Source organism: Populus nigra, chromosome 1 (genome assembly GCF_951802175.1).
Source record: "Populus nigra chromosome 1, ddPopNigr1.1, whole genome shotgun sequence".
Classification (NCBI taxonomy): domain Eukaryota; kingdom Viridiplantae; phylum Streptophyta; class Magnoliopsida; order Malpighiales; family Salicaceae; genus Populus; species Populus nigra.
The window spans coordinates 2804335-2948513 of record NC_084852.1 but is presented as its reverse complement, the minus strand read 5'-3'; the positions used below and the strand labels follow the sequence as shown (position 1 = coordinate 2948513).

Sequence of the window (144179 nt, the reverse complement as noted above, 5' to 3'; positions counted from 1 at the left end):
GATCGAGATCGGGAAAGGGAGATGAGGAAGTGCAGTGGGCGGTCTCTGGGGAAGGAGATGGGGACGACTGCTGGTTTGGGAGAGAAACAGAGGAAATGGGGAACCATGGGTTTGTGGGAGAAGGCCAAAACAGATGAGGAGAGAAGTGGGACTTGAAGATGGGTGTCGCTGGAGGCTGTTGGTTTGCTTAAAGGGTGGGCGACTGGCGTGAGGAAGGGACGGCGTTTGTGGGCTGTTGGATGGAGAAAAGGAAGGCTTGTGCTGGTTCACGGGAGCAAAAATCAAAAGCAGGGAGGGCGACTTTGTTTTTTTTTTCAAAGGGAGGGAGCGACCAGAAGAGGAAGATGGGGAAGAGTTGGGGACGGTTGTTGGAGGTTGTGAGAGGAGAAGAAGGTGAGGGAATGGGCGGCGGCTGTTTTTTTTTTTAAGAGAGGAGGGGGCTGCGGCTAAGGAAGAGAAATGGGTTTAGGGTTTTTTTTTATTTTTAGGGTTTTTTTGTGTTTGGCTACCTTTTTTCTAAAAAAGTGCCCCCTTATGAATATTTTTCTCCTCCTTTGTATATGGCTGGATGTTCACTTATATAAAAAATCTCTAAACGTGCTATTTAAAGAAATATTGCAATAATTATTGCAAAGATTGTCTTCTATGAATAACACCAACAAATCATATATATATGGTATTTTTTTTATTGCAGTGATTATTTTCCCTAACCAACACAAATCAAATCATATATTTATGGTATTTTATATTGCAGTAATTATATATGATTTAGTAATTATCTCCTTGACATATTTGCTTCCTTAACCCTGATGCTCTATATTATCACCACATGTAAACCCTTATTATTATTATTTATTATTTTATTTTATTTTTTATTTGAAAATTTATCAAAATAGGGGTCAAAAAATGGGTAGCAACAGATGCCCCCTCTTTACAATGCTTACGAAGCAAAACTCCTCAATGTTTTGCATAGTAAGCTTGTAAAGAAAAAAAAGTCTTCCTTGTTTGCTGAGTGATCCACTCATCCAAGGACTTCAATTTTTAAAAGAAAATGGTCTCGTTATCATGGGTGACCTGCCCCTTTTTTTTTAAAAGAAAATTGGTCTATGTTCACGGGCGACCTGCTCTTTTGAGTGGGTTAACCTAAGATCCCATCTGGCGATCTCCTTTAACCCGAAGCAAAGTCGATGTGTAACTCGGTCAACCTGAAATCCCATCTGGCGATTCCCTTTAACCAAAGCTAAACTCTGTGTGTGGTTGGGCTAACCTGAGATCCCATCTGGCGATCTCCTTTAACCAAAACCAATACAAAAATGTATGTGTGGTCTTATTATGACGGGTGACCTACCCCAAAATGAAAGATGGTCTTATTATGACGGGTGACCTACCCAAATGCAAGATGGTCTCATTCTGACGGGTGACCTACCAAAGTGGAGAGAAGGGAAGAGTGGTCTCATTCTTATAGGTGACCTACCTAGGGGAAGAATGGCCTCATTATAATGGATGACCTACCCAAGGAAAAAAAAATGGAGAATGGTCTCATTCTAATGGGTGACCTACCCAAGTGGAAAGGGGCTAAACTCTATGTGTGGTTGGGTTAACTTGAGATCCCATCTGGCGATCTCCTTTAATTCGAAGCAAAGTCGGTGTGTAGCTCAGTGAACCTAAAATCCCATCTGGCGATTCCCTTTAACCAAAGCTAAACTCTGTGCATGGTTGGGTTAACCTGAGATCCCATCTGGCGATCTCCTTTAATCCTAAGCAAAGTCGGTGTGTAGCTCGGTCAACCTGAGATCCCATCTGGCGATTCCCTTTAACCGAAGCAAAGTCTATTTGTGGTTGGGTTAACCTGAGATCCCATCCGGCGATCTCCTTTAATTCGAAGCAAAGTCGGTGTGTAGCTCGGTCAACCTGAAATCCCATCTGGCGATTCCCTTTAACCAAAGCTAAACTTTGTGTGTGATTGGGTTAACCTGAGATCCCATCTGGCTATCTCTTTTAACCACAACCAATACAAAAATGTGTGTATGGTCTCATTATGATGTGTGACCCACCCAAAAGCAAGATGGTCTCATTCTGACGGGTGACCTACCCAAATGGAGAGAAGGGAAGAGTGGTCTCATTCTTATGGGTGACCTACCTAGGGGAAGAATGGCCTCATTATAATGGGTGACCTACCCAAGTAAAAAAAGATGGATGGAGAATGGTCTCATTCTAATAGGTGACCTACCCAGAAAAAAAAATGATGGTCTCATTGTGATGGGTGACCTACCCAAGTGGAAAGGGGGAAGAGTGGTCTCATTCTTATGGGTAACCTACCCAGGGGGAAGAATGGCCTCATTATAATGGGTGACCTACCCAGGTAAAAAAAAGATGGAGAATGGTCTCATTCTAATGGGTGACCTACCCAGAAAAAAAAAAAATGGTCTCATTGTGATGGGTGACCTATCCATGTGGAAAAGGGAAAGAGTGGTCTTATTCTTATGGGTGACCTACCCAGGTAAAAAAAATAGAGAATAGTCTCATTCTAATGGGTGACCTACCTAAGTGGAAAAGGGGAGGAGTGGTCTCATTCTTATGGGTGACCTACCCAGGGGGAAGAATGGCCTCATTATAATGGATGACCTACCCAGGTAAAAAAAAGATGGAGAATGGTCTCATTCTAATGGGTTACCTACCTAGAAAAAATGGTCTCATTGTGATGGGTGACCTACCCAAGTGGAAAAGGGGAGGATTGGTCTCATTCTTATGGGTGACCTACCTAGGGGAAGAATGGCCTCATTATAATGGGTGACCTACCCAGGTAAAAAAAAAATTGGAGAATGGTCTCATTCTAATGGGTGACCTACCCAGAAAAAAAATGATGGTCTCATTGTGATGGGTGACCTACCCAAGTGGAAAGGGGGAAGAGTGGTCTCATTCTTATGGGTGACCTACCCAAGTAAAAAAAAAAGGAGAATGGTCTCATTCTAATGGGTGACCTACCCAGAAAAAATGATCTTTTTGTAATGGACGACCTATCTGTTTTGAAAAGGATTTTAGAAGGGGTCTCAATATCTGTAGACTTGCCCCTTTTAAAGAATTTTTTTTATATAGAAAAACTCCATGATTTTTCTAGGAAATGGTCTCAATATCGGATGACCTTCCTATTTTAAATTTTTTAGAAAAATTCAACGCTTTTTCTAAACAATGGCCTCAACATCGGGTGACCTGCTCATCTTAAGATTTTTAGAAATACTCCACGCTTTTTCTGTTTTTATTCAAAAAATAATCTCAATATCGGGTGACCTGCCCGTTTTGAACTTTAAAAGAAATCATCTTACCTCGAGGAATGAAGCAGTGCCGCTTCACAATTCCTATCCTTTTCTAGTTCCGTTGACCTGAGATTTTGTACCTCAGCAGTTCCCAAAAACCTGGAAGCTATTTTGGCTTTCATCACACCTTTTCCTGCCAGGTTAGTGTTATGACAATATATCATGCATGTTTTTGTTACCTATTTTTAGAAACATAGGTCCCCTCTTTCCGTTGTGGACTTTTTCGAGCTCTTGTTTCCATTTGTTTGTACGACCTATCCTCTTGAACTGAAATATGCTCAACGCGCTATATTTCCTATCCTTTTATGCTTGATGAAAAGATCTCTAGTTCCTTATGGGGCCTTTTCTTGCTCCATTGAATATTGCCTTTTATTATACTTTTGCAGATGTTTTAATTCCATTTTTAAGAAATTATTTTTAGAGAAAAACTCAAAGGATCTGGTTTTATTCATGAAAACTGAAACTTTTAATGCAATCATCATATTTGTTTTTAAGCAACTCTCATAAAAGGTGTTTCAGCAGTTCTATGATGATACCCCTTTGGGCTTTGGTTCACTATGGACCCCTATGTGCACTTCGTGCACTTCTTGCCCCCAGTGTGGTGTGCAAAAATTATGTCAAGTTTAGATTTGATTTGGTTCTCTCTAATTGATGGAGTCATCTCCTTAGTCATGCGGGAAAAAAAAACAGTTCTTTTAAAAGATTTCAAATGCTATAAGATCATACGTTTTATGAAAAAAAGGGTTCTTTACAAAGAGAATTCATGGTCGAACATTCTTTTATTTACTGGGGAGCATAGTATTTCTTTATAAAGTCAGCATTCACAAGTTTAACTAGATCTTCTCAATCCATTCTAGATAACAAATAAAGCTCCTCTCGAGAACATTTTCTTTAACATGTAAGGGCCTTCATTGTTTGGCGCTCATTTACTCTGATCTTCTCCTGGTAAAGGCTATATTTTCTTCAGTACAAGATCTCTTTCATGGAATCCTCAAGGTCGGACCTTCTTATCATATAATTTGGTCATGCGTGATGATGACATATTGCAGTTATCCTCTTTTTACTGATCAGATTCAACTATTCATATCTAACTTTTACCCATTCCACCTCTTCTAAACTCAAATTCTACCAATACTCGTAATGAGGGGGTTTCCACTTCTAAAAGAATCACCGCCTCCATTCTATATACCAAAGTGTACGGGGTGGCTCCTGTTGAAGTTCAAATTGTGGTGTGGTACACGTGAAGGGCAAATGGCAACGTCTCATGCCAATCCTTGTAGGTGACCACCATCTTCTACATAATCTTGACATTTTCATTAGCAGCTTCTACTGGACCATTCATCTTTGGCCTATATGGCAAGGAATTGAAATGCTTGATTTTCCATTTAGTGCAGAGTTCTATTATCATCTTGCTATTGAAGTTTTGGACATTATTAGTTATAATATTTTCTAGTGGACCATATCGATAGATCAAATCTCTTTCCATAAATTTCTTTACCACCTTTTGCCTCCACGTCATCCAAACATCTCAACAAAGTTCTGTCAGATGATTTCTTATACAAAATTTCCCCATTGATGCAACCATATTATTCAATAGTTTCACCCACATTTAACTAGTGTTTTGCCTATGTTTTATATATAAAATACCTTGATATTCTTTGTTCTATGTTTTGAAGGTATTTTTGGATGAAAGATGCAAAAAGGAGTAAATTGGAGATAATTTGCAGATTTGACCTTCGGTCGATGTTTTGTGCAGAGCGTGAGCTCTAGAGGTTGAAATGAAGTGATTCCAGTGGCATTAAAAAGGTAACATCCATACCTTTCTGGAAATCTAAGGCAAGAAAATAAAATAAGGAAGAGCATGGAAATCGCAGCCTTCAAAGTCAAATCTCGCAATCTGCTAGTGTTGACCTTCGGCCATTCCAACTTGCATATCTGGAGCTACAGAAGTCCAATTGATGCAAACTTAATTTTTTTGGATTCATGACTCAAAGTTCTATAAAGGATCAAAATTTCAGCCAAAAAAGATGTCATATGAGGGCGATATGAGCTTTTAAAGATGACATTTGAATTCTGCCAGCAAACAAGTTTCGTGAAGAAACGAGTCCAAATTACATTCCGAAGCATCTAAACCGATATCCAAGTTTTTATTTCAGCAATTTAGCTCCTCTAAGTCAAAGCTTGAAGATTTCATGCAAGGCTATTTCTCCTTTTTTAGGAAAGTAGTTATTGAAGTACTTAAATGTAAATAGTCTACTTAATGGAGGACTATTTTGTAAAATAGAGACCTAGGGTTTACTACAATATAAAAAGAATGAGAGAAGAGAAAGGGGGCAGCCAGCCAAGAAGAGAAAAACACCCCCTCCTCTAAGAAACCCTAAATTATGCATTTTTCCTTTTTTTTGATTAGTTGTTCAACAAACATGCAAGGCTAAACACTTTTTCTTGGTTGAAAGGACACGAAAACCTTCGGATTTCAAGAACTGTGAGATTTATTTTACCTTTTCTTTTCAGTTTATATGATGAATATGTTTGTTCTCCTATGCTTATTTTTCCTATGATTGTTTATTTTAATTGTTAGAGCGGACTCTAAGTTATTATTGTGGACAATCTATTGCTAAGTTTGATATCAAAACCGGAGTTGTGGTATAAGAACTTGTGAAGCAACTGAGTTTAATAATTGTGGCGGATCTACATTATTAATCTTAGGGAGAACATTCAATCAAATCAAATATAGACTGCGGGCAGTTATGTTTTCTTGATTAATCAACTTATCTAGTTCTTAAGGCTGCCATTAAATTAAATTACTAGTGCGGACACTGTGGTTGTTTGATGGTTAGGGTTAGTTATATGGCGGGTCCGTTAACTAACCAATGTTAAGAAGAGATAAATATTTAGAATATAAATTAATGTTTCGTTTCCATGATCAGTTCTGATTTCTGTAGGTGGATGTGTGCTTGTGACCAAGGTTTGTTCTCTTGATAATTTTCTGATTTTATTAAATTTTGTTTGATAGTTTTCTGTTTTCTTTTGCTTTAGCCTAGATAACATCCAAACCCCCCAAATTGCATATCATCTAGCATAAAAATCTGACTTGAATCTTCCTCGTGGGATCGACCCCTTGCTTGCTTTATACTATCTTGTGTGTTGTGCTTGAAGCTAGGGTAATTAATTTGTGCGACTGCGACATCGCAACAAAAACCCTTCTTCTCCAACGACTCAGTTATACGTCCAGCTTTAATCCCTTGCTCTATCCTTTCAGCTATGCACACCGCATCGTAGAAATGCTCAGAGGAGCTACCCATTAAATGCTCATAATAAGGTGCCTTGAAGGTATTTGCAAACAAGGTCACCATCTCCGTTTCTATCAAAGGGGGTTGGACAGGCATTGCCTCATCTCTCCACCTTCGCGCATAGGCCCTTACCGACTCTTGGGTCCTTTTATCCATTGACATTAGACTTGTTCGATCAGGAGCGATTTCCAGGTTAAACTTGTACTGCTTAAGGAAGGCCTCCACCAAGTCTCTCTAGCTTTTGATCCTGACACTATCTAATCTCATGTACCAGCTCAAAGCGGATCCTACGAGGCTATCTTGAAAGAAGTAGATTAACAATTTATATATCATCGCGGATTACTTCAGCCATTTTATTGCAGTAGGATCGAAGGTGAGTGTTTGGGCATTCCAAACCAGTGTACTTAATGAACTCTGGTATCCTAAAATCTTTTGGAACCACGATGTTTGGTACCAAACATACTTCAGCTGCTCGCATAGGGTCAAACCAGTCATTACCCTCAATTGCCCTTAATCTTTCTTCCAAAGCAAACAACTTGTCTTGGTCCATCAAACTGGGAGACCTATTATCCGGGATTCCCTCTGCTGTTAAGTCCACAGTGATTGAAGCATGATTTGGCTGGATAGGGGTGATAGGCATAAAATGTTGTTCATTGGCCGAGTTTGCCCCCTGGTTTTGAGATGCTTGAGGGATGTGAGCTGCTGGCGCTCCTTCAGGTTGTTGTGCTGATGTTCCCTCCCCATTCTTAGCTCTTAGAAGTTGCTCGAGTAGGTCGGTTAGCCGAGAAACTTCATTTTTTACAGATTCCAACTCGGTCTGATAATGTGACTCTAAGTGAGCTCTTTCTTCGTTCTCCATCCTCGATCTGGACTGGGTGTGGTGGACTTTGGATGTGGGACCTATGTTTCACGATCTGGAATGCGTATGATAAATTAAAAACAAAATGCGTGATGAAAATATGGTGCACATGATGTGACAAAAAATTTTTAGAGTTGATTCATGACTTTTGTAATCCTTTAAGCAAGATTTCCGAGTCGACCTGATTACTGTAAAGGAGGGTTTGCTAAGTTCTTATCATAGTAGCTTACCAAAACACATTAGAAAGAAAAATAGGTCATGGCCTTCTTATAAATAGAAGTCGCTCATACAACATGATAACAGAAAAGGGCTTTATACATCGCTACCTTTAAAAGGCATTTCCTCTATTAGCTAAGTCCCCAATAAAAGAGGTGATGACCCCCATGTATTCCTGATACTTTGCAGCATCATTTCCAATTTGGGTGGCTTGTTGTTGCAACCTTTCCGCATAACGAGCTGCTTGCTCTACCTGCTTTGTCATATGCCTTATCTTATCATGGAACATGGTGTTATCTGCAATTATCACTTCGTTGCTGGCTCCTAAGGATTCATTACTTCTTTCCAAAACTCAAACCATATCCTCCGACCGTGCCAACTTATCCCTTACCCTCTACAGTTCTTCCTTTTCTATATCCAGCTCGACTATTTTGGAGTTAATTTGAACTGCAAAGATGTCCATGTAGTCTTGACATTCTTGATGTTCTTGCTTAGCCTTACTCAGCTCCTCTTCCATCTCGAAGTAATGGCTTCTCAACTCTTCTTCTCGTATCTCGATCTCAGATTGTAAAGCCATTATCCTTCCTTTAAAAGATTCAGCTCTCTTCTGGTAATCTCTCATATCAGACTCGACGGCCTTTCTTGCACCTCTCTCTTCCTCAAGTTGCACCATATATTGAGCTCTGATCCTTCTTGGTGCATACTGCATTCCACTCAACTGCCTTGTTACAAGGGCGGGTGCGTAACTGATGTACCCAGTTACACCAATCAAAGGAACCCATATCTTGCTTCCACAGCTCATTGTGCAGATGGCGTTGTTCATCCATGGTGCTTTCCATTTGAAGTTGCTCCTTGGCAATGCTGCATATTTATCTATCCATGCTTTCTCATCCCAATTCTTCCAAGTCTCATCCATGGTAACCTTTAACGGTCGCAGGTCAAACCACCAAAAGTTGTTAAAGATGTCCCTTGGCGTTTTGATATGATTGATAGTCTATAAATACAACATAGGGATGCAACATCTCATGGCTCCTTTTCCATGTGTTCTGCAATTGTTGAGTGATAACATGGTTTCTCCCAAAATGGCTGACGAGGGATTGATCGGGTCACGCTCGTATTCTATGAAGACACTTGCTGCTTCCAAACTGATGACTCTAATTTCGGAAGGGAACACAAATATTTTTGATGTGATAAATATTTTTGGACTGCACCAGCATCTCTTTGGCCATCTTTTTGTCCTTTCAATTTCAGTACTTCAACTCATCAATCAATTCTTTCATTTATGTGATAGGCCTGCATTTAAGATGAACATTTACCATAAATTAAAGGTATCTTATATAATTAGATATGTTATTATAAAACACGCTTTAGTTAAGGAGTTATTGATACTTCAAGTGCAAAATGATGATATAAAACCTTGATAAAAATGCACTTTTAAGTACTAATCACTTCTCCTGCTCCACGTCCGGGGGAAGGAGAAAGAAGAACAGTGTCGTTTAAAACGACACTGTTCTGCCTCTTTTTTTTTTACATGAAACGGCGTCGTTTTATACAAAACGCGTCGTTTCATTTAAATGTGGCGCCAGCAAATTTTTTTCCAAATCAGTCCTTAATTTATCCTTTGTTCATTTAAGTCCTCACAATGTAATTTGGATTTTAAGAATTAATTCAATTGCATCCCTGCCAATTTCAATAGTCGCCCCTATACTTGGCCACCTTTTTTATTTTGGTCCTTGGTCTCTAATTTATGCAATTTTACCCTCAATTGACTAATAAACTTCTAATTTCTTCAATTTGGCCCCTGATTGGGTTAATTACAGCCCCTCTATTTACGCGCATTTTCCAATTTGGTTCTTGGTTTTAGATTTCCTCAATTAAGTCCCTAATTGGCCATTAAACTTCAATATTTATGCAATTAAGCCCCTGATTTGACCAAATCAACTCTTAAAAATTATAATTTGACCCCAGAACTTTAATTTCTTCCAATTAAAGCTCAAATTGACTTAAAAATCAATTTTTCTTGCAATCAAACCCTCTATAAATTCAATTAAACCTTCAATAAAATCCAATTAAGTCCATAAACATCCAATTTTGGATTTTTCTCTTCAAATTAAATTTTCTTTTCCCACAAGGCTCTCATCATTCAAGTATATACTGTAAAAAATTTCAATCCTTGTAGTTTTGAATCTCTTTAATCAATTTTTTTCTGATCCTTTTCTGAGCGCTCCAACCTCCTATTATTTTTCTAATTTCTTCTGGCTATATATTTATATATTTATTTTTATTTTTGTGTGGGGACCCAAAAATAGGTTACAACAACGCTATAGGCTGCCATTTGGTTATCTCCATTAGATCAGCCAATGATCTCATGTACTCCTCAGTTATTCTATTCTTGGCATTTCTTATATATCATTTCCAATGCATACCCTAAAGAGTTTAAGCAAAGCTTCCTAGCATTTGTTAAAGCTGCTGGCAAAGCTAGCACGTTACCATAATATCCTTTCGGTAATGGAGGGTTAAATTTGGAACGTGCGTTGACGAGTATTTGCATGCGCATCTCCTCATTAACGCTTGAGATGCTATGGCATAGCATCTCCATAAGCATGCACTTATTACCTCAAAATTTGAACATGGGTGTAAATGAGAAGGAATCCATCTACGAATGTTGGATAATTCCTTGCGGTTAAGAACAAAACTACGGTGGGCTCCAGCGTGAACCTCGCCGCGGAATTTAGGCACCTTGGCTATAGGATCAACAGCAACAGGAGTATCATTACCATATTCATTGTGTCTGCATGTAACTCGTGGCGGATTCCTAGCACAGAGGAGTTCCCTTTGCCACACAGGTAGAATTGAAGGGGATTGAGCACCTCGTGCAATCTCACCTATGCCATTCAATAACTGAAGCATGCCGAGTCCATCACTCATTAAGTGATTAAAACGGAGCCCAAGTACAAAACCACCACACTTCAAGCGTGTCACCTGTTAATATAATGTAAAATTATTAATACTGAATGAGAATGTAATTGATGGAATATTACCATCATTGTTTTAATTATATTTTTGAATTTTCTCGATGATAATAATAATAATAATAATAATAATAGTAATGAAAGAATAAATAAACATGAGCCAATAATGTCCTATACGTACCTGAAAAAGCAATAATGGGGTATCGAGGATCTCTTCTGATCCTGGGACGCTGTAAAGAAGTTCCTGAAAGCATGGGAATGGAGATGGAATTGGATCACCAAACTGCTCGACCGTGGCATCGGTATCGGCTTCGATGAACAAGACACCCTCACCAGTACACTCTCCTATAAGCTTATTGTCTGGCCCTTGTCTAATCCTACCAGCAAAAGGGTAATAATACACAAGTGCCTGCGCAAATGCCTCCTTTATTACCTTCACAGGATCTTTCCCTTGCATTGATGGATTGTGTGCATACAAGTTGTAACCTGGTGATTGAAATTGGAGGTATAGTTGGCGATCAATATCAGAAAGCTGTCTGAATTCATGGACTCATGAATCATTGACTCTTACAAGTCCCAACCATTACGCTGGATGAGGTCAAAATTTATCGGTTCTAACCGACCTTGCTTGAAATGAGAAAAGACCATTTTTGTTATCCTTTCACATTTCTCGAAATATTATCCCTTGCAGTCCCATTTTGAGCCTGGTAACATATTTTCTTTGAAAAAAAAATCCTGACTAGGATCACACCCTATACTGGGTGTAAATGAGAGATATTTTGAAGGCACTATAGAATTAATGGATAAAAGAAAGGTTTAGAACAAAAGTTCAATGATTGAGAAAGGGCTAGAACAAGAAAAGCCATAGATGGAGGGCCATCCAAGAAAACTTTGAGGGAGGCTATGTAAAAGAAAAAAGAGTGGAATGGAAGGAGAATGCCTATCAATTCTAAGTGGGGCAAAAGAGGTTTCAGTTGAAGAAAGACACAGCAAATGCCAAAAGTAAAAAAAAAATCAAGCTTCATATCTTTTGGTGAATCTATGATAAAGCCTTTAGTGTCTTCAAAAAGATTAGATTGGTTATTCATCAAAGAAAAGTTAGATTAGAATTATGATCTATGTTAAGAGAATTCTGATCTTTGAAATTAAGGTTATGTATCACTTTCTCTACAATGACAACAAGAGAATGAGAGTTGATGAATAGTTAATGTTGATCATAGGTCTTTGAAACCCTCAAACACCTTTTGAGCCTGAATGTTCTTTTCTTTCATAGCCATGAACTATAGCTTGCATTACATGCTTTAAAAAGCCCTTTTTAATCAAGTAAGCAACTTGAAGAGCTTTTCCATAAGAGTCGTGGCTTCATGGATGTTGCGATGTCGCGGTCGCACAAATTAATTACCCTAGCTTAAAATAAACAAGATAGTATAGAGCAAGCAAGGGGTCGATCCCACGAGGAAGGTTTAGTTCAGATTTTTATGCTATACGTTATGTAATTGGGGGGGTTTGATTTGCAATGATCTAAACTATGGTAGAAATTACAATAGCAAATAAAATCAATTGAAATTGAAATATATCAAGAAAACAAACCTTGGTCGCAAGCACACATCAACCAACAGAAATCAGAACTGATCCTTGAAACGAAACTCCAGTTTATATTCTGAATTTTTATCTTTCTTAACGTTGGTTAATTAACAGATCCGCTGTATAACTAACTCTAACCAACAAACAATCACAGTGTCCGCACTAATGATTTATTCCAATGGCAGCCTTAAGATCTAGATAAATTCATTAATCTTAACAACCAAGTTGTCAGCTTGTGTTGCATTTGATCGAATGTTCTCCCTAAGTTTAATAACGTAGTTCCGCTACAATTATCAAGCTTAGTTGCTTCACAAGTTTATATACCACAACTCCGGTTTTGATATCAAACTTAGCAATAGATTGTTCACAATAATAACTTACAGTCCGCTCTAGCAATTAAGATAAACAATCATAGAAACTATGCATTGGAAAACAAACATACGCATTCATAATACAAACTGAAAATAAATGGAAGAATAAATCTCACAGTTCTTGAAATCTGAAGGTGTTTGCGTCCTTGCAACCAAGAAAACGAGCTTAGCCTTGCATATCTATTGAACAACTACTCCTAAAGATGAAAGAATACATGATTTTTGGGTTGTAGAGGGGAGAGTTTGTGTTTCTTCTCTTATGGCTGCCACCCTTCTTTCTTTGATTCTACTGCACTCTCTCTCCCTCTCTCTTGGCTCTCTTCATAGCATAAACTTAGCTGCCTATTTATACACAAATTGTAAGTAAGAAAAATCAAAGTTCAAGTGTGAACATCAAGAGATGGTGGTAGTGTGAAGGCGGCTGGCGGCTGGTGGCTGGCAGCTGGTTTGTGGTTGGTGGTTTGAGGTTGTGGCTTGAGGTTGGTGGCTGCCTTCCTTGACCTTCTGGATTGATGTTCTTGAGGAGCTAAATTGCTGAAATTAAAACTTGGATGTCGGTTTTGATGCTTTGGAATGTAATTTGGACTCGTTTCTTCATGAAACCTGTTTGCTGGTAGAATTCAGTTGTCATCTTTGAAAAATCATATCTCCCTCATATGACATTGTTTTTGGCTGAAATTTTGAGCGTGGATAGGTCTTTGAATTAGGAATCCAATAAAATTGAGTTTGCATCAATTTGACTTCTGTAGCTCCAGATATTAAATTTTGAATGACCAAAGGTCAATACTGGCAGAATGCGAGATTTGACTTTGCAGGATGTGATTTCCATGATTTTTCTCCTTTTATTTTTCTTGCATTACATTTCCAGAAAGGTATGGATGTTAGCTTTTTAGTGCCACTGGAATCACTTCATTTCGATCTCTAGAACTCACGCTCTGCACAAAACATCGACTGAACGTCAAATCTGCCAATTACCTCCATTTTACTCCTTTTTGCATCTTTCATCCAAAAATGCCTTCAAAACATAAAACAAAGAATATCAAGGCATTTTATATATAAAACACGGACAAAACATTAGGTAAATGTGGGTGAAACTATCGAATAATATGGTTACATCAATGGATTAAGCTACTTGTTATTATGCATGCTGATAAAATTGGTGCTAAAAAAGAAAACAATCTTTCTTGATGAATCCTCAAGTTTTGACTTGAGTCTTTTGTTTTTTGAAATTCATAGAAGGTCACCTCATCGCAAACCATCAAAAGATATACCCAAGATCAAAGATTAAAACTGACACAAAGAACCATGAAAAAAGTCATTTTAATCTTACAATGGGTCGTTTCTGTTTTCAAAATACAAGACAATCAAAGGACTGCATTGAATAATGTGTGTAGGATCTTTGATCGAGGAAGCTTGAAATTAAAAAAAAAATTAAAAACGGACATCTCTCTGATTTCATTTCAGCAATTAGACTTAAATAGACATGACCGTTGAAATATGAGATTTGATTCCAGAACAAGAAAGATTGTCAAACAAGATGAATATCGATCAAATTTGCAAAATCTTTGATAAGAATGACATCAACTTTTCTCGACACTTCTTGAAAAGTTGACCACCTGGGGGCAATACTGTCGCACCCTCGTGAGCGGAGCACGGCGTCGCAGCGAACCCTCGATTGGTTTCAGGGTCTTTTTGTTTTTTTTGTGTAAAAGGGAGTCGCCATCTAGTATTTTGGTCACTAGGAACCCTAACTAGTCTTTTAGAGATTCTAAGGCAAGGGACTGGTTGCGTAAAGGGAAGGTATTAGCACCCCTAGTACGCCCTACCTAAGGTAAGCTGCTTGGTGTTTGGTTTGCTTTATAATTGCTATGGTGTTAGTGTTTTCTAAATCCCATCAGTTTTCCTAGGTTTAATTCAAACTAAATTTATTAAGATAGAAATCCAAGGAGATTCCATGTGCTTCGAAAGCTCATTTTTCCCTTAGTATTTCAAGAGTTTGCGACTCGTAAATCACAAGGAGGAGGGACAAAAATTTAGAAATCTAGGGCTCTTTTAAAAAAACCAATTTTTTTGGCCTTAGTGTTTTATACTCTCACGGTTCGTGAACCGTGGAGTAAAAAAAATTGAAATGTCCTCGATTATAATCAAGGCTTCTTTCAAGGATGTGTGCGGATTTATTATTCTTAGAAAATTATTTTGGATATTTACCACCCCAGGTTTCTTTATCCAAATATTAATAGTGAATAATAATAAATTATTCTCAATAATATTTTGGATATCCGTCCTTTAAGGATTTCTGTATCCAAACATTAGCGGTGAATAATAGATAAATTCCCTCCAAAATAAGATTTTTATATTTTTTGGAATATTGGCCAATACCCTTTGGAGTTTTACAAACATGTTGTAAAATCCAGAAATGAAAGAAAACAATTTTTGTTGTGTTTAAGAAATCCATGCGAAAACATATTTTTCAAAACTTTCAATATTTTTTGTAAAAAAAAAACAGCGTTCAAAACATGTTAGGGTATTGGCCGTATGCAACACACAAGAAAATATTTTTTTTTGATATATATGTATATTTGTCACACTGCGTCGAAAAACCAGGTATTATAAATACGAGATTGATATTTAAAAAAAAAACACAAAAAAAAAATTAAATACACGTTCAAGTGAATTTGCCTTCCCTGGTTACTGTTCAAGTGAATTAAATTTCACTTGAACAGTAACAAATGCAAACTAAGAATGCCAGTGTCTTACCATGCAAAATGCAAAAAAACTGGGAGAGGAGAGACACGGCTTACCTGGTCCGCTGGCGACCCCGGCTCTTTCACTCCTCCACTGTCTGCAAATCCCTGCTTGTTCTGAATGCCAAAGATGACTTACGAGCTGATGGACATGGACAGAGCTTCTGCTTTCTCGCCTCTGGTACCCAAAGAGAGACTCCTTTCTCTGTTTCAGTCTCCTCTCTTTCTTCTGGTTTTCTGCACCTTCTTCTCCTCTGTTCTGCAGATTTTATTCGCAGAAAGAATGGAGCAAAGACTGAAAGTCAGTCCCTGCTTCTTCCTTGTTTCTCCTCTCTTTTTTTCATCTTTTCTTTTCTCTTCTTTCTCTTCTACTGCCTGCCTTCCTGATCTCACAGCAACGCAAGGATGAGGGAAGAAACTCCCTCTGTTCTATGCGTTTTTTTTCTCTCCTAACTGCCTACCTCTCTTGCGTTTTTTGTCTTTCTTTTTCTGTCTCCCCCCCCCCCTCTTTAGGTCAGCAGCCGAGGCTTCTATATAGCATATACATGGCTTTATTTAGGAAACAAATATTACATTAACTCTAGGGTGTAATATCGGGTAGCAGAAATAGAAAACCAGAATATTTGATTCTGATTCTATGATCAGCAGTGATTTCTTTCCTAGTTAGAGGATGGTGCGGCTCTTTTCTTTCCTTCCATAGAGCCAGCTGCTCCCTTTAAAATGAGGCAATAAAAACGTGGTTTGCAGATAAAAGGAAAGAAGATAACCGGGGTAGCTAACCGGGGTAGCTGTGTAGAGAAAAATGAAAGAAAGAATTGCAGACGGGGAAGCATTGTTTTCCTTTTCTGATCTAATTCCTGTTCTTCAATTTCGTCACCCGGTAAAATTTCTTCTAATTTTATCTTCAATCAACTCCCTTATTTTAACATCGTTTCCATTTGGTCCTTGGTCCATAAAAGGACTTCAAATTGGCTTGCAATTGGTCTTCAATCTTTAAGCATCTTGCAATTGTGTCCCTGCAAACTTGGGCAAAAATCTTTCTCGCGGCAGGAATCCTTGCTTTCACACTAGATATTCAAACGGGAAGATCTTGAGCTTCTGATATCAAAATCAAGCGATTCCAAAATCCAAAATTCATCTACGTGTCCGGACTACAACTTTGATGATGGATTCAAAGTGAGATAAATTCTTTTTGAATAACAGAATTGCAACCAAACTCGGCTGGAAACCTTCTCGCGGTAGGATTCTATGTTTTCATGCTAGATTTCAAACAGGAATATCTTGAGCTTCTGATATCGAAATCAAGCAATTTAAAAGCTCAAATTTATCTACGCGTCTAGGAATACAACTTTGATGAAGGAGTTGAAGGGAGATAAAATCGTTTTAAAGAACAGAATCTGGCAGTAATCTCATTGGTCAGAAAGGTTCTTGATTTGACAATGCCGAGCATCCAAATCTGACTAAGAGTTTGCCCTAAGATCAGTGATCCCTAGGACCCAATAAAGGTCTAGGTCAATTTTTCAACATGTCATGAGTGACAGAATATAGCTAAGATGGTCAGATATCGTACGAAACCAAGTCAGAATCAGAGCCTAATTTGGAACAAAAAATTGCGATAGCAGTTGAGTCAGTTTTTTTAGTGCAAAATTTAAGGGATTTATCCAACCTTAAAAAACAAGATAACAAAGGAACGAATTTAGCATTATGAAGACCCCTAGTCAGTCTAAGAAAACCTTATGATTTTGGCAGCAAAGGGGAAGGATAAAGAGAGCAGAAAACAACTCAAATAGGGTTTCGAAAAAAATATATTTCTTTCTCTACTTTTATCAATCCTCCAGCAAACATGAGTTAAACTCCAACACTTGGTTCAAAAAAGGTATACACCATCTCCAGCACGTGGGGTCCAAAAATGAGTAACAACAAACACAGTGGACCCTGAGAAGGAAAACAAGCAGTATTCAGATCAACTAGGGGGTAATGAAAGATTATTAGACGATGAATTGATGAGTTAGGGACAATGGTGTTCAAAGAAGGACAATTATTAAACGAGCACATTCAAATCATGCTTGGAAAATATTGTTCAAGGAACAATCCATGATCCAATAAACCTCGGCAGCAATGGAGAGTAAAGATGTACCTGAAGGACATCTTTATATTGTCATCTAGGGTTTAACCTCTGAAACATGGTTACAATTCCCGACAGATGTTATCGTGCGGTTTCATTTGAATGAATGTTAAAAGAAAGCACCCACCCATCAAGATTGACGATGAGACTATCTGTTTTGAAGCTCAAAGGTGCACTTCATCGTATGAATATGGGTGATAAATTGAACATCATTGATAATTCCAATGCATTTCTTTTCATGATCTTATTAGATGGGTGAGAACTTTTTGAGAAAAACATTGAGCGTAACAATGATGAGCCTTTACGACAAGCTATGGGATGCATGCTTAGATGACTTGATAGTTTCTAAGAAGGTTGATGATAACATATACTTGAAAGGTATGTTTCAACTAGAGGCAAGTTCATGATTGATTGACCATCTTGATGGGTGTTGGTATGATGCACTCAATCAATCAGAGGATAATTCTCAGAAGAATCCAGGAGAGAAAATCCTTCATGATGAATCGAGCAACACCACACTTGGGGCAAGGTCAAGCTTGATAAACAACGAGAGCAGTAACCGTCGAAGACAACCTAAGATAGGCACTGCATTTACAACTGAGTGATAGCTAGCACATGAATGAGCCAATGCATTGAAAGAATAAAGAAGGCTTTGAAATGCAAACAAAGGCACCCTTATGATGATGGAATATCAAAGAGGGGGGGAACTATATTTCAAATCAAGTAAGGATGCATGTATGTCATCTAACCTTAAAGAATTGCACACATTTTTGAATTGTTAGAGGAAAATCCTCAATGAAGTCAAGTAAGATTGTGGATAGAAAGAATCATTGAGTAGATAATAATAAAGAATCGGTTTAGATCCTGGAACGAGAAGAGAATGAGATGAACCCTACTAGTATGAGAATCTCAAAGAAAAGAGGAGATCAACCCTATCATCAAGAGGAGTCTTCAAGTCAACCTTACAATCAAGAAGCGCCATTTGTCAGCCTTATCCTGTCAAGACTTCACTTGCCAAGCCTTTTTACCAGGTAAATCATCTTTTTCTGGGTAGGTCACCCATCATAATGAGACCATTATCTTCCATTTGGGTAGGTCGCCCATTATAATGAGACCACCTTTCATCTTTCCATTTGGGTAGGTCACCCATCATAATGAGATCATCATCTTTTTCTGGGTAGTAGGTCACCCATTACAACGAGACCATTCTCCATGTTTTTACCTGAGTAGGTCACCCATAACAATGAGACTAATTCATATTTTGATCATCTTGCATGTGGATAGGTCACCCATCATAATGAGACCATCTTTCTTCATTTGGGTAAGTCACCCATCACAATGAGACCATCATTTTGTTTTCCAGGTAAGTCACCTATCACAATGAGACCATCATTTTTTCCACTTGGGTAGGTCACCCATCACAATGAGACCATCATTTTTTCCACTTATCATATTTCATCTGGTTAGGTCACCCATTACAATGAGACCACACACACATCTTTGTATTGGTTCTGGTTAAAAGAGATCGCCAGATGGGATCTCAGGTTAACCCAACCACACACAGAGTTTAGCTTAGGTTAAAAAGAAATCGCCAGATGGGATTTTAGGGACCAAGCTACACCCTAATTTTGGTACTGGTTAAAGGAGATCGTCGAATGGGATCTCAAGTTAACCCAATCAAAAGGGCAGGTCGCCCGTGAAAATAGACCAGCGTGAGTATGTATGGGCAGGTCGCCCCTGAAAATAGACCACAATGAGAATGTGTGGGTAGGTCACCCTTGAAAATAGACCAGCGTGAGTATGTGTAGGGAGGTTGCCCCTGAAAATAGACTAGCGTGAGTATGTATGGGCAGGTCGCCCCTGAAAATAGACCACAATGAGAATGTGTGGGTAGATCACCTTTGAAAATAGACCAGTGTGACTATGTGTGGGCAGGTCGCCCATGAAAATAGAGCAGCGTGAGAATGTGTGGGCAGGTCACCCTTGAAAATAGAACAGCGTGAGTATGTGTGGGTAGGTCATCTGTGAAAATAGAGCAATGTGAGTATGTGTGGGCAAGTCGCCCCTGAAAATAGACCAATGTAAATGTGTGGGCAGGTCGCCCTTGAAAATAGACCACTTTTCTTCAAAATGGGTGGGTCACCCAAGATAATAAGACCACTTTCTTTTGAAAAGCGAAGTCCTTGGCTGAGTGGATCACTCAATAAGCAAGGAAGACCTTTTGTTTTCTTTACAAGCTTACTATGCAAAACATTGAGGAATTTTTGCTTCGTAAGCATTGCAAAGAGGAGGCATCTGTTGCTACCTAATTTTTTACCCATGTTTTTGATAAATTTTCAGAAAAAATAAAAAATAGCAAAAAACAAAGAAAACCCCTAAAAAATGCATTTTTATATATTTGCATCAATTTTAGCATTTTCAATGTCATCTTAGAAGAATTTAAGTTTTCAAAGGTATTTCAAACGCGTTAATTTTACAATCACTGATTTTTTGAGTCGACGTTGATATTGCTCACATTAAAAAATACAAAAAAATAAGAAAAATCAAAATTACAAAAAAAAGAGAAAAGAAAAGAAAAAGAAAAGTCGAGGGACTAATTTGGAAACCTAGGAATACTTCTTCTATAAATACCATGCTACAGTGAAATAATGAGGGGGGAGAAAAATTTACTCACGAGGAGAGAAGGGATAAAATTTACAAGCATGGAGGCGGAGAAAATTTGAGAGGAAAAGGGGCAGAAAAAAATAAGCCCTAAACCTAAATAGTTTCTCTAAAGCCGCCACTCTCCCTTCCCTATTCATCCTTTACAAAGCCATCTTCCCTACAAAGAGGGAGAACCCCACAAAACACAGGGCCTTCTCCTCTAAGAAAAACAAACCGACCCCTCTCCCCTTTGATCTTTTTCCCTCTTTAGCCAGCCACACAGACCCGGCCACAAGAGGCCGCTCAACCTTTTCTTCCCCATACAGCTCCTCTCCAGACCACCACAACTTAGCCACAGCTGTCGTTTCCCCCCCTCCTGTGGTTTTCAGACCCTCTCACGGTCCCCGTGTCTTGGCCTCACTAGAGCCGCCTGCTGTTTTGGCTCCTGCCCCAGCCAGACCTCACAGATCGTCCCTCTCTGTCACCAGCAGTCATCTACTGCCTCACGCCGGCTAAAAGAGAAAGAGAGGAGAAGGGACTGAGCTTAATGTGGTCTGTTCCCCCTTCTTAGACCCCTGCTTGCCTCACCGCTGACCAAAGAAGAAGGAGGGGTCAACGATTTACCCGATCCAATGGGTATCCGATCACGCGAGTCACCGGTGAGCTAAAACATACTTGCTTGTATGCGTTTTTGGGTGTTTTGCAAGTAACGGCGTTGTTCACAGCCGACAGGACGGTGAAGAGGGAAGGAAGACATTACGGATCTCCCCATGCTTTTTGGATTTTGCAGCGGCACGTGAACCCACGCGCCGCCAGTTGCTGTGGTGCGTGGAGCAGATGCGCCGCCACCGCTCCTACAGTTCCTGAGGGCCTCCTATGCAGTTCCTGGACTTTTTAGGGACCTTTTTGTAATGGTTACATGTTTGAACATGTATTTAAATTACTGTTAGTTTTTTTGTCTTGTCAAAGATTCACGGATAAGGGACTAGTCCGTCCGATAGGAAATTTGCTGACACGACCACATAACTTTTTTCAATTGAACCTATAATAAGATAATGATATTCCGATGAAAATAAAATTATAAAAAATACATATAAAAGTATTGATATGTAAAACTAAAAGAATAATCTAAAATAACTTTGAGAGGTAGCTCAGGTTTTAGGTCTACTTCCTGATAGTCATGAGTTCTAGTCCCTTCATAGCTACTGAATGCTTACATGGTCGTTAACTTCAGATCCCATGAGATTAGTTAAAATGCATGCAATCTGGTGCAAACACTTATATTAATAATAATAATAATAAATCCAAGAGAATATATACAAATATAAGTCGAAACCTACCGCCATTTTCATTAGAAGAACATAAACCTACTACCCGTGTAGTGAGTCAACTTGATATGCACTTGTAATTAAGAATATACTTAATACACGGGACCAACCTACATTTGATATTTAATACTGAAGATAGTTAGGCAGAAGCTAATTCATTTGTAGGATTCGATTTTTATCTCTCTGGATTAAATAATTATATTCTTTTCTTTATTTCTTTAATTACATAATCCAAAAATGTCATGTAGGCATATATCAGTTTGATGTATTAAAAAAGATTTAATAAATTTATTTGTAAGTTGGTCTCCAAATTTGAACTAAATTAATAATAATAATAATAATAATAAAATCTCTTTGAGCATCAAACCAATTTTAAAATTTATATAAAAAAACTTCCTGATTTAAATCTTTAAACTTTGAACTTGAAATTTATTTCAGATTGGGTTCATACTTGAATAGTCTAGAAAATTAACCAGGATAAAATTCAGGTAAAATTTGGTTAACAATTTTATTTTTATTGTTTTTTTTTATCAATAACAAAGTTATTTTTTAATTTTTTTATCCTAGAAAAAACAATTCTCAATGAGTAGGCAGCAACAATCAAGTTAATGACAAAACATATTTGTTTCCTCAACTTTGCTTACAATATATTCATGATATGGTCACCTGTGACTGTTTTGCGAGTCATTGATCTTTCGCTGTTAGCTTCACTGCCTAGAAGATGCATATTTAACAATGATCAACTGATCATAGAGGAAGCCTATATCCAAACCAATCGCACAGCCTTTCGTCCTCCAAGTTCCTTCTATTTTTCTTATGTACACAATTAACATATCCTAAATTACCCTTTTGATTTTAATTTTTTTAATGAATTAATTATGTGAATAAAATTTATAAGAGACGTATAGGGGGGCATGAATAGCACTAGCTAGAAGTCAATGTATCAATGTTGATGCTCCTCAAAAAGTCAACGCTGGTGAAGTTGGTAGCAAAAATAAATAATAATAAAAACAAATTAATTGAGTAGCAACTAGCTAGAGAGCCAAACAAATTGCAGAAGACGTCACACCTTCATTAATTATTGGTTGTAAATGCCTATCTAAGGAAACAATATATAATCTTATGTGCAGAACTTGAGAGGGATTCACAGACATTTTGGTCCAGGGAAAGCCACAACCGGGCCATTTTGTATTGCTTCTAAGACCTCCTAAAACAACCCAAAAGAAGATAAAGAAGAGGAAATAAGATTTAAACTCTCGCTTGGTCAATAAAATATTGATATCATAGTAAATGACCTCTCAACTCTATGTTATTTTTTTAATACATCTTAGTTTTTTAGATTTGAAATTTTTATAAGTTCATACTATTTTATATTTAATTTTTATCAAATAAAATAAAATGATAAAATTTAAATTTATGATTACTTGATCAACAAAATTTTAATATTACAATAAAAAATTATCTCAATTTAAAAATTTAAATTATTGAATGAGATCTCAGGATATGATTTATATATTTTTTATATGGTAAAACATAACCCAAAAGGGTTTAAGTGAAGGATATTAGAGTATAAAACCAATCCCGGGATATAATATAAATTTCTAAATTTTAAACTTTTGGACAACAAATAATTAGTCGACAACTAATTTGTCTAGTGTTGGTTCAAATTCTAACTTTGTCAAAGTCTAAGGAATCCCCTCCATTAGGCCTTCATTAGGCACGTAGTTTCCCAAAATCTATCCCCTCTAAACTTGAAAGATAAATCAAGGGAGAGAGGGTTTCTCAATATTATGAAAGGAAAACCAACATGGTTAGTACTGGGCATGACCATATTGGAGTAATAACTTTAGGATAATCTACAAGGTTGGTGTGATCACATTTCCAAGCCCCACAAATTAATGAAATTTTCAGAAGCCCTTTTAATTTTCATATATGTTTGAATTTTCTTCTTATTCGTCCACTTGTTAGTTCCTTCACAGAATTTTCAACGAAGAATAAAGGAAAAAACTATGAGTATAACGATAAATTAATAAAAAGATTCTTCTGTGGGGAATCATGAACCAGAATAATAATGAATTGGAAATGAGTTAGGTGTTGTAGTGGGTAACGAGTACCTCACTCGTTGATGAATTCATGGTTTATAAACTTCATCATTTACTACTGTCCCTGCTCCTACCTTTCACACCTACTGCATGTCCACACAATCATTATTACTATAAATATGTAGCAAGTTTGCCTTCCCATGCATTCCATTTCAAGCAAAAATATTCTTGACTGCTGAGGTAGAGCCACCATTTATCACAGTTTGCAGCAAACATACTTTTTGTGCGATGGCAACACCAACTTCCTTATCGTTCGCCGTCCGAAGGAGCGAACCAGAATTGATTGCTCCAGCTAAGGCCACACCTCATGAATTCAGACAGCTTTCTGATATTGATCGCCAACTATACCTCCAATTTCAATCACCACATTACAACTTGTATGCACACAATCCATCGATGCAAGGGAAAGATCCTGTGAAGGTAATAAAGGAGGCAATTGCGCAGGCACTTGTGTATTATTACCCTTTTGCTGGTAGGATTAGACAAGGGCCAGACAATAAGCTTATAGTTGATTGTACTGGTGAGGGTGTCTTGTTCATCGAAGCCGATGCCGATGCCACGGTCGAGCAGTTTGGTGATCCAATTCCATCTCCATTCCCATGCTTTCAGGAACTTCTTTACAACGTCCCAGGATCAGAAGGGATCCTCAATACCCCATTATTGCTTTTTCAGGTACGTATAGGACATTATTGGCTAATGTTTATTCATTCTGTCGTTATTATTATTATTATTATTATTATTTTCTAGAAAATTCAAAAATATAATTAAAACAATGATGGTAATATTCCATCAATTACATTCTCATAAAGTATTAATAATTTTACATTATATTAACAGGTGACACGCCTGAAGTGTGGTGGTTTTGTACTTGGGTTCCGTCTTAATCACCCAATGACCGATGCACTCGGCATAGTTCAGGTATTGAATGCCATAGGTGAGATTGCACGAGGTGCCCAAGCCCCTTCAATTCTACCTGTGTGGCAAAGGGAACTCCTCTGTGCTAGGAATCCGCCACGAGTTACATGCAGACACAATGAATATGGTAATGATGCTCCTGTTGCTGTTGATCCTACAGCAAAGGTGCCTGAATTCCACGGCCAGGTTCACGCTGTAGCCCACCGTAGTTTTGTTCTCAACCGCAAGGAATTATCCAACATTCGTAGATGGATTCCTTCTCATTTACACCCATGTTCAAATTTTGAGGTAATAAGTGCATGCTTATGGAGATGCAATGCCATAGCATCTCAAGCTAACCCTAATGAGGAGATGCGCATGCAAATGCTTGTCAACGCACGTTCCAAATTTAACCCTCCATTACCGAAAGGATATTATGGTAACGTGCTAGCTTTGCCAGCAGCTGTAACAAATGCTAGGAAGCTTTGCTTAAACTCTTTAGGGGTATGCAGTGGAAATGATAAGAAATGCCAAGAATAGAATAACTGAGGAGTACATGAGATCATTGGCTGATCTAATGGAGATAACCAAAGGGCAGCCTATAGGGTTACAATCATATGTCGTGTCAGACTTAACAAGTATTGGGTTCGATCAGGTGGACTATGGATGGGGCAACACAATTTACACTGGGCCACCCAAGGCCATGCCTGATGAAATTTCTATTGCAGGAACCTATTTCCTGCCGTATCGATTCAAGAACGGAGAGCGTGGGGTTATGCTTTTGGTTTCCTTACGTGCACCAGTTATGGAGAGATTTGCAATACTATTAGAGGAATTGGCAAGGCATGACCCAGAAAGAAGCCAAGAACAACAAGAAATGATACCAAGCTCCCTATAAGACAGAGGAAAGGCTATGATATGATATTATTCTATTCTTGGCCGGATAAGCCTTTGGTACCAAAAAAAATATTTTAAAGCAGATGGTGGCGAGGTTTGAATAAGCCTTTAAATTTATTTACTACCAGCAAGCCCGTACTCTTTGACCTTGTTGTGATTGTATACTTAGATATATGAGTTGGAGTTGTAATGAAAATTTGGTGATTTGTGTGGTTTCAAATTGTTTACAGTTGTAAAATTTAAGTCTCATGACTTTTATATTCAATAATAAGATCAATATTTGGTTTCCAATAGTTTGATTGATCCTTGTTTCGTGAGTTAATTAGGGTTTTGATCTTTTATATAAAAACAAATTAGGGTTTTGATCAACATATATATGCCATTTTGTTGAACAAAAATGACTGCAAATTCATTGGACAACAACCGTTGATTTTTACTATTTTTTTGCCTGAGTCAAAGCAGCACCATAATAACTTAGGAAAGCTGCATAGAATTTTGTTTGAGTTACATTTTTAAGTTTTTTAGATGAAAAAACTTTTTTAAAAAGAATATTCAAGAATTTTATCATTTGCTTATGGATTTTAACTCAAAAGTTAATTAAAGTGAGAAAGCATAGAGAGGAAGTTGTGAACAAGAAATTAAAACAAATCTATACAAATACGGTTTATCTAAACTTGTACAAAGTGTTTTTAAACCCATGCTGGACTAGTCCGTCCGACAGGAAATTTGCTGACACGACCACATAACTTTTTTGAATTGAACCTATAATAAGCTCAATAAAAAAAAAAATTTGGTTTTTAATAAGGTGTAGTTAAATTAAAATTTTAATTTCTTTTTAATTTTATATAGATTATCAGTTTCGCTAAAAAGTATAATGAGTCTAATTTCAACTATACTAATAATGATTTTATAATATTTAGAAAGAGATAGAGTTAATTATTACAAACAAGTTTTTAATGTCATACGATTATTAATGACATGGCAAGTATCTAAATAAAGACTTGGGGAAAACTGGAAGGTTTTTGAGTAATAATTTTCAAAGATTAATTTGAAGTTGTTTTTTAAGGAATCAAGTGAATCAACTCTCTGCTCTCTCTCTCTCAATATAATATAAGAGATGAAAACGGGGCGCTTGAATGCTGACAATATTATCTCGATTATCCTAAAAAAAAAAGTCATTGCTATTATTTGACAAAAGAAAAATGAAAAAATATATATAAAAAAAGAGAGAAAAAGTCCATGCTAGTGAGGTTGACGTATAAGAGTTTGCAAAACAGAAACTACTTCAAAAGCAAATACTCTATAGAGTAGATCTAAACAAAACTGAAAAAAAAATTATTCAATTACATTGAGCTTTGTTAAAAAAAAAAACTCTATAGTGTAATTTTTTTCCTTTTTCCACATATCTTTATGAGTCACTTACTATTCCAAGTTTATTTAATGTAAAAACCTCAATAATTATTGAGCTTTATTATGGCACTAGTGTTACCTATAAAATAAATTTTTCGATCTCTAAGTTAGTTTTTGAATTTAATTGTTTTAACAGGTCAATAATTAAGCCAAAAAGATGATTTTTCATGTCTAGTGGAGAGATGAGTCACTACCAGAAAATCTACGAATACAAATGGAATCACTAACGAATTTTTTCCATCGGTAACTCCGTCAGTATTTACAAACAGAAATATATCGTCGGTATATACAAAGGGAATCCAAGTCGAAATAGAAGGAATTAAAAAAAATCAAATAATATGATAACGTTTAAGTTTTTGTGGACGCCGTTACAGATGAAATTACAGTTGGATTTAAACATGGAAGCCCGTACAATGATGTGTCAGTTATACCGACAGAATTGCTGATGGATTGACAAACACAATAATTATGTTGGTAAATCCATCGATAATAGTTAATATTTGACCTGGTCATCGACCCTTCTTTTCCATCCCTATTTCTTCTTCTTCCTTAAAAAATCTCTCTGCAACAAAACAAACACCCCCCACATCTCAACACAGTTCATCATTCCGCAATTTTTCCAGTCAAACAACACTTTATTTGACAACATCCGTGTTCTGATTGAAATTTTATTGCGGATTTTCCATTTTAAGTAAGCAAATATACAATTTTTTTTTTAATTTGAAAACAATTTTGAAATGTTAATTTTTTTATTACATATTTTGGTAGTATATGCATTTTGTTTGGGTGTTTACTTGTTTTATTATTTTTTCTCAAACAAACTTGAAACTTGTTGTATGGATTTATGAGTTTGTACGTGTTATGGTTTGTTTTAGATTTTGTAAAATTATATTTGTTTGTAAATTGTTGAAACTTGTATCAAATTACCAACTTAGGTGTGTTGTGATGAAATAAATAATGGTTTATTTAAGGGTCCGTTTTATATTTTGTCAATTTTATTTCCGAGTTGTAATTTCTGTAAATATATAAAAATTTGTATGTACGTAGTAGTTAATTAATGCATGTTGTCATCATTATTTGATATAGGTTCGATAGAAGTCATGGATGTATCGAGATTCACCCTAAGGATTGTAGAAGATAGATTATTCTAATGAGGTTTAGAGTTTTATTAATTACGTAATACCTAATCCGAGAAATATTAGTGGAGGCAGTATTATCTGTCCATGCAAGATGTGTAAGAATAAAAAGTTTCTCGATCCAAATGTTGTAATGATACATCTTCTACACAAAGGGTTCTTAGAGGAATATATGTGTTGTAACCTATTTTTAGGTCCCCACACAAAAAAGGTAAAATCAAAAAAATCAAAAAAAAAATATGAGCAAAAGAATAGAACAGTGAAAAAAGGATGTCAGAATGTTCAGAAAATGATCAAAAATTGGTTAAGGAGGTTTAAAAATACAAAAATTAAAATTTGACAATATTTTGTTGACTGATGAGAGCCCTGTTGACAAAGAAAATTCAATTTGAGGAAGAAAAGTCCAAAATCATGTGTTTATGGACTCAATTAAATTTTATTGGAGGTTTAATTGAATTTATGGTGGTTTTGATTGCAAGAAAAATTGATTTTGGAGTTAATTTGGGCTTTAATTGGAAGAAATTCAAGTTCTGAGATCAAATTATAATTTTTGGAAGTTAATTTGGTCAAATTAGGGGCTTAATTGCATAAATATTGAAGTTTAATGGCCAATTAGGGACTTAATTGAAGAAATCCGAGACCAAGGACTAAATTGAAAAACACGCGCAAATTGAAGGCCTGATTTTGAATGACGCATTTTGGCGCCAATTCTCATTTAAATGAAACGGCGTGTTTTGGGAAAAACGACGCCGTTTCATGCACTGTTACAAAAAAAAAAAGCCTGAAACGGTGCTATTTTGACGGCACCATGGGTCTTCTTCTTTCCCTGGACGAGCGAGGCAGGGGAAGAAAAGATTTTTCTTCCCCATTTTCACCGACATCCCTTCCTACTTTTAGCTCAAAAAGACGCCGACCAAGGACATGACAGAGCCCACTTTCCACATGTTGAAGGGATGGTGGAGGGGCGGCAGCACAGTGGCCGCCCCGGCCATATCTCCTTCCCCTGTTTTTGCCTATAAAAACAGGGGAAGGGGCACAAAAAAAAAAGAACAAAAAAAACCGAGAGGGAGAGAGGGAGAATGAGAGAGAGAGAGAACACAACAGAGGGGAGAAGGAAGAGAGAAGAAAAGAAAAAAAATAGAAAGAAAAGAAAAAGACAGGAGAACGAAAAAAAAACAGAGGAAGAAGGAGGAGAAAACCACCGGCCACCGTGCCTCCGCCGCCAGCAGCACTACCTCGACGCCACCGCAGGTAACCTCCAGCTGCCCCGTCTCTTTCTCCTTTTGCTCAACCGCCATCTGCATCTTCATGCAGAACGTGAATTAATTCACGTTCTACAACTAATGGAGGGCTGGTTATTGTGCTTAGACACGGTAACCAGCCCATTTGGTTTTGGGCCGGGTCTGGCCCAGCCCACTGATATGGGCCGGTTCCGGCCCATTTCAAAAAAAATTAACTTTTTTTTCTTTAGAATTTTACAATTTTCCAGCACATTTTTGTTTATCAATTTTGCTTAATATTGATCTGTATTTTACATCGTAAAAATACAAATCCAATATTAAAATACCTGGTTTTCATCAAAACTTCCAAAATACAAAAAAATAGAAAAAAAAATGTTTTGTGTATACTGCCAAGTGTCTCAAAACTAAAAAAATCATATTGTATTTTTCATACACCAAAAAACAATGTTTTAGCATGCATTTTGGCTTTAATAACCAGTTTATTAAAGTCTAGAGAACATTGGCCAAAATTTCAAAAATAACAAAAATTTTATTTTGTTTGTCTCTTAGTATCCGGGGTATGACATTACACGTAATGCATATTCCAGATATTTAATTCTTTTTTCGGACAATAGAACCTATGGTATGACATTACACGTAATGCGTATTCCGAACAATAAGAAACCACAACACGACCTTAGATTTTATCAGACATTAAAACAATACAGCCTACCTTAGGCAGGGCATAGTTGGGGTGCTAATACCTTCCCTTTACGCAACCAGTCTCCGTACCTGATCTCTAAAGACTAGTTAGGGTTCCTAATAACCAGAATACTAGGTGGCGACTCCCAATCCATATTTTTCACTGATAGGAGACAAGAATTCCTTGTCTCTACATATTTTCCAGGAATATACCATTCCATGTTTTTCCTTGAGGGTGGACGATCGTCGCGACGCCGCACATGTGCGACAGAATGGCGACTCCACTGGGGACCTTGTGGACTAGGCATTGTTTTTGTCTGGTCATTGTGTTTTATTTGTTGGTTTGCGTGTTTTTAATATACTTTTCTTTTATTTATTGCTTACGCGCTTTAATTTCTGTACATATTTGTTCGTGCATTGTATAGAATTGCCTCATGCATCACATGCTTTAAATTTTGAATAGCACACACAAAACGTCTAAGTTAAGTGGGGAATTAGCCATCTGCCCTAGGATCATTGGTCAGGGTTCAGATACGTGAAACACCCAACTCATATCTGAGTGTCTGCTTGGTAATGGTGGGTATACGTGCCTTAACCATTTCTCGCAACGCCCCTATACTGTCTTTACAAAGATCGTCACTAGGCAGATATGAGATCCTTTTGAGACCAGGTAGAAAACTTACTCATGCTCACATAATGAATAGAACTTGTCCTTAGATTGTATGTGCTACTTTAGTTGTATAAAGACAAACCCTTCTTGAAGCATCTTGAACTCAAGACTTATGGGTGACACAATGACCATCACGCAGAGTATTTTCCTTGCAGAGTTTGGACAAGAAACAAGATTCTTGTTTCATCATGCAAGGGGTACGATCATGTGTCACCCCTCGAAGGGTGAGTTCATCATATAAATTATAATTCCTAACTTATTTCATTGTAAGTAACATGCATACATACCGCATATTGAAATATAGGTCCCCAAAAAGTCTACAACACCCGACTTCGAGCAAGAAACATGGAAGATGAAGAGCGTGCTCAACGTGATGCCCATTTTCAAGAAGAGTTGGAGTCTCTGAAAACAAGCGTGGCTCATCTCACTAGCTTACTCGAGCAAACACTGAGAAATACCTCTGGTGAAGGTCCTTCTAACCGATCGGTCACCTTTAATCAGGCTCCTACTACAGTTCAACGTGAAGAAAGAATGAGCGAACATGTTCAAGAGCCTAAGCAAAATCCAACATTTTGCAGTCAGCGACACTTGCACCAGCCCCGACAGTCATGGAAGCATCTGCTAACGAGTCTCACAAGGCTAAGTCACCTAATAGCATTAATCAAGCTAAGATAGAGGCGTTGGAAGCTAGACTTAAAGCCATTGAAGGAGTAGACTTATATGATCCGGTACGGGCAGCAGAGATGTGTTTGGTCCCAAACGTGGTTGTACCAAAGAAGTTTTGTGTTCCTGAGTTCATCAAATACAGTGGAATACAATGCTCCATGACTCATCTCAGGTCCTACTGTAATAAAATGGCAGAAGTAGTACATGATGAATCATTTTGCATACACGCATGAAAGCAAGACCTATCGATCCTCAATGCATTGAGTTTGAGATGAGGAAAGGCCATCTTTGATAAATCCTTTCACAAGGCTGAAATATATTCTTTGCAGTCCTATTTTTTAGCCTAGTAATGTTTTTTTAAAAAAATAACCTTGACTAGGATTACACCCCATACTGGGGGGCAAACAAGAGAGGTTTTAAAGACCATCAATAGGAAAAGACTTCATTATCATCCAGACAAAGCAGTGAAGATGGATGCTGGAGTTGATCATGTCATTATCGTCTAGACAAAGCAGTGAAGATAGATGCTGGAATTGATCATGTAACTTGAGTAAAAAAATCCAAAGGATCCAAAAGAGTTGAGCTTCTCATAAAAACAACTGAGCTGATTATGCTCAACTAAACAAAAGCGAAGAATGAAGAAGAGAAAGAGCCCAAACCCGATACTGGGGGGCATGAAATCTATTTTGGCAAGAAAGTCAAAAGAAAAGGTTAGGAAATAAGCACAAGTGATCCTTAGTCTTGAAATCCCCCAAACACCTTTTTGAGCCTGTAATATCTTTTTCTTCGTAACCAATAGCCAAAGCCTACATTACGTACCTAATCAAGCCCTTTCGGATCAAAGGCAAGCAATTTGGATCGGTAGGCAGTGCTTTCTTGTGCGGGTCAAATCATTATTCATGCAAATAAAATAAATCTAGAAGCTGCTGTCAAAATCTCAGCCCGATCCAACGGTGAACGAACTGGAAATCGAAGAAAGAAGACAGACTGCTCTGCTGCCTCCTCTTCTTTCTTTCTCACGTTTTTCTCCTCTGTTTCTTCTCAAATTTTGCTGCTGCCAGCTACAGTGGCAGCTCATTTAATTTAAAGAGACAGCAAGGCTGTCTCTTACTAATTAATGTGATGGTCCCCCATCACATGGTGCGGGACCACACAACATTGGGAGTATTTGGGCAGGGTGATCATGCTTCGACTATAATGTTGAGAAGGAGATGATGCTCCCTGATCTGCAGGAGTTGTTGCTTGTACAATTACCAAGTATTTCCTGCTTCAGTCATGGATGTTATGATTTCTTGTTCCCTCATTTGCAGAAGTTGGAAGTGGATGGATGCCCAAAGATGACCACAACATTTGCTACTACATCAAATGACTCAATGAGTGCTCAATCAGAGGTGCTGCTGATTTGACTTGATTTCTTGCCTCTCGTTTAGTTTTAAAAGCGCACAATAATTACTATGAATTACATCTAACAAATTGGTACCCTTGTTTTCTTTTGATGCAGGGGTTTATGAATTTAAAAAAAATATCTATTGGAAACATGAATGGAGTACAAGATTTAATGCAAGTTGGACGTTTGGTAACTAATAGAAGAAGGGGGCATGAACTTTCGCTCGTGAGTTTGGAAACATTACACTTGAACTTATTGCCTGACATGAGGTGTATATGGAAGGGTCTCGTGCCGAGCAATTTGACTACTTTGAAGGTGAAACAGTGTGACAGACTGACACATGCATTCACGAACAGCATGATTGCTAGTCTAATTCAACTGAAATTTCTAGATATATCAAATTGTGAGGAATTGGAGCAAATTATTGCTAAGGATAATGACGATGAAAATGATCAAATATTGTCAGGAAGTGATCTCCAATCTTCATGCTTCCCTAATCTGTGTCGGCTTGAGATCAGAGGATGCAACAAGTTGAAGAGTCTCTTCCCAGTAGCCATGGCTTCGGGTCTCAAAAAGCTCCGAATACTTAGAGTAAGAGAATCCTCTCAATTATTGGGAGTATTTGGGCAGGGTGATCATGCTTTGACTGTTAATGTTGAGAAGGAGATGGTGCTCCCTGATCTGCAGGAGTTGTTGCTTGTACAATTAACAAGTATTTCCTGCTTCAGTCATGGATGTTATGATTTCATATTCCCTTGTTTGTTGATGTTGGAGGTGCATCAATGTCCAAAGCTGACCACAAAATTTGCTACTACATCAAATGGTTCAATGAGTGCTCAATCAGAGGTGCTGCATATTTGACATGATTTCTTGCCTCTCTTCCTTCAGCAATAAGACTAACAAGTTAGAATGTGTATGCCATTCTTGAATTGGCTTTGCAGGTATCTCAAGTAGCTGAGGGTTCAAGCACTGGTTGCTCCGTGCCAACCAGCACTTGTAGAAACTGGACCCGAAATAAAGGGTGGGAAGAGAAAGAGGAAGAGGATGGAGTTGGTCATGATGATTGAGTTAGATGATTAGTTTGCATTGGAATTTGAAAAACATGCTTATAATTATTTCTTTCAGGTAAAATGGATGCAATTATTTATTTTCTATCCTTTTTTAAATGGCTAAATTAAATCAACATATTACCTCGATATGCATCAGGTTCGTTCGTTGGTTACCTATTACATGATCACCTCGATATTAGGTGATTTCACGAAGATTCATGTCTTTGAGTTGTGGTTTGGTGGGAAGTAATTTCAGCTGTTTCATTAGCTATGGGATACAATTTGGTTTTTTTTTTTTTGAAGTTTGTATTTTCATATATAGCAAGTCACTTGATTAACTTGTTATTGTGGTACCGTACAGTAATATAGTTTCTACATGAATATATATAAATACATGTGAATGAGTATATATATATATATAAAAACTACTTACAAATTTATTGACAGAAAATGAAATTCCAAGATGTAGATTCAGTAAAAGGATAAATCCTCTAGCCTTGAAAAGAATTAGTGCTTGCCTTCGAGATTGTAATTTTGTTTTTCAGGTCTATTCAATTTAATATTTTTAATAACATAAATAAAAATAAACAGCAAATTTAATTTGTAAATGTAACTATCTCAAAACAATGTTGAGAAGGAAGAAAAGATTAATAGAATAAAAATAAAATAAATAGACTTTTAAAAAGCAAAGAGTTTTTAATGTTTAAAATATTTTTTTTATTTAATAAACCCAATTTTGTATTAAAAAAACATAACTCTATTTTTATAACTGATTTTTTTAGCAGACAGTTTTTCATTTACCATAACACACATATATATTTTTTTTAGAATAGTTAACATGTCATATTAACATACGTTATAATTATATTATAATGATCAACAAGAAAGAAGAATTATATCACATATAAAATAATAAATCCAAAGCATCAATGAAAAAGAAATTCTCTTTCTATTTGGGCTATGTAAAGCTGAACTAACTAGATTAATTTTGTCTAATAGCAGCAACTAGTACATTAAATTTGGACTATTGTTGACTTAACCTTATCAAGAGTGCAAATACTTTGATTTTCATTTACAGTTAGTTTATAAGTTTTGTTTTTTTATAAAAAAAATAAATTAAAAAGTAATTTTATTCATATGATATTTTAAGTTTTATTTCACTTAAAATAATATATATTAAATAAATATAAAATATTAAAAAATCTGCACACATGAAACACACAATTTAGCCAATTGATCTTGAGAGTGTCAGACTTGATGAGAGTCTGATTGGTCAATCATTTAGTCATTATGTTAACCTTTTAAATTGATCTTGAGAACATTTTTAACAAAAAAAAGTGTTTTTTTTTAAAATTAAATTATTTTTGAATTTATTAATATTTTTTCAAGTTTATTAAAATAAAATAAGGACCATAACTTACAAGTAAAAAAATTGAAAGATGATAAAATTAAAATAAAATTTTAATTTTATAAATTATCTCAAATAAAATAAATAACAATAAAAAAATAAGAATCAAATTTAAATAGATAAAAAACATTTAATTAAAAAATAATAAAAGAACTAAAGTCGATATAAAAATCAAATTATAAGGGATAAAATAAAAAAAAATTAAAACAAAATATATAGTAATAAAAAAATTAATAACTAGATTTGGTGCAACAAATAACATTATATTTTTAAATTTTTTCAACTTAAAAAAAAATGTAATACAAAATAAAAAAAATACTTTTTTAGAAAACAACCAAATTTTTCCACGAAGTGAAAACTGTTTTTCTTTTACTAATTTTTTAATAGTAAATAAATATAAAAACAAATCTTAGTTTTACATATTAGTTATTCCCGGTAAGTGAATATATATATATATATAATGTAACATTCCAAATGTTAATGATTTAGTTGTAAAGATTAAATCTTAAAATATATAATCTTAAAATTATATATATATAATCTTAAAATTTTATAAAGATTAAAGAAGAAGAAAAAACAAAACATAAGCGGTGAGGAGTTTTTGGAGAACAGGAAGAGGCGAGTCATTCCACCTCTTAATTATAGTCCTTGCAAATCAATTCAATGCCCACTCCACGCCTTATTAAAATCCATTTGATTTTAATTTACCTAAGTTAATTTACCTGAATCATGATTCACATCTTACATTGAATTGACTCAGTCGAGTTCAAGAAGATTTGTTTCTTTTTAGACCCCATTTGTATGCTGAAAAGTAATTTTTTTTTAAAAGTGAATTATTTTCTGATGTTTGGCAGTGTAATGGAAACTAAGTTGAAAAATATTTTCCAGTGTTTGGTTATATTATGGAAAATGAGTTGAAAAATAACTTATTAATGTTTTATTTTTTTCAAGTTTATTAAAATAATAAGGAACAAATCTTATAAATTAAAAAGTTGAATGAGAATGAAATTGAAAAAAAATATAATTTCATAAATTATCTCAAATAAAATAAATAATAATTAAAATAATAGAGATCAAATCTAAAAAATAAAAAGATTGAAAGATGAAGAAATTAAAATAATAATAATTAACATTTCATAAATTATTTTAAATAAAATAAGTAACAATTAAAAGAATGAAGATCAAATTTAATAGATAAACAATTTTAATTAAAAAATGATAAGGGAAAAGCAAATAACAATAATAAAAATGAAGAGCAAAATTAATATAAAAATTAAATTATAAGGGATGAAGTTGAAAAATAAATATTCAAAACAAAATATATATAGCAATAAAAAGTTTGAGGATCAAGTTTGATTTAATCAGCAAATAATATGATATTTTTAAATTTTTCACAACTTCCGGAAAATGTTTTCCGCTCAAAATAAAAGGAAAACAGTTTCTTGAAAACTATGTCAAGTTTTTCTTTGACTGTAAAGTGTTTTTCATTAACTGTAAAGTATTTTCTATTGACCAATTTTTTTAATAATAAACAAATATATAAAAATTTTAAAAATAATTTTTTAAAAATCACTTTTAAAAAAACAAACACAACTTAATTAGATCATCGTAAGCACACAATTCTGCAAGTCTTGACTCAGGAGAGAGGCCCATTGCCTTAAGAGTAATGAGAGTTGGATATATAATAAAGCCCAAAGTGAAGAAGTCCCACTTGAACTGAACCCTAGTCGTAGGCTTTGGATTCCTTGAAAACCCATATGATTCAGGTGTCAAGATAAATGCTCGACTGAACAAAATTTCTTGCTTTTTTTCTCCTCTCTCTTTTTTTTATTCTAAAATACATGACTATTATAAAATAATCAGTTTTACATTCACCCAAATAAATCTTCTACTTAACAGATTAATCTACAATTCAATTGATCATATTAAAAGTAAGATTTATTTTTATTATTTTAAATAAAAATAATAAACTTGAATTGTGTAACTCGGTTTAACTTACAGTCCAGTACTGACAAATTTTTTTTCAAGCATATTTTTATAACAAAACTAATTCCGTACCTATTCACATATGTAATGAAAATAGTTAAGGTATATATGTATTTTGACAAACGGTAAAGGTCCAGAACTGAAGATCTGAACCAAAACAGTCTAAGGCACCGTTTGGGAACGCGGCTGCGGCCACGTTCCCAAAAAATTTGAATTTTTTTTTTTTTTGCTAAAATTTAATATGATTTGTACGTTTTGGATCGTTTTGATGTGATGATGTCAAAAATAATTTTTAAAAAATGATAAAACATCGTTGGCATGTATTTTGGCATGAAAAGTTATTTGAAAAGCACCCGCAACCACACTACCAAACACGCTCCCTTCTACTACTTGAACTCTCTTGAACTAATTATATGCCCATATATCCTATCTCTAATTAAGTATAGAACGTGATTAAAATTGTATTTTTAAAAAATTAAATTTTTTATTTAAAATTAATTTTTTAATATTTTTAAATTATTTTGACATGTTAATATTTAAAATATTTTTTAAAAAATTAAAAAAATATATTATTTTAATATATTTCAAAATAAAAATAATTTTAAACCATGATTGTTATTAAGCTTTCTAACACCCTCTTCTACAATGACCTTCAACCTTGTCCGTTGTCCATTAAAAATGAGGAAAATGGATCAATCGATCGATGTTCTCGTATGGATTGGATAAGTTAATTTTCAACAAGTTCATATATTTTAAACCATGCCATGTAAGAGTAAACTTTAAACTCCCCCACCCCCACCCACCCCCCGCCGGGGCCGCGCGCGGAGGAGGAGATAAGGTCAGAATTAGAAAATTTGAAGTCCTTTTCCTTCCTTCACCCAAAGGAAAGGTGGCTGGCTGGCCTTGGTTTCTGTGTTGTTGAAAAGTCATAATCTACAACCTCATCTTCTTTTTATAACAAAACAACTATATCCAGCTCATACTAAGAGAGAGATACATGTTTATTACACTATTGACTTAGTACTCTCATATTTCTAATTTGTTATGAGTGTTCTTTCAGAAATGGCTTTGAACAGGCATATTGACTTCTTCTTATATTAAAAAAAAAAAAACTAAGTTAGCGACAACATGCATATATATTTTTTGATTCGAATGTTAAGATGTATTTTCATGTCAATTAATATTAAATTATCTTTCCAGAATATTATATCACTTTATGTATTAAAAAAGACTTAATACATTTATTTATAAGTTGGTCTCGAGATTTGAACTAAAATAATAATAATAAAAAAAAACCTAATGAGAATCGCAGAAGATCATTTATATATAAAAAAACCTAATGAGAATCAAATCAACTTCTTAACATCAAATCAACTTCTTAAGATTTATATAAAAAAAACTTACTAATTAAATTGAAATCTATCATAAAAAAACCTAATGAGAATCTCAGAAGATAGAAGGCAGGATGCATTCGCATATATTTCCCAAGAGTTATAATTAACAACAAATCATACAATCATTTTGATAATAGTTGAAGTGTTTTATTTTAAAAAAATTTCTGAGATAATGATATTTTGATGAAAATAAAATTATAAAAAATACAAATAAAAGTATTGATATGTAAAACTAAAAGAATAATCTAAAATAACTTTGAGAGGTAGCTCAACTAGTCAGGATTTAGATTTACTTTCTAATAGTCACGAGTTCTAGTCCCCTCATAGCTACTAAAAATTTACATGGTCGTTAATTTTACAACCCGTAAAATTAATTGAAATACATACAAGCTGGCGCAACTACTTATATTAATAATAATAATAATAATAATAATAAATCCAAGAGAATATATACAAATATAATTCGACACCTACCGTCATTTTCGTTAGAAGAACATAAACCTACTACCCGTGTAGTGAGTCAACTTGATATGCACTTGTAATTAAGAATATACTTAGAGTATACACGGGACCAACCTACATGTGATATTTAATACTGAAGATAGGTAGGCAGAAGCTAATTCATTTGTAGGATTCGATGTTTATCTCTCTGGATTAAATAATTATATTCTTTGCTTCGTATCGGCTGGCAAGAATCGAGAGGTAATTCATTAATCGCAAGATCAATCTTTGCTATTGATTTTTCATTAATCGCAAGATCCATATTCCATTTAGCTTTATTCATGTAAATATTTTTATAGATTTCGACTTGTTCAGTGATTTCAATGTAAATGTACTAGAATCTTTTGCAATAAAATAAATTATAATTAAATCTTTGAATAAATTCATTCATTCATCAACGTTATGTTACTGAAACGACATTCAATTAATCACTGAACAAGTTGATTAATTCAAACAACACGCATTCAATCAATATAATGGTCTTGAAGATAAGTGATTAATGAACGTTAAACATTTCAACATGTTGGGATTAGAAACAAGTTGATTCAAACAACACGCATTCAGTCAACTACTGCATGTAGAATAAAAACTTGGATTTATCGTTCACCTAACCACTTTGTAATTTTATGGATTGCTTAGCACATACTTCGATATGATCTTAATTACTATTCACTATCATGTTGCTTATTATTGATCGGTTATGTTATTATTGGAAATTCGAATTCCACGAAGTAAACTATAAGGCATGATCGGTTTGGACGAGGATGACTTGATTTGAAAATAAAAAAAATAATTATGATAAGTGAAAGATGGCTTCAGAGTCTAATCACTGCTATTCATGATTTATTTTGTAAGAAGATGGATTTTATCCATTATTTGGTACCTATACTTTTTATTTTATTGGAGCCTCTTATGTTTTTTTATAATTGATTGAGTCCCTCTACTCTTTCTTTTGTTTTGTAATAGTCCTTCCATCATAATACTATGATTTCATGCGCTTACATGGAATTTTTCTTTTAGATACTAAATTGAATGCTGGACGACGCCTAATCCAATAACTTCTATTTTTTTTAAAAAAAAAACTTCTCTCCTTCAGTATGAAAATTAAATGATTAAAAAAAAATAGCCTAAACAAACCTAATTAATTATAGTAATTCAATTAATTTCCACATGTTTATTTTATTTTATTTATTTCTTTCATTACATAATCTAAAAAATAAAAGAGTTAATTCAATAGAAAAAATGTCATGTAGACATATATGAGTTTGATGTATTAAAAAAGATTTAATAAATTTATTTGTAAGTTGGTCTCTAAATTTGAACTAAAATAATACTAATATATAATAATAAAATCTCTTTGAGCATCAAACCAACTTTAAAATTTATAAAAAAAAACTTACTAATTAAAATCTTTGAACTTTGAACTTGAAATTTATTTCAGATTGGGTTCATATTTGAATAGCTTGGAAAATTCAGGTAAATTAAATTTGTTTAACAATTTTATTTTTATTGTTTTTTTTATCAATAACAAAGTTATTTTTTAATTTTTTTTCCTAGAAAAAAAAATTCTCAATAAGTAGGCAGCAACAATCAAGTTTTTTTTTTTTAATGACAAAACATATTTGTTTCCGATCAAATTTGCTACCGCATAAATTTTTTCAATTGAACCTATAATAAGATATATAATGATATTCAGATGAAAATAAAATTATAAAAAATACATATAAAAGTATTGATATGTAAAGCTAAAAGAATAATCTAAAATAACTTTGAGAGGTAGCTCAATTAGTCAGGTTTTGGGTCTACTTTTTAATAATCATGAGTTCTAGTTCTCTTATGGTTACTGGTACATGATCGTTAATTTCAAAACCCGTGAGATTAGTTAAAATATACGCAATCTGGTGTAGACACTTACATCTTCTTACAAAATAAATCATGAAAATAGCGATAGGTTTTGACTTATATTTGTATATATACTCTTGGATTTTTTTTTTATTATTAATATAAATGTTTGCACCAGCCAAATAAATTGCAGAAGACGTCACACCTTCATCAATTATTGGTTGTAAATGCCTATCTAAGGAAACAATATATAATCTTACGTGCAGAACTTGAGAGGTATTCACAGACATTTTGGTCCAGGGAAGGCCACAACCGGGCCATTTTGTATTGCTTCTAAGACCTTCCAAAAAACCCAAAAGAAGAAGGAGGAAAAAAAAAGAAAAGAAAACTCCAAGTTATTTCTTTAATATATCTTAAAATTTTAAATTTTAAACTTAAAACTTATATAAATTTATACTATTTTATATTTAATTTTTATCAAATAGAATGAGATGATGAGTTATAAACTCATGACCACTTGGTCAATAAAATTTTAATACTATATTAAAGAATTATCTCAATATACAAACTTAAATTATTGAATAAAATTTTAAAATATAATTTATATATTTTTTTAATGATAAAACATAACCCATAACGGTTTAAGTGAAGAATATTAGAGTATAAAACCAATCCCGAGATATAATATAAATTTCTCAATTTTAGACTCTTTGACAACAAATAATTAGTCGAGAACTAATTTGTCTAGTGTTGGTTCAAATTCAAACTTTGTCAAAGTCCAAGGAATCCCCTCCATTAGGCCTTCATTAGGCACGTAGTTTCCCAAAATCTATCCCATCTAAACTTGAAAGATAATTCAAGGGAGAGAGGGTTTCTCAATATTATGAAAGGAAAACCAACATGGTTAGTACTGGGCATGACCATATTGGAGTAATAATTTTAGGATAATGTACAAGGTTGGTGTGATCACATTTCCAAGCCCCACAAATGAAATTTTCAGAAGCCTTTTTAATTTTCATATATGTTTGAATTTTCTTCTTATTCGTCCACTTGTTAGTTCCTTCACATAATTTTCAACGAAGAATAAAGGAAAAAACTATGAGTATAACGGTAAATTAATAAAAAGATTCTTCTGTGGGGAATCAGGAACCAGAATAATAATGAATTGGAAATGAGTTAGGTGTTGTAGTGGGGAATCGTTGATGAATTCATGGTTTTATAAACGTAATCATTTACTACTGTTCCTGCTCCTACCTTTCACACCTACTGCATGTCCACACAATCATTATTACTATAAATATGTAGCAAGTTTGCCTTCCCATGCATTCCATTTCAAGCAAAAATATTCTTGACTGCTGAGGTAGAGCCACCATTTATCACAGTTTGCAGCAAACACGCTTTTTGTGCGATGGCAACACCAACTTCCATATCGTTCGCCGTCCGAAGGTGCGAACCAGAATTGGTTGCGCCAGCTAAGGCCACACCTCATGAATTCAGACAGCTTTCTGATATTGATCGCCAACTATACCTCCAATTTCAATCACCACATTACAACTTGTATGCACACAATCCATCGATGCAAGGGAAAGATCCTGTGAAGGTAATAAAGGAGGCAATTGCGCAGGCACTTGTGTATTATTACCCTTTTGCTGGTAGGATTAGACAAGGGCCAGACAATAAGCTTATAGTTGATTGTACTGGTGAGGGTGTCTTGTTCATCGAAGCCGATGCCGATGCCACGGTCGAGCAGTTTGGTGATCCAATTCCATCTCCATTCCCATGCTTTCAGGAACTTCTTTACAACGTCCCAGGATCAGAAGGGATCCTCAATACCCCATTATTGCTTTTTCAGGTACGTATAGGACATTATTGGCTAATGTTTATTCATTCTTTCGTTATTATTATTATTATTATTATTATTATTATTATTATCGAGAAAATTCAAAAATATAATTAAAACAATGATGGTAATATTCCATCAATTACATTCTCATAAAGTATTAATAATTTAACATTATATTAACAGGTGACACGCTTGAAGTGTGGCGGTTTTGTACTAGGGCTCCGTCTTAATCACCCAATGACCGACGCACTCGGCATAGTTCAGGTATTGAATGCCATAGGTGAGATTGCACGAGGTGCCCAAGACCCTTCAATTCTACCTGTGTGGCGAAGGGAACTCCTCTGTGCTAGGAATCCGCCACGAGTTACATGCAGACACAATGAATATGGTAATGATGCTCCTGTTGCTGTTGATCCTACAGCAAAGGTGCCTGAATTCCACGGCCAGGTTCACGCTGTAGCCCACCGTAGTTTTGTTCTCAACCGCAAGGAATTATCCAACATTCGTAGATGGATTCCTTCTCATTTACACCCATGTTCAAATTTTGAGGTAATAAGTGCATGCTTATGGAGATGCTATGCCATAGCATCTCAAGCTAACCCTAATGAGGAGATGCGCATGCAAATGCTTGTTAACGCACGTTCCAAATTTAACCCTCCATTACCGAAAGGATATTATGGTAACGTGCTAGCTTTGCCAGCAGCTGTAACAAATGCTAGGAAGCTTTGCTTAAACTCTTTAGGGTATGCAGTGGAAATGATAAGAAATGCCAAGAATAGAATAACTGAGGAGTACATGAGATCATTGGCTGATCTAATGGAGATAACCAAAGGGCAGCCTATAGGGTTACAATCATATGTCGTGTCAGACTTAACAAGTATTGGGTTCGATCAGGTGGACTATGGATGGGGCAACACAATTTACACTGGGCCACCCAAGGCCATGCCTGATGAAATTTCTATTGCAGGAACCTATTTCCTGCCCTATCGATTCAAGAACGGAGAGCGTGGGGTTATGCTTTTGGTTTCCTTACGTGCACCAGTTATGGAGAGATTTGCAATACTATTAGAGGAATTGGCAAGGCATGACCCAGAAAGAAGCCAAGAACAACAAGAAATGATACCAAGCTCCCTATAAGACAGAGGAAAGGCTATGATATTATTCTATTCTTGGCCGGATAAGCCTTTGGTACCAAAAAAAAAATATTTTAAAGCAGATGGTGGCGAAGTTTGAATAAGCCTTTAAATTTATTTACTACCAGCAAGCCCTTACTCTTTGACCTTGTTGTGATTGTATACTTAGATATATGAGTTGGAGTTGTAATGAAAATTTGGTGATTTGTGTGGTTTCAAATTGTTTACAGTTGTAAAATTTAAGTCTCATGACTTTTATATTCAATAATAAGATCAATATTTGGTTTCCAATAGTTTGATTGATCCTTGTGATAAGATAGGATTTAGAAGAAGAAGAGATAATAAGAGAAAAGGTGATTATTTATTAATTCCATGCTTTTCCTCTCGAAACTGTGAGCCTAAATAAGCCATTCAATACAACTGTAAATTAAATAATAGGAACTCCAGTAGTGGAGAGCTGAAGACTAGGGATGCTCTTGCTAATCCCGTTACTTATTCTCTGACCCATTCAATTACTTATTTAAACAATGAAATAAATTAAACAATGAAACAAACAAAACATAAAGTAATTCCACGTAGACTCTCTCCATGCAGTAGTAGCAAGAGATCCACGTGCCCAATGCTCTTATCATTCCCTCTCCCTTGAATTCTCCTTGTCCGCAAGGTTGAATTGAGGATAAGTTTTTGCAAATCGCCACAAATTTTCCCACGAAGAATCTTCTGGCAATGCCCCCTTCCATTTCACCAAGATTTCCGTTCGTGGCCTGTATTTCCCCTTCTGGATAACCCTTCTATCAAGGACTGCTTCTGGTTCTGGTAACACCACAACATCTGACGTAATTGGAGGAAGGGTGATCATCGTGTCCTTGGCTATATCTCCCCACTGTTTCTTGAGTAAACTGACATGGAAAACATCATGTATGCGTGACCCGGTGGGAAGGTCTAATTTATATGCCACTAGTCCAATGCGAGCGAGAACCTTGAAGGGGCCAAAAAACCTGGGTGATAACAATAAGGAACTCCTGAAAGCTACCGTTTTTTGGCGGTATGGTTGCAATTTTAAGAACACATAATCTCCAACCTGAAATGTGACCTCTCGACGATGCAAATATGCCCGAGATTTCATGCGTCCCTGTGCAGCAATTAAATTCCGTCTGAGGTCCCGCAGGATGACCTCTCTTGTGCGCAACATTTGATCTACTGCTTGAAGCTTTGTAGTTCCTAGTATATAGGAGATCATAGATGGAGGAGGGACCCCGTACACAGCTTCAAATGGAGAAACCTTCGTTGTTGAATGAATGGCCGTGTTGTAACCATATTCAGGCCAAGCCAGCCATTCCATCCATACCTTTGGGTGGTCGCAAGTGAAACAGCGCAGGTACTGTTCCAAGGTCCTATTAACCACTTCGGTTTGGCCGTCCGTTTGCGGATGGTAACTGGAGCTGTAGTTAAGTGTCGTGCCATATAGCGTGAATAAGGACTTACAGAAGGAGCTGATGAAGATTTTATCCCGATCACTCACTATAGAACGCGACATGCCATGTAATTTGACCACATTATTTAAGAAACACTTCGCAACCATCACTGCAGTGTAGGGATGTTTAAGTGGCATAAAATGGCTGTATTTAGAGAGCCGATCCACCACAACTATGATAACATTGTAACCTTGCGAAGATGGTAAGCCCTCAATAAAATCCATAAATTCGCTGGGGAATTGGGAGAGGCTGAAGTAACCCAGCTGGCCTTAAAGTTTCATGTTTACAACGCTGGCACACCTCACATTCTCTAATGAAGTTCTTGACAGATGTTCGTATGCTAGGCCATAGAAAGCTGGAGGAGATGCGGGTCAAGGTCTTCAAATAGCCAAAATGTCCACCTGCAAGGGATGAATGCCCATCGGCCAAAACTGCAGGTAACAAAGAGGATGTAGGACTCAAGTGTATCCTCCATTTCTGCATCCAAACCCCATCTCTTTGAACCAGTTTTAAAGTGGGACTGGTGGCCACAGTGTTGTAATAGGGCTGCTGCTGGACTTCGTGTTGTAGAGTTTCCCACTAGTCTGTAATAGGAGCTGATATAGCATGTAATTGTGCTGCTGCCATGCGAGAGAGAGCATCAGCTCCGTGATTTTCCTTGCCCTTGCGATATTGAACGCTGTAATCGAACCCCATAATCTTCGGCAGCCAACGAGCTTGAGAAGGCGTGGTAAGTCGTTGCTCAAGAAGGTACTTCAAGCTTTGATGATCGGTCTTGATCACAAAGGTTCTGCCCAATAAATGCAGTCGTCATTTCCGCATTGCCTTCACTACTGCGAGCATCTCCTTGTCATACGTTGACAGTAATCTAGCCTTGCCCTTCAAGGCCTCACTGTAATAAGAAATTGGCTGATTGTCTTGAGATAAAATTGCTCCCAAGCCATCACCACACGCATCACACTCCACTGCAAATTGCTGTGCAAAGTTTGGAAGTCGCAGCACAGGTGGGGACGTGAGGGCTTGCTTCAGTTTATTGAAAGCCACGAGGGCCTCCTTAAACCAGCGAAACCCCTCCTTGGATAAGAGCTGATTTAATGGTGCAGCTATAACGCCAAATCCTCTCATAAATTTTCGGTAATATCCAGCCAAATCGAGAAACCCACGGACATCCTTGGGAGTTGCTGGAATTGGCTAATTTTGGATGGCTTGGATTTTGGCAGGGTCCACTGCTACTCCTTCGGCAGAAATGAGGTGCCCCAAATAACCCACGATAAGCACTACAAACTGGCATTTTGAGAGCTTTACATACAGCTGGTTGTCCGAGAGAATACGCAGCACTTGACGGAGATGTTGTAAGTGATCCATCCAAGACCTGCTATACACCAAAATATCGTCAAAAAATACCAATATAAATCGCCGTAAATGAGGGCGAAAGAGGTCATTCATGAGACTCTGAAAAGTTGCTGGGGCGTTTGTCAATCCGAATGGCATGACCACAAACTCGTAGTGACCGTCATGAGTGCGAAATGCGGTTTTTGGAATGTCTTCCGGCTGGACTCTAATCTGGTGATACCCGGAGCGCAAGTCCAGCTTTGAAAAGAACTCCGCGCCATGTAATTCATCAAACAACTCATCAATGACCGGAATGGGAAACTTGTCTTTAATTGTGATTTCATTGAGCGCCCGATAATCAACACAAAATCGCCAAGACCCGTCAGCCTTTTTAATCAACAAAACCGGAGAAGAAAAGGGGCTGCGACTGGGGTGAATAACTCCAGATTGTAGGAATTCCTTGACCAGTTTTTCAATCTCATTTTTTTGATAGTGCGGGTACTTGTAAGGCCGGCTGTTGACTGGAGATTTATTGGACATCAAGGGAATTTGGTGGTCATGGCTGCGCGTAGGTGGCAGCGTTGTAGGCTCTTGGAAAACATGTGCAAAATCTGAAAGGATGAGATTGAGGTCAGGTGACCACGCTGAGGCTGTCTTTGGCATTGTCTCCATTTCTATATGCACAAAATACCCCACACCTGATAAATGGATCAACTCCTTATCACTTAGGGGAGCGAGTTTAGTGTTTGATAGTCCTTTCAATGTGTACGTCTGGCCTTCTTGTTTAAATGACATGATGAGCTTTTTGTAATCGGTCTTGATGGGGCCTAAAGTCTCCAGCCATTGCACTCCTAATACGGCTTGGCAGGCTGCCACTAGAAGCACAAAGAAGTCTGCGTGAACAATGATTCCTTGAATCGATAAAGAAAGGCCTAAGCACCGCCCAATACACTCAATAATCTCCTTGTTCCCAACTGTGACTTGGATGGTTTTGCCGCTAATAACATGTAGTCCCAATTTGGTTGCCGTGGACTGATCAATAAAATTGTGGGTGCTTCCCCCATCAATGAGCACTGTCACCGCCGTGTTTCCTGCTCAACCAATGACACGGAAAGTCTGTGGGTGGTTTGTTCCCACCAGAGCATGAAATGATATCTATGGAATGTCTTCCTCAGGCGTCACAATCTCCATGTCCACATCGTCTCCTTCCTCCTTCTGCTGCACATCCACCATCATGAACAACTGAGGCTGTGAACAACGATGCCCGGGAACATGTCGCTCATCACAATAGAAACACAACCCTTTTTCACGTCTCTCCCTTGCCTCCTGACCTGTTATCCGTCGAATAGGTGCAGTTGGGTGAGTTGTTCGTTGAGCCGGGGCAGGACCCAAGAGTCCCATGGTGTTTGTGTGTGGTGGTTTCGGCTGGAATGAAGGTGTTGTCGCTGGTCTGACTGGATTGTTGAATTTCCTTTGGAATTGATTTCGTTCTTCAATTAAATGAGCCACACTAATGGATTCGGAGAGAGTTTTTGGTTGCTTAACTCGAACATCCAAACGAATTTCATCTTTTAATCCCGCAATAAAACACCCCACCAGGAAATTTTCTGGGAGGTCATCAACCTTGTGGGACAGTTTCTCAAAGGCTTCTTGATATGCATTCACAATCGTGGTTTGCTTAAGTCTGGACAATGCTTCTGACGGATCATCATACTCAGTTGGTCCAAAACGGTGGAGAAGGGCTGAGACAAACTCCTTCCAGCGTAATTGTCCCTTGCTTTTTGTATACCAACGATACCACTGCAAGGCGACACTCGACAGATGAAATGACGCCAATTGTACTTGTCGTGGAGCGTCAATGTTCTGGAACTCAAAGTATTGTTCTGCCTTAAATATCTAGCCAGTGGGATCCTCCCCTTCTCCAGAATAGGTTGGAAAATTCAACTTGAGGGTAATGTGGTTTCTGTCGGCATTGAAGGTTGCAGACGACCTGTCGTGAGAAGTACTTCCCCCAACAAAAGGATTTACTTCCCTCTCACTGGAACAATGGGAATGGGTGATCCTCATCGCTTGTAGCTCTGCCATGACTCCCTGAAGGGCGTCGTTGACTCGATTGAAAGTGTGATTCAATTCGTCAAAATTGGCGTCATGTCGTCCGAGAGTTTCTGTAATCTTAGCACGAAACTCCGCATTAGTTTTACCACGCGTGTCCATGGATTGAACCTGGCTCTGATACCACTGATAAGATAGGATTTAGAGGAAGAAGAGATAATAAGAGAAAAGGTGATTGTTTATTGATTCCATGCTTTTCCTCTCGAAACAGTGAGCCTAAATAGGCCACTCAATACAACTGTAAACTAAATAATAGGAACTCCAGTAGTGGAGAGCTGAAGACTAGGGATGCTCTTGCTAATCCCGTTACTTATTCTCTGACCCATTCAATTACTTATTTAAACAATGAAATAAATTAAACAATGAAACAAACAAAACATAAAGTAATTCCACGTAGACTCTCTCCATGCAGTAGTAGCAAGAGATCCACGTGCCCAATGCTTTTATCACCTTGTTTTGTGAGTTAATTAGGGTTTTGATCTTTTATATAAAAACAAATTAGGGTTTTGATCAACATATACATGTCATTTTGTTGAACAAAAATGACTGCAAATTCATTGGACAACAAACGTTGATTTTTAATATTTGTTTGCTTGAGTCAAAGCAGCACCATAATAACTTAGGAAAGCTGCATAAAATTTTGTTTAAGTTACATTTTTAAGTTTTTTAGATGAAAAAACCTTTTTAAAAAGAATATTCAAGAATTTTATCATTTGCTTATGGATTTTAACTCAAAAGTTAATTAAAGTGAGAAAGCATAGAGAGGAAGTTGTGAACAAGAAATTAAAACAAATCTATACAAATACGGTTTATCTAAACTTGTACAAAGTGTTTTTAAACCCATGTTGGACTAGTCCGTCCGACAGGAAATTTGCTGACACGACCACATAACTTTTTTGAATCGAACCTATAAGAAGTTCAATAAAAAAAAATATTTGGTTTTTAATAAGGTGTAGTTAAATTAAAATTTTAATTTCTTTTTAATTATATATAGATTATCAGTATCGCTAAAAAGTATAATGAGTCTAATTTCAACTATACTAATAATGATTTTATAATATTTAGAAAGAGATAGAGTTAAATATTACAAACAAGTTTTTAATGTCTTGACAATATGTTAGTCATACGATTATTAATGACATGGCAAGTATCTAAATAAAGACTTGGGGAAAACTGGAAGGTTTTTGAGTAATAATTTTCAAAGATTAATTTGAAGTTGTTTTTTAAGGAATCAAGTGAATCAACTCTCTGCTCTTTCTCTCAATATAATATAAAGAGATGAAAACGGGGCGCTTGAATGCTGACAATATTATCTCGATTATCCTAAAAAAAAGAAGTCATTGCTATTATTTGACAAAAGAAAAATGAAAAAATATATATAAAAAAAGAGAGAAAAAGTCCATGCTAGTGAGGTTGACGTATAAGAGTTTTCAAAACAGAAACTACGTCAAAAGCAAATACTCTACAGAGTAGATCTACACAAAACTGGAAAAAAATATATTCAATTACATTGAGCTTTGTTAAAAAAAAAACTCTATAGTGTAATTTTTTCCCTTTTTCCACATATCTTTATGAGTCACTTACTATTCCAAGTTTATTTAATGTAAAAACCTCAATAATTATTGAGCTTTATTACGGCACTAGTGTTACCTATAAAATAAATTTTTCGATCTCTAAGTTAGTTTTTGAATTTAATTGTTTTAGCAGGTCAATAATTAAACCAAAAAGATGATTTTTCATGTCTAGTGGAGAGATGAGTCACTACCAGAAAATCTACGAATACAAATGGAATCACTAACGAATTTTTTCCATCGTTAACTCCATCAGTATTTACAAACAGAAATATATCGTCGGTATATACAAAGGGAATCCAAGTCGAAATAGAAGGAATTAAAAAAAATCAAATAATATGATAACATTTAAGTTTTTGTGGACGCCGTTACAGATGAAATTACAGTTGGATTTAAACATGGAAGCCCGTACAATGATGTGTCAGTTATTCCGACAGAATTGCTGATGGATTGACAAACACAATAATTATGTTGGTAAATCCATCGATAATAGTTAATATTTGACCTGGTCATCGACCCTTCTTTTCCATCCCTATTTCTTCTTCTTCCTTAAAAAATCTCTCTGCAACAAAACAAACACCCCCCACATCTCAACACAGTTCATCATTCCGCAATTTTTCCAGTCAAACAACACTTTATTTGACAACATCCGTGTTCTGATTGAAATTTTATTGCGGATTTTTCATTTTAAGTAAGCAAATATACAATTTTTTTTTTAATTTGAAAACAATTTTAAAATGTTAATTTTTTTATTACATATTTTGGTAGTATATGCATTTTGTTTGGGTGTTTACTTGTTTTATTATTTTTTCTCAAACAAACTTGAAACTTGTTGTATGGATTTATGAGTTTGTACGTGTTATGGTTTGTTTTAGATTTTGTAAAATTATATTTGTTTGTAAATTGTTGAAACTTGTATCAAATTACCAACTTAGGTGTGTTGTGATGAAATAAATAATGGTTTATTTAAGGGTCCGTTTTATATTTTGTCAATTTTATTTTCGAGTTGTAATTTCTGTAAATATATAAAAATTTGTATGTACGTAGTAGTTAATTAATGCATGTTGTCATCATTATTTGATATAGGTTCGATAGAAGTCATGGATGTATCGAGATTCACCCTAAGGATTGTAGAAGATAGATTATTCTAATGAGGTTTAGAGTTTTATTAATTACGTAATACCTAATCCGAGAAATATTAGTGGAGGCAGTATTATCTGTCCATGCAAGATGTGTAAGAATAAAAAGTTTCTCGATCCAAATGTTGTAATGATACATCTTCTACACAAAGGGTTCTTAGAGGAATATATGTGTTGTAACCTATTTTTAGGTCCCCACACAAAAAAGGTAAAATAAAAAAAAAAAATATGAGCAAAAGAATAGAACAGTGAAAAAAGGATGTCAGAATGTTCAGAAAATGATCAAAAATTGGTTAAGGAGGTTTAAAAATACAAAAATTAAAATTTGACAATATTTTGTTGACTGATGAGAGCCCTGTTGACAAAGAAAATTCAATTTGAGGAAGAAAAGTCCAAAATCATGTGTTTATGGACTCAATTAAATTTTATTGGAGGTTTAATTGAACTTATGGTGGTTTTGATTGCAAGAAAAATTGATTTTGGAGTTAATTTGGGCTTTAATTGGAAGAAATTCAAGTTCTGAGATCAAATTATAATTTTTGGAAGTTAATTTGGTCAAATTAGGGGCTTAATTGCATAAATATTGAAGTTTAATGGCCAATTAGGGACTTAATTGAAGAAATCTGAGACCAAGGACTAAATTGAAAAAACACGCGCAAATTGAAGGCCTGATTTTGAATGACGCATTTTGGCGCCAATTCTCATTTAAATGAAATGGCGTGTTTTGGGAAAAACGACGCCGTTTCATGCACTGTTACAAAAAAAAAGCCTGAAACGGTGCTATTTTGACGGCACCATGGGTCTTCTTCTTTCCCTGGACGAGCGAGGCAGGGGAAGAAAAGATTTTTCTTCCCCATTTTCACCGACATCCCTTCCTACTTTTAGCTCAAAAAGACGCCGACCAAGGACATGACAGAGCCCACTTTCCACATGTTGAAGGGATGGTGGAGGGGCGGCAGCACAGTGGCCGCCCCGGCCATATCTCCTTCCCCTGTTTTTGCCTATAAAAACAGGGGAAGGGGCACAAAAAAAAAGAACAAAAAAAACCGAGAGGGAGAGAGGGAGAATGAGAGAGAGAGAGAACACAACAGAGGGGAGAAGGAAGAGAGAAGAAAAGAAAAAAAATAGAAAGAAAAGAAAAAGACAGGAGAACGAAAAAAAAACAGAGGAAGAAGGAGGAGAAAACCACCGGCCACCGTGCCTCCGCCGCCAGCAGCACTACCTCGACGCCACCGCAGGTAACCTCCCGCTGCCCCGTCTCTTTCTCCTTTTGCTCAACCGCCATCTGCATCTTCATGCAGAACGTGAATTAATTCACGTTCTACAACTAATGGAGGGCTGGTTATTGTGCTTAGACACGGTAACCAGCCCATTTGGTTTTGGGCCGGGTCTGGCCCAGCCCACTGATATGGGCCGGTTCCGGCCCATTTCAAAAAAATTTAACTTTTTTTTCTTCAGAATTTTACAATTTTCCAGCACATTTTTGTTTATCAATTTTGCTTAATATTGATCTGTATTTTACATCGTAAAAATACAAATCCAATATTAAAATACCTGGTTTTCATCAAAACTTCCAAAATACAAAAAAATAGAAAAAATAGAAAAAAAATGTTTTGTGTATACTGCCAAGTGTCTCAAAACTAAAAAATCATATTGTATTTTTCATACACCAAAAAACAATGTTTTAGCATGCATTTTGGCTTTAATAACCAGTTTATTAAAGTCTAGAGAACATTGGCCAAAATTTAAAAAATAACAAAAATTTTATTTTGTTTGTCTCTTAGTATCCGGGGTATGACATTACACGTAATGCATATTCCAGATATTTAATTCTTTTTTCGGACAATAGAACCTATGGTATGACATTACACGTAATGCGTATTCCGAACAATAAGAAACCACAACACGACCTTAGATTTTATCAGACATTAAAACAATACAGCCTACCTTAGGCAGGGCATAGTTGGGGTGCTAATACCTTCCCTTTACGCAACCAGTCTCCGTACCTGATCTCTAAAGACTAGTTAGGGTTCCTAATAACTAGAATACTAGGTGGTGACTCCCAATCCATATTTTTCACTGATAGGAGACAAGAATTCCTTGTCTCTACATATTTTCCAGGAATATACCATTCCATGTTTTTCCCTGAGGGTGGACGATCGTCGCGACGCCGCACATGTGCGACAGAATGGTGACTCCACTGGGGACCTTGTGGACTAGGCATTGTTTTTGTCTGGTCATTGTGTTTTATTTGTTGGTTTGCGTGTTTTTAATATACTTTTCTTTTATTTATTGCTTACGCGCTTTAATTTCTGTACATATTTGTTCGTGCATTGTATAGAATTGCCTCATGCATCACATGCTTTAAATTTTGAATAGCACACACAAAACGTCTAAGTTAAGTGGGGAATTAGCCATCTGCCCTAGGATCATTGGTCAGGGTTCAGATACGTGAAACACCCAACTCATATCTGAGTGTCTGCTTGGTAATGGTGGGTATACGTGCCTTAACCATTTCTCGCAACGCCCCTATACTGTCTTTACGAAGATCGTCACTAGGCAGATATGAGATCCTTTTGAGACCAGGTAGAAAACTTACTCATGCTCACATAATGAATAGAACCTGTCCTTAGGTTGTATGTGCTACTTTAGTTGTATAAAGACAAACCCTTCTTGAAGCATCTTGAACTCAAGACTTGTGGGTGACACAATGACCATCACGCAGAGTATTTTCCTTGCAGAGTTTGGACAAGAAACAAGATTCTTGTTTCATCATGCAAGGGGTACGATCATGTGTCACCCCTCGAAGGGTGAGTTCATCATATAAATTATAATTCCTAACTTATTTCATTGTAAGTAACATGCATACATACCGCAGATTGAAATATAGGTCCCCAAAAAGTTTACAACACCCGACTTCGAGCAAGAAACATGGAAGATGAAGAGCGTGCTCAATGTGATGCCCATTTTCAAGAAGAGTTGGAGTCTCTGAAAACAAGCGTGGCTCATCTCACTAGCTTACTCGAGCAAACACTGAGAAATACCTCTGGTAAAGGTCCTTCTAACCGATCGGTCACCTTTAATCAGGCTCCTACTACAGTTCAACGTGAAGAAAGAATGAGCGAACATGTTCAAGAGCCTAAGCAAAATCCAACATTTTGCAGTCAGCGACACTTGCACCAGCCCCGACACTCATGGAAGCATCTGCTAACGAGTCTCACAAGGCTAAGTCACCTGATAGCATTAATCAAGCTAAGATAGAGGCGTTGGAAGCTAGACTTAAAGCCATTGAAGGAGTAGACTTATATGATCCGGTACGGGCAGCAGAGATGTCTTTGGTCCCAAACGTGGTTGTACCAAAGAAGTTTTGTGTTCCTGAGTTCATCAAATACAGTGGAATACAATGCTCCATGACTCATCTCAGGTCCTACTGTAATAAAATGGCAGAAGTAGTACATGATGAAAAACTACTGATGCATTTTTTTCAAGACAGCTTAAGTGGAGCAACTTTGAGCTAGTATATGAGATTGGACAACACAAAAATTCAGAGATGGAAAGATCTGGTGGACGCTTTTATCAAATAGTACAAGTACAACTTGGACATCACTCCCGATAGAACCAGCTTGTCCAATCTAGAGAAAAGGGATAAAGAAAGCATAAGGGAATATGCTCAAAGATGGCGAGAATCAGCTGCTCAAGTACATCCTCCATTTCTGGACAAAGAGATGGTCTCTTTATTTGCCAACACACTCAAAGCACCCTAATATGAACATGTGATGGGTAGTTCAGCCTAGCAATTTACTGATGCTGTGATAGTGTGTGAATGCATAGAGCAAGGCGTCAAGAGTGATAGAATTTTTACACCCACCGAGAAAAAAGGCTTCGAAAGAAAAGAGGTCCACCATATTGAAGATGGTTACAGGGGTAGGAAAAATTCATCCCAAAACTACCACACTCCATCCCAGAATACCAACATAAAACCTGAGCCCCATAAATTTCAAGCCAAAAGCCAAATTAAAAATTACCAAAGGGTTCAAGAACAATTACCTCCACTACCGCTACCCCTGAATGAGATGTACCAAAAGCTATTAAGCATCGGTTATATAGCTCCAAAACCTCTGCCACCTGTGCAGCCACCTTATCCTAATTGGTACAAGCCAGAACTCAATTGTGAATACCATGCTGGTATTGTTGGGCATATCAGCCATACCTGCAATGCCTTCAAGAGAAAGCTTTTGCAATTAATCAAGACTGGGTGGATAGAATTTGAAGACACTCCTAACGTGAATATGAATCCTCTACCGAATCATGCTGGAAGTAGTGGATTAGAAAAACACTAGCAATGGATTGTTTGGGGGAATTGGAAAGCATCAATGGTCAAGCATGGGTGTGGAGATCATAACATGAATTTTGAAGGACATAAATTTTAACTGTGGTGTTGTTCCACATTGTCTTTTGAATCCTCTACACAGAACTTTTGAAAGGAAGGCTAGCGTGAGAACAGATTCACCAATGAAGCTTGCCCTATTATTTTCTTTTGTTTTATGCTTTTGAACCAGACTGTCTATGTCAAATGAGCCCTTGTTAAATAAGATCATGTTCTTTCCTGTGTTCATATCTCACTCTTTTTTGTTGTAAGTACATGTAAATAACATTTTGAGTACAACTTTTGCTCACAAAACTACAACACAAAGAATCTCATATGTTTTCAAGGATATTTTTGGGACCTCCAAAGTAAGTACAAAAATAAACATCATGTTGGTATTTGTCCAAAACAAATGCGTTCTGGAAATTCAAGTGATTCCTTAGACAGGAAAATTGAAAGCAAAAAGACAAAACAAAAACAAAAAATAAAACCCCGTGAGGTGACTCAAAACCTTAGTTTTATTTGATTGGATAAATCATTTTGCATACACGCATGAAAGCAAGACCTATCGATCCTCAATGCATTGAGTTTGAGATGAGGAAAGGCCATCTTTGATAAATCCTTTCACAAGGCTGAAATATATTCTTTGCAGTCCTATTTTTTAGCCTAGTAATGTTTTTTTTAAAAAATAACCTTGACTAGGATTACACCCCATACTGGGGGGCAAACAAGAGAGGTTTTAAAGACCATCAATAGGAAAAGACTTCATTATCATCCAGACAAAGCAGTGAAGATGGATGCTGGAGTTGATCATGTCATTATCGTCTAGACAAAGCAGTGAAGATAGATGCTGGAATTGATCATGTAACTTGAGTAAAAAAATCCAAAGGATCCAAAAGAGTTGAGCTTCTCATAAAAACAACTGAGCTGATTATGCTCAACTAAACAAAAGCGAAGAATGAAGAAGAGAAAGAGCCCAAACCCGATACTGGGGGGCATGAAATCTATTTTGGCAAGAAAGTCAAAAGAAAAGGTTAGGAAATAAGCACAAGTGATCCTTAGTCTTGAAATCCCTCAAACACCTTTTTGAGCCTGTAATATCTTTTTCTTCGTAACCAATAGCCAAAGCCTACATTACGTACCTAATCAAGCCCTTTCTGATCAAAGGCAAGCAATTTGGATCGGTAGGCAGTGCTTTCTTGTGCGGGTCAAATCATTATTCATGCAAATAAAATAAATCTAGAAGCTGCTGTCAAAATCTCAGCCCGATCCAACGGTGAACGAACTGGAAATCGAAGAAAGAAGACAGACTGCTCTGCTGCCTCCTCTTCTTTCTTTCTCACGTTTTTCTCCTCTGTTTCTTCTCAAATTTTGCTGCTGCCAGCTACAGTGGCAACTCATTTAATTTAAAGAGACAGCAAGGCTGTCTCTTACTAATTAATGTGATGGTCCCCCATCACATGGTGCGGGACCACACAACATTGGGAGTATTTGGGCAGGGTGATCATGCTTCGACTATAATGTTGAGAAGGAGATGATGCTCCCTGATCTGCAGGAGTTGTTGCTTGTACAATTACCAAGTATTTCCTGCTTCAGTCATGGATGTTATGATTTCTTGTTCCCTCATTTGCAGAAGTTGGAGGTGGATGGATGCCCAAAGATGACCACAACATTTGCTACTACATCAAATGACTCAATGAGTGCTCAATCAGAGGTGCTGCTGATTTGACTTGATTTCTTGCCTCTCGTTTAGTTTTAAAAGCGCACAATAATTACTATGAATTACATCTAACAAATTGGTACCCTTGTTTTCTTTTGATGCAGGGGTTTATGAATTTAAAAAAAATATCTATTGGAAACATGAATGGAGTACAAGATTTAATGCAAGTTGGACGTTTGGTAACTAATAGAAGAAGGGGGCATGAACTTTCGCTCGTGAGTTTGGAAACATTACACTTGAACTTATTGCCTGACATGAGGTGTATATGGAAGGGTCTCGTGCCGAGCAATTTGACTACTTTGAAGGTGAAACAGTGTGACAGACTGACACATGCATTCACGAACAGCATGATTGCTAGTCTAATTCAACTGAAATTTCTAGATATATCAAATTGTGAGGAATTGGAGCAAATTATTGCTAAGGATAATGACGATGAAAATGATCAAATATTGTCAGGAAGTGATCTCCAATCTTCATGCTTCCCTAATCTGTGTCGGCTTGAGATCAGAGGATGCAACAAGTTGAAGAGTCTCTTCCCAGTAGCCATGGCTTCGGGTCTCAAAAAGCTCCGAATACTTAGAGTAAGAGAATCCTCTCAATTATTGGGAGTATTTGGGCAGGGTGATCATGCTTTGACTGTTAATGTTGAGAAGGAGATGGTGCTCCCTGATCTGCAGGAGTTGTTGCTTGTACAATTAACAAGTATTTCCTGCTTCAGTCATGGATGTTATGATTTCATATTCCCTTGTTTGTTGATGTTGGAGGTGCATCAATGTCCAAAGCTGACCACAAAATTTGCTACTACATCAAATGGTTCAATGAGTGCTCAATCAGAGGTGCTGCATATTTGACATGATTTCTTGCCTCTCTTCCTTCAGCAATAAGACTAACAAGTTAGAATGTGTATGCCATTCTTGAATTGGCTTTGCAGGTATCTCAAGTAGCTGAGGGTTCAAGCACTGGTTGCTCCGTGCCAACCAGCACTTGTAGAAACTGGACCCGAAATAAAGGGTGGGAAGAGAAAGAGGAAGAGGATGGAGTTGGTCATGATGATTGAGTTAGATGATTAGTTTGCATTGGAATTTGAAAAACATGCTTATAATTATTTCTTTCAGGTAAAATGGATGCAATTATTTATTTTCTATCCTTTTTTAAATGGCTAAATTAAATCAACATATTACCTCGATATGCATCAGGTTCGTTCGTTGGTTACCTATTACATGATCACCTCGATATTAGGTGATTTCACGAAGATTCATGTCTTTGAGTTGTGGTTTGGTGGGAAGTAATTTCAGCTGTTTCATTAGCTATGGGATACAATTTGGTTTTTTTTTTTGTGAAGTTTGTATTTTCATATATAGCAAGTCACTTGATTAACTTGTTATTGTGGTACCGTACAGTAATATAGTTTCTACATGAATATATATAAATACATGTGAATGAGTATATATATATATATAAAAACTACTTACAAATTTATTGACAGAAAATGAAATTCCAAGATGTAGATTCAGTAAAAGGATAAATCCTCTAGCCTTGAAAAGAATTAGTGCTTGCCTTCGAGATTGTAATTTTGTTTTTCAGGTCTATTCAATTTAATATTTTTAATAACATAAATAAAAATAAACAGCAAATTTAATTTATAAATGTAACTATCTCAAAACAATGTTGAGAAGGAAGAAAAGATTAATAGAATAAAAATAAAATAAATAGACTTTTAAAAAGCAAAGAGTTTTTAATGTTAAAAATATTTTTTTTATTTAATAAACCCAATTTTGTATTAAAAAAACATAACTCTATTTTTATAACTGATTTTTTTAGCAGACAGTTTTTCATTTACCATAACACACATATATATTTTTTTTAGAATAGTTAACATGTCATATTAACATACGTTATAATTATATTATAATGATCAACAAGAAAGAAGAATTATATCACATATAAAATAATAAATCCAAAGCATCAATGAAAAAGAAATTCTCTTTCTATTTGGGCTATGTAAAGCTGAACTAACTAGATTAATTTTGTCTAATAGCAGCAACTAGTACATTAAATTTGGACTATTGTTGACTTAACCTTATCAAGAGTGCAAATACTTTGATTTTCATTTACCGTTAGTTTATAAGTTTTGTTTTTTTATAAAAAAAATAAATTAAAAAGTAATTTTATTCATATGATATTTTAAGTTTTATTTCACTTAAAATAATATATATTTAATAAATATAAAATATTAATAAATCTGCACACATGAAACACACAATTTAGCCAATTGATCTTGAGAGTGTCAGACTTGATGAGAGTCTCATTGGTCAATCATTTAGTCATTATGTTCACCTTTTAAATTGATCTTGAGAACATTTTTAACAAAAAAAAAGTGTTTTTTTTTAAAATTAAATTATTTTTGAATTTATTAATATTTTTTTAAGTTTATTAAAATAAAATAAGGACCATAACTTACAAGTAAAAAAATTGAAAGATGATAAAATTAAAATAAAATTTTAATTTTATAAATTATCTCAAATAAAATAAATAACAATAAAAAAATGAGAATCAAATTTAAATAGATAAAAAACATTTAATTAAAAAATAATAAAAGAACTAAAGTCGATATAAAAATCAAATTATAAGGGATAAAATAAAAAACAATTAAAACAAAATATATAGTAATAAAAAAATTAATAACTAGATTTGGTGCAACAAATAACATTATATTTTTGAATTTTTTCAACTTAAAAAAAATGTAATACAAAATAAAAAAAATACTTTTTTAGAAAACAACCAAATTTTTCCACGAAGTGAAAACTGTTTTTCTTTTACTAATTTTTTAATAGTAAATAAATATAAAAACAAATCTTAGTTTTACATATTAGTTATTCCCGGTAAGTGAATATATATATATATATATATATATATATATATATATATATATATATATAATGTAACATTCCAAATGTTAATGATTTAGTTGTAAAGATTAAATCTTAAAATATATAATCTTAAAATTATATATATATAATCTTAAAATTTTATAAAGATTAAAGAAGAAGAAAAAACAAAACATAAGCGGTGAGGAGTTTTTGGAGAACAGGAAGAGGCGAGTCATTCCACCTCTTAATTATAGTCCTTGCAAATCAATTCAATGCCCACTCCACGCCTTATTAAAATCCATTTGATTTTAATTTACCTAAGTTAATTTACCTGAATCATGATTCACATCTTACATTGAATTGACTCAGTCGAGTTCAAGAAGATTTGTTTCTTTTTAGACCCCATTTGTATGCTGGAAAGTAATTTTTTTTTAAAAGTGAATTATTTTCTGATGTTTGGCAGTGTAATGGAAACTAAGTTGAAAAATATTTTCCAGTGTTTGGTTATATTATGGAAAATGAGTTGAAAAATAACTTATTAATGTTTTATTTTTTTCAAGTTTATTAAAATAATAAGGAACAAATCTTATAAATTAAAAAGTTGAATGAGAATGAAATTGAAAAAAAATATAATTTCATAAATTATCTCAAATAAAATAAATAATAATCAAAATAATAGAGATCAAATCTAAAAAATAAAAAGATTGAAAGATGAAGAAATTAAAATAATAATAATTAACATTTCATAAATTATTTTAAATAAAATAAGTAACAATTAAAAGAATGAAGATCAAATTTAATAGATAAACAATTTTAATTAAAAATGATAAGGGAAAAGCAAATAACAATAATAAAAATGAAGAGCAAAATTAATATAAAAATTAAATTATAAGGGATGAAATTGAAAAATAAATATTCAAAACAAAATATATATAGCAATCAAAAGTTTGAGGATCAAGTTTGATTTAATCAGCAAATAATATGATATTTTTAAATTTTTCACAACTTCCGGAAAGTGTTTTCCGTTCAAAATAAAAGGAAAACAGTTTCTTGAAAACTAAGTCAAGTTTTTCTTTGACTGTAAAGTGTTTTTTATTGACTGGAAAGTATTTTCTATTGACCAATTTTTTTAATAATAAATAAATATATAAAAATTTTAAAAATAATTTTTTAAAAATCACTTTTAAAAAAACAAACACAACTTAATTAGATCATCGTAAGCACACAATTCTGCAAGTCTTGACTCAGGAGAGAGGCCCATTGCCTTAAGAGTAATGAGAGTTGGATATATAATAAAGGCCCAAAGTGAAGAAGTCCCACTTGAACTGAACCCTAGTCGTAGGCTTTGGATTCCTTGAAAACCCATATGATTCAGGTGTCAAGATAAATGCTCGACTGAACAAAATTTCTTGCTTTTTTTCTCCTCTCTCTTTTTTTTTATTCTAAAATACATGACTATTATAAAATAATCAGTTTTACATTCACCCAAATAAATCTTCTACTTAACAGATTAATCTACAATTCAATTGATCATATTAAAAGTAAGATTTATTTTTATTATTTTAAATAAAAATAATAAACTTGAATTGTGTAACTCGGTTTAACTTACAGTCCAGTACTGACAAATTTTTTTTCAAGCATATTTTTATAACAAAACTAATTCCGTACCTATTCACATATGTAATGAAAATAGTTAAGGTATGTATGTATTTTGACAAACGGTAAAGGTCCAGAACTGAAGATGTGAACCAAAACAGTCTAAATCCCTTCTACTACTGAACTCTCTTGAACTAATTATATGCCCATATATCCTATCTCTAATTAAGTATAGAACGTGATTAAAATCGTATTTTTAAAAAATTAAATTTTTTATTTAAAATTAATTTTTTAATATTTTTAAATTATTTTGACATGTTAATATTTAAAATATTTTTTTAAAAATTAAAAAAATATATTATTTTAATATATTTCAAAATAAAAATAATTTTAAACCATGATTGTTATTAAGCTTTCTAACACCCTCTTCTACAATGACCTTCAACCTTGTCCGTTGTCCATTAAAAATGAGGAAAATGGATCAATCGATCGATGTTCTCGTATGGATTGGATAAGTTAATTTTCAACAAGTTCATATATTTTAAACCATGCCATGTAAGAGTAAACTTTAAACTCCCCCACCCCCACCCACCCCCCGCCGGGGCCGCGCGCGGAGGAGGAGATAAGGTCAGAATTAGAAAATTTGAAGTCCTTTTCCTTCCTTCACCCAAAGGAAAGGTGGCTGGCTGGCCTTGGTTTCTGTGTTGTTGAAAAGTCATAATCTACAACCTCATCTTCTTTTTATAACAAAACAACTATATCCAGCTCATACTAAGAGAGAGATACATGTTTATTACACTATTGACTTAGTACTCTCATATTTCTAATTTGTTATGAGTGTTCTTTCAGAAATGGCTTTGAACAGGCATATTGACTTCTTCTTATATTAAAAAAAAAAAAAACTAAGTTAGCGACAACATGCATATATATTTTTTGATTCGAATGTTAAGATGTATTTTCATGTCAATTAATATTAAATTATCTTTCCAGAATATTATATCACTTTATGTATTAAAAAAGACTTAATACATTTATTTATAAGTTGGTCTCGAGATTTGAACTAAAATAATAATAATAAAAAAAAACCTAATGAGAATCGCAGAAGATCATTTATATATAAAAAAACCTAATGAGAATCAAATCAACTTCTTAACATCAAATCAACTTCTTAAGATTTATATAAAAAAAACTTACTAATTAAATTGAAATCTATCATAAAAAAACCTAATGAGAATCTCAGAAGATAGAAGGCAGGATGCATTCGCATATATTTCCCAAGAGTTATAATTAACAACAAATCATACAATCATTTTGATAATAGTTGAAGTGTTTTATTTTAAAAAAATTTCTGAGATAATGATATTTTGATGAAAATAAAATTATAAAAAATACAAATAAAAGTATTGATATGTAAAACTAAAAGAATAATCTAAAATAACTTTGAGAGGTAGCTCAACTAGTCAGGATTTAGATTTACTTTCTAATAGTCACGAGTTCTAGTCCCCTCATAGCTACTAAAAATTTACATGGTCGTTAATTTTACAACCCGTAAAATTAATTGAAATACATACAAGCTGGCGCAACTACTTATATTAATAATAATAATAATAATAATAATAATAAATCCAAGAGAATATATACAAATATAATTCGACACCTACCGTCATTTTCGTTAGAAGAACATAAACCTACTACCCGTGTAGTGAGTCAACTTGATATGCACTTGTAATTAAGAATATACTTAGAGTATACACGGGACCAACCTACATGTGATATTTAATACTGAAGATAGGTAGGCAGAAGCTAATTCATTTGTAGGATTCGATGTTTATCTCTCTGGATTAAATAATTATATTCTTTGCTTCGTATCGGCTGGCAAGAATCGAGAGGTAATTCATTAATCGCAAGATCAATCTTTGCTATTGATTTTTCATTAATCGCAAGATCCATATTCCATTTAGCTTTATTCATGTAAATATTTTTATAGATTTCGACTTGTTCAGTGATTTCAATGTAAATGTACTAGAATCTTTTGCAATAAAATAAATTATAATTAAATCTTTGAATAAATTCATTCATTCATCAACGTTATGTTACTGAAACGACATTCAATTAATCACTGAACAAGTTGATTAATTCAAACAACACGCATTCAATCAATATAATGGTCTTGAAGATAAGTGATTAATGAACGTTAAACATTTCAACATGTTGGGATTAGAAACAAGTTGATTCAAACAACACGCATTCAGTCAACTACTGCATGTAGAATAAAAACTTGGATTTATCGTTCACCTAACCACTTTGTAATTTTATGGATTGCTTAGCACATACTTCGATATGATCTTAATTACTATTCACTATCATGTTGCTTAATATTGATCGGTTATGTTATTATTGGAAATTCGAATTCCACGAAGTAAACTATAAGGCATGATCGGTTTGGACGAGGATGACTTGATTTGAAAATAAAAAAAATAATTATGATAAGTGAAAGATGGCTTCAGAGTCTAATCACTGCTATTCATGATTTATTTTGTAAGAAGATGGATTTTATCCATTATTTGGTACCTATACTTTTTATTTTATTGGAGCCTCTTATGTTTTTTTATAATTGATTGAGTCCCTCTACTCTTTCTTTTGTTTTGTAATAGTCCTTCCATCATAATACTATGATTTCATGCGCTTACATGGAATTTTTCTTTTAGATACTAAATTGAATGCTGGACGACGCCTAATCCAATAACTTCTATTTTTTTAAAAAAAAAAACTTCTCTCCTTCAGTATGAAAATTAAATGATTAAAAAAAAATAGCCTAAACAAACCTAATTAATTATAGTAATTCAATTAATTTCCACATGTTTATTTTATTTTATTTATTTCTTTCATTACATAATCTAAAAAATAAAAGAGTTAATTCAATAGAAAAAATGTCATGTAGACATATATGAGTTTGATGTATTAAAAAAGATTTAATAAATTTATTTGTAAGTTGGTCTCTAAATTTGAACTAAAATAATACTAATATATAATAATAAAATCTCTTTGAGCATCAAACCAACTTTAAAATTTATAAAAAAAAACTTACTAATTAAAATCTTTGAACTTTGAACTTGAAATTTATTTCAGATTGGGTTCATATTTGAATAGCTTGGAAAATTATCAGGATAAAATTCAGGTAAATTAAATTTGTTTAACAATTTTATTTTTATTGTTTTTTTATCAATAACAAAGTTATTTTTTAATTTTTTTTCCTAGAAAAAAAAATTCTCAATAAGTAGGCAGCAACAATCAAGTTTTTTTTTTAATGACAAAACATATTTGTTTCCGATGAAATTTGCTACCACATAAATTTTTTCAATTGAACCTATAATAAGATAATGATATTAGGATGAAAATAAAATTATAAAAAATACATATAAAAGTATTGATATGTAAAGCTAAAAGAATAATCTAAAATAACTTTGAGAGATAGCTCAATTAGTCAGGTTTTGGGTCTACTTTCTAATAGTTATGAGTTCTAGTTCTCTTATGGCTACTGGTACATGGTCGTTAATTTCAGAGCCCGTGAGATTAGTTAAAATACACGCAATCTGGTGTAAACACTTACATCTTCTTACAAAATAAATCACGAAAATAGCTATAGGTTTCGACTTATATTTGTATATATACTCTTGGATTTTTTATTATTATTATTAATATAAATGTTTGCACCAGCCAAATAAATTGCAGAAGACGTCACACCTTCATCAATTATTGGTTGTAAATGCCTATCTAAGGAAACAATATATAATCTTACGTGCAGAACTTGAGAGGCATTCACAGACATTTTGGTCCAGGGAAGGCCACAACCGGGCCATTTTGTATTGCTTCTAAGACCTCCCAAAAAACCCAAAAGAAGGAGGAAAAAAAAAAGAAAAGAAAACTCCAAGTTATTTCTTTAATATATCTTAAATTTTTTTTTTAAACTTAAAATTTATATAAGTTTATACTATTTTATATTTAATTTTTGTCAAATAGAATGAGGTGATGAGTTATAAACTCATGACCGCTTGGTCAATAAAATTTTAATACTATATTAAAGAATTATCTCAATTTAAAAATTTAAATTATTGAATGAAATTTTAAAATATAATTTATATAATTTTTTAATGATAAAACATAACCCATAACGGTTTAAGTGAAGAATATTAGAGTATAAAACCAATCCCGAGATATAATATAAATTTCTCAATTTTAGACTCTTTGACAACAAATAATTAGTCGAGAACTAATTTGTCTAGTGTTGGTTCAAATTCAAACTTTGTCAAAGTCTAAGGAATCCCCTCCATTAGGCCTTCATTAGGCACGTAGTTTCCCAAAATCTATCGCATCTAAACTTGAAAGATAATTCAAGGGAGAGAGGGTTTCTCAATATTATGAAAGGAAAACCAACATGGTTAGTACTGGGCATGACCATATTGGAGTAATAATTTTAGGATAATGTACAAGGTTGGTGTGATCACATTTCCAAGCCCCACAAATGAAATTTTCAGAAGCCTTTTTAATTTTCATATATGTTTGAATTTTCTTCTTATTCGTCCACTTGTTAGTTCCTTCACAGAATTTTCAACGAAGAATAAAGGAAAAAACTATGAGTATAACGGTAAATTAATAAAAAGATTCTTCTGTGGGGAATCAGGAACCACAATAATAATGAATTGGAAATGAGTTAGGTGTTGTAGTGGGGAATCGTTGATGAATTCATGGTTTTATAAACGTAATCATTTACTACTGTTCCTGCTCCTACCTTTCACACCTACTGCATGTCCACACAATCATTATTACTATAAATATGTAGCAAGTTTGCCTTCCCATGCATTCCATTTCAAGCAAAAATATTCTTGACTGCAGGTAGAACCACCATTTATCACAGTTTGCAGCAAACACGCTTTTTGTGCGATGGCAACACCAACTTCCATATCGTTCGCCGTCCGAAGGTGCGAACCAGAATTGGTTGCGCCAGCTAAGGCCACACCTCATGAATTCAGACAGCTTTCTGATATTGATCGCCAACTATACCTCCAATTTCAATCACCACATTACAACTTGTATGCACACAATCCATCGATGCAAGGGAAAGATCCTGTGAAGGTAATAAAGGAGGCAATTGCGCAGGCACTTGTGTATTATTACCCTTTTGCTGGTAGGATTTGACAAGGGCCAGACAATAAGCTTATAGTTGATTGTACTGGTGAGGGTGTCTTGTTCATCGAAGCCGATGCCGATGCCACGGTGGAGCAGTTTGGAGATCCAATTCCATCTCCTTTCCCATGCTTTCAGGAACTTCTTTACAACGTCCCAGGTGTTAAATAATATTTATGTAATCTTATTTATTAAGGGTAGAATAGTACTTTCAGTTTGACCTATATATACTTTATTTGTATTTAGGTTAACGCTAAGCATTCATAATATACTGATTATTCAGAATTCTAGCCTCCTTTCTCTATTTGATCTTAATTAATTTAACATGGTATCAGAGCTGGTTTTATGAAATGAGGCTTAATCCCAAAATTTTTTAGAGTGAGATTTTGTCTTCCGCTTCTGCAAAATTTGGTATTTCGTCAATTTCTGCAATTATTTTGGTATTTCGTCTACCCTTCAGCTTTTGCAATTTGGTATTTGCATTCAGTTTCTGCAAATTGGTTTTGTGTTTTGGAGTAATCGTATAATTTTGAGAAGATATTTGTTTAGTTTCTGCAATCTCTGTTCAGTTTCTGCAATTTGGTATTTTGTTTTCCGCTGCTTTTGCATTCTGGTTCTCTGTGATTGTTAATTATGGCTACTGAAAGAGATGATTCGCTTCAGTCTGTGAGTGTGAGGTTGGATGGGAAGAACTATTCGTATTGGAGCTATGTAATGCGAAATTTTCTTAAGGGTAAGAAGATGTGGGGGTATGTTAGTGGAACTTATATAGTACCTAAGATTATTGAGGAGAGGGATGCTGTTTTGATAGATACATGGGAAGCAAATAATGCAAAGATCATTACTTGGATCAACAATTCTGTTGAGCATTCGATAGGTACGCAGTTGGCGAAGTATGAGACAGCAAAAGAGGTTTGGGATCATCTGCAAAGGTTATTCACGCAATCAAATTTTGCAAAACAGTATCAATTAGAGAATGACATACGAGCTCTTCATCAGAAGAATATGAGTATTCAAGAGTTTTATTCTGCTATGACAGATCTTTGGGATCAATTGGCTCTTACAGAATCAGCAGAATTAAAGGCATGTGGTGCCTATATTGAGCGTAGAGAGCAGCAACGATTAGTACAGTTTTTAACAGCGCTTCGCAGTGACTTCGAAGGACTTAGAGGTTCAATTCTGCATCGTACTCCACTGCCTTCTGTTGACTCTGTTGTCAGTGAGTTATTGGCTGAAGAAATACGTCTTCAGTCTTATTCTGAAAAGGGAATTCTTTCTGCTTCAAATCCTTCTATACTAGCAGTACCTTCTAAGCCATTCTCTAATCATCAGAATAAGCCTTACACAAGGGTTGGCTTTGATGAGTGCAGTTTCTGAAAGCAGAAAGGTCATTGGAAGGCTCAGTGTCCTAAGTTGAGACAGCAGAATCAAGCTTGGAAGTCTAGCAGTCAGTCACAATCTAATGCTCATCGACCACCTCAGGGTTATAAACCACCACACCACAATACTGCAGCAGTAACTTCCCCAGGCTCTATTATCCATCCTAATACTTTGGCTGAGAAATTTCAGAAGTTTCTCTCCTTGCAGCCACAAGCAATGTCCGTTTCTTCCATAGGTCAGTTGCCTCATAATTCCTCAGGTATGTCACACTCTAAATGGGTCTTGGATTTTGGTGCTTCCCATCATATGTCTCCAGATTCCTCATCTTTTACCTCAGTGTCCCCTTTGTCCTCCATTCCTGTTATAACTGCTGATGGCACTCCCATGCCCTTAGCAGGTGTTGGTTCTGTTGTCACACCTCACTTGTCTCTCCCTAATGTTTATCTTATTCCAAAACTCAAATTGAATCTTGCGTCTGTTGGTCAAATATGTGATTCTGGTGATTATTTAGTCATGTTTTCTGGTTCTTTTTGTTGTGTACAAGATCTGCAGTCTCAGAAGCTGATTGGGACCGGCCGTAGGGAGAATGGACTATATATTTTGGATGAGTTAAAAGTGCCAGTTGCTGCTGCTGCCGCCGCTGCTACTACTGCTGATTTGTCTTCTTTTCGTTTGAGTCTTTCATCTTCTAGTTTTTATTTATGGCATTCCCGTCTAGGTCATGTTTCATCTTCTCGTTTGAGATTTTTGGCATCCACAGGAGCTTTAGGAAATTTGAAAACTTGTGACATTTCTGATTGTAGTGGATGTAAACTGGCAAAATTTTCTGCTTTACCTTTTAATCGAAGTATTTCTGTTTCATCTTCACCATTTGATTTGATTCATTCTGATGTATGGGGACCTTCTCTTGTTTCCACAAAAGGAGGGTCTCGATATTATGTCTCTTTTATTGATGATCATACTCGTTATTGTTGGGTTTATTTAATGAAACATCGTTCTGAATTCTTTGAGATATATACAGCTTTTCGAGCTCTTATCAAAACTCAATATTCTGCTGTGATCAAATGCTTTAGATGTGATTTGGGTGGGGAATACACCTCTAATAAATTTTGTCAAATGCTTGCCTTAGATGGAACCATCCACCAAACTTCATGTACAGATACTCCTGAACAAAATGGTGTAGCTGAAAGAAAACATAGACACATTGTTGAAACTGCTCGTTCTCTCTTGTTGTCTGCCTTTGTTCCTAGTGAGTTTTGGGGAGAAGCTGTTCTTACTGCTGTAAGTTTGATTAATACAATTCCATCTTCTCATAGTTTGGGTTTATCTCCTTTTGAAAAGTTATATGGGTATGCCCCTGATTATTCCTCATTTAGAGTCTTTGGTTGTACTTGTTTCGTTCTTCGTCCTCATGTAGAACGCAGTAAGCTATCCTCTCGATCCGCTATTTGTGTCTTTCTGGGTTATGGTGAAGGTAAAAAGGGGTATCGTTGTTTTGATCCAATAACTCAGAAACTTTATGTGTCTCGTCATGTTGTCTTCCTTGAGCATATACCTTTCTTTTCTATTCCATCCACTACTCATAGCCTGACAAAATCTGATCTTATTCATATAGATCCTTTTTTTGAGGATTCTGGTAATGATACCTCTCCCTATGTTCGATCAATTTGTACTCATAACTCTGCAAGTACTGGTACTTTACTCTCTGGCACACCTGAAGCTCCATTCTCATCTACAGCCCCTCAAGCTTCATCTGAGATTGTGGATCCACCTCCACGTCAGTCCATCCGCATTCGCAAGTCCACAAAACTACCAGATTTTGCTTATTCTTGTTATTCTTCATCATTCACTTCCTTTTTAGCTTCTATTCATTGTCTCTTTGAGCCCTCTTCCTATAAAGAGGCAATTCTTGATCCGCTTTGGCAGCAAGCTATGGATGAGGAACTTTCTGCTTTGCATAAGACAGATACTTGGGATCTGGTTCCTCTACCTCCTGGTAAGAGTGTTGTTGGTTGTCGTTGGGTGTATAAGATCAAGACTAATTCTGATGGGTCTATTGAGCGATACAAAGCTAGGCTGGTTGCAAAAGGATACTCTCAACAGTATGGTATGGACTATGAAGAGACATTTGCCCCGGTTGCAAAAATGACTACTATTCGCACTCTTATTGCCGTAGCTTCGGTTCGTCAGTGGCATATTTCTCAGCTTGATGTTAAAAATGCATTCTTGAATGGAGATCTTCAAGAAGAAGTTTATATGGCACCCCCTCCTGGTATTTCACATGACTCTGGATATGTTTGTAAGCTTAAGAAAGCATTATATGGTCTCAAACAAGCACCTCGTGCTTGGTTTGAGAAATTCTCTATTGTGATCTCGTCTCTTGGCTTTGTTTCTAGCAGTCATGATTCTGCTCTTTTTATTAAGTGCACTGATGCAGGTCGTATCATTCTGTCTTTATATGTTGATGACATGATTATTACTGGTGATGATATTGATGGTATTTCAGTTTTGAAGACAGAGTTGGCTAGACGATTTGAAATGAAGGATTTGGGTTATCTTCAATATTTCCTGGGTATTGAGGTAGCATACTCACCTAGAGGTTACCTTCTTTCTCAGTCGAAATATGTTGCAGATATTCTTGAGCGGGCTAGACTTACTGATAACAAAACTGTAGATACTCCTATTGAGGTTAACGCAAGGTACTCTTCTTCTGATGGTTTACCTTTGACAGATCCTACTTTATACCGCACTATTGTTGGGAGTTTGGTATATCTCACCATTACTCGTCCAGATATTGCATATGCTGTTCATATTGTTAGTCAGTTTGTTGCTTCTCCTACTACTGTTCACTGGGCAGCTGTTCTTTGTATTTTGCGATATCTTCGGGGTACAGTTTTTCAAAGTCTTTTACTTTCATCCACCTCTTCCTTGGAGTTGCGTGCATACTCTGATGCTGATCATGGTAGTGATCCCACAGATCGCAAGTCTGTTACCGGGTTCTGTATCTTTTTAGGTGATTCTCTTATTTCTTGGAAGAGCAAGAAACAATCTATTGTTTCTCAATCATCCACCGAAGCAGAATATCGTGCCATGGCATCTACTACCAAAGAGATTGTTTGGTTACGTTGGTTACTTGCTGATATGGGAATTTCCTTTTCTCATCCTACTCCTATGTATTGTGACAATCAGAGTTCTATTCAGATTGCTCATAACTCGGTTTTTCATGAGCGCACTAAGCACATTGAGATCGATTGTCATCTTACTCGTCATCATCTCAAACATGGCACCATTGCTTTGCCTTTTGTTCCTTCTTCCTTGCAGATTGCAGATTTCTTTACCAAGGCGCATTCCATCTCTCGTTTTCGTTTTTTGGTTGGCAAACTCTCGATGCTTGTAGCTGCCGCATCGTGAGTTTGAGGGGAGATGTTAAATAATATTTATGTAATCTTATTTATTAAGGGTATAATAGTACTTTCAGTTTGACCTATATATACTTTATTTGTATTTAGGTTAACGCTAAGCATTCATAATATACTGATTATTCAGAATTCTAGCCTCCTTTCTCTATTTGATCTTAATTAATTTAACACCAGGATCAGAAGGGATCCTCAATACCCCATTATTGATTTTTCAGGTACGTATAGGACATTATTGGCTAATGTTTATTCATTCTTTCATTATTATTATTATTATTATTATCGAGAAAATTCAAAAATATAATTAAAACAATGATGGTAATATTCCATCAATTACATTCTCATAAAGTATTAATAATTTTACATTATATTAACAGGTGACACGCTTGAAGTGTGGTGGTTTTGTACTAGGGCTCCGTCTTAATCACCCAATGACTGATGTATTCGGCATGCTTCAGGTATTGAATGCCATAGGTGAGATTGCACGAGGTGCTCAAGCCCCTTCAATTCTACCTGTGTGGCGAAGGGAACTCCTCTGTGCTAGGAATCCGCCACGAGTTACATGCAGACACAATGAATATGGTAATGATGCTCCTGTTGCTGTTGATCCTACAGCCAAGGTGCCTGAATTCCACGGCCAGGTTCACGCTGTAGCCCACCGTAGTTTTGTTCTTAACCGCAAGGAATTATCCAACATTCGTAGATGGATTCCTTCTCATTTACACCCATGTTCAAATTTTGAGGTAATAAGTGCATGCTTATGGAGATGCTATGCCATAGCATCTCAAGCTAACCCTAATGAGGAGATGCGCATGCAAATGCTTGTCAACGCACGTTCCAAATTTAACCCTACATTACCGAAAGGATATTATGGTAACGTGCTAGCTTTGCCAGCAGCTGTAACGAATGCTAGGAAGCTTTGCTTAAACTCTTTAGGGTATGCATTGGAATTGATAAGAAATACCAAGAATAGAATAACTGAGGAGTACATGAGATCATTGGCTGATCTAATGGAGATAACCAAAGGGCAGCCTATAGGGTTACAATCATATGTCGTGTCAGACTTAACAAGTTTTGGGTTCGATCAGGTGGACTATGGATGGGGCAACACAATTTATACTGGGCCACCCAAGGCTATGCCTGATGAAATTTCTATTGCAGGAACCTATTTCCTGCCGTATCGATTCAAGAACGGAGAGCGTGGGGTTATGCTTTTGGTTTCCTTACGTGCACCAGTTATGGAGAGATTTGCAATACTATTAGAGGAATTGGCAAGGCAAGACCCAGAAAGAAGCCAAGAACAACAAGAAATGATACCAAGCTCCCTATAAGACAGGAGAGGCTATGATATTATTCTATTCTTGGCCGGATAAGCCTTTGGTACAAAAAAATATATTTTAAAGCAGATGGTGGCGAAGTTCCAATAAGCCTTTAAATTTATTTATTACCAGCAAGCCCGTACTCTTTGACCTTGTTGTGATTGTATACTTACACATATGAGTTGGAGTTTTCATGAAAAATTGGTGATTTGTGTGTTTTCAAATTGTTTACAGTTGTAAAATTTAAGTCTCATGACTATTATTTTGTTTAGTGTGCTATCACTTTTATATTCAATAATAAGATCAATATTTTGTTTCCAATAGTTTCGTGAGTTAATTAGGGTTTTGATCTTTTGTATAAAAACAAATTAGGGTTTTGATCAACATATATATGCCATTTTGTTGAACAAAAATACTTGGAAATCCATTGGACAACAACTATTTATTTTTTCTATATTTTTGCCCGAGTTAAAGCAACACCATAATAACTTAGGAAAGCTCCATATAAAAAAAGAGAGAAAAAGTCAATGCTAGTGAGGTTGACGTATAAGAGTTTGCAAAACAGAAACTACTTCAAAAGCAAAATACTCCATAGAGTAGATCTAAACAAAACTGAAAAAAACAAAAAAAAATTCAATTACATTGAGCTTTGTTAAAAAAAAACTCTATAGTGTAATTTTTTTCCTTTTTTCACATATCTTTATGAGTCATTTATAATTTCAAGTTTATTTAATGTAAAAATCTCAATAAATTATTGAGCTTTATTACAACACTAGTGTTACCTATAAAATAAATTGTATTTATGATTTTGTATGTGTTATGGTTTGTTTTAGATTTTGTAAAATTGTATTTGTTTGTAAATTGTTGAAACTTATATCAAATCACCAACATAGATGTGTTGTGATGAAATAAATAATGACTTATTTACGGGTCCGTTTTATATTTTGTCAATTTTATTTCTGAGTTGTAATTTCTATAAATATATACAAATTTGTATGTGCTTAGATAATTGGTAATTAATTAAGAGAAGTATTAAAGTAAGTTAAATAATCTTAAACCAATATTTTTATAAATTTATTTAGTTAACGTAGTTAATTAATAAATGTTGTCATCATTATTTAATATAGGTTCGATAGAAGTCATGAATGATCGTTCATGGATATATTGAGATTCACCCTAAGGATTGCAGAGGAGGGATTATTGTAATGAGGTTTAGAGTTTTATTAATTACGTAATACCTAATCCAAGAAATATTAGTGGAGGTAGTATTAGGTGTCCATGCAAGATGTGTAAAAATAAAAAGTTTCTCGATCCAGATGTTGTAATGATACATGTTCTACACAAAGAGTTCTTGGAGGAATATATGTGTTGGTATGCACATGAAAAATCATTTGTTCCTCACGAGACCATGGTTGAAAGGATGGTTTGGTCAACTTCTAGTGCTAGCAACGTGTATGGAGTTGTAAATGACAACAATAATTCTTATAAAACTATGGTTATGGATGCGATGAGAATGAACTAGGGTCATACCGATCAATATCCAATCATAGATGAAGAACCTACATGTTGTTACCCAATTTTTAACCCACCTTTTTGATAAAATTTACAAAAATAAAAAAATAGCGAAAAACAACAAAAATCCAAAAAATATGTTTTTTCAATGTATTTGCATCATTTTTAGCATTTTCAACATTGTCTCAAAAGAATTTAAATTTTTAAAAGTCTTTTGAACGCGTTTTACTTTTCACGCGTTATATTTTAAAATCAATGATCTTCCTCATTCAAGTTGATGTTGATAAGAAAAATCTAAAAAAAAAAGAAAAATCAAATTTACAAAAAAAGAAAGAAGTTGAGTGACCAAGTTTGGAAACCTAACAATATTTTTACCTATAAATACTAGTCTTCATAACATACACAAGAAGGGGGCAATTTTGCACATTTGGAGGTAAAAAAAAAAAACCTAACCCTAAAACTTCATCTCTTTCAAACCAGCCCCCGCTCACCATCTTGAAGAAAAGAGCCACAACCCCCCGCTCTGATTTTGTTTGAAACGAAACCGCCATCCCCCCCGGGGATCCTTGGGTTTTTTTTGCTCTCCTATAACCAAAGAGCCAAGGACCCCTTGCCATTTCATTTCTTCTCCCCTCTCCTGGCCGGTTCCACCATCTCCTCCCACTCTCCCTTGCCCTCTGCCAAAAGAAAACCAGTCGCTCAAGCCCCCTTCCCCGGAGCTTTTGCTCCATCTTCTTCTCTTCTCTCCTTCGACCATCCTCCAGTGGCAGCCAAACACAATAACAGCCCCCACTCTCTTCGTCATCTCCTTCAACTGGTCAGCAGCAACGCCGTCCTCCAGCAGCAGTCCAAGCACGACAGAACCCATAGACCCACCGTTGTCCCTTTCCCTAGCGGCGACACCCGCAGCTCCAATTTCCAACACTCCTTCCATAACCGCCAGATCTGCCGCTTGAAGAAGAAGGAAAGAATAACAAACCCAAACACAACAGCAGACCCGAGAACGGACCTGCACAAAAAGAAAAATTAAAATCAACTGATGTTTGTGTGTTGTTTCCCTTGTTGCAGGTGATGGTGGTCCTCACCGACAACGTAGGAAGACAGAGAAGAAGAAGATGTTCCCGATCTACCAGTTTTGTTGCCTTCATCGGCGTCGGCGCGCGATACCACGCGCTGCCAGTGATGGTGACACGTAGAGCAATGGGCCGCTGCTGTTTCTGTAGTTTCAGAGGGCTTCCCGAAACTGTTCCTGAATTTTTTGGGGTTCATTTTGTAAATTTTAAATTTTTTAATGTGTTGTTTGGTTTATTTTGAATTTTGATTGATTTGTAATCATGTAATGGGTGTGTTTAAACATAGTAAAAGGAAAATGTTTGAGTGGGTGTTTTGTTATTATTTTTTATGTATATGTTGTTTATGATAAAACTAAAAAGAAAAAAAGAAAAAAATTAAATGTTTTAATTTGCATTGAATTTGGTTCATATTTCAAAAAAATATCAAAAATATTTTTTTGGTATCGGGGATTATAATCTTATACATAAGATGTATTCTTGATATTAAATTGAAAAGTTTGTTTTGTTTTATTGATGCTAAAGCAATTAGATTTTCTATACCTAATAAAATAAGGATCTCTTACCGAGGATAACTTCTTTTTTTTTTTTTACGAAATCATTGGCTGGACAAGTTTCAAAATCTTTTAAATCACATCAAATCACGAAGCAGCTTACCTTAGGTAGGATGTGTTAGGATGCTAATACCTTCCCTAGCCACAACTAGCCCCTTACCCGTGAATCTCTGACAAAGACCAGTACATCTAGGTTTCGTAGTAACCTTGAATCAAATACTAGGTAGTGACTCCAAAAGAATCAAGCAAACGAACGAAAATCACTAAACAACGCCACGCGGGTGACGTGCGACACTACATACATAGATTAAATAATTCTATTCTTTGCTTCGTATCGGGTAGCACGAGGTAACTCATTGATCACAAGATCAATCTTTGCTATTGGTTTTTTGAAATTCTTCATATCCATGTTCCATTAGCTTTATTCATGTAAATATTTTGATAGATTTCAACTTGTTTGGTGATTTCAATGTAAATGTATTTGAATCTTTTGCAATAAAATATTGTAGAATGACAACTGTTGCTACCCAATTTTTGACCCATCTTTTCAATAAAATTTTTGAAAAATCCAAAAATAGCGAAAAACAATGAAAATTTTAAAAATATATTTTTAATATATTTTCGTCGTTTTTAGCATTTTCAGCAGTCTCAAAAGAATTTAAATATTCAAAGGTCTTTTGAACGCGTTCGACTTTTCACGCATCATTTTTAAAATCATTGATTTTCCTCATTGAGTCGACGTTGATATTGCTCGTTTTAAAAAAAATACAAAGAAAATAAGAAAAATCAAAATTTACAAAAAAGAAGAAGTTGAGGGACCATTTTTGAGGACCAAACAATATTTTGCCTATAAATATGAGTATATAACACAAAACAACGGAGGGGTGGGGCAATTTTTCACAATTTGAAGAACCACAAAAAACCCTAAACCACAAAAAACCCTAAAAATTTGAACCCTTTCTTCTCCCTCACGGAAGCCGCCGCTCATTCCCTATCTCTACCAAAAACAAGGCCCCCCCCCCCCCCCCGACTTTGAAATAACCTTTGCTAGGATCACACCCCACTGGGGGTAAGTGCGAGAGATATAGAGAAAAAAATCAATGATTGAAAGTGCCTCAAATGAACCAGGGGGCATCAAAACAAAATTTCTCAATGGTCAAAGGTGCCTAAACAAAGATGGGGGCATGCAGAAAAATTCAAAGGATCTAAAAGATTTGAGTTTCTAAAAAATAACTGATACGATGATACTCAACCAAGTGAAGAATGAAGAAAATAAAGAGAAAGAGCCCAAGACCAACATTGAGGGGCACAATAGACCATTTTGGAAAGACATTCCAAAGATAAAAGGCCATCAAATAAGCACTAGTGATCCTCATTCTTGAAATCCCTTAAACACCTTTTGAGCTTATAAAAGTCATTTTTCTTCATAACCAAGAGCCCAAGCCTACGTTACATGCCTAATTAAGCTCTTTCTGATCAAAGGCGAGCAATTTGGATTGGTAGGCAATGTTTTCTCGTGTGAACCAAATCATTATTCATGCAAATAAAATGAATGTTTTGAAAATCGGTTCTTTGTAACCCTCAAATTGAAGTTTGAACCTCTTGACCAACTAAATGTCATTTTATATTTTCACCAAAAGCAAAACAAAAAGTTTTCATCACTTCTGAAAACCTCTCCATAGGAATCACTTGAATTTCTTCAGAATGAGTTTGCTTTGAATCGATGTAAACATAATTTCTATGTCTGGAATAGCTTTGAAATTCCAAAATTTCTGCATGAAAACAACTCCTTGTCAAACCTTCCTTCACATAGTCTCATCCCCAAACCGAATTGAATACTTGGGGGCATGATCAAGTTGGGGGGCAATCGAAAACACCTGGTAGGGCTTGCTCCATGATTCCTTTTCTAAGAAAAATATCGGGCAAAATTGACAACCCTTGAGATAAAGGGTGGAGGACAAAGAAGTATGATGATATCAAGTCCTTCCTAGAGGTCAATATCACAAGACATGACTCAAGTAAGCAAGAGCGAAAAGACCATCGAAGTTTGCTACCAAGACTCAAACTTTTGAGAAAAGGAAGACTCCATAAGGAAAAGGAGGACCTATATTTCTCAGGTAAGTATACATGCATATTGATCATAATGCATTGCTTTCAACATTATCATATCAGTGTTTCACCATCACCTTTTGCGTAGTGCATTTTCTAACCCTACATCATTTCGAGTGCGCCTTTGAGCCTTTACTTCTTTTTAGAGCGCCTTTGAGCCCTCACCTCTCAGGTAGGGCATTTTCTAATCCTACTTCCTTTCAAGTGCACCTTTGAGCCCTTATCTTTCAGGTAGTGCGTTTCCTAACCTTGCCTTATTTTGAATGCGTCTTTAAGCCCTCATCTCCCTTCAAGCTTTTTCATGTCGTCAAGACATCACACTATTCTCTTTTTCCACTTGGGTAGGTCACCCATTATAATGAGACCATCATTTTTTCTGAGTAGGTCACCCATTACAATGAGACCACTCTTCCCTTTTTTTTTTCCCTTGGGTAGGTCACCCATTACAATGACACCATCATTTTTTCTGGGTAGGTCACCCATTACAATGAGACCATTCTCCATGTTTTTTTTATTTGGGTAGGTCACCAATTACAATGAGACCATTCTTCCACCTAAGTAGGTCACCCATTATAATGAGACCATCATTTTTCTCGGTAGGTCACCTATTACAATGAGACCATTCTTCCACTTGGGTAGGTCACCCATTACAATGAGACCACTCTTCCTTTTTTCTCCTTGGGTAGGTCACCAATTACAATGAGACCATTCTTCCACCTGGGTAGGTCACCCATTACAATGAGACCACTCTTCCTTTTTCCACTTGGGCAGGTCGCCCCTGAAAATAGACTGGTGTGAGTGTATGGGTTGGTCACTCCTGAAAATAGACCAGTGTGAGTGTGTGGGCTGGTCGCCCCTAAAAATAGACCAAAATGAGCATGAGGGCAGGTTACCCATGAAAATAGACCACTGTGAGCATGTGTGGGCAGGTCGCCCGTGAAAATAGACCATTGTGAGTGTGTGGGCAGGTCGCCTATGAAAATAGACTAATGTGAGTGTATGGGCAGGTCTCCTGTGAAAGTAGACTGATTTTCTTCAAAAGGGTAGGTCGCCCAAAATAATGAGACCATTTTCTTTTTCTTTTCTTTACAAAGCTTACTATGCAAAACATTGAGGAGTTTTGCTTCCAAAACATTGTAAAGAGGGGGCATCTGTTGCTACCCAATTTTGACCCATCTTTTTGATAAAATTTTTGAAAAATCCAAAAATAGCGAAAAACAATGAAATTTTTAAATTTTTTTTTTTAATATATTTGCATCGTTTTTAGCATTTTCAGCATTGTCTCAAAAGAATTTAAATTTTCAAAGGTCTTTTGAACGCGTTCGACCTTTTACGTGTCATTTTTAAAATAATTGATTTTCCTTATTGAGTCGACGTTGATATTGCTTATTTTCAAAAAATACAAAAAAAAATAAGAAAAATCAAAATTTACAAAAAAAGAAGAAGTTGAGGGACGATGTAACAACCCCAAAATTTCTAGCAATATATTTTAAAATTCACGATTGTTTTTATGATATGTTTTGGATGGACCTTGATGATTTTTCACTCAATTTCTTCTCCCTCTCAAGCCCTCACATGGCCCGCCAACATCCCGCTTGAAGGTTATAGCCACTTTTGGAATGGCTTTCCTTCGTAACAAGAATGGCACGACAATCGATCTTTAAGCCGCTTCCTCGTATATATATATATTTGTCCCTTTTTTTTGTAAATCAAAATACAAGAATTTACCTAGGAGTTACAGACCATGTTTGAGGACCAAACAATATTTTGCCTATAAATATGAGTCTCTAACACACAAAAACGGAGGGAGGAGGGAATTTTGCACAATTTAAGGAACCACAAAAAACCCTAAAAATTTGAAACCTTTCTTCTCCCTCATGGAAGCCGCCACTCATTCCCTATCTCTACCAAAAACAAACCGCCGCCCCCTGGCTTTGAATTTTCCCTCCCAAGACCAACACCTCTCTTCTTCGTCCGCACACACGCCTAACCATGACTTGCTCTCTATCCCCAGTAGCAGCATCTTTGTCTTCTTCCAACCCCGATTTGTCTTCCTTTCCTCCACAGACCAGCAAAGACAGTCACTCACTCTCCTCTCAGCCGGTTTTCACCACTAGCCGTAGTAGCGCCATCCTCACCAGTGAGCCAGCAACCCACACACAGCAGCGCCTGGACAACACTCTTTGTCATTTTCTGCAACCGGCCTCCAGCAGCAGCCAACACACGGCGTCAACAGTCGTTCCCATCTCCACACGACAAACTCAAGATCAACTCAAGACACAATTGCCTGATCTGCCACCTGAGGAAGAGAGAATACAAGAAAAAATCAAACAGGGAGGAAGAGAGAAAACAGAAGTGAGACAGATTTGAAAAGGGAGAAGACTCGAATGAACCAGATCTGAGAAGGAGAAAAGAACACTAAAATCGATTGCTTGTTGCGATTTTGGGTGTTTTGCAGGTCAAGGCATCGCCATCGGGAGGGAAGGGAAGAGAAGAAGAAAGCAGGTCAGATCCACCCGTTTACAGGCATTGCATGTGACGGCGCATGAACCCACGCTCCTCCAGTGGCAGTGGCGTGTGGAGCAAATGCACCACCACGTTTCCTACACCCTTAGAGGGCTGCCCGACACTGTTCTTAATTTTTTTAGGGTTTATTTTGTAAATTTCAAATTGTTTAATGTACTGTTTATTTAATTTCAATTTTTTATAATTTATAGTGTGCAAATGTGGATTAAAAAAAAAGAAAAAACAAAAAAATATAGTAAAAGTGAATGTGTGTGTTTGAATTTTTTTTATGGATGTTTTTCTTTTGATAAAATCACAAAGATAAAAGAAGAATTTAATGTTTTGAGTTGCTCATGGTAAAGGATAATGAACTTACATGTAAGTCGTATTTGTAATATCCGATGAAAAGATAAAATCTTTAAAACTTCTTTATCACATTAATTCACGAAAGAACTTACCTTAGATAGAGTGTGCTCCCTGGCCACAATCAGTCCCTTATCCGTGAATCTCTAACAAGACCAGTACACTTGGGTTTCCTAATTATCCTGAACCAAATACTAGGTGGTGACTCCCAAAGAACAAGCAAACGAGCAAAAATTGTCGTCGAACGCTGCGCGGGCACAAGGGACAAAAACTTGTATTTATCTTTCACCTAACCACTTTGTAATTTTATGGATTGCGTAGTACATACTTTGATATGATCTTAATTACTATTCATTATCATGTTGCTTAATATTGATTGGTTATGTTATTATTGGAAATTCAAATTCCACGAAGTAAACTATAAGACATGATTGGTTTCGACATGGATGACTTGATTTGAAAAAAATAAATTATGATACGTGAAAGATATATTAAGAGTACTCTTATCCATACAAAAAGATTTATTTTATCTTAGGAGTACTCTTATCCACAAAGTAAACTATAATTAGCACCCCTAGCACACCCTACCTGAGGTAAGCTGCTTCGCGGTTTAATGTGATTTGAAAATTTGAAATATTAATCAAATTCTAAGGTTTTAATAAATCAGCTATTAAATACCAGAATATATGTAGAAACATGTTCTTACATTTTTATGGAAAATATAACATGATTTTATTTCTCCTTGAGATATTTAACCATATTCAAATTAAGCAATTAATTCCTTTTCCTTTCTTTTTGATTTTATAATTAAAAAATATACATAAAAGAATGTACAATCACGCACACATATCCATTCTCATTCTATTTTCATTCACCCTCATTTTACAAAATAATATAACTTAAACAAAAAAACTAACAGTAATTTAAATACATTTTCAAACATGTAACCATTACAAAAAGGTCTCTAAAAAGTCCAGGAACTACATAGGAGGCCCTCAGGAACTGCAGGAGCGGTGGCGGCATGTCTCCTCCATGCGCCACCGCAACTGGCGGCGTGTGGGTTCACGCACCGCCGCGAAATCCAAAAAGCATGGGGAGATCCGTAATGGCTTCCTTCCCTCTTCACCCTCCTGTCGGCTGTGAACAGCGTCGTTACCTGCAAAACACCCAAAAACGCACACAAGCTAGTCTGTTTTAGCTTTTTCTTTCACTGTGGAGTGAGGAGTAGCTCACCGGTGACTTGCTTGGTCGGATACCCACTAGATCAGGTGAATCGTTGACCCCTCCTTCTTTTTTGGTCTGCGGTGAGGCAAGCAGGGGTCTAAGGAGGGGGAACGGACCACATTGAGCTCGGTCCCTTCTCCTCTGTTTCTCTTTTAGCTGGTGTTGAGGCAGTAGAGGACTGCTGGTGACGGAGAGGGACAATCTGTGAGGTCTGGTCGGGGCAGGAGCCAAAACGGGAGGCGGCTCTGGTGAGACCGAGAGACGGGGACTATGAGAGGGTCCGAAAACCACAGGAGGGGGGGAAATGGTAGCTGTTGCCGAGTTGTGGTTTTCTTAGAGGATAAGGGCCTGTGTTTTGTGGGGTTCTCCCTCTTTGCAGGGAAGATGGCTTGTAGAGGATAAATAGGGAAGGGAGAGTAGCGGCTTCGGAGAAACTATTTAGGTTTAGGGCTTATTTTTTTCTGCCCCTTTTCCTCTCAAATTTTCTCCGCCTCCATGCCTGTAAATTTTCTCCCTTCTCTCCCCGTGAGTAAATTTTTCTCCCCCCTCACTATTTCACCGTAGCATGGTATTTATAGAAGAAGTCTTCCTAGGTTTCCAAACTGATCCCTCAACTTTTTTTTTTGTAATTTTGATTTTTCTTATTTTTTTGTATTTTTTAAAGCGAGCAATATCAACGTGGACTCAAAAAATCAGTGATTGTAAAATTAACGTGTTAAAAGTTGAACGTGTTCGAAATACCTTTGAAAATTTAAATTCTTCTAAGATGACGTTGAAAATGCTAAAAATAATGCAAATATATCAAAATGCATTTTTTGGGGGTTTTCGTTGTTTTTTGCTATTTTTGATTTTTTCTGAAAATTTATCAAAAACATGGGTCAAAAATTGGGTAGCAATAGGCTTGTTGGTAATAAATAAATTTAAAAGGCTTATTCAAACTTCACCACCATTTGCTTTAAAATATTTTTTTGGTATAGAATAATATCATATTCTCTGTCTTATAAGGAGCTTGGTATCATTTCTTGTTGTCCTTTATTATAGAATGTACTTATATAGGAAATATTGTCTACATACTCTTGTGTGGTAACCTCCACCATTGTTATTGTATAGATGAAGCCTCTTAATTATTCTCAACTTGGTATTAGAGCTTTCTGCCGTCAGAACTCTTTTCTCCTTCCCTCCCTTTGCAGTCGGCCCTCTCTTTACTTTCTCTACATGGATTCTACTGTTGCCGCTGACTTCTCCCTCTCCACTGGTGGTGCAGCACAGCCAGCTAGCCATCCCCAAGCTGCTGCCGCTGGTGCCTTTTCTCTCCCACAGTAGCCTCCACTTGCAGAGCTTGTCTATGATTCTTCCTTTCAAGTCCCTGTCGTTCCTTTACCTCTCATGGGAACCCACTCTACAGCTATTGTTCTTTTAGCGAACACTCACCAAGTTGTTTCGCTAAAACTTACAAGCACAAATTATCTCTATTAGAGAATGCCATATCTCCTTGGTCAAGGTGTTTTTCACTTCGTTGATAGCTTAGTGTCGTGTCCTCCATCTCATATGTTTGACAGCTCTGCTGGTTCTTCCTCTACCATTAGCCCTTCTTTTCTTTGTTGGAAGCAACGGGATCAACATATTTTGAGTGCTTTGCTCTCCTCTCTCTCCGTGGATGTCTTGCATCTTGTGGTAGATTGTTCTACCTCGCATTGTGTTTGGCGCACTCTTGAGAAAACGCTTACCTCTCCATCTAATTCTTGCATCATGCAACTCCATGGCTCCTTTCAAGACCTTTGGCAAGGTGACTCATCGGTTAGTCTATACATGCAGCAAGCCAAATTGTTATTTGACGAATTGGTTGCTGCTGGTTACCCCATGTCTCTTGAAGACTTCAATCTTTATGTGTTTTGTGGCCTTCATGGCGAGTTCAAAGACTTGGTAATGAGTCTTATAACGAAGGCAGAATCGTTGTCCTATGTTGATCTTCATAGCCATCTTCTTACCCATGAATTTCTGCACAAGAACTCTTTCCATTCCATGGCTGCCGCTCCCTTTCTACTGTCTTTTTCTCTACCATAGCAGCCACCGCTACTGCCAATACCCCAGTTTTCTGCACACCATGCTATGTCTCATCACAGCCCCAACTTCAGCTGCAACAGGGGTCGCTCTAGAGGTAAGTGGCATCCCCACGCAACTGTTCCACTCCCCATAATAGGGGCCAATCTGCTGTAGATTGGCGGCCAAACCACTGGCAGCAGACCAGGCACAACTCCGGGGCTAGGTAGTGGTCTAGACAGCAGCATGTACACTGCCAATTGTGTGGCGGTTTTGGGCACACAGCTCCCAATTGTTCCCAGTTTTGTAGCAGCACTCAACAGCCCTCTGCTCATCTTGCTGTTAGGAATATTTCTGTTGCGACTTGGTTCCCCAACACTAGTGCAAATCAACACGTCACAACTGATCTTGGAACTCTGACCAATTCTGCACCCTATCTTGGTAATAATTATTTGCATGTTGGTGACGGTAAGGGCCTTGACATATGCCATATTGGGCATATTAAATTACATTCCCCAAAATGCATGTTTACATTATCTAATGTTCTCCATATGCCTAACATTACCAAACCGTTGTTATCTATTCAAAAATTTTATCGTGATAATCATGTTTATTTTGAATTTCACGCTTCTATGTTTTATGTGAAGGATCTCATCACCAAGGAAGTTCTCCTTTCTGGTCAGAGTCATGATGGTCTTTATGTCCTCTCTAAGTTTTGTGCCATGTCAGTTCCTCAAGCTTTTTGGACTCCTTGCATCTCCACGAGTGCCGACCTGTGGCATCATCGTTTGGGTCATCCAACCCCTCACATTTTCAATTTGTTAGTTTCTGGCAATAAAATCGTATGTACTTCTTGACGTTCTCTTGCTCAGTGTCAAGCTTGTCCTTTAGACAAGTCGTCCCGTTTGTCATTACGACCTATGGGTCACAAAACTTCTGCCCCACTTGAATTAATTTTTAGTGATGTTTGGGGTCCTGCCCCTATGTTTTCTTCTGATAGCTTCCGCTATTTTGTTATTTTTGTCGATGCGCATACCAAACATATATGGTATTATCTGCTTGTTGTGAAATCTAATGTCTTTTCCACTTTTCAACGTTTTCAAACATTTGTTAAGCATCAGTTTTCACTTAAAATTAAATCTGCTCAAACTGATTGGGGCGGTGAATATCATAAATTAAATAAATTTTTTCAAACCATTGGTATTCATCATCGATTAATTTATTCTCATACTTATGAACAAAATGACAATGTTGAACATCGTCATTGACATATTGTCGAAACTGGCCTCACCCTTTTAGGCCAGTGTAGTGCACCATTGCGATTTTGGAACTATGCTTTTGATTCATCGGTATACCTTATTAATCGCATGCCTACTCTTGTTCTCTAAAATACATCTCCATTTAAGTGTCTGTTTCATCGCGCTCCTAATTATAACTTCCTACGTACTTTTAGGTGTCTTTGTTTCTCCTTTTTGCGTCCATATCATGCTCATAAATTAGATTTCTGATCTTCTCCTTGTATGTTTTTAGGCTATAGCTCATCCTATCTTGGTTATTGTTGTCTTGATTTAGAATCTCATCATATTTATGTTTCCCGTCATGTTTGTTTTCATGAACATGTCTTTCCTTTTGAGAAGTCTGAACAGGTAACATCCTTACCAGTATCTCCCACAAAACCTACCTATCTTCCATCCTTGAACCCCCCTTCCATGTTTTCCACCTACTACTCCCCAAACTGCTCCTCCTAATAATCCAATTCTGCCCTCTGCCGCACCCCACCAGACCATCCCTTTAACCATAGCTTCTGCCACCCCTTCATCCCCATCCCACACTACCATACTGCCACCATATGTTTATCTTTCTAATGATTATTGTGCAGGAACAGGTTCTCCATCATCAGATGCACATGTTCTTCAGTCTGCTGCAGCAGAGTAGCCCGGTTCTACTACAGAACATCCCAGCTCTGCCGCAGCCTCCCCATCTTCTGCAGTACCGACTAGTCCATCCACTGCTTATCCAACTGGTCTGCAGCTCTGTGTAGACCTCTCTTCATATCCTCTTCAGCACCTTCCAGTCATAGGTCCGACTTCTCCATGTCCAGCAGCTCGTCAACATCCCATGGTCCTCAGTCCAAGACATCCCAAGACAACATTGTCCACTGCAACTACCACAAGCTATGCTGCCTCCTTCATCCGGGTAGTTTCTTATCCCTCTCATGAGCCACTTGTTTTTAATGATGCTAACAGATATGAGGCATGGCATAGTGCTATGCATGAGGAAATTCAGGCCTTACGCGCAAACAGAACTTGGACCTTAGTGCCTTTTCACCCCTTCATGAATGTTGTTGGTAGTCGGTGGGTGTACAAGATTAAACACAGATCTGATGGTAGCATCGAGAGGTATAAAGCGCGTCTGGTTGCTAGAGGTTTCGCTCAGCAAGAAGGTATTGATTACTTTGAAACCTTTAGTGCTGTCATCAAACAGGCGACCGTCAGATTAGTCTTCTCCATTGTCGTTTTGTGTGGTTGGAAAATTCATCAGGTTGATATCCATAATGCCTTCCTTAACGGTGTTCTTGACGAGGAGGTCTACATGAAATAACCTCCAGGTTTTGTTGATTTTGCTTTTCCCTCTCATGTGTGTCACTTACATAAATCTTTATATGGTTTAAAACAAGCTCCGCGGGCTTAGTATACTCATCTAAATGATTTCCTGTTATCTATTGGTTTCCGTGCATCTAAAGTGGATACCTCATTGTTTATCTTCTTTGTTGGTTTTGATATTTGTTATCTTCTGGTCTACGTTGATGATATTCTGCTTACCGGTAGCAACTCTCTTGTACTATGGTTTTCATTCTTCTTTGTTGGTGCTGATATTTGTTATCTTTTGGTCTACGTTGATGATATTCTGCTTACTGGTAGCAACTCTCTTCTGCTCCAACGCCTCATTCAGCTACTGAGCTCAGAATTTAAGCTTCGCGACTTGGGTTCTATTCATTATTTTTTAGGTATTGAGGTTCAGTTTACTAGTATGGGTCTTATGCTCCGCCAGCATAAATATACACTTGATATCCTCACTCGGGCTGGTATGTTATCTTGCAAATCTGTTGATACTCCTATCTCTACATCCAAGGCTACCATTCTGCCCGATCCATTATTTTCTGATGCTACACGTTTTCGTCAAATTGTGGGTGCTCTTCAATATCTCACTTTTACGCGTCCGGATATTTGCTTTGCTGTTAACAGAGTCTGTCAGTTTATGCATGCTCCTACAGATTCTCATTGGGCTGCCGTGAAACGCATCCTGCGTTATCTTCGGGGTACGACATCCCATGGCTTGCATATTACTCGCAGTTCCTCTTTTCCCTTACATGGTTTTACAGATGCAGATTAGGCAGACAGTGTTGAGGATAGAAAATCTACGGGTGGTTACCTTGTGTTCTTTGGTCAGACGCCGATTTCGTGGAAATCCAGTAAGCAACGCATAGTTGCTCGCTCTTCTACTGAAGCTGAGTGCAAAGCCTTAGCCAATGGCACTGCTGAGGTTATCTAGCTTCAGTACTTATTAACAGATCTCCAGATTCCGTACATGAATCTTGTCTTTCATGCTCGCACAAAACATGTTAAGGTCGATTATCATTTTGTCCGAGATAGAGTTGCCAAGAAAGAAATTCAGATTCGTTTTATTTCCTCTCGGGATCAACTTGTTGATATCTTCACTAAGCCACTTCCTACTTCTTCCTTTACTGCTTTTCATTTCAAGCTTCAGGTTGATCCTCCACACTCAGCTTGAGGGGGCATATTATAGAATATACTTATATAGAAAATATTGTATAGGAAATATTGTCTACATACTCTTGTGTGGTAACCTCCACCATTGCTATTGTATATTACCCTACACATATATATAAGGGTTGGCTAACCATTAGGTTAAGGCTCCTAATTATTCTCAACTTCCTTGGCTTCTTTCTGGTCATGCCTTGCCAATTCCTCTAATAGTATTGCAAATCTCTCCATAACTGGTGCACGTAAGGAAACCAAAAGCATAACCCCACGCTCTTCGTTCTTGAATCGATACGGCAGGACAAAGGTTCCTGCAATATAAATTTCATCTGGCAAAGCCTTAGGTGGCCCAGAGTAAATTGTGTTGCTCCATCCATTGTCCACCTGATCGAACCCAAAACTTGTTAAGTCTGACACGACATATGATTGTAACACTATAGGCTGCCCTTTGGTTATCTCCATTAGATCAGCCAATGATCTCATGTACTCAGTTATTCTATTCTTGGCATTTCTTATCATTTCCAATGCATACCCTAAAGAGTTTAAGCAAAGCTTCCTAGCATTTTGTTGCGATGTCGCGGTCGCACAAATTAATCACCCTAGCTTCAAACACAACACACAAGATAGTATAGAGCAAGCAAGGGGTCGATCCCACAAGGATGTTTCAAGTCAGATTTTTATGTTGTATGTTATGTAATTGGGGGGATTTGGTTTGTGATTATCTAAACTATGGCAGCAATTAAACTAGCAAACAAAATCAATTAAAACCGAAACTTATCAAGAAAAACAAACCTTGGTTGCAAGCACACATCCACCAACAGAAATTAGAACCGATCCTTGAAACGAAAATTGCAGTTTATGTTCTGAAATTTTATCTTTTCTTAACGTTGATTAATTAACGGATCCGCCGTATAACTAATCCTAACCAACAAACAATCAAAGTGTCCGCACTAATGATTCAATTTAATGGCAGCTTTAAGAACTAGATAATTTCATCAAGATTAACATACAAGCTATCCGCAGCTTGTGTCACTTTGTTCAAATGTTCTCCCTAAGTTCAATAACGTAGTTCCGCCACAATTATCAAGCTTAGTTGCCTCACAAGTTCATATATCACAACTCCGGTTTTGATATTAAACTTAGCAATAGATTGTTCACAACAATAACTTAGAGTCCGCTCTAGCAATCATCAACAACAATCATAGGAAATATGCATAGGAAAACAATCATACTCATTCATAACATAAACTGAACATAAAAGGAAGAATAAATCTCACGGTTCTTGAAATCCGAAGGTTTGTTGTGTCCTTGCAACCAAGAAAAGAGCTTAGCCTTGCATAACTATTGAACAACTACTTCTAAAGAATGAAAAGAGCATGATTTTTGGGTTTGTAGAGGAGAGAATTTGTGTTTATTCTCTGCTGGCTGCTGCCTCCTTCTCTCTTTCTTTTTATATGCTAAGAAACCCTAGTCTCTATTTTACAAAATAGTCCTCCCTTGAGTTGGCAGTTTACATTTAAGTACTTCAATAACTATTTTTCCTAAAAGGAGAAATAGCCTTGCATGAAATCTTCAAGCTCTGACTTAGAGGAGCTAAATTGCTGATATAAAAACTTGGATGTCGGTTTAGATGCTTCGGAACGTAATTTGGACTCGTTTCTTCACGAAACCTGTTTGCTGGCAGAATTCAGTTTTCATCTTTGGAAAATCATATCTCCCTCATATGACATCTTTTTTGGCTGAAATGTTGAGCGTTGATAGGTCTTTAAGTTATGAATCCACGAAAATTGAGTTTGCATCAATTCGACTTCTGTAGCTCCAGATATTAAATTTTTAATGGCCAAAGGTCAACACTGACAGAATGCGAGATTTGACTTTGCAGGATGTGATTTCCATGATCTTTCTCTTTTTATTCTTCTTGCATTACATTTCCAGAAAGGTATGGATGTTAGCTTTTTAGTGCCACTGGAATCACTTCATTTCGATCTCTAGAACTCACGCTCTGCACAAAACATCGACTGAACGTCAAATCTGCCAATTACCTCCAATTTACTCCTTTTTGCATCTTTCATCCAAAAATGCCTTTAAAACATAAAACAAAGAATATCAAGGCATTTTATATATAAAACATGGACAAAACATTAGGTAGATGTGGGTGAAACTATCGAATAATATGGTTACATCAAATACCCCCACACTTAGCTCTTGCTCGTCCTCGAGAAAGGATAAATAAAATTAAATTGAAAATAACTATGATCAATCTCTTAATCTCCCATCAATGTCCAAGAATATATGCATTATAAATAAGAATACAATCAAGAATGATAAATAGTATAATTCTCATGAATTCATTTACACGCAAACTTCAAAACTCAATTAATCGTCGGGATTTAAATGAAATCTATGCCATGCCAAAGTGATAGGTCCTCTCATTGATATACACTCCAACACTCATGTGTTTAAGGCTTATGTGTTTAAATCTCTCAAATTCAATCAATGAATATGTTCTACCATAAGCTTGCTCTTCAATCTCATCTTCATTACTAACATATTACAAACAATGCATGAATCAAAAGGTCTTATTTTCTGGTTGTAATGGGGCTAAGGTTAAGGTGAGGTAAAAGAGAGTAAAAGAAAAGGTTCAAACCAGAGAAAGTAGAGCATTCTAAAAAATGATATTTCAAACAAGATATTTCATCAAAGCACATAAATTTTCCATCTTTAATCACCAATGCTTAGCTTCTTTTGATTTCAAGCTTTTTCAACATAAAATCTTAAGAACATAAAGGAACACTTTTTTTTTTCTTTTTTTTTTAACCTTTGGCAACTTTGCCCATCTTTTCATCAAGCATCACTTCTTCTTTCTTTTCACATAATTTCCAACCATAATTCCATGAGATATCATAAGTATATGCTCTACTAATCCTTGGCCAAGGGAAAAGGAAAACATATAAAAAGTTAAGGTTTATACATGGATAAAGCAAAGAAAAGATAAACAAGCTCAAAAAGGGCTTACTAAGGATAATATGCTTTAGGTTGGCTTTTTGGCTCAAGTGGTTAAAATTTCTAATGCCTTTATCATCTTCATGTATATATGTAATGCGAATGTAATCTCAACAAGATATGAAGCAAGTTCTAGAGATACATATCATTGAAAGAATGCACACTCAAAGAATATAATGTTGAAGGCTCAAAAGCTTGCATTGGTATAACACTATAAAGTCAACATGACATATTCTCAAAGTCAATCCCTAAACCAATTCAACCTTAAAATTTGCATGCATACTCCATTTAATTTATATCTTCATCTATCTCAATTAATTCTCATACATAATACTCATATTCTCAAAAACCAATGGGAGTTAAAAAGATCAAACACATTTTTTTTAAAAAAAAAACAACAAAGAAAACTAAAATTAGAAAACTAACATTCTCCCAATACCCCCACACTTAAAACACAACATTGTCCTCAATGTTGAAATAAAAGCAAAGGAACAGAAGAGAATGACAGAAAATAAATTAAAATGCAAAAAAATAAAAGATAAGGAAAAAGAAAGCAAATCTGATTTTTTTTTTGCTGGGTTGCCTCCCAGTAAGCGCTTTTGTTTTATGTCATTGGCTTGACATGTGGCATGCTCATTCTTCATAGATTGGTTCAGCTAACTCTACAGAAGCGGTGAGTTCTGCCTTCCAACCTTCATAGAAAGGTTTCAAACGATGCCCATTGACCTTGAGTACTTTGTTGGTTTCTAAACTTGTAATTTCAACTGCACCATAAGGAAAAACATTAGAAACAACAAAGGGTCCAATCCAACGAGAGCGCAATTTTCCAGGAAAAAGTTTCAAACGCGAATGATAAAGAAGGACTTTGTCTCCAACATGAAACTCCTTTCTTGTAAGCATTCGGTCATGAAGATTCTTTGTCTTTTCTTTGTAAATCCTTGCATTCTCGTAAGCATCATTTCGAATTTCTTCCAACTCTTGCAGTTGCAGTTTTCTTGCAATCCCAGCAGCATCATAATCCATGTTACATTGTCTAATGGCCCAAAAAGCTTTGTGTTCAAGCTCCACCGGTAGATGACATGCTTTCCCATAAATCATTCTATAAGGTGACATTCCTATAGGTGATTTATAAGCAGTCCGATAAGCCCAAAGTGCATCTCCAAGACGTAGACTCCAATCTCGCCGGTTAGGTTGCACTGTTTTCTCCAAAATGGATTTGATTTCTTGATTTGAAATTTCAGCTTGGCCATTCGTTTGAGGATGATATGTTGTGGAAGTTCGATGAGTCACATGATATTTACGTAGCAATGCTTCCATGGAACGATTACAGAAATGAGTGCCACGATCACTAATGATAGCTTTAGGGATTCCAAACCTGTCAAATATATGAGTCCTGACAAAATCTTAAACAACCTTAGCATCGTTAGTTCGTGTGGCTTTCGCCTCAATCCATTTGGACATATAATCAACAGCAAGAAGAATATAAAGATTGCCAAATGAAGAAGGAAATGGACCCATAAAGTCAATACCCCAAACATCAAAAATTTCACTTACAAGAATATTCGTTAAAGGCATTTGATTCTTATGAGTGATATTACCTATTCTTTGGCATTTTTCACATGATTTGCAGAAGTGATATGCATCTTTAAAAATAGAAGGCCAATAGAAACCACTTTCAAGTACCTTGTGGGCTATTCTTTTTGCTCCAAAATGCCCACCACAAGAATGAGAATGAAAAAAAGTGAGAATGGAATGAAATTCATCTTGTGGTACACACCTCCTAACTACTTGATCCGCACAAAATTTCCAAAGGTAAGGATCGTCCTAAAAATAATATTTAGCATCAGCTCGTAACTTATCTTTTTGGGGTTTAGACAAACCTGGAGGGAATTCTTTGGTGACTAAATAGTTTACCAAATCAGCATACCATGGTCTTGTAGAGGAATGCAACATATACAACTGCTCATCGGGGAATGTCTCTCTTATTGTATCGATCTGTATATCCTCGGTCCTCAGCCGACTCAAGTGATCAGCCATATGGTTTTCAACACCTTTTTTGTCTTTGATCTCAAGATCAAATTCTTGTAAAAGCAAGATCCACCTAATCAGTCTTGGTTTGGACTCCTTCTTCTTCAAAAGATACCTGAGAGCTGCATGGTCAGTAAAAACAATGACTTTTGTACCAAGTAGATATGACCTGAATTTTTCAAGAGCAAACACCACTGCAAAAAGTTCCTTTTCAGTTGTATGGTAATTGCATTGTGCTCCATCCAACATGCGAGAAGTATAGGCGATAACATGCAAATTCTTCCCAATTCTTTGCCCAAGCACAACTCCTACCGCATAGTCACTCGCATCACACATTATCTCAAAAGGTTCATCCCAATTTGGTGGTTGGATGATAGGGGCAGATGTGACACGTCTCTTAAGCTCATCATGGGCATCTTTACATGCTTGATCAAAAACAAAATCCACTTCTTTGGCTAATAATTTGCACAAGGGTGCTGTAATCTTCGAGAAATCTTTGATAAAGCGTCGATAGAAACCTGCATGGCCTAGAAAAGAACGAACTTCCCTCACGCATGAGGGGTAAGGCAATGATGAAATAACATCTATCTTAGCTTTATCAACCTCTAATCCATGTGAAGACACAACATGCCCAAGAACTATTCCTTGTTCTACCATAAAATAACACTTTTCATAGTTCAAGACAAGGTTAGTTTCAATGCACCTTTTCAAGATTAAAGATAAATTTTCTAGACATTTATCAAAAGAATCACCATATACCGTGAAATCATCCATAAAAATCTCAATTATTCTTTCAACATAGTCAGAAAAAATACTCATCATGCATCTTTGAAAAGTTGCAGGAGCATTACAGAGACCAAAAGGCATTCTCCTATATGCATATGTACCAAATGGATATGTAAATGTAGTCTTTTCTTGATCCTCGGGATTAATAACAATCTGATTGTATCCACTATATCCATCAAGAAAGCAATAAAAAGACTTACCTGCTAGGCGTTCAAGCATTTGATCCATGAATGGTAATGGGAAATGATCTTTGCGTGTAGAAAGATTGAGCTTTCTGTAATCAACACATATTCTCCATCCACTCGAGATGCGAGTAGGAATGAGCTCATCATTTTTGTTTTTCACCAACGTGATTCCGGTCTTTTTGGGCACCACATGGATTGGCGCGACCCATTTACTGTCAGTGATGGGGTAAATGACTCCTGCATCTAACAATTTCAAAATTTCAGCTTTCACTACCTCCATCATAGGCGGGTTCAACCTCATTTGCATTTCCCTTGTTGGTTTTGCGTTGTCCTCCAATAGTATGTGATGCATACACATTGAGGGACTAATACCCTTGATGTCGGCTAAAGTCCATCCAATGGCCGTCTTGTGATCACACAACAACTTCACAAGTTTTTCCTCTTGCATACTTGTCAAACCTTTTGCTATGATAACGGGAAGTGTATTGTTGTCGCCAATGAATACATACTTCAAATTATCGGGCAAAGGTTTTAATTCTAACTCGGGGGCCTGTAAAATAGATGGCAAAAGCTTTTTATGTGAGAGTACTAAATCAACAAAGACATTACCATGGGGAACGGCTTGCAAAGCTTGTAAGGCCAATACTGATTCGTGCACGTTTTGGGGAACACACACGTGCCTCTCCATCTCTTCTATCTTGGTGAAATTATAGCCATAGCTCAAAGCTATGCTTAATCCATCTTCACAATCAAAATCACAAACTTGCTGCACACACTTATCAATTTGGTCATAACATGTGATAGAATAAACATTGCTATAAGGATATTTCATTACATCATGAAAATTGAATTCAATTTTTTCATCTCCTACTTCCATAGACAAGATATCCTTACCACAATCAATCTTTGTGTTGGCGGTTTTTAAGAATGGTCTCCCAAACAATATAGGAGTGCTGGTTGATGAATCACAAGAATCATGTTCCATATCAAGAATATAAAAATCACATGGAATAACCAAACTATCAATCTTGACTAGGACATCTTCTATCACACCAAGTGGATAAACAAAACTACGATCCGCAAGTTGTATTACAATGCTAGTTTTATTCAAAGGCTCAAGACTAAGAGAATCATAAACATGTTTGGGCATAACACTAATGGATGCACCTAAATCGCATAAAGCTCTTTTAAAACTAGCATTACCAATAACACATGGGATAGTAAACGCACCTGGGTCTTTTTGTTTTAAAGGCAGATTCTTTTGAACAACGGCAGATACAACTTCACCCATACTTACCGTTTCATGACCTGTCAGTTTGAAAGCTCTCTTGGTAGTACACAACTCCTTCAAGAATTTTGCATACTTGGGAATTTGCTTGATAGCATAAAGCAAAGGAATGTTGAGTTCTACTTTCTTGAAAACCTCTAAAATCTCTTTTTCTTTGTCCTCTTTCTTTGACCTACAAGAACTCACAGGAAAGGGTGGAATTGTTTTAAAACTGGAATTCATTGAGTGAGGAGTTACCTTTGGAGTGTTGGTCTTTATTTCAGTTTGTGGAGGAGGAGGATGTTTCTTCTTTGTACTCAATTCAGTTTCTATCTCTTCTTCTTCCTCCATCTCAATTTGTTTCGACCTTTTCTCTTCAATTTCTTTCCCACTTCGCAGCATGATCGCACTAACACTCTCTTTTGGATTCAATGCTTGGGAGAGCAGCTTTCCATTCATTTGTGCTTCCAATTTCCCCACACTTGAAGCTACTTGCCCCATTTGCTTCTCCAAGTTGTGAATACTTGACCTTGTTTCCTGTTGAAAAGACATGACATTTTGTTGCAAGGTCACAGTGTTAGAAGCCAAAGTTTTCATCATCTCACGAAGATCATCACTGGATGACGACCCCATTACATTGGAGTTTGTGAATGAAGGGGGTTGTCTTGCTTGATAATTTTGTTGGGGCAGAAATCCATGGGGATGGAATTGTCGGCCTTGATTGCCTTGTTGAGGTGGGTTCCCATAACATAAGTTTGGATGATCTCTCCATCTGGGATTGTACATGTTGGAAAAGGGATCATATTTATGCTGGGACTGTCCATTGAATCCTCCATCAACTGCATGAATCTGTTCAATGTAATCTTCTTGCATTGTTGGGCACACATCCGAGGGATGTCCTTGTAAGGAACATATGCTACAAACTTTCACCTGCTGTACATTTCCACAAGCCAAAGAACGCACAAGAGAAGTAAGATCATTAACTTTATTTTCTAGGTTAGAAATACTTACCTCATTTACTTGTTTGTTTGCGAAGTCTCCACGCGTGCTAAATTGTTTCGAGTTGGCTGCCATGTTTGAGATCAATTGGCGTGCAGCCTCAAGTGTCTTATCCACCAATGCGCCTCCACTTGCAGCATCAATGATATTACGGTCAGTAGGCATCAATCCTTCATAGAAATATTGAATGAGCAGCTGATTGGGTATTTGATGATGAGGACATTGAATGCAGAGTTGCTCAAATCTTTCCCAATATTCAGAGAGTGTCTCTCCATGAGATTGCCGAATCCCACATATTTCTTTCCTTATGTTGGCAACTCGAGATGCTGGGAAATACTTCTCAAGGAAAATCTTCTTCATGGCATTCCAAGTTCCAATAGATCCTGGGAGAATAGAGAAAAGCCATGCCTTTGCTGCTCCCTTCAAAGAGAAAGGGAAAGCTTTCAACTTAACTTGTTCTTCATCAACTCCATTCGGTTTCATGCCACCACAAACCATATGAAACTCCTTGAGATGAGTATGAGGATCTTCTCCTGCAAGACCATTAAATGTTGGTAACAAATGTATAAAACCAGATTTGAGCTCAAAGTTTACATTATTGTCAATGTTTATGCACAATGGTTGATTTTCCACATTAGGAGCAGCAAGCTCCTTGAGTGTTTGTTGCCGTGCAACCGCCATGGTGTTGAGGCGAGCTTCCTTTCTTAACCTGCGTAAAGTGCTTTCTATTCCAAGATCAACCTGCACTTGAATTTGATTAGTAGAACGGGTCACAGGCATAAATTGCTATGAAAACTCAAAAGAAAGTAACCACACAAGAGATCGAAAACAATGCAAATTGTACGAAAATCCTATGGTAGAAAACTAAAACTATCTAAAAACACTAGAAAACAGTGGAATTTGGCCTCAATAGGGTGGGGCTAGTGATATATCACTAGTCCTGTTCAGAACGTCGTTTCTCTTCAGGAAACAAAAGGAAAATACCTAATTCCACCAAAAACTCTGTTTTGAACAGTACCGTGCTGCAAGTGAACAGTACCGTTGCAAGCAAAAATTCTGTTTCTCTTTTTTTTTTTGAATCACAGCAAATAAAAATAACAGTACAAGCACAAGAATCAACTAAAATTACCTCCTCGGCAACGGCGCCAAAATTTGTTGCGATGTCGCGGTCGCACAAATTAATCACCCTAGCTTCAAACAGAACACACAAGATAGTATAGAGCAAGCAAGGGGTCGATCCCACAAGGAAGTTTCAAGTCAGATTTTTATGTTGTACGTTATGTAATTGGGGGGATTTGGTTTGTGATTATCTAAACTATGGCAGCAATTAAACTAGCAAACAAAATCAATTAAAACCGAAACTTATCAAGAAAAACAAACCTTGGTTGCAAGCACACATCCACCAACAGAAATTAGAACCGATCCTTGAAACGAAAATTGCAGTTTATGTTCTGAAATTTTATCTTTTCTTAATGTTGATTAATTAACGGATCCGCCGTATAACTAATCCTAACCAACAAACAATCAAAGTGTCCGCACTAATGATTCAATTTAATGGCAGCTTTAAGAACTAGATAATTTCATCAAGATTAACATACAAGTTGTCCGCAGCTTGTGTCACTTTGTTCAAATGTTCTCCCTAAGTTCAATAACGTAGTTCCGCCACAATTATCAAGCTTAGTTGCTTCACAAGTTCATATATCACAACTCCGGTTTTGATATTAAACTTAGCAATAGATTGTTCACAACAATAACTTAGAGTCCGCTCTAGCAATCATCAACAACAATCATAGGAAATATGCATAGGAAAACAATCATACTCATTCATAACATAAACTGAAAATAAAAGGAAGAATAAATCTCACGGTTCTTGAAATCCGAAGGTTTGTTGTGTCCTTGCAACCAAGAAAAGAGCTTAGCCTTGCATAACTATTGAACAACTACTTCTCAAGAATGAAAAGAGCATGATTTTTTTGGGTTTGTAGAGGAGAGAATTTGTGTTTATTCTCTGCTGGCTGCTGCCTCCTTCTGCTCTCCCTCTTTTCTGCTGGCTCTGCCTCCTTCTCTCTTTCTTTTTATATGCTAAGAAACCCTAGTCTCTATTTTACAAAATAGTCCTCCCTTGAGTTGGCAGTTTACATTTAAGTACTTCAATAACTATTTTTCCTAAAAGGAGAAATAGCCTTGCATGAAATCTTCAAGCTCTGACTTAGAGGAGCTAAATTGCTGATATAAAAACTTGGATGTCGGTTTAGATGCTTCGGAACGTAATTTGGACTCGTTTCTTCACGAAACCTGTTTGCTGGCAGAATTCAGTTTTCATCTTTGGAAAATCATATCTCCCTCATATGACATCTTTTTTGGCTGAAATGTTGAGCGTTGATAGGTCTTTAAGTTATGAATCCACGAAAATTGAGTTTGCATCAATTCGACTTCTGTAGCTCCAGATATTAAATTTTTAATGGCCAAAGGTCAACACTGACAGAATGCGAGATTTGACTTTGCAGGATGTGATTTCCATGATCTTTCTCTTTTTATTCTTCTTGCATTACATTTCCAGAAAGGTATGGATGTTAGCTTTTTATTGCCACTGGAATCACTTCATTTCGATCTCTAGAACTCACGCTCTGCACAAAACATCGACTGAACGTCAAATCTGTCAATTACCTCCAATTTACTCCTTTTTGCATCTTTCATCCAAAAATACCTTCAAAACATAAAACAAAGAATATCAAGGCATTTTATATATAAAACATGGACAAAACATTAGGTAGATGTTGGTGAAACTATCGAATAATATGGTTACATCACATTTGTTAAAGCTACTGGCAAAGCTAGCACGTTACCATAATATCATTTCGGTAATGGAGGGTTAAATTTGGAACGTGCGTTGACAAGTATTTGCATACGCATCTCCTCATTAGGGTTAGCTTGAGATGCTCTGGCATCGCATCTCCATAAGCATGCACTTATTACCTCAAAATTTGAACATGGGTGTAAATGAGAAGGAATCCATCTACGAATGTTGGATAATTCCTTGCGGTTAAGAATAAAACTACGGTGGGCTACAGCGTGAACCTCGCCGCGGAATTCAGGCACCTTGGCTATAGGATCAACAGCAACAGGAGCATCATTACCATATTCATTGTGTCTGCATGTAACTCGTGGCGGATTCCTAGCACAGAGGAGTTCCCTTTGCCACACAGGTAGAATTGAAGGGGATAGAGCACCTCGTGCAATCTCACCTATGGCATTCAATAACTGAAGCATGCCGAGTCCATCACTCATTAGGTGATTAAAACGGAGCCCAAGTACAAAACCACCACACTTCAAGCGTGTCACCTGTTAATATAATGTAAAATTATTAATACTTTATGAGAATGTAATTGATGGAATATTACCATCATTGTTTTAATTATATTTTTGAATTTTCTCGATAATAATAATAATAATAATAATAATAATAATAATAATAATAATAATAATAATAATAATGAAAGAATAAATAAACATGAGCCAATAATGTCCTATACGTACCTGAAAAAGCAATAATGGGGTATTGAGAATCTCTTCTGATCCTGGGACGCTGTAAAGAAGTTCCTGAAAGCATGGGAATGGAGATGCAATTGGATCACCAAACTGCTCGACCGTGGCATCGGCATCGGCTTCGATGAACAAGACACCCTCACCAGTACACTCTACTATAAGCTTATTGTCTGGCCCTTGTCTAATCCTACCAGCAAAAGGGTAATAATACACAAGTGCCTGCACAATTGCCTCCTTTATTACCTTCACAGGATCTTTCCCTTGCATTGATGGATTGTGTAACCTGGTGATTGAAATTGGAGGTATAGTTGGCGATCAATATCAGAAAGCTGTCTGAATTCATGGACTCGTGAATCATTGACTCTTACAAGTCCCAACTATTACGCTGGATGGGATTAAAATTTATCGGTTCTAACCGACCTTGCTTAAAATGAGAAAAGGCCATCTTTATTATCCTTTCATATTTCTCGAAATATTATCCCATGCGGTCCCATTTTGAGCCTCGTTACATATTTTCTTTAAAAAAGAAATCCTGACTAGGATCACACCCTACACTGGGGATAAATGAGAGATATTTTGAAGACACTATAGAATTAATGGATAAAAGAAAGGTTTAGAACAAAAGTCCAATGATTGAGAAAGGGCTAGAACAAGAAAAGCCATAGATTGAGGGTCATCCAAGAAAACTTTGAGAGAGGCTATGTAAAAGAAAAAAGAGTGGAATGGAAGGAGAATGTCTATCAATTCTAAGAGGGGCAAAAGAGGTTTCAGTTGAAGAAAGACAAAGCAAATGCCAAAAGTCAAAAAAAAAATCAAGCTTCATATCTTTTGGTGTGTCTATGATAAAGTCCCTAGTGTCTTCAAAAAGATTAGATTGGTTATTCATCAAAGAAAAGTTGGATTAGCATTATGACCTATGTTAAGAGAATTCTGATCTCTGAAATTAAGGTTATATATCACTTTCTCTACAATGACATCAAGAGAAAGAGAGTTGATGAATAGTTAAAGTTGATCCTAGGTCTTTGAAACCCTCAAACACCTTTTGAGCCTGAATCTTCCTTTCTTTCATAGCCATGAACTATAGCTTGCATTTCGTGCTTTAAAAAGCCATTTTTAATCAAGTAAGCAATTTGAACCGATAAATGGCGCTCTCAAAACTTGAAGAGCTTTTCCATAAGAGTCATGGCTTCATGGATTAAGCTACTTGTTATTATGCATGCTGATAAAATTGGTGCTAAAAAAGAAAATAATCTTTCTTGATGAATCCTCAAGTTTTGACTTGAGTCTTTTGTTTCTTGAAATTCATAGAAGGTCACCTCATCGCAAACCATCAAAAGATATACCCAAGATCAAAGATTAAAACTGATACAAAGAACCATGAAAAATGTCATTTTAATCTTACAATGGGTCATTTCTGTTTTCAAAATACAAGACAATCAAAGGACTGCATTGAATAATGTGTGTTGGATCTTTGATCGAAGAAGCTTGAAATTAAAAAAAAACGGACATCTCTCTGATTTCATTTCAACAATTAGACTTGAATAGACATGACCGTTGAAATATGAGATTTGATTCCAAAACAAGAAAGATTATCAAACAAGATGAATATCGATCAAATTTGCAAAATCCTTGCTAAGAATGACATCAACATTTCTCGACACTTCTTGAAAAGTTAACCACCTGGGGGCAATACTGTGGACCCTGAGAAGGAAAACAAGCAGTATTTAGATCAGCTAGGGGGTAATGAAAGATTATTAAAGGATGAATTGGTGAGTTGGGGACAATGGTGTTCAAATAAGGACAATTATTAAACGAGCACATTCAGATCATGCTTGGAAAATATTGTTCAAGGAACAATCCATGATCCAATAAACCTCAGCAGCAATGGAGAGTAAAGATGTACCTGAAGGACATCTTTATATTGTCATTTAGGGTTTAACCTCTGAAACATGGTTGTAATTCCTGACAGATGTTATCGTGCGGTTGTATTTGAATGAATGTTAAAAAAAGCACCCACCCACCAAGACTGACGGTGGGACTATCTGTTTTGAAGCTCAAAGGTGCACTTCACCGCATGAATATGGGTGATAAATTGAACATCATTGATAGTTCCAATGCATTTCTTTTCATGATCTGATTAGATGGGTGAGAACTTTTTGAGGAAAACATTGAGCTTACAATGATGAGCTTTTACGACAAGCTATGGGATGCATGCTTAGATGACTTGATAGTTTCCAAGAAGGTTGATGATAACATATACTTGAAAGGTATGTTTCAATTAGAGGCAAGTTCATGATTGATTGACCATCTTGATGGGTGTTGGTATGATGCATGTAATCAATCAGAGGATAATTCTCAGAAGAATCCAGGAGAGAAAATCCTTTATAATTAATCGAGCAACGCCACACTTGGGGGCAGGGTCAAGCTTGATAAACAACGAGAGCAGTAACCGTCGAAGACAACCTAAGATAGGCACTACATTTACAACTGAGTGATGGCTAGCACATGAATGAGCCAATGCATTGAAAGAATAAATAAGGCTTTGAAATGCAAACAAAGGCACCCTTATGACGATGGAATATCAAAGAGGAGGGAATTATATTTCAAATAAGGTAAGGATGCATACATGTCATCTAACCTCAAAGAATTGCATACATTTTTGAATTATTATAGGAAAATCCTCAATGAAGTCCAGCAAGATTGTGGATAGAAAGAATCATTGAGTCGATAATAACAAAGAATCGGTTTAGATCTTGGAATGAGAAGAGAATGAGATGAACCCTACTAGTATGAGAATCTTAAAGAAAAGAGGAGATCAACCCTATCATCAAGAGGAGTCTTCAAGTCAACCTTACAATCAGGAAGCGCCGTTTGTCAGCCTTATCCTATTAAGACTTCACCTGCCAAGTCTTTTTGCCAGGTAAATCATCTTTTTCTGGGGAGGTCACCCATTATAATGAAACCATCACCTTCTATCTGGGTAGGTCACCCATCATAATGAGACCATTATCTTCCATTTGGGTAGGTCGCCCATTATAACAAGACCACCTTTCATCTTTCCATTTGGGTAGGTCTCCAATCATAATGAGATCATCATCTTTTTCTAGGTAGGTCACCCATTACAATGAGACCAATTCATATTTTGATCATCTTGCATGTGGATAGGTCACCCATCATAATGAGACCATTATTTTTTTTTCTCCGGGTAGGTCACCCATCACAATGAGACCATCATTTTTTCCATTTGGGTAGGTCACCCATCATAATGAGACCATCATCTTTCATCTGGTTAAGTCACCCATTACAATGAGACCACACACACATCTTTGTATTGGTTCTGGTTAAAAGAGATCGCTAGATGGGATCTCAGGTTAACCCAACCACACATAGAGTTTAGCTTAGGTTAAAAGGAAATCACCAGATGGGATTTCAGGGACCGAGCTACACCCCAATTTTGGTACTGGTTAAAGGAGATCGCCGGATGGGATCTCAAGTTAACCCAATCAAAAGGGCAGGTGGCCCGTGAAAATAGACCAACGTGAGTATGTGTGGGGAGGTCGCCCCTGAAAATAGACCACAATGAGAATATGTGAGCAGGTCGCCCTTGAAAATAGACCAGTGTGAGTATGTGTGGGGAGGTTGCCCCTGAAAATAGACCACAATGAGAATGTGTGGGTAGATCGCCCTTGAAAATAGATCAGCTTGAGTATGTGTGGGCAGGTCGACCGTGAAAATAGACCAGCGTGAGAATGTGTGGGCAGGTCACCCCTGAAAATAGACCAGTGTGAAGTGTGTGGGCAGGTCGCCCTTGAAAATAGACCACTTTTCTTCAAAATGGGTAGGTCACCCAAGATAATGAGACCACTTTCTTTTGAAAAGTGAAGTCCTTGGCTGAGTGGATCACTCAATAAGCAAGGAAGACCTTTTGTTTTCTTTACAAGCTTACTATGCAAAACATTGAGAAATTTTTGCTTCGTAAGCATTGTAAAGAGGGGGCATCTGTTGCTACCTAATTTTTTACCCATGTTTTTGATAAATTTTCAGAAAAAATCAAAAATAGCAAAAAACAACGAAAACCCCCAAAAAATGTATTTTGATATATTTGCATCATTTTTAGCATTTTCAACGTCATCTTAGAAGAATTTAAATTTTCAAAGGTATTTCGAGCGCGTTCAACTTTTAACGCGTTAATTTTACAATCACTGATTTTTTGAGTCGACGTTGATATTGCTCGCTTTAAAAAATACAAAAAAAATAAGAAAAATCAAAATTACAAAAAAAAAAAGAGAAAAGAAAAGAATAGAAAAAGAAAAATTGAGGGACCAGTTTGGAAACCTAGGAATACTTCTTCTATAAATACCATGCTACAGTGAAATAGTGAAGGGGGAGAAAAATTTACAGGCATGGAGGCGGAGAAAATTTGAGAGGAAAAGGGGCAGAAAAAAATAAGCCCTAAACCTAAATAGTTTCTCCGAAGCCGCCACTCTCCCTTCCCTATTCATCCTCTACAAGCCATCTTCCCTACAAAGAGGGAGAACCCCACAAAACACAGGCCCTTCTCCTGTAAGAAAAACAAACCGACCCCCCTCCCCTTTGATCTTCTTCTTCCCTCTTTAGCTGGCCACACAGACCCGGCCGCAAGAGGCTGCTCAACCTTGTCTTCTCAACACAGCTCCTCTCCAGACCACCACAACTTAGCCACAATTGTCGTTTCCCCCCCTCCTGTGGTTTTCAGACCCTCTCACGGTTCCCGTCTCACTAGAGCCGCCTCTCGTTTTGGCTCCTACCCCGGCCAGACCTCACAGATTGTCCCTCTCCATCACCAACAGTCCTCTACTGCCTCAACGCCGACTAAAAGAGAAAGAGAGGAGAAGGGACCGAGCTTAATGTGGTCCGTTCCCCCTCCTTAGACCCCTGTTTGCCTCACTGCCGACCAAAGAAGAACGAGGGGTCAACGATTTTCCCGATCCAGTGGGTATCCGGCCGCGCGAGTCGCGGGTGAGCTACTCCTCACTCCACAGTGAAAGAAAAAGCTAAAACAGACTTGTTTGTGTGCGTTTTTGGGTGTTTTGCAGGTAACGGCGCTGTTCACAGTCGACAGGAGGGTGAAGAGGGAAGGAAGCCATTACGGATCTCCCCATGCTTTTTGGATGTCGCGGCGGCGTGTGAACCCACGCGCTGCCAGTTGCGGTGGCGCGTGAAGTAGACGCGCCGCCACCGCTCCTGCAGTTCCTAGACTTTTTAGGGACCTTTTTGTAATGGTTACATGTTTGAACATGTATTTAAATTACTGTTGGTTTTTTTGTTTAAGTTATATTATTTTGTAAAATGAGGGTGTATGAAAATAGAATGAGAATGGATATGTGTGCGTGAATGTACTTTCTTTTATGTATATTTTTTAATTATAAAATCAAAAAGAAAGGAAAAGGAATTAATTATTTAATTTGAATATGGATAAATATCTCAAGGAGAAATAAAATAATGTTATATTTTCCATGAAAATGTAAGAACATGTTTCTACATATATTCTGGGATTTAATAGCTGATTTATTAAAACCTTAGAATTTGATTAATATTTCAAATTTTCAAATCACATTAAACCGCGAAGCAGCTTACCAGGTAGGGTGTGCTAAGGGTGCTAATTATAGTTTACTTCGTGGATAAGAGTACTCCTAAGATAAAATAAATCTTTTTGTATGGATAAGAGTACTCTTAAGATATCTTTCACGTATCATAATTTATTTTTTTCAAATCAAGTCATCCACGTCGAAACCGATCATGTCTTATAGTTTACTTCGTGGAATTCGAATTTCCAATAATAACATAACCGATCAATATTAAGCAACATGATAGTGAATACACTACAAGGTTTTCACAGTTTTACCGATAGACACATTCCGTTAGTGTGTGATTAGAAGTTCGTCGGTGATTTATTTACCGACGTCCTCACCGACGGATTATGTTCGTCGCCTTTTCCTTTGTCGGTGAATTCCCATTCCGTCGCTATATCGGTCGGAAAAAAAAAACCTGACAATGTCTCGTTTTGGTTGGGGGGAGAGGGTAGTAGTAATTAAAAAAAAAAAAACTAACCAACTAACTGTTTTTGTTTTTAAAAACCATTTGGCAAAACTGTTATTACTAGGATGGCAGAGTAAGGGGGAATGACTCTTGAGACGCATCTTAGTAAACATTTTCTAATGGTTATTTGCAATATTCATAACAAGGCCTATTAGAATACTTCTTGAAATATTCAGGTTTACAAACTCTCGTATTGTTATCACTTGGTTCTGCTCATATACTCATTTAACAAATATTCTTAAACCTTCATTTTCACACACACACTTTAACATATAATTGTGGGTTGCACATTGGATTATTACATTATTTATGTTCTTTTGTTAAAGGTAACAACTAAGGGATAGAGATAGTCTATAATTTGCAAAAAAAAAAAAAACAAAAACAAAAAAAAAAGAAGAAGAAAATGATGATAATAAAAACATAGATAAGTTTGATTTCGTAGCCTCCCTAACCTAAGCAATTATGCCCGAAGGGGTGTTTTAACACCTAATACCCTAAAGTCAACTGACTTGGGAGCTATTGGCCCAAAGCTTTTGGTCGTGTCAGTGGGTTTGTTTGACCGGCTGAGAAAGGAGAGGGACAATGGTGGAGCGACTGTTTGAGAGTTAAATGGGAGACGGGAGCAGCTGAGTCTGTTTGAGAGAGATGAGGGAAGAGACGGGGCTCTGTCGAAGAAGAAGAGAGGATGAGTGGCTACCTTTTGTTGGCTAGGAGAGGGGGAATGGAGGCGGTGTCCGGCGGCTCTCTGGCTTTTGGCTAAAAGAGAGGGGATTGGCTGGAGGCTTGGGAAGAAAAAAAATATATCAAAAGGGAGGGGCCCCAGATTGTTGGCTTGTTTTTGGCCAAGGACGGGGGCAGCCACTGTAGCCTTTTTTTAATAAAGAGAATAGGGTTAGGTTTTTTGTTTGCCCTCTATTTTTATCTCTAAAATTCTCTCTTCTTCATTTTTTTTTTCTATATGGCCGGGTGTTCTTTTTATATAGAAAATCTCTACACGTGCTATTTAAAGAAATATTACAATAATTATTGCAGAGATTGTCTACTATAACTAGCACTCAAATCCTATATATATGGTATTTTTTTAATTGTAGTGATTATTTTTCCTAACCAGCACAAATCAAATCATATATCTATGGTATTTTATATTGCAGTAATTATATATGATTCAATAATTATCTCCTTGATATATTGTTTCCTTAACCCTGATGCTCTATGTTACCGCCACATGTAAGCCCTTATTATTATTATTATTATTATTATTATTTATTTTAATTTTTTATTTGAAAATTTATCAAAATATGGGTCAAAAATTGGATAGCAACAGATGCCCCCTCTTTACAATGCTTACGATGCAAAACTCCTCAATGTTTTGTATAGTAAGCTTGTAAAGAAAAATAAAATAAAATAAAAGTATTCCTTGCTAGCTGAGTGATCCACTCATCCAAGGACTTCACTTTTTAAAAGAAAATTGTCTCGTTATCATGGGTGACCTGTCCATTTTATTTTTTAAAGAAAATTGGTCTATTTTCATGGGTGACCTGCCCACACAAACTCAAACCTGGTCTATTTTTAAGGGCGACCTGCCCACATACTCATGCTGGTCTATTTTCACGGGCGACCTACCCCTTTGATTGGGTTAACTTAAGATCCCATCTAGCGATCTCCTTTAACCCAAAGCAAAGTCGGTGTGTAACTCGGTCAACCTGAAATCCCATCTGGCGATTCCCTTTAACCAAAGCTAAACTCTGTGCGTGGTTGGCTTAACCTGAGATCCTATCTGGCGATCTCCTTTAACCAAAACCAATACAAAAATGTGTGTGTGGTCTTATTATGACGGGTGACCTACCCAAATGCAAGATGGTCTCATTCTGACGGGTGACCTACCCAAATGCAAGATGGTCTCATTGTGATGGGTGACCTACCCAAGTGGAGAGAAGGGAAGAATAGTCTCATTCTTATGGGTGACCTACCCAGGGGAAGAATGGCCTCATTATAATGGGTGACCTACTCAAGTAAAAAAAAAAGATGGAGAATGGTCTCATTCTAATGGGTGACCTACCCAAGTTGAAAGGGGGAAGAGTGGTCTCATTCTTATGGGTGACCTACCCAAGGGGAAGAATGGCCTCATTATAATGGGTGACCTACCCAAGTAAAAAAAGATGGAGAATGGTCTCATTCTAATGGGTGACCTACCCAGAAAAGATGGTCTCATTGTGATGGGTGACCTACCCAAGTGGAGAGAAGGGAAGAATAGTCTCATTCTTATGGCTGACCTACCCAGGGGGAAGAATGGCCTTATTATAATGGGTGACCTACCCAGGTAAAAAAAAGATGGAGAATGGTCTCATTCTAATAGGTGACCTACCCAGAAAAAATGGTCTCATTGTGATGGGTGACCTACCCAAGTGGAAAAGGGAAAGAGTGGTCTCATTCTTATGGGTGACCTACCTAGGGGGAAGAATGACCTCATTATAATGGGTGACCTACCCAGGTAAAAAAAAAAAGGATAGAGAATGGTCTTATTCTAATGGGTGACCTACCCAGAAAAAACGGTCTTATTGTGATGGGTGACCTACCCAATTGGAAAAGGGGAAGAGCGGTCTCATTCTTATGGGTGACCTACCCAGGGGGAGAATGACCTCATTATAATGGGTGACCTATCCAGGTAAAAAAAAGGATGGAGAATGGTCTCATTCTAATGGGTGACCTACCCAGAAAAAATGGTCTCATTGTGATGGGTGACCTACCCAAGTGGAAAAGGGGAAGAGTGGTCTCATTCTTATGGGTGACCTACCCAGGGGGATGAATGGCCTCATTATAATGGGTGACCTACCCAGGTAAAAAAAATGGAGAATGGTCTCATTCTAATAGGTGACCTACCCAGAAAAAATGATGGTCTCATTGTGATGGGTGACCTACCCGTTTTGAATTTCAAAAGAAATTATCTTACCTCGAGGAATGAAGCAGTGCTGGTTCACAATTCATATTCTTTTCCGTAGTTCCATTGACCTGACATTCCGTATCTCAGCGAGTCCCAAAACTTGGAACTATTTGGCTTTCGTCACATCTTTCATGACAGGTTAGTGTTATGATAATATAGCATGCATGTTTTTGTTTACCTATTTTTGGAAACCTAGGTCCCCCTTTTCGTTGTAGCCTTCTTCGAGCTCCTGTTTTCATTTGTTTGCCCGACCTATCCTCTTGAACTGGAATATGCTCCATGCGCTATATGTCCTATCCTTCTTATGCTTGGTGAAGAGATCTATAGTTTCTTATGGGGCCCTTTCTTGCTCCATTGAATAGTCTTTCATTATACTTTTGCAGATGTTTTAATCGTCTTTTTCCATTTTTAAGAAATTATTTTCAGAGAAAAACTCAAAGGATCTGGTTTTATTCATGAAAACTGAAACTTTTAATGCAATCATCATATTTTGTTTTAAGCAACTCTCATAAAAGGTGTTTCAACAATTCTATAATGATAACCCTTTGGGCTTTGGTTCACTAATAGACCCCTATGTGCGCTTTTTGCCCCCTAGTGTGGTGTACAAAACCTATCAGGTTTAAATTTGGTTTAGGATCCCTCCAATTTTGAGAATGGATGGAGTCATCTTCTTAGTCATGTGTAAAAACAGTTTTTTAAAGTAAAAGATTTTGAATGCTATGAGATCATGCGCTTTATGAAGAAAAGGTTTTTTACAGAGAGAATTCATGGCCGAACTTTATTTTATGGATCCAGAAGCATAGTATTTCTTTATAGAGTCAGCATTCACAGGTCTAACTAGATCTTCTCAATCCATTCTAGATAACAATAAAGCTCCTCCCGAGAACGCTTTCTTTACCATGTAAAGGCCCTTATTGTTTGGCGTCCATTTACTCTGATCTTCTCCTGGTAAAGGCTATATTTTCTTTAGTATAAAATCTCCTTCATGGAATCCTCGAGGTCAGACCTTCTTATCATATGATTTGGTCATCCGTGATGATGATAGATTGCAGCTATCCTCTTTTTACTTATCAGATTCAACTATTCATATCTAACTTTTACTCATCCCACTTCTTCTAAACTCAAAGTCTACCAATACTCTTAATGAGGGGGTTTCCACTTCTAAAGGCATCACCGCCTCCATTCTATATACCAAAGTGTACGGTGTGGCTCCTGTTGAAGTTCGGATTGCGGTGCGGTACGCATGAAGGGCATATGGCAACATCTCATGCCAATCCTTGTAGGTGACTACCATATTCGAAATAATCTTCTTTGACATTTTTCTTAGCAGCTTCTACCGAACCATTCATCTTTGGCCTATAAAACGAGGAATTGGAATGCTTGATTTTCCATTTAGCACAGAGTTCTATTATCATCATGCTATTGAAGTTTTGGGCATTATTAGTTATAATATTTTCTAGTGGACCATATCGACAGATCAAATCTCTTTCCAAAATTTTTTTACCACCTTTTGCCTCCACGGCATCCAAATCTCAACAATGTTCTGTTAGATGATTTCTTATACAAAGTTTCCCCATCAAGATAGAAATCCATTACCAACCTCCTCAAAGTCTTCTTATTGATTTTGGATGCCCTCATGGGATATTTCTGGTTTTGGATGAAATTCTTGATATCATAGTACCAAAGGTTTCCATCTATTTCTCTTTCAACTGAGCAACAATGAGCTGGGTTATTTCTGGTATCAATGTGTGCCGGCCGCACCTTGTGCCCAAAGTTTATTCTAGTCATAGAAGCTAGCGTGACCAAAGCATCAGCAAAATGGTTTCCTTCCCTTCCTAGATGGGTGAACTTTATTTCCTCAAATTCTCTAGCCAATTTAGACAGGTATTCTTGGTAAGGTCTCAACTTCTCGTCCTTGGTGATTGTGCATCAAAAGTATCATTAAGTCTCTTATTTTACATATGTATTTATTATTTTTATTTGGGTTTTTTATAATAATTGATGTGCTTTTTAGTAATGAAGTTTCTTTTAATGTCTCGATAGGTTTTTGGAGCTTAAATGAATTATTTCAGAAAATTCAACGTCAGAATTCGGAGCAAAGAATTGAAGAGAAATTTAGTTGAAGATTGAAGCAAATCTTGGTTCAAATAAGTGCTCCAAATTTGCCTCAAAAATCAATTCTAGTCCAATTCTAGAAAAGAATATCATATGATCTATTTCAAGCCCAAACATGCCTTATGTTGTGTGCAAACTTCAACCATCAAACACTCAAGGTTTCAATGTCAATCTTAGCCCAAATAATAGGTACATTTGTATCCTTAATTGATGCTTAAATTCAGCCCCAAATCACCCTCCAAATCAGCCCAAACACAATCCATGATCCGGTGGTTGAGGTGAGTTCTTTAAGATATGAATGAATCTTAATGTCTATCTTTTCATTTTCTTCATGAATGTTTTATTATTGCAAAGAAATTTTAGAAATCATTTAGGTAATGTTATAATCTTAAATTTTTACGCACAAACCTTAGTTTTGGTATAGAGATTGCTTGATTCAATGTCTTACTTAATATGAAAATACTTGTTCATTCTTAAGCAATAATCAATCTTCATCTTTTTAAACTTCATTGTAATATCTTCCGATCTAATATCACCATCGTTGATATTAGGTTGAGTTATCTTATATATGTTGAAGAAATCACCAATACATCACCATTAAAATTGATTTGGACCAAGACTTACTTTTTCTTGTCATTTAAAATCTATTTTACACTTTTTCATCTTTGAAAACAAATCCATCAATCATTTTCAACCAAGTTATTGTTAATTTAATTTCTCTTGAGTTTTGTTTTGTTACCTAGCTTAATTTCCAGATCTAGCTCTCTGTGGATATGACCTCGATCTTACCGAGTTAATTGCTACATCGCACACTCGTGCACTTGCGAGTTAAAACAAGCCGATCATAAAAAGCGGTCAAGCAATTTTGGCGCCGTTGCCGGGGAGCTAGTAAGCAAAGGTAACAAATTTCTATTTGATTATTGGAAAACAAAAAAAAAATACATAAAAATAAAAAATCAAATGGCTGGTTTTACCGCCTAAAAAAAAAAATTTTGACCTCAACTTTTTGGATATTGTACTGTGGACTAGACCATTTTTGGATTTTGGTTGGTTCAACCATTTTTCTTTTATTGTCTATTCTAATTAGTTTCTAATATTTATTGTTTATATTATAAGGCTGGTTTTACCGCCTCTTGTTTATTTTATTTTATTTTGCTGTTATTATTTTTCTTATATTTATTATCTGAAGTGCTTGGCCGGTATTACCGCCTCTTGTTCATTTTATTTTATTTCGTTGTTTCGTTGTGATTATTTTTCTTATATTTATTGTCTGAAGTGCTTGGCCGGTATTACCGCCTTTTTATTCATGCTTGTTATAATTATCTTTTAATGTTTATTGTTGTTATTTTTCTTATATTTATTGTCTGAAGTGCTTGGCCGGTATTACCGCCTTTTTATTCATGCTTGTTATAATTATCTTTTAATGTTTATTGTTGTTAATATTGCTTATTAGTTGGAGAATTTCTTAATTTGTTGTATTTTTATTTTTGAGCTATTACTTTATCTTTTACGTTTCATTTACTTTTATTTGCAATCTTCTTTTTCTTTTTCTTTTTCTTTGTTTTTCCTTTCCCTTCGTATTCATATAATTGTTATATTATTTTTTTTTATCATGGCTAATGTTGAAGATGTAGAGGGTGAAGGGAGTGTTCAAGGTAATTCACCTCCACAATTCAATGATCAACCTAATTTTCAAACTCTTAGGGAGTATCTTCACCCAGCTAGACAAAGTACACCTTCATGTATTATCTTACCTCTTAACCAACAAGCTTTCAATTTGAAACCGGTAATGATTCAACTTCTTCCCATATTTCACGGTATGGATTCTGAAAATCCATTCATACATATTAAGGACTTTGAAGAGGTATGTAATACTTTTATTGATAGAACATGCACTGACACGACCAAAAGATTGATGTCTTCTCCCAAGTGCAGGAGTGTCGAAGTAATAAATAACCCGGCAAGACCGGGGTCGAACCACAAGGAGGTTACTTGTATAAATTATAAGCAACAATAATATAACAACAATAGTAACAACAACAACAATAATAGTAGTAGTAGTAGTAGTAGTAGTAATAACACCAATAATACTATTAATAATGATAATAATAAAGAAGAAGAAGAAGAAGAAGTTGATGAGAACTTTGAGATGGAAGATTAACGTAAGGATTAAACAATGATAACAACAAATGTCAAGGTTAGAGGATCCACTAATGGTATATCAAACAAGTATAATATAAACTCTTATTATTCAACAGGAAACCACACACAAAGGAGGTTCCAATCGGATTATAAATTGTTAACATGATTACATTAGTTATCTTATTCGAATAATGCTAATACTTGTAAATGTTTTCAGGCATTCATGATTATAACTTATGTTAACAACAAATCAAGTTCCTTTCATAGCTCAGGTGTCGGTTATACCATACAGTATGGGCTATGAAAGTGCCAAGTATTTGTTGTACCAAGTGTTATACAACATAAATCTAGATTAACCATTTAACAAGCAAAGTATTAAAAGTGAACAAGATAGCAAATATAAAGCATGTTAGTATCCAACGTTAAGGTCCATGTTAAGTTTATATTATACTTATTCTTACACCATTAGTGTACCCTTTTCACCTTGACATAATTAACTTAACTAAACATAATGAAAGAAAGAAACATAAATAAACAAGGAAAGGAAATGAAAAGCATAAGCAAGAGATTAATTATAAGCAAAACTTAAGCATTACAAAATATAAAGAGAGAGAAAAAGCATGATCTTGATCTAAAAACCAAGATGCCTAAATACATGGCAAATGCCTCCTTTTATAGGCCAAAATTCAGAACTATTGATTTGTTGACTAATTGATGAGTGGGTGGCCACATCTTGACTTGGTGACAATTCTTATCTTCTTGTCTGCCAAAAACGTCATTGATGACGTCATAATTTGAACAAACTTGAATCATGAAAGTTCTAGGAAATTGTCTCATCTTTCCAGGGTAAAAATGTCAGATCATTTGAACTTCTAGAACTTGAGATATGGGCTGAACACTGAACAATGTCTGGGCTGCAGGACAGATTCAGACTTCTTCGTTGTTGCTACAATTTGGACTTGAAAACGGCCTTTTTAAATCTTGGGCTCGACATGAAAGTTGTAGGCCTATGTCTTATCTTTCCATCCATATAAAATGGACCTAAATCCAAGATCTACAGCTCCAGATATGACCCAATTACCGAACAATGTTCCAGTTTGGACTGCACCAGCATCTCTTTGGCCATCTTTTTGTCCTTTCAATTTCAGTACTTCAACTCATCAATCAATTCTTTCATTTATGTGATAGGCCTGCATTTAAGATGAACATTTACCATAAATTAAAGGTATCTTATATAATTAGATATGTTATTATAAAACATGCTTTAGTTAAGGAGTTATTGATACTTCAAGTGCAAAATGATGATATAAAACCTTGATAAAAATACACTTTTAAGTACTAATCACACCCCCCAACCAGCTTTTCTCCTTAACCCATGTAACAAGCTTTGGACCAATAGCTCCCAAGTCAGTTGACTTTAGGGTATTAGGTGTTAAAACACCCCTTCGGGCTTAATTGCTTAGGTTAGGGAGGCTACGAAACCAAACTTATCTACGTTTTTATTATCATCAATTTTTTTTCTTTTTTTTTCTCTTTTTTTTTTTTTGCTTTTTTTTGCTTTTTTTTTGCAAATTATAGACTATCCCTATCCCTTAGTTGTTACCTTTAACAAAAAAACATAAATAATGTAATAATCCAATGTGCAACCCACAATCATATGTTAAAGTGTGTGTGTGAAAATGAAGGTTTAAGAATATTTGTTAAATGAGTATATGAGCAGAACCAAGTGATAACAATGCGAGAGTTTGTAAACCTGAATATTTCAAGAAGTATTCTAATAGGCCTTGTTATGAATATTGCAAATAACCATTAGAAAATGTTTACTAAGACGCGTCTCAAGAGTCATTCCCCCTTACTCTGCCATCCTAGTAATAACAGTTTTGCCAAATGGTTTTTTTAAAAACAAAAATAGTTAGTTGGTTATTTTTTTTTTTTTTTGTCGTCTACTACCCTCTCCCCCCAACCAAAACGAGACATTGTCCTCAATGTCCTAAGGTAGAAAGATAGAGTATAGAAGACATTACCTGAAACAACGAACACTGACAATCCTGAAACACACTTAAACAAATATAAAAAATAACAGAACAAAATACTATGTGAGAAATAAAACCAAAAGACACAAGGATTCACAAACGAAGGCTCAAATCCAATCTAAGCTTTTTACGGCTTTCTGTAGTTGACCAATTGATGCGATTCATGGAAGGATCAATTACAGGGGTGAAAGATTGTAGTTTGTCGATCAATTGTTCAGCAGTAGCAGCAGAGATTATGATTTGTCGTGCCGAAGATGTTAGAAATTCCTGTTCCACAGCTTGATCAAGAAAAGACAACAAAGTATCATAAAAACCATTAACATTGAGCAAACCTATAGGTTTATGGTGAATGTGAAGTTGGGCCCAAGAGGAAATATGAAAGATCTCTTCCAATGTGCCCAGACCACCTGGTAAGGCAATGAAGGCATCAGCATGGTTAAACATTGTATTCATTCGATCAAACATTGTGGAGACCTGTAGTTCCTCTCCAATTGTTCTTCCAATGATGTCCCCTTTTGTTAAAGCTTCAGGGACGACCCCCAAAACTTGACTACCTCCTAAAAATGCAGCTATCGCCACACCCCCCATTAACCCAAGGCTGCCTCCCCCATACACTAAATGAATCTTTCTCTTAGCTAGGACCTGACCAAGATGATTTGCTGTTTCTAAAAATGTTATTTCCTTCCCAGGACTGGATCCACCGAAAACACAAATATTTTTTATGTGATAACTTGAGGAACCTGCCATTTCTACACGCTTCTATATCTGTCTAATGTAAAGGATGAGTAGAAATGAGGGGAAGGAAGAGAAGATTTTATAGATAAGAAATTGAAGATGCAATCATACCACCTATATGTAGGCCAGCTGGAGTCTCACACTCTCTCTCTCTCTCTTTATTTATTTATTTATTTATTTTGAAAAAGCATGTGTATGTACAAGTAGTTGTGATTGTGGCTCACATCTTCCCTTGGTTTTACGTCCAAGAACGGCTTAAACGCCCTCTATGGGTCGGGGATAGGCTTCCCATCCAGTTTTCTTAAAAACTGGCAAACAGGGTCTTTTTTAGTCAGATTCCCAAGACTAAGTCTATCATGTTCTTTATGAAAATGGGGCCATAAATCATGAATTGCACGATGCACATCTCCACTAGGATGCGTCTCAAGGGTCAACAAAAGATTATCTAAAGACCCCTTACTCAGGCCATCCTTAATGAATTGTATTTTATCTTCACAGTTTATAGATACCATTCCTAAAGAACGACATGTTGCATTACAAGTCCATCTGGCACATTTGTGACAGACTTTCAGTCGTTTTGCACGACGTTTCTTTGCAAAAGTGCTTTTACCTGTTCCAGGCATGTGTGAAATGAAAGAATTGGAGGACTCACCTGATAATCGGACCTTTGCTTCAATCAGCCATCGAATATCTTCAGGAATTCCATGATCCATTAACAACTTCAATCTTGCACACCTAGCACGGTAAATTTTTGTAATCGCATTCTGAGGCAGAGCGGGAAAGTACTTTTTCAATTTTTCAAGAATGGTGTCCATTTTGAAATGAGAATTGGAGAAGAGATTCAAAGAAGAGAGAAAGAGTAAAGAATTGCACAAATATAGACAGATATCAGTTATTATGGGAAACTGAAAGAACCGACTTAAGTCACGGAGTACCGTTATCCACCTTTTGACCGGGGTGAGAGAAACTAGCAAAATGAAACACAAAACAATGTGAGAAAACTAATCAATCTTTATATACAGGATCACTCAATTCAATCGAGTCATTTTCAATTGAAAAATTATCAAAGTAAACTTTCAAACGATGTCCATTTACCTTGAAAACATTGCCATTCTTTGGATTCTCGATATCACAGGCCCCATATGGATACACATGTTTCACAATGAAAGGATCACTCCATCTTGATCTTAGTTTTCCAGGAAATAAATGGAGTCAAGAATTATAAAGCAAGACTTTTTGACCAACATTGAATGTTTTTCTCAATATTTTCTTGTCATGAAACTCTTTGATTCTTACTTTATGAATTCTTGAATTTTCATATGCATCATTTCTTATTTCCTCAAGCTCATTTATTTGTAATTTTCGCAGTTGACCAGCATCATCAAGGTTTGAATTAAAAGCTTTAATAGCCCAATAAGCTTTATGTTCAAGTTCCACAGGCAAGTGACAAGGTTTTCCATAGACTAGTCTATAAGGTGACATACCTAATGATGTTTTATAAGCAGTTCGATAAGCCCAAAGTGCATCATTAAGTCTTAAAGACCAGTCTTTCCTATTAGGGTTCACTGTTTTCTCCAAGATTTGTTTGATCTCCCTATTAGCAAGCTCTACCTGCCCACTAGTCTGAGGGTTATAAGGGGTGGCAACTTTGTGAGTGATTCCATATTTCTTCATTAAAGACTCAAATGGCTTGTTGCAGAAATGTGTTCCACCATCACTTATCATGGCTCGAGGGATTCCAAATCGACTCAAAATATTTTCTTTCAAGAATTTTATCACTGTTTTGTGATCATTGTTTCGACTTGGAATTGCCTCTATCCATTTTGAAACATAATCTACTGCGACTAATATGTACACGAAACCAAATGATGAAGGAAATGGACCCATGAAATCTATACCCCAACAATCAAAGATCTCAATGACAAGAATAGGATTTAAAGGCATCATGTGACGTTTTGAAATAGATCCCAACTTTTGACAATTTTACAAATCTTACAGAATGCATGTGAGTCCTTGAACATAGTGGGCCAGTAAAATCCGCATTGTAAGATTTTTGCAGTTGTCTTTCTTGATGAGAAATGGCCCCCACATGCCTCAGAATGACAAAATTTAATGACACTACTTACCTCATTGTCAGGAATGCATCTTCGAAATATTTGATCAGGACAATATTTGAATAAATAAGGGTCATCCCAATAAAAGTTCTTTACTTCGTTCAAGAACTTTCTTTTGTCTTGGGTACTCCAATGAGCTGGCAATTGTCCTGAAACAAGAAAATTAACAATATTAGCAAACCAAGGCATCGTAGAGACAGAAAATAAAGATTCATCAGGAAAGTAGTCATCGATTGGTGTGATGTCAGATTTTGAATCTGTTGTCAATCTTGACAAATGATCGGCGACAACATTTTCGGTGCCTTTCTTGTCTTTGATTGTGATATCAAATTCTTGAAGTAACAAAATCCATCGAACCAATTTAGACTTAGAATCTTTCTTAGAAAGAAGATATTTCAATGCTGCATGATCACTGTAAACAACAACAGGTGAGCCAACAAGATAAGACCTGAATTTTTCACATGCAAATACTACTGCAAGTAATTCTTTTTCAGTAGTGGTGTAATTCATTTGAGCACTATTTAAAGTTTTACTTGCATAGTAAATCACATAAGGTTTCTTATCTTTTCTTTGTAAATCACATAAGGTTTCTTATCTTTTCTTTGTCCCAAGACAGCACCCACGGCATAATCACTAGCGTCACACATTATTTCAAAAGGTAAAGACCAATCAGGAGGTTGAATGAGAGGAGCAGAAGTAAGCAAGTTTTTAAGTTTAACAAAGGCTTCTTCACAATGTTTAGTCCATTCAAAAATATTATCCTTTGTTAGAAGGTTGCTCAAGGGCTTAGATATTACACTAAAATCTTTGATGAACCTTCTATAAAAACCAGCATGTCCTAAGAATGATCTAACATCTTTAATGGATTTTGGTGTTGGCAAGTTAGCAATTAACTCGATTTTAGATTTGTCAACCTCAATTCCTTTTGATGAAACAATGTGACCAAGTACAATGCCGTTTGTTACCATAAAGTGACATTTTTCCCAATTCAGTACAAGATTCTTCTCTTCACACCTGCTCAAAACCTTTTATAAGTTAGTCAAACAATCATCAAATGAATCACCAAAAACAGAAAAATCATCCATAAAAATCTCAAGAAAACGTTCAACCATATCACTAAATATACTAAGCATGCATCTTTGAAACGTGGCTGGTGCATTACATAATCCAAAAGGCATCCTTCGATATGCAAAAGTGTCAAATTGACATGTGAAAGTAGTTTTCTCTTGATCTTCCAATGCAATTTCAATTTGGTTATAACCTGAATAGCCATCTAGGAAACAATAAAATTCATGACCTGCAACTCTTTCTAGGATTTGATCCATGAAAGGTAAGGGAAAATGATCTTTTCTAGTCATTGAATTACGTTTCCTATAATCAATGCACATGCGCCAACCAGTAATAGTCCTAGTTGGAATTAACTCATTTTTTTCATTTGTTATCACAGTGACTCCAGACTTCTTAGGTACCACTTGCGTAGGACTTACCCATTTGCTGTCAGAAGTAGGATAAATGATTCCATTATCTAGAAGCTTAATGACTTCATTTTTCACTACTTCTTTCATATTAGGATTAAGCCTTCGTTGCATTTCTCTAGAGGGTTTAGCATTTTCCTCCAAATAAATCCTGTGAGTGCAAATCAAAGGACTAATTCCTTTTATGTCAGCTATGGTCCATCCTAATGCATTTTTATGCATTTTCAGAGTTTGTAATAACTTACCTTCTTGCTGTGCATTAAGTTTGGAAGAGATTATTACCGGAAAAGTTTCATTTTCTCCCAAAAATGAGTATTTGAGATTGAGGTGTAACGGCTTCAAATCAGGTTTTGGTGGTTGAACACTTGAAGGTATTGGCTCAATTGATCGTGGCGGCAATTCCTCAATTTGTGGTCTCCAATTACTTGCCTTTGATTCTTCCTGAAAATAGACCATTTGCAAATCATCAGATTCATCAATCTCAATTTCATTGGAAGTGGTTTGAAACTGATCATGAACTAATTTTTCAGTAAAGTCCACTTCCTGTAAATCATTATCATCTCCAGGTTGCTTGCAAATGTTGAAAATATTCATCTCCAATGTCATGTTTCCAAAAGATAGCTTCATCAGTCCATTCCTACAATTAATCAATGCATTAGAAGTTGCAAGAAATGGACGTCCTAAAATAACAGGAAATGAATTACATGCTTCAACAAGCTGTGTATCCAAGACAATAAAATCCACAAGATAAATGAATTTATCGACTTGTACTAACACATCTTCAACTATTCCTCTAGGCACTTTTACAGATCTATCGGCAAGTAAAAGAGTCACAGAAGTTGGTTTTAACTCACCTAGATTGAGACTTTGAAAAACTGAATATGGAAGTAAATTCACACTAGCTCCAAGATCAAGTAAAGCTCTTTCAATTTTATGTTCTCCAATAAAGCATGAAATTGTAGGACAACCAGGGTCTTTATATTTCAATGCATTATTGTTCTGAAGAATGGCACTTACTTGTTCGGCTAAGAAGGCTTTCTTTTTCACATTCAGTTTTCTCTTCACAGTGCACAGATCTTTCAAAAATTTAGTATAAGAAGGAACCTGTTTAATAGCATCCAACAAAGGTATATTGATCCTTACCTGTTTGAAAGTTTCAAAGATTTCAGAGTTGTGATTGACTTTCCTTTGTTTGGTCATGGCATGAGGAAATGGAAGTGCTGGCGGAGAATCAGTCTTTTCTTTGCAATGATCAGATTCAACCCCTTCCTTACCCTCAGAGATTGATTCATCATCATTCTCACAAGGTTCAAGAATGGGTTTTTCAATAACCTTACCACTGCGAAGAGTGATGACTGATTTTACGTGATCCATGTGTTGGCTTCCCGAACTACTTGCATTCGCATTGTATTGCCCCTTGGGATTTTGTTGTGGTTGAGATGGAAACTTACCTTTCTCTTGGAAACTGAGAGCAGATGTCAATTTTGCAAGAGTATCTTTAAAATCTGTCATGCTTTGAGCAAGTTGAGTGTTAATTGCCTCTTGCTTTTCCATAAATGCATGCAATGTTTCCTCAAGATTTCTTCTAGGAGGAGGAGCATAAGGAGGTGCATATCCATGAGAATTTTGGAAATTATGATGTGCTGGAAACGATGGCTGTGAAGTTTGAGCATTACTGTTCTCACTTTTCCAACTGAAATTTGGATGATTTCTCCAACCAGGGTTATATGTTTGTGAATATGGGTTATGATTGGGCTTTTGAAAACTGTTTAATGCATGGGCTTGTTCATGGAGACATTCTTTAAAAGAAGGCAAGGTTGGACAATCATTGGTTGAATGTTCGTTGGTTTCACAGATTTGACATGCAATGTCTTGAACAGATTTTAATTGACCACTCTTTTTTAATTCTAGTGCCTCAACCTTTCTAGCTAAAGATGCAAACTTGGCTTGGAGGTCATGATCTTCCCTAAGGTTGTACATACCTCCACTAGATGTATGAGGTTGGGTTTTACTTGGTGCCTCATAAGTACCTGTGGTGTCCCAATTTTGCGCATTTTCAGCTAGCAAGTCTAGGTATTCCATTGCTTCATTAGGGTCTTTATCCTCAAAAGTTCCATTGCACATCAATTCAACCATTTGCCTATCTCTAGGAGTTAACCCTTCATAAAAATGTGAAACTAATCTCCATGTTTCAAAACCATGATGGGGGCAAGTATTAAGTAAGTCTCGATACCTATCCCAACATTGATAAAATGTTTCTCCTGGTTTTTGAGAGAAAGTAATGATTTGTCTTTTGAAAGAGTTTGTTTTGTGGGATGGAAAAAACTTCTTTAAAAATTGTTGTTGCATTTCATCCCAAGCACGAATGGATCCAGGTCTCAAATTTTGTAGCCATGTTTTAGCTTTATCTTTTAATGAAAAAGGAAAAAGCTTCAATCTAATGGTGTTCATGCTACAATTTGAGTCATTATACGTGTTGCAAACCTCCTCAAATTCCCTTAAATGCAAGTATGGATTTTCTAAATCTAAGCCATGAAAAGATGGTAAAAGTTGAATAATGCCTGTCTTAAAATTAAAATGAGATGCATCAGGAGGAAAAACTATGCATGAGGGTGCACTTGTTCTTGTGGGATTCATGTGGTCTCTAAGAGTTCTAACCCGAATATTCTCATTATTCTCATTATGAAGCGATTGGTTATCTTCTTCAGCCATATTTTCTGAAAATGATGAGGATACCCTACAAAGTCTACCACTTAATGTACGTGACCACACTCTCATGCACGTGTAAGAAGAGAATAAAAGAAAGAGAAACAAAACAAAAGAAACAAAGTTAGATACAAGAAAAGAGAAAAGAGAAAATAAAATAAATACTATAATTTGTACAAGAATTTACCTCCCCGGCAACGGCGCCAAAAACTTGACACGACCAAAAGATTGATGTCTTCTCCCAAGTGCAGGAGTGTCGAAGTAATAAATAACCCGGCAAGACCGGGGTCGAACCACAGGGAGGTTACTTGTATAAATTATAAGCAACAATAATATAACAACAATAGTAACAACAACAACAATAATAGTAGTAGTAGTAGTAGTAGTAATAACACCAATAATACTATTAATAATGATAATAATAAAGAAGAAGAAGAAGAAGAAGTTGATGAGAACTTTGAGATGGAAGATTAACGTAAGGATTAAACAATGATAACAACAAATGTCAAGGTTAGAGGATCCACTAATGGTATATCAAACAAGTATAGTATAAACTCTTATTATTCAACTAGAAACCACACACAAAGGAGGTTCCAATCGGATTATAAATTGTTAACATGATTACATTAGTTATCTTATTCGAATAATGTTAATACTTGTAAATGTTTTCAGGCATTCATGATTATAACTTATGTTAACAACAAATCAAGTTCCTTTCATAGCTCAGGTGTCGGTTATACCATACAGTATGGGCTATGAAAGTGCCAAGTATTTGTTGTACCAAGTGTTATACAACATAAATCTAGATTAACCATTTAACAAGCAAAGTATTAAAAGTGAACAAGATAGCAAATATAAAGCATGTTAGTATCCAACGTTAAGGTCCATGTTAAGTTTATATTATACTTATTCTTACACCATTAGTATACCCTTTTCACCTTGACATAATTAACTTAACTAAACATAATGAAAGAAAGAAACATAAATAAACAAGGAAAGGAAATGAAAAGCATAAGCAAGAGATTAATTATAAGCAAAACTTAAGCATTACAAAATATAAAGAGAGAGCAAAAGCATGATCTTGATCTGAAAACCAAGATGCCTAAATACATGGCAAATGCCTCCTTTTATAGGCCAAAATTTGGAACTATTGATTTGTTGACTAATTGATGAGGGGGTGGCCACATCTTGACTTGGTGACAATTCTTATCTTCTTGTCTGCCAAAAACGTCATTGATGACGTCATAATTTGAACAAACTTGAATCATGAAAGTTCTAGGAAATTGTCTCATCTTTCCAGGGTAAAAATGTCAGATCATTTAAACTTCTAGAACTTGAGATATGGGCTGAACACTGAACAATGTCTGGGCTGCAGGACAGATTCAGACTTCTTCGTTGTTGCTACAATTTGGACTTGAAAACGGCCTTTTTAAATCTTGTGCTCCACATGAAAGTTGTAGGCCTATGGCTTATCTTTCCATCCATATAAAATGGACCTAAATCCAAGATCTACAGCTCCAGATATGACCCAATTACCGAACAATGTTCCAGTTTGGACTGCACCAGCATCTCTTTGGCCATCTTTTTGTCCTTTCAATTTCAGTACTTCAACTCATCAATCAATTCTTTCATTTATGTGATAGGCCTGCATTTAAGATGAACATTTACCATAAATTAAAGGTATCTTATATAATTAGATATGTTATTATAAAACATGCTTTAGTTAAGGAGTTATTGATACTTCAAGTGCAAAATGATGATATAAAACCTTGATAAAAATGCACTTTTAAGTACTAATCATGCACCGAGGAAACCATTCAGCTTAAATTGCTCCCATTCTCTCTAAAGGATAAAGCCAAGCTTTGGCTAAACTCCTTGTGTCCTAGGTCTATAGGTACATGGAGAGAAATGCAAGCTGAATTTTTGAAAAAATACTTCCCTACTCATAGGACGGCAGCCTTACAATGTCAAATGATGAATTTTTCTTGTAGTCCAAACGAGTCATTTCACCAAGCTTGGGAAAGGTTCAAAGACTTGTTAAATGCATGCCCTCACCATGGTTTTGAGATGTGGAGGTTAGTGAGTTTCTTCTACGACTCTCTTACCGCAGAATTTAAAAAGCTAGTGTCAACCATGTGTAATGGTGAGTTTTATGACAAAGAACCAAGTGAAGCCTTTGATTTCTTTAATCAATTGGCTGAAAACACAAAGCAATGGGAGACTTCTCTCCCACTTCATGTTGAGTCTAGAAACACCATTTCTCATTCAAGTGGGAAGTTCCAATTGAAAGAGACTGATGACCTCAATGCTAGATTAGACTCATTGGCTAGGAAAGTAGTCTCTTGAGATTAAAAAAGTGCATGTCATGAGTGAACAACAAAAGGAAAGTTGTGTTGTTTGTGAGAGCAAAGGGCATAGGACAACTGAGTGTCCTACCATTCCAGCCTTCAAGGAAGTGTTATATGGCCAAACTTCTGATTCAAGTAATGCTAGAAAGCCATTTTCAAACCAAGTAGGCAATCCCTACTCTAAGACCTACAATCCTGGATGGAGGAACCACCCAAATTTTGGATGGAGAAATGAGAGCTCTTCAGTACCTCAAACATTTCAACCTCCACCCCAACAATTTCATACTCCCACACATAACACATACCAACCACCTCATAAGAGATCCCTAGAGGATACTCTTCAACAATTCATGCAAACACGAGGAATCAACAACCAAGCTTACAAATTTCAAGACCAGACCAATAGGACCTTAGATGACATTCGAAGTCAACTAACCAAGTTGACTCAATCACTAAGCATTCAAGAGAAGGGAAAGATTTTAGCTCAACCAATGCCAAATCCTAGAGGTCAGGTACACATGAGTGAATCCTCATCTAGTGAACCTTCACACCATGAACAAGTCCAAGCCATCACTACCCTTAGAAGTGGAAAGATTGTTGACAAAGCTATAGGTTTTGAGATTCCTAGAGGTATTGTGGAGGAGAAATCTAAGGAAAGTGAAGAGGAAATCAAAACACAAGTGACAAATGAGAGCTTGAGTGACAAAGAAGGTGAGATAAATGAGAAAGAGATGAGTGAGAAAGGAGATGATTCAAGAAAAATTGGAGTTAAAGTGAGTGATTTAGAATTTGTTCCTAAAGCACCATTTCCACAAAGGTTAGGGAAACCTAAACATGATCTTATGAACTCAGAAATCTATGAATTGTTCAAACAAGTGAAAGTCAACATTCCACTCCTTGATGCAATTAAACAAGTCTCATCTTATGTAAAGTTCCTCAAGGACTTATGCATAGTCAAAAGAAGATTGAATGTGAAAGAAAGAGCCTTTCTAACTGAACATGCTAGTGCCATCATCCAGTTTAAGACCCCTCCCAAATACAAAGATCCTGGTTGTCCTACCATTTCATGCATTATTGGAAATCATAAGATAGACCAAGCTTTGTTGGATTTAGGAGCAAGTGTGAATTTGATACCCTACACTGTTTATGAACAGTTAGGTTTAGGAGAAATCAAGCCTACTCGAATCACCCTTCAATTAGCTGATAGGTCAATCAAGATTCCCAGGGGTATTGTTGAAGATGTGTTGGTCCAAGTAGATAAATTCTACTTTCCTGTTGATTTTGTAGTGTTAGACACTGCACCTATTCAAGGTTCTAATGCTCCCATCCCAGTCATCTTAGGTAGACCTTTCCTAGCTACATCCAATGCTTTAATCAACTGTAGGAATGGGGTGATGAAATTGTCTTTTGGGAACATGACTGTGGAGATGAACATATTCAATGTCTCTAAACAAATTGGTGAACATGAGGACATTAGAGAGGTGGATTTGATTCAAACAGTTTGTCAAGAACACTTTGAGAGAGAATGGATAAAGGATCCATTGGAGAGAACTTTAATTCATGATGAAAGATTTTATTCTTTGGAATGTGTTGATGAGGAAGTAAGAGAACTCGAGACTTATCTAGATCCAATGCCTCTTATGTCAATAGGTCAATGTACCCCATCGTTTGAGCCTTTGATTTCACCCCAAGTGAAAGCTGAGGCATCTCTTGTCCAACCTTATAAACCAGAAAGGAAGCCTTTATCGAGTGATCTTAAGTATGCATTTCTAGGGGAAGATGAATCATATCCTATTGTGATTTCATCAAAACTTAGCATAGAGAAGGAACAAGAACTTTTGAGAGTGGTGAGAAAACACAAAAAAGCAATTGGGTGGACTATTACTGACTTGAAAGGAATTAGCCCTCTTTTATGTACACATAGAATCTATCTTGAAGAAGAGGCTAAAACTGTGAGGCAAATGCAAAGACGATTGAACCCAAACATGAATGAAGTAGTAAGATATGAAGTGCTTAAGCTACTTGATGCGGGTATCATTTACCCCATTGCAAACTCAAAATGGGTTAGTCCAACCCAAGTTGTCCCAAAAAAATCTGGAGTCACGGTAGTGAAAAATGTAAACAATGAGCTAGTACCAACTAGAATCCAAACTGGATGGTGTATGTGCATTGATTATCGTAAGTTGAACATGGTGACTAGGAAAGACCATTTTCCGCTTCCATTTTTAGACCAAGTGCTTGAAAAAGTAGCCGGAAGAGCTTTCTATTGTTTTCTTAATGGATACTCAGGTTACAACCAAATTGAGGTTTCTTTAGAAGACCAAGAAAAAACCACTTTCACTTGTCCTTTTGGTACCTATGCTTATAGAAGAATGCCTTTTGGCTTGTGTAATGCACCAGCCACTTTTCAAAGGTGCATGATGAGCATCTTTAGTGACATGGTGGAAAATTTTTTGGAAGTTTTCATGGATGATTTTTCAGTTTATGGGGATTCTTATGAGTTGTGTCTAATGCATTTAGAAAAAGTTCTTGAAAGGTGTGAAGAGAGCAATCTTGTACTCAATTGGGAGAAGTGTCATTTTATGGTGACATATGGCATTGTCTTAGGTCACATTGTCTCTTCAAAAGGAATAGAGGTAGATAAGTCAAAGGTTGAAGTCATTCAAAAATTACCTACCTCTAGGACTGTGAAAGATGTGAGATCCTTTTTAGGACACCCTGGTTTTTACCGAAGATTCATTCATTCTTTTAGTACCATTGCCAAACCATTGTGTAACTTGTTGTCACAAGATGTTCAATTTGATTGGACATCAAAATGTCAAGAAGCTTTTGAAAAGCTTAAAGGGTTCTTGACCACTGCACCAATCATGCAAGCTCATGATTGGTCTTTACCATTTGAACTGATGTGTGATGCTAGTGATTTTGCGGTAGGGGCTGTTTTAGGGCAAAGAAAAGATAAGAAGCCTCATGTCATTTATTATGCTAGCAAGACTTTGAATGATGCTCAATTGAATTACACTACAACTGAAAAAGAACTCTTAGCTGTGGTCTTTGCATTAGACAAGTTTCGGTCTTATTTGGTTGGATCTCTTGTTATTGTTTTCACTAATCATGCAGCATTGAAATACTTGCTCACAAAACAAGATGCCAAGCCACATTTGATTCGATGGATCCTCCTACTCCAAGAGTTTAACCTTGAAATTCGAGATAAAAAGGGAGTAGGGAATGTAGTGGCTGATCATTTGTCCCGTCTTTCAAGCTATGAGACCATAATTGATGAATCTCCAATAAATGAATTCTTTGCTGATGAAAATTTATTTTGTGCAGGTACTGTTTCCTACATTGGCTCTCCATGGTATGCCGACATAGCAAATTACCTAGCCACAAGTCAGATTCCTTCTCATTGGTCTAAACTTGACAAACAAAAATTCTTGCGCAACGTGCGTACCTTTTTTTGGGATGACCCCTAACTATTTAAATACTGCCCTAACCAAATTGTTAGGCGGTGCATCCCTGATCATGAAATTCCAAGTGTCATTAATTTTTGTCATGCATTAGCCTGTTGACACGACCAAAAGATTGATGTCTTCTCCCAAGTGCAAGAGTGTCGAAGTAATAAATAACCCGGCAAGACCGGGGTCGAACCAAAGGAAGGTTACTTGTATAAATTATAAGCAACAATAATACTACAACAATAGTAACAATAATAATAGTGATAATAATAATAGTGAAGAAGAAGAGGAAGAAGTTGATGAGAACTTTGAGATGAAAGATTAACGTAAGGATTAAACAATGATAACAATAAATGTCAAGGTTAGAGGATCCACTAATGGTATTTCAAACAAGTATAGTATAAACCCTTATTATTCAATTGGAAACCACACACAAGGAGGTTCCAATCAGATTATAAATTGTTAACATGATTACATTAGCTATCTTATTCGAATAATGCTAATACTTGTAAATGTTTTCAGGCATTCATGATTATAACTTATGTTAACAACAAATCAAGTTCCTTTCATAGCTCAGGTGTCGGTTATACCATACAGTATGGGCTATGAAAGTGCCAAGTATTTGTTGTATCAAGTGTTATACAACATAAATCATAAATCTAGATTAACCATTTCACAAGCAAAGTATTAAAAGTGAATAAGATAACAAATATAAAGCATGTTAGTATCCAACATTAAAGTCCATGTTGAGTTTATATTATACTTATCCTTACACCATTAGTGTAACCTTTTCACCTTGACATAATTAACTTAGCTAGACATAATGAAAGAAAGAAACATAAATAAACAAGATAAGAACATAAGTAAGATAAAAGTTAACTAAGTAAAGGAAACGAAATGAAAAGCATAAGTAATACAAAGAGAGAAAGCAAGAGCATGATCTTGATCTGAACACCAAGATACCTAAATACATGGAAAATGCCTCCTTTTATAGGCCAAAATTTGGAACTATTGATTTGTTGACTAATTGATGAGTGGGTGGCCACATCTTGACTTGGTGACAATTCTTATCTTCTTGTCTGCCAAAAACGTCATTGATAACGTCATAATTTGGATAGACTTCAACATAAAAGTTCTAGGAAATTGTCTCATCTTTCCAGGGCAAAAGTTTGAGATCATTTGGACTTCTAGAACTCGAGATATGGGCTAAACACTGAACAGTGTCTGGGCTGCAGGACAGATTCAGACTTCTTCTTTGTTGCTACAATTTGGACTTGAAAACGGCCTTGTTAAATCTTGGGCTCCACATGAAAGTTGTAGACCTATGTCTTATCTTTCCATCCATATAAAATGGACCTAAATCCAAGATCTACAGCTCCAGATATGACCCAATTACCGAACTGTGTTCCAGTTTGGACCGCACCAGCATCTCTTTGGCCATCTTTTTGTCCTTTCAATTTCAGTACTTCAACTCATCAATCAATTCTTTCATTTATGTGATAGGCCTGCATTTAAGATGAACATTTACCATAAATTAAAGGTATCTTATATAATTAGATATGTTATTATAAAACATGCTTTAGTTAAGGAGTTATTGATACTTCAAGTGCAAAATGATGATATAAAACCTTGATAAAAATGCACTTTTAAGTACTAATCACACCCCCCAACCAGCTTATTACTAGTCCCTAGTAATTAAAGCGTTAAAATAGAAAAACAATTTGCAAATTCCACAAAGCAAGGCATTCATCATTCAACTTCTATTAATCTATCCAGATAAACAAACTCTCATTAAATTTATATATCTGCTCAATACCTCTTAAACAAAATATTAATAAACCTTCCTTGTTATGTGCTCAATGTATGAAACATAGATGATGGGACTTTTATTGGAAGAAAACAATATTTTGTTCTAATGTTTAAGGTTAACTTCCTTGGGTTGGGATTATTTTATTTTATTTTACTCTTTTTTTTTAATATCTATACATATAACTTAAAACACAATGCATCTTTAACCCATGTAATGAGATTTCGACTAATGACTCCCAGACCAGTTGGTCTTAGGGCATTAGGTGTTGAGACACCCCTACGAGCTTAGTAACTCGAGTTGCAGATACTGATACGTAGATAGTGCAATGTTTGATTCCCTTAAGCTTTTCTCCATAACCCATGTAACAAGCTTTGGGCCAATAGCTCCCAAGTCAGTTGACTTTAGGGTATTAGGTGTTAAAACACCCCTTTGGGCTTAATTGCTTAGGTTAGGGAGGCTACGAAATCAAACTTATCTACGTTTTTATTATCATCATTTTCTTCTTTGTTTTTTTGTTTTTTTTTGTTTTTTTGTTTTTTTTTTTGCAAATTATAGACTATCCCTATTCCTTAGTTGTTACCTTTAACAAAAGAACATAAATAATGTAATAATCCATTGTGCAACCCACAATCATATGTTAAAGTGTGTGTGTGAAAATGAAGGTTTAAGAATATTTGTTAAATGAGTATATGAGCAGAACCAAGTGATAACAATGCGAGAGTTTGTAAACCTGAATATTTCAAGAAGTATTCTAATAGGCCTTGTTATGAATATTGCAAATAACCATTAGAAAATGTTTACTAAGATGCATCTCAAGAGTCATTCCCCCTTACTCTGCCATCCTAGTAATAACAGTTTTGCCAAATGGTTTTTAAAAACAAAAACAGTTAGTTGGTTAGTTTTTTTTTTTAATTACTACTACCCTCTCCCCCTAACCAAAACGAGACATTGTCCTCAATGTCCTAAGGTAGAAAGATAGAGTATAGAAGACATCACCTGAAACAACGAACACTGACAAACCTGAAACACACTTAAACAAATATAAGAAATAACATAACAAAATACTATGCTAGAAATAAAACCAAAAGACACAAGGATTCACAAACGAAGGCTCAAATCCAATCTAAGCTTTTTACGGCTTTCTGTAGTTGACCAATTTATGTGACTCATGGAAGGATCAATTACAGGGGTGAAAGATTGTAGTTTGTCGATCAATTGTTTAGCAGTAGTAGCAGAGATTATGATTTGTCGTGCCGAAGATGTTAGAAATTCCTGTTCCACAGCTTGATCAAGAAAAGACAACAAAGTATCATAAAAACCATTAACATTGAGCAAACCTATAGGTTTATGGTGAATGTGAAGTTGGGCCCAAGAGGAAATATGAAAGATCTCTTCCAATGTGCCCAGACCACCTGGTAAGGCAATGAAGGCATCAGCATGGTTAAACATTGTATTCATTCGATCAAACATTGTGGAGACCTGTAGTTCCTCTCCAATTGTTCTTCCAATGATGTCCCCTTTTGTTAAAGCTTCGGGGACGACCCCCAAACCTTGACTACCTCCTAAAAATACAGCTATTGCCACACCCCCCATTAACCCAAGGCTGCCTCCCCCATACACTAAATGAATCTTTTTCTCAGCTAGTACCTGACCAAGATGATTTGCTGCTTCTAAAAAAGCTATTTCCTTCCCAGGACTGGATCCACCGAAAACACAAATATTTTTTATGTGATAACTTGAGGAACCTGCCATTTCTACACGCTTCTATATCTGTCTAATGTAAGGGTTGAGTAGAAATGAGGGGAAGGAAGAGAAGATTTTATAGATGCGAAATTGAAAATGCAATCATATCACCTATATGTAGGCCAGCTGGAGTCACACACTCTTCTCTCTCTTTATTTATTTATTTAAAAAAGCATGTGTATGTACAGGTAGTTGTGATTGTGGCTCACATCTTCCCTTGGTTTTACGTCCAAGAACGGCTTAAACGCCCTCTATGGGTCGGGGATAGGCTTCCCATCCAGTTTTCTTAAAAACTGGCAAACAAGGTCTTTTTTAGTCAGATTCCCAAGACTAAGTCTATCATGTTCTTTATGAAATTGGGGCCATAAATCATGAATTGCACAATGCACATCTCCACTAGGATGCGTCTCAAGGGTCAACAAAAGATTATCTAAAGACCCCTTACTCAGGCCATCCTTAATGAATTGTATTTTATCTTCACAGTTTATAGATACCATTCCTAAAGAATGACATGTTGCATTACAAGTCCATCTGGCACATCGGTGACAAACTTTCAGTCGTTTTGCACGACATTTCTTTACAAAAGTGCTTTTACCTGTTCCAGGCATGTGTGAAATGAAAGAATTGGAGGACTCACCTGATAATCGGACCTTTGCTTCAATCAGCCAGCGTATATCTTCAGGAATTCCATGATCCATTAACAACTTCAATCTTGCACACCTAGCACGGTAAATTTTTGTAATCGCATTCTGAGGTAGAGCGGGAAAGTACTTTTTCATTTTTTCAAGAATGGTGTCCATTTTGAAATGAGAATTGGAGAAGAGATTCAAAGAAGAGAGAAAGAGCAAAGAATTGCATAAATATATACAGATATCAGTTATTATGGGAAACTGAAAGAACCGACTTAAGTCATGGAGTACCGTTATCCGCCTTTTGACCGGGGTGAGAGAAACTAGCAAAATGAAACACAAAACAATGTGAGAAAACGAATCAATCTTTATATACAAGATCACTCAATTCAATCGAGTCATTTTCAACTGAAAAATTATCAAAGTAGACTTTCAAACGATGTCCATTTACCTTGAAAACATTGCCATTCTTTGGATTCTCGATATCACAGGCCCCATATGGATACACATATTTCACAATGAAAGGACCACTCCATCTTGATCTTAGTTTTCCAGGAAATAAATGGAGTCGAGAATTATAAAGCAAGACTTTTTGACCAAAATTGAATGTTTTTCTCAATATTTTCTTGTCATGCAACTCTTTGATTCTTGCTTTATGAATTCTTGAATTTTCATATGCATCATTTCTTATTTCCTTAAGCTCATTTATTTGTAATTTTCGCAGTTGACCAGCATCATCAAGGTTTGAATTAAAAGCTTTAATAACCTAATAAGCTTTATGTTCGAGTTCCACAGGCAAGTGACAAGGTTTTCCATAGACTAGTCTATAAGGTGACATACCTAATGATGTTTTATAAGCAGTTCGATAAGCCCAAAGTGCATCATTAAGTCTTAAAGACCAGTCTTTCCTATTAGGGTTCACTGTTTTCTCCAAGATTTGTTTGATCTCCCTATTAGCAAGCTCTACCTGTCCACTAGTCTGAGGGTGATAAGGGGTGGCAACTTTGTGAGTGATTCCATATTTCTTCATTAAAGACTCAAATGGCTTGTTGCAGAAATGTGTTCCACCATCACTTATCATGGCTCGAGGGATTCCAAATCGACTCAAAATATTTTCTTTCAAGAATTTTATCACTGTTTTGTGATCATTGTTTCAACTTGGAATTGCCTCTATCCTTTTTGAAACATAATCTACTGCGACTAATATGTACACGAAACCAAATGATGAAGGAAATGGACCCATGAAATCTATACCCCAACAGTCAAAGATCTTAATGACAAGAATAGGATTTAAAGTCATCATGTGACGTTTTGAAATAGATCCCAACTTTTGACAATTTTCACAAATCTTACAGAATGCATGTGAGTCCTTGAACATGGTGGGCCAGTAAAATCCGCATTGTAAGATTTTTGTAGTTGTCTTTCTTGACGAGAAATGGCCCCCACATGCCTCAGAATGACAAAATTTAATGACACTACTTACCTCATTGTCAGGAATGCATCTTCGAAATATTTGATCATAACAATATTTGAATAAATAAGGGTCATCCCAATAAAAGTTCTTTACTTCGTTCAAGAACTTTCTTTTGTCCTGGGTACTCCAATGAGCTGGCAATTGTCCTGAAACAAGAAAATTAACAATATTAGCAAACCAAGGCATCGTAGAGACAGAAAATAAGGATTCATCAGGAAAGTAGTCATCGATTGGTGTGATGTCAGATTTTGAATCTGTTGTCAATCTTGACAAATGATCGGCGACAACATTTTCGGTGCCTTTCTTGTCTTTGATTGTGATGTCAAATTCTTTAAGTAACAAAATCCACCGAACTAATCTAGCCTTAGAATCTTTCTTAGAAAGAAGATATTTCAATGCTGCATGATCACTAAAAACAACAACAGGTGAGCCAACAAGATAAGACCTGAATTTTTCACATGCAAATACTACTGCAAGTAATTCTTTTTCAGTGGTGGTGTAATTCATTTGAGCACTATTCAAAGTTTTTCTTGCACAGTAAATCACATAGGGTTTCTTATCTTTTCTTTGTCCCAAGACAGCACCCACGGCATAGTCACTAGCGTCACACATTATTTCAAAAGGTAATGACCAATCAGGAGGTTGAATGACAGGAGCAGAAGTAAGCAGGTTTTTAAGTTTAACAAAGGCTTCTTCATAATGTTCAGTCCATTCAAAAATATTATCCTTTGTTAGAAGGCTACTTAAGGGCTTAGATATCACACTAAAATCTTTAATGAACCTTCTATAAAAACCAGCATGTCCTAAGAATGATCTAACATCTTTAATAGATTTTGGTGTTGGAAGTTAGCAATTAACTCGATTTTAGATTTGTCAACCTCAATTCCTTTTGATGAAACAATGTGACCAAGTACAATGCCGTCTGTTACCATAAAGTGACATTTTTCCCAATTCAGTACAAGATTCTTCTCTTCACACCTACTCAAAACCTTTTCTAAGTTAGTCAAACAATCATCAAATGAATCATCAAAAACAGAAAAATCATCCATAAAAATCTCAAGAAAACGTTCAACCATATTGTCATCACCCAATTTTGGGTGATTCCCCAAAATTCGTTTTTTCCAAAAAAATAATAAAAAAATAAAAAAATCAAAATAAAAAAAATAAAATAAAGGCTGACAATGTGGAGAAAGCTGATCAAGAAAGACTGCCAAAATAGGCTGGGAAACCAAGTCGCAATTTTTGAAGGAGATTCAAGACCTATTGGCGCCCCATTGTGCCCAAAAATAGAAAAGTGCAAATTTAAAGGTAAAAAAAAAAATTAAGTCTAATGACATAATTAAATTTTTAATGGGCCAATTTGATTTAATCATGGGCCAAATTAAATTTTAATTATGTTTAAGAATTAATTTAGGTCCAGACGAAGGAATTAATTAAGTGCAAGGACTTAATTATACTTTAAATGGGTCAAATTAATTTTATTTGGGGCTTAATTGGTGAAAAATTAAGTTTGGGAGCCTAATTTGGGCTTAATGAAGAAGATTGGAATTTTAAGAGACCAAATTTAATTTTTACCAAGTTAATTGATTGGAATCAGGGGTCAAATTGGAAGAAAATTGAAGTTTTGGGGCCAATTAGGGGTTAAATTGACAAAATCCAAAGCCAAGGACCATACTGCAAGAGGCGCCAAACTGCAGGGGCCAAATTGACAAAATCTGGGGGGCCAAATTGAAGACATTGAAAGTTTAACAGCCAATTAGGGACTTAATTGAAGCAATCCGAGACCAAGGACCAAAACGTAAGACGCGCGCAAGAGGAAGGATTGATGTGAAATCTGGCGCTTTGGCGCCATTTAAATGAAACGGCGCGTTTTGGGAAAAACGACGCCGTTTCATGCGTTAAAAAAAAAAAAAAAAAAAAAAAGGGGGGGGCAGGACCAGGCGACGCGTCGCCTGGTACTGTTCATCTTCTTCTCCACTGAGCTGCCCGAGTGGCCGACTTCAAGCCTTGTTTTCGGCCTCGTTTCTTCCTCCAAATCCGACAACGCGTGCACCAAAATATCCACCTGAAACCCCTTTATCCTCGAGAATGGTCCGGTCGGGTCCGAAAACTTTGAAACGGCTTCGTTTATTGGCCCAAAGTGGCCACCTCGTTCAGTCTGTAGCCTTGGATTGCTAAAATTTGGCAGTTCGAGGTGCACACTTTGAACCAACGGCTTGGATTCCTCGAGTCGAATCAAGGGCTGAGACTTTTTCCCCGTTGAAGACAAGATTACCCTCTTTCCAGCCCTATAAATAGGAGCCAATTCCACGCTCAAGGGACGGAGAAAAGGGAGCTCAAAGTTGACAAAAAAACCACATTTTCTGCCCGGTTTACTGAAAAAACAGCCTCCCTCTTTCTTTTCTCTCTCCACCGTGGTCTCCAGCCGCCACCACTGATTTCGCCACCGTCCTTCCCACGAGACACCACATCCCATCCATCACCCGGCGAACGCGCCACAGTCACAGTCTCTCTCTCTCTCTCTCTCCATCAAAACGGTGTCCGCTCTCCCTCTCTCCACCGTAACTCCAGCCGGCACCAGTGCACGCCACCGTCCTCGCCGTCTCCAGTCGCACCGCGCACCACCAGCCAGGTCGCCGACTCTCTCCTCTCCACGCCAGGTAACTTCCTTATTCCCCTCTCTCGATTCTGCATAGCCACTGCATGCAGAATTCATTTCTGCATGCAGTGGCTAATTAATTAGCCACGTAAACGGGTTGGGCCAGACGGGCCGGGTCTGGCCCAGCCCAAAAAAAAAAAAAAAAAGAATAGGACCTGTTGGGCCGAGACCGGCCCAACCCAAGGGTCCTGGACCGGACCAAGGGCTTGGCCCGGTCCAACCCACCTTTTTTAATTTTAATTAATAAATAATTTTAATTAATAATTATTATATATTAAAAAAAATAAAAAAAAAATTTAAATCACTTAAAAAAAATGTGTTTTTTCTTAAATTTGTTTTTACCAAGGTTGCTTGATATTGGCTTGTATACTTACATGTTAAGATACAAGTCCGATATTAAAATACCCGGTTTTCTCCAAAAAAAGAAAAAAAAATTTAAAAAAAATAGTTTATGCATACAGCCAAGTCCTAAATAATTTTCCAAGCATGCTTGTTTTCAAAAAACAAAACCAAAAAAATTGCATTTTTCTCATGTTTTAAAAAATCCAAAAAATGGATATCATAACTAGTTTATGATCATCCGTTAGGGTTTGGCCAAAATGTCAAAAACTTTTATTTCAACTTTTTTTTCTAGGATCCAGATGTAGACTTTAATATTTGTGGGGTGTAAAATTACACGATAAAGTACACCCTCAGGTATTAAAGATACAAGGGGTAAATAAATGCAATCCTAAAATTTAGACTTTAGAACGGTTAGGATTTAACCCAATAAGGTAGAAATTCCCTCACGAAGGAAGATCTGCCTTGAACCTTAGAAAAGACCAACAAATAGAAACTCGACCTAGAAAAAAATAATCAAACAACAATGCAGCTTACCTTAGGTAGGGTGCACTGGGGGTGATGCGTCTTCCCCTTGCACAACCAGTCCCTTACTCAGACTCTCGCAGACCATAGGTTCCTAGTGACCATAATACTAGGTGGCGACTCCAAAGAACCAAGCAAAACACAAATAATAAAATAATGAAAAAATCGCCAGCGGACGCCGCGTGGATTTTGACGTGCGACAGAATGGCGACTCCACTGGGGATGCCTTGTTTGGTCGGACTAAGCTTTGTTTGTTTGATTGTTGATTATCTGTTTTGGTCTGTTTAAATTTACTGTTTCAGCACTTTTATTTCTTGCTCATACATATAAATACATCAAGAACAATATGTTCATGCATTTTTAATTTTTGCAAGAAAACCCAATTCTAGGATAGGAGGGGAGTAGCGGTCTGCCCCATGACTTTCAGTCGGGGTTCAGATTCGTGAAACGTCCAACTATGAGCTGAGTGTTTACTTGGTGATAGCGGACACATAGTGCCCGAACCTTCCCTTGTAAACCCCTATACTGCCTTCACGTAAGGTGGTCACTTGGCAGTTCATAGACCTTTTTGAGACCAGCTAGAAAACTTATCCCTCATATAATAACCTAGATTTTTTTTCTAAACTTTACAGGATTTTTTGAGCTAAGACCATGACTTCCCTTACCTTTTCGGAATATGGGGAAAGATCTGAGATGATGCAAGTAGTTGAAGGGGATTGCCCAAGAACCAAGGTTGAGGAATTACCACACATAACCAAAGTGCATTATTCCGTAGACACCATAAAGAAGTTGGCTCCTCTTCTGGGATATATTGATGAGAACCTGTTTGAGAAGAAGTATGGAAGAATTGCTCATCTAATAAAAATGCCTATTCAGATTTCAGCGGTCAAAGCCTTGATGCATTTCTGGGATCCAAACTACAGATGTTTCACCTTTGGGGATATTGATATGACTCCTACTCTTGAGGAGTATGCTCAGATTCTAAGTTTTCCCAATGATCCCTGCAAAGTATACTTCAGACAAAGAATTGAGAATACAGTTACCGCAGTTGCCAAACTTCTACATTTGGATCCAGTTGACCGGTATAGGATATCCAATGGAGGGTTCAAGTGGAAGATGATCGAGAATAAGATGAAGACAGATAAGGAAGAAGGGAAGTTGGGTGAAGAAAGATATCAGATAATTGCTTTTGCCATCTTTGGGTTGGTTCTGTTTCCTTCAGAAGCCGCTGGAATTATCAGCATTGAAGCTGCTAACGCCTTCCTTGAATTTGAAGAGGTAAAGAATAACCCTACTTCAGCTATCTTAGCTGAAACTTTCCTATCTTTGAACCATTGCAGATTACATGGGAAAGGGGCAATGCGATGTTGTATCCCTCTCTTATTCATGTGGATAGTAAGCCACTTGGAAGCATCAAAAGAAGTCTTCAATAATTTCTGGTGGTTTAACACGAGGCCTCTTGAGTTGGTGCTAGCTGAAGAATGGAATGATTTGGATGAAAAGGCATGGGTAGAAAAATACCGAGAACTTCCTCAAACTAATTTCAGATGGAAAGCTCCTTGGGTAAGTGGTTCATCTTACCTCATGAGTTGTGGCGACAAGGCATGGGTTCCTTTGATTGGCTTAACTGGATATATCAGCTACTCACCCTCATTAGTAGCTAGACAGTTTGGAGGTGTACAACACGTGCCAAGAACTTGGGCAGTAGCCGAATATACTGGTCTGTTTAAAGAAGCTAGCTCTTTGGATATGTTAGACACCATCAGAAATGACTGGAAGCAGCCTGTTTTGGTCTTTAAGGAAGAGCATCAAAAAGAGTGCTCTGTTAGCCCTGCATATTTGATATGGAGGGGTGGCAGTTCATCTAAGATACTTCAAGAGGCAAAAGAGCAAAGAAAAGCCCAAGACAAGTCGTCTGCGACGTTGGAGCTGAAAAGAAAAAGGGTCAACAATGAGGAGGATCTTCGAGAGGAGCTGGATAAGTTGAGGATTGAGCTCGGTAATAGTAAAAAACATCAAAGATTCTTGGAAGACCAACTTTTGAAAGAAGAAAAGATGAAGGCCTCTCTGGATCGGCAGTTGAAGGAAAGAGATGAGCAGATTGTTAAGTTAAAGAAGAACCAGCATGAAGCAAATCAACAACTGAATGAAGGGAAGGCCAAGAATGACGAGTTGGTAAAAAAGCATGTAATAGTGGAGCAAGAATTGGCAAGTCTAAAAAAGGCTTCGGAAAGTAAAAAGACTGCCAGCAAAGAAACAATAGCTTCCTTGAAGAAAGAAAGGGACCAGTATAAATCAAAATGGGAGGCTGAAAAAGAGGAGCAAATTAGCTGATCTCGCCCTCAAAGAAGAAAAAAGGTTAAGGGCTCGATATCAGTTGCAAGCTGAAGATGAGGGAGCGGCAAGAAGGGTAGCTGAGTCAGAGATGAAAGGATACCTGGACAAGATAAATGGTATGAGAAACCGGATGTCTGCAATGAAAGCCGAGCTTGCGTCCCGAGAGGAAGAAGCAAATGAAATGCAAGAACAGTTTGAAGAATGGCAAGGCCATATCAACAGTTTTGATGCACAACTAAACACTAAGGTAGCCGAGCTGGATATAGAGAAGGAAGAAATGCAAAGGGCCAGAAATCAGATTCAACAGTTGGAAAGGATGGTTCGAATCTTGGAGACAAACAATGAAACATTAGCCGCCAGTAATGGAACATTGCTTCAAGATAACACCGTGTTCCATTACAAGATTGAACAAACTGACAGGTTAATCGACATGGTGGCTAGAAAGGCAAATGAGCTACGAGCAAAGGCTGCCAGGATTGCCAACAACCGCCATAGATACGAGGAATATTTGAATGAAGTTTCCTCTTTCATCAGGATTGTGGCCAATAGAGGGGTATCATTTGAATGAAGACACTTTGTATGAACCACTTTGTACTATGTCTATTTTTGAAACTTTCATAAGGTGTATGGAATTTAATCAATCAATGGAATTGGGTAAAACCTCTTTGTGGGTATCAGATTTTGGATGTTACCTGTATTTGGCAAAGGAAGTCATGGATTAGCTCTTTAATCCATACGCATGCATTTGCATTCATGTTTATATATTCATTCATTATAACACACATGCATACGCCAGGTCAAAAAATATAGGTCCCCAAAGAACTTACCACACCCGACTTCGAGCAAGGAACATGGAAGATGAAGCACGTGCTTACCGTGAGGCTCATTTCCAAGAAGAGTTGGACTCTTTAAAGGATAGTGTGGCTCGCCTTACCAGCTTACTCGAACAAGTACTAAGGAATACCTCGGGTGAAGGTCCTTCAGCTAGGCCCGCTCCTCTCCCAACAAACCAACCTGAAGAGGTAATGGGAGGACATGCACAGGAGCCCCAACACAATCCAGTTTTCATGCAGTCGCCAACACCCGTACCACCTGTACCAACACCAGTACCAATTGTCATGGATGCATTCGTTAATGAGTCCCACAAAACTAAGCCCTCTGAGGATTTTGATCAAGATAAGATGGCAGCACTAGAGGCCAGGATTAGGGCCATTGAGGGAATAGACTTATATGACCCTGTGCGAGCTGTGGAAATGTGTTTAGTCCCTAATGTGGTGGTACCAAAGAAATTTCGAGTTCCAGAATTTATCAAATACACCGGCACTCAATGCCCTGTTACCCATCTCAAATCTTATTGTAACAAAATGGCAGAAGTAGTTCACGATGAAAAACTACTAATGCATTTCTTCCAAGACAGCTTGAGTGGAGCAGCATTGAGTTGGTACATGAGGTTAGATAATACCAGGATCCATACATGGAAGGACCTCGTGGATGCTTTCATCAAGCAATATAAATACAACATGGATATTGCTCCTGACAGAACCAGTTTGTCTAACTTGGAGAAAGGAGATAAGGAAAGCATAAGAGAGTATGCTCAAAGATGGAGAGATTTGGCAGCACAAGTCCACCCCCCTCTCTTGGAAAAGGAAATGGTTGCTCTGTTTGCTAACACATTAAAAGCGCCATATTATGAACACGTGATGGGTAGTTCGGCCCAACAATTCACGGATTCTGTGGTCGTGGCTGAACGAATAGAACAAGAAGTAAAAAGTGGAAGAATCTCTGCACCTGTGGAGAAAAAAGGTTTCGGAGCGAAGAAGAGAGAGATCGACCATGTCGAAAGTAGTTACAGAAGCAAGAAAGGCCCTTTCCAAACATATAACCCTCAATCCTCTTCACCCCAAGTTGCCAACACCAACTTCAACTTTCCAAGCCCAGCCAGAAGACTTGAACCCCAAAGCCACCAAGTAAAAAACCAAGCTGAAAGTTTCCCCAACAGAAACTACCGAAGAACCTCAGAACAATTGCCTCCATTACCGTTACCCCTAAATGAGATGTACCAAAAGCTGCTAAGCATTGGGCAGGTAGTCCCTGTGCCTTTGGTACCCCTCCAACCACCTTACCCCAGCTGGTATAAACCGGATCTCACTTGCGAATACCATGCCGGTATAGCTGGACACAGCATCCATACTTGCAATGCCTTTAGGAGGAAACTTCTGCAACTGATCAAAGCAGGATGGATAGCATTTGAAGATACCCCTAGTGTCAATGCAAACCCTCTACCCAATCATGCTTCGGGTAGTGGGTCTGTAAACATGTTAGAAGAGGGACACTCAAAAATCTTAAAGGTGTCAATGGATAGGATTTACCAAATGATGATAGATGCAAGGTATAAAGAGGGTAGCGAGAAATGTTGTGAACTTCATAATGAAAAAGGCCACGTGATCAGCCATTGCGAGGGCTTTCATAAAAAAGTGATGCAAATGGTGAGTCGAGGGATGTTGCGAATTGAGAAAGCAATGAATGAAGAGGTGTTCATGATGGAGGCACCAAAGAAAGAGGTGTGTCGAGTGCAATTCACTACCGGAAAGCCACCCAGATTGGTCTTGTCCAAACCAGTAGTGGAATATAAAGGGAACTATAGTGCTTTACCTCACGACTATGGGTACTCTTTCAAAAGCACTCCGCAACCGCCTATCTTTCAAGCAGAAATTGGGGGTTTGACCCGTAGTGGCAGATGTTTCACCCCAGAAGAGTTGGAAAAACAAAGAAAGGCTAAAGGAAAAGAAGGGGCTGACGTAACTGAAGAAATAAACAAACCTGTCACGGAAGAGGAAACCAACGAATTCCTAAAGCTGATGAAACACAGTGAATATAATGTTGTTGAACAACTCAAGAAAACACCAGCCAGAATATCGTTATTTTCTCTGATTCTAAGCTCTGAGCCACATAGAAAGGCTTTACAAAAAGTACTGAATGAAGCATATGTTCCTCAAGACATCAATCAAGAAACCATGGAACATTTAGTGGGAAGAATCCAAGCCTCGAATTATATATACTTCACTGAAGATGAATTGAGTCCTGATGGTACTGGGCACAACAAGCCGTTATACATTACGGTGCGTTGCAAGGATATTCTGATCGGAAAGGTGCTCATTGATAATGGTTCTGCATTGAACGTGCTACCAATGCATATGTTGAAAGAAATGCCTGTTGATGAGTCACACATGAAGCCTAGCACCTTGATGGCGAGAGCATATGATGGTTCGCCAAGACCGATCATTGGGACCCTAGAAGTAGAGCTATATGTTGGACCACAAATGTTCTTGATAACATTACAAGTAATGGACATTCATCCATCTTATAGTATATTATTAGGAAGGCCATGGATTCATACAGCTGGAGCAGTGGCTTCTTCATTGCACCAATGCTTGAAGTACATCATGAACGGAATGCTTATAACTGTCAAAGCCGAAGAGACGGTTTCCATGATAAGAAATGTGGCCATACCTTTTATTGAAGCAGAAGATTGTAGAGATGGGAATATTCATGCTTTTGAAATTGTGAATGCAGAATGGGTTCCTGAAGGAACAGTGCTGAGAAAGCCTCAATTCCCAGAAACGGCAAAGATGGTTGCCAAATGCTTTTTAAAGAATGGGGTTCCTTTTCAATGTAATCCTGAGACTAAAATGCCCAGCCTGATCAAGCCAAACTATGCAAATCAAAGATTTGGGCTTGGATATAAGCCCAAGAAAGACGATTACAAGCGGGTCACTCAGGTTAAAAGAGAAGCAAGAATGGCGAGAATTGAAGGAAGAGAGCCAGAAGAAGAAGAATTTGTCATCCCACCACTCCGAGTGTCTTTCCCAAGGGCTGCAGAAGTGATTAGATCTGGCATAGTGGATCTTCACATCAATACCTTGGAGAGCCAAGAAGAAAAACGAACAGAGGAAGCGGATCTGGAGATAAAGGATGAGGTTTTGCCACAGCTCTCCATTCACACCATTGATGAACCTCCTGCCAGATTTTTCGTGCGAAGATTGGCTGAAGGGGAGGTGTACCAGAACTGGAAGATGGAGCCTGCTCCTATTGTGTTTAAAAAGTAATTGTTCTTGTTTGATAATGTTCGGACTTGTTTGCCTTGTTTTGACTTGTGCTGATCTTGTCGGTATTTTTAGCTCATGATACCGCAAGAATTTTCTATGTTAACCAAGCACTTTTGTTTTAATGAGATCATGCATTTTCTTGTGTCCAATCGCGTGCTTGCATTTTTTCTATCTTTTCATGAATCACTCTTACACGAGCACGCCTTACACTTTCAGGAATTCTGAAAGTTCCATCAATCCACAAAATCATTGCACTAAGAATAATTGGCCAAACTT

The 144179-nt window shown here is 36.5% G+C and overlaps 5 protein-coding genes, 1 non-coding gene and 3 pseudogenes across 6 annotated transcripts; 7 read left to right on the top strand and 2 right to left on the bottom strand.

The window, feature by feature from the left end:
- Positions 1–9992: 9992 nt before the first annotated feature.
- Positions 9993–18460, bottom strand: LOC133673811 (benzyl alcohol O-benzoyltransferase-like; annotated as a pseudogene).
- Positions 18461–23682: 5222 nt separating this feature from the next.
- Positions 23683–25633, top strand: LOC133678845 (benzyl alcohol O-benzoyltransferase-like; annotated as a pseudogene).
- Positions 25634–32664: 7031 nt separating this feature from the next.
- Positions 32665–34065, top strand: LOC133688124 (uncharacterized). Its single transcript, XM_062107515.1, has 2 exons — positions 32665–33379; positions 33475–34065. The coding sequence occupies exons 1-2, from the start codon at positions 32684–32686 to the stop codon at positions 33598–33600; spliced, it is 822 nt and encodes a 273-aa protein (XP_061963499.1). The 5' UTR covers positions 32665–32683; the 3' UTR covers positions 33601–34065.
- A 7969-nt stretch (positions 34066–42034) lies between these two features.
- On the top strand, positions 42035–43980 carry LOC133698361 (benzyl alcohol O-benzoyltransferase-like). Its single transcript, XM_062121260.1, has 2 exons — positions 42035–42565; positions 42740–43980. The coding sequence occupies exons 1-2, from the start codon at positions 42122–42124 to the stop codon at positions 43691–43693; spliced, it is 1398 nt and encodes a 465-aa protein (XP_061977244.1). The 5' UTR covers positions 42035–42121; the 3' UTR covers positions 43694–43980.
- Positions 43981–57525: 13545 nt separating this feature from the next.
- On the top strand, positions 57526–58886 carry LOC133688231 (uncharacterized). Its single transcript, XM_062107653.1, has 2 exons — positions 57526–58240; positions 58336–58886. The coding sequence occupies exons 1-2, from the start codon at positions 57545–57547 to the stop codon at positions 58459–58461; spliced, it is 822 nt and encodes a 273-aa protein (XP_061963637.1). The 5' UTR covers positions 57526–57544; the 3' UTR covers positions 58462–58886.
- A 7862-nt stretch (positions 58887–66748) lies between these two features.
- On the top strand, positions 66749–73490 carry LOC133698183 (benzyl alcohol O-benzoyltransferase-like). Its single transcript, XM_062121037.1, has 3 exons — positions 66749–67214; positions 72028–72068; positions 72228–73490. The coding sequence occupies exon 3, from the start codon at positions 72282–72284 to the stop codon at positions 73179–73181; it is 900 nt and encodes a 299-aa protein (XP_061977021.1). The 5' UTR covers positions 66749–67214; positions 72028–72068; positions 72228–72281; the 3' UTR covers positions 73182–73490.
- LOC133673695 (benzyl alcohol O-benzoyltransferase-like) lies at positions 66812–67225 on the top strand. Its single transcript, XM_062094562.1, has 2 exons — positions 66812–67055; positions 67128–67225. Exons 1-2 carry the CDS (start codon positions 66812–66814, stop codon positions 67223–67225), a joined length of 342 nt encoding a protein of 113 aa, XP_061950546.1.
- Positions 73491–88484: 14994 nt separating the features above from the next.
- On the bottom strand, positions 88485–110455 carry LOC133673519 (benzyl alcohol O-benzoyltransferase-like; annotated as a pseudogene).
- On the top strand, positions 96802–96908 carry LOC133681234 (small nucleolar RNA R71). The gene has a single exon (XR_009836472.1). It is a non-coding gene; the product is annotated as a small nucleolar RNA R71 (small nucleolar RNA).
- Positions 110456–144179: the final 33724 nt, after the last annotated feature.

Excerpts from the sequence above, each read along its gene's own strand:
- LOC133688124 (XM_062107515.1), top strand. The coding sequence starts at position 32,684 with ATGAATGGAGTACAAGATTTAATGCAAGTTGGACGTTTGGTAACTAAT. Across the intron at positions 33,380-33,474 it reads CAATGAGTGCTCAATCAGAG|GTATCTCAAGTAGCTGAGGG; the intron begins GTGCTGCATATT and ends TTGGCTTTGCAG.
- LOC133698361 (XM_062121260.1), top strand. The coding sequence starts at position 42,122 with ATGGCAACACCAACTTCCATATCGTTCGCCGTCCGAAGGTGCGAACCA. Across the intron at positions 42,566-42,739 it reads CCCCATTATTGCTTTTTCAG|GTGACACGCTTGAAGTGTGG; the intron begins GTACGTATAGGA and ends TTATATTAACAG.
- LOC133688231 (XM_062107653.1), top strand. The coding sequence starts at position 57,545 with ATGAATGGAGTACAAGATTTAATGCAAGTTGGACGTTTGGTAACTAAT. Across the intron at positions 58,241-58,335 it reads CAATGAGTGCTCAATCAGAG|GTATCTCAAGTAGCTGAGGG; the intron begins GTGCTGCATATT and ends TTGGCTTTGCAG.
- LOC133673695 (XM_062094562.1), top strand. The coding sequence starts at position 66,812 with ATGGCAACACCAACTTCCATATCGTTCGCCGTCCGAAGGTGCGAACCA. Across the intron at positions 67,056-67,127 it reads GTATTATTACCCTTTTGCTG|CCGATGCCGATGCCACGGTG; the intron begins GTAGGATTTGAC and ends TGTTCATCGAAG.
- LOC133698183 (XM_062121037.1), top strand. The coding sequence starts at position 72,282 with ATGACTGATGTATTCGGCATGCTTCAGGTATTGAATGCCATAGGTGAG.